The following is a 125719-nucleotide window of genomic DNA, read 5'->3' as shown; positions in this document are numbered from 1 at the left end:
CTCCTGCTGCAGCTCCAAAGTGGCAACTAAGCACTATTGGCCATTTGCTGGACCAACTTTCAATGTGCAACTGCCAAGTAAATGCATGATAAATGTTCTTCAAGTGTGCCAGTGTGCGTGTGTGTGTGTGTGTGAGTGTGTGTGTGTTTGCATGTGTGTCTTAAGCTGCTCTTTTAGAAAGCTAGGCAACATATGGACATATGCTAAGTGTTGCAACTCTGTGTGTGCTTTGTCTCTTTCCCAAACACTATGGGAATTATCGTAAAATAACAATTTCTTGCTGCCAGCTGCAAATTTATTTGCATATATAATAAATATAAAATATGTACGCAGAGATCAATATGTGTATGTGCTTTAAAGTCTTTTTCCACTTCGATTATTCAAGAGAAACATCTTAAGTTCTTAGAGTTCTAGTTAACAGATCAACAGCTGTTAAGTTTGTAATATTGATTTTTCATATTAAAAGTTCTACTTATGTTAGCTCCCATAAGCAGCTTTTATATTGAGTTCAGAAACGATTGGTTATAGAAGAGGAATACTTAACAGCTGTTAACTTAACACTATATTCTGAGAACATAATATTAAGGATATTCACTTTCCCGTAAGTAAGCCCCATAGGGCAGTTGTTAACATAACTAACTTATATAACAGTGGAGCTGAATCTACTTGTGGTTTCAGTGTGCTTAACAGATTCTGTTAGGGTTGCTTAACAGAATTCTACTAACAATCTGTTAAGCTAAATACCGTGGCATAAAATGAGTCTAAGAGCTTATGCACGTATATGAAATCTAGTTAACAGATAATACTTGATTCCTAGCGGAAATTCGATTTAGATAGATCACAAAATAAAACCTGTTAACCGTATTCTGTAAAGTTTTCTGCCAATTACAGATGTTATTAGTTTGATATGTAGATGACAAAATAAAACCTGTTAAACGTAATCTGTAATGGTTCCATTTACAAATTATATTTCAGTTTTCTACAAGTTTTCTTCCAATTATTCCATTTCATCCCATTGTACATCTGTTTGTCTACATATTCGAGCATAAGTCACACCTTGAGGCATTCACTTAAACAAGTGCTCTTTAATATTATACACGTATCTAATAGATATGCTCTGGCATCTGCAAGTGGCTGTTCGAGTGTTTGCCAGCTGCTTTAATTGACATGCAGTGGGAATTTCTAGCTCTATCGCAGCCTATGCTGACCCCCTTTCTGGAGGCTGCTCGAGAGCAAACTTTGTGCTTGAGCTTTAACAAGTGCCTTCTGTGTAAATTTTGGACAGTTTTTTGCCTTTGCCTTTGCCTTTACTTTTGTGGGGGTGGCTAAGGGGGCGAAGGCATTTCGAACAAACTTTTGCAGCAAGTTAAACACGCTAAGGACACGAAATTGTCAAGGTGCGTTCTCCAGGCAGACGCACGAGCGGCTTGAGTATACAATAATGTACACTGCCCGAAAATGCTGCACACACATTGCGGGATCTCTGACATTTATGAGAGTGTAGTGGTTGCTCGATGTCGTTGCTATGGGAAACTTCTCAAGTTACGCATTCGCCGCGTGTTCGCCGAGCTGACAGCCAGTTCACTAAATGCTCTCTCTCTCCCCTCGCTCAACGAACCACACCAAAATTCATGGTTTGCTAAACTTTGACAATCTAAACAGATTATATTCGTTTTGCTCAAACGGCATTTTAGTGTTAAATTTCGTGGAAGATTCGGTATTTCTATGAAATGGCCAAGAAATCTGAAGAGCGACTTGGTCGCTTGCTTGGTTGGCAGTTGGATTCAAGAAGAGGCATATCTAAAGTAAGCTACTCGCTTGTGCAGTGCATATGTATGTAGTATGTATGCTTATACTATATCTGATAAATACAGAAAAATGCAAAAGCTGAATATTCATGTTGAACTTTGATTGTATAGATATGGGTTAAATAGTAGTAAAAATTTGTTCATGAAAATAATAGTGATTTACTGCAGAAATTCATAAAAGTCGCAGCGCAACAGAATTTTGTTCATAAAAGTAGTAGTGAAAAAATATTAGTAAAAATAGTAGTGAAAAAAGTAGTGAAAACGTAAGAGTTCATGAAAAGAGTAAACTTTTTCTCTTTATTAGTATTTTTATTATTTTGTACATCGATTTTATGTGATTTATTCTAGAAATTTATAAAAGTCGCAGCGAAACAGGATTTTGTTCATAAAAGTAGTATTGGAAAAATAGTAGTAAAAATAGTAGTGAAAAAAGTAGTAAAAACGTAAGAGTTCATGAAAAGAGTAAACTTTTTCTCTTTATTAGTAGTTTTATTATTTTGTACATCAATTTTATATTTTTAAAACACGTATTCTTTAATTAATTTAATGCCTAACAATCACATCATCATTAATACTAATATATATAGATATATATGCATATAATTTTATTTATTAATATTATTGTCATTCAGAACTTTAAAACTTTGGTTGAAATGAAACTCAAAATTCAAATAAAACTCGTATAAAAAATTTAAAAAATAAATAAAATAATAAAATAGACTAAAATGTCAAAATCATTTATTTACAAAAGATTTTATGACAGTTTCAAAAAGTACTAAAAAAAGTAGTAAAAACGTAAGCAGTAATGAAAGGTAGTATTATTTCATGATAATTGTAGTGCAAATAGTAGTAGCTCATGAAATAGTACTGAAATAGTAATGTAATTGAGACCAATCATTCTACTTCGAAGAGGAGTATATATATGTGTGCATATCTACATACATATTGCATATATACGTATATTCATTGCATTCCGTATAAATTTGCAGCCCGCACAGCTCGGTTCATTTGCTGCTTTGACGTCAACATATCAATTTAAGTGTTGCCAATTTCCAGCTCACTTCTTCTTGGCAGCTCGATCGCCACATGCCACATGCTGCATGCCAGCACATGACGAGGCGACAAGCATGTGTATCTCTGGGTTGAGGAAATTGCAAAGCGAGAGTGAATCCAAAAATATTTGCGTACATAAAAATGCAAAGCAAATGAAATACGCCAGTGTGTGTGTGTGTGTGTGTGTGTGTCTGTGTGTGTGTGTGACCTGCTGTCAGCAAGCAGGTGACAGGCGCTTGACTGATGTCCTGATGAGCAGCTGCCTCATGGCATTGGCATAATTGAGGACAAACTGTCACAGCTTGCGGTTAATTAGTTGCACTCGCTGCTTGCCACAGATTGCAGTTGCAGTTGCAGTTGCAGTTGCAACGATTGCAATGCGAATACCCTGGCTAAGATGCTCGCATTGTTTGCTGCACGCAACGGGCAGCAGGCAGCAGTCAGCAGGCAGCGTGCAACATTTGCGTGCCGCACAATGCCAAGCCAAAAATTCAATTAATTTGTGAATAAACGCAAATTGAATTGCGTTCGGCGTCGACGCGCGCCTGGCAATGCCGTTGACGGTTAGCTTTTGTGTGCGACCACAGCCCTGCCACACTCACCCTGTCCCTGTCCCTGCCCCTGCCCCGTCAGCGCCTTTACTGTTCACTGCCTCCTGGCGCTGCATAATTGCCAGTGACATGGCCGCACTTGCACTTGGTTTGGCGCTGGCGTGGAGCATGTCGACGCCATCTTTGACGGCTTCTTAATTAAAAGACTGTCAATCTGTGTATATGTGTGTGTCTCTCTCTCTCTATCTGTGTGCGTGTGTGTGTGTGTGTGTGCTGGCCGGGCACAACAACCCGACAGCCTGGATATATAGGCAGCCCTATACAGTCAAACCATTCAGCTGGCAGAAGCCAACGAGCCTGTCACTAGCTGCCTGCCGCCTCCTGCTGGCTCCTGCTGCCTTGTTGCAGCATCCGTGAGTGCTATTGTTACCATCAAGTCAGGCGCGTGGCAAGCAGGCAACAAAAAAAATGAAGCAAAATGGAAAGAAATCACAGAGCATCAGGGAAGGAAGCAGCGGCGTGCGCTGTGCAACGCAATGCAACTGCACTTCACTTATAAACAGGAAAGGAAACGAGCCAACGAAAAAAAAAGAAACTCGGGAATACTGATTGTGCAAGTGCGTGCGAAGTAAGTGATACACTGGCATATACCCTAGAAAACTAGAGTAAGCTTAAGTGAAAGTTGATTGGAGTTGCGTAAATATAAAAGTGTTCAAATGGTTGATGTTAGAGTGAGAATAGCTTTAGGTATAGTCAGGGCCGTGAATCTGTTTGAATTGGGTTCAACGCAAAAATAATATTTTATTTTATTCAACAAAATAATGGTTCCAAAAAGGACAGTAGCCCGAGATCTCATATAAATACATATGTATATACTTGATCAAAATCTCAGGCCGTGGAACCTATCTTGCACTTTTCAGTCTAACTGTCGCTCTGTAAGGGTCGGTAGTGCTTTGGTTTGTCCGTCCAACTTCCTTTCAGTTATTCGCGCCTGTCTTTGTCCATAAGTCATTTCGTAGGCTTAAACCTTGTCCTTGTCCATTCTTTAGTCCTTATATTTTCCCACTCGTATGTGCTTCCGTTCATCTGACAACAGATTTTTAATTTAATTGTTTGTCGTTTTGGTTTTCCGTCCGTCTTTTAGTCCATTTGGGTTTCAGTCTCGCTGGCATCTAGTTGGTTTTTGCTTTATATCTATGTAGAGTCTTGCAGGTTTACTTAAAGAATTTCTAATTCAGCATAGAATTCATATTACTTTTAAATAATTTATAAATTCATTTCAAATGTGAATATATATATATATATATATATATATATATATATATTGCCAGATATCCAGCTTCCCTTTAAGATCGATAGCTTTTTTTTAGGTACGCTCCTTACATGAATTGTTGAGTATACAATATATTTATACATACATATACATATATACCTATATATCTCTCTATAAATATATCATATACATATGTATGTATATACTTTACCCCTAGTCGAGCTTACCCTCTTTGTTATTGTTATCTCTTTCTTGGCCTGGCATAGGGCAACGAAATGGAGAAAAAATGACTTATAAAATACATTTGAAGTGAAGGGAGAAGCGACACACAAAAACACAAACACACACGCACACACACACAGACGTAGACACACTCACATATGCAATACAAGTGCTGCTCATTGACAGCGCGCTGACGTGATGTATTTGTGCCCCTCTCTCTCTCTCTCTCTCTCTCTTCCTCTCTCTCTTTCTCTGCCACTGCCTGTGTTTGTTTGTGTGGGAATGTTTGATGTTGCATGCTTTTAGGCGCTGATGCTGCCACGATATGGGCATAGGCGAAAGGGCGTGCAGCCCAGCCAGGCTGCAGGCAGCTATCCAGCAGGCGTGACTGCAGCGTCAACGTTCAACGTGCCACAAATATCAATACACATGCACACACTCACACACACACACACACACACACACACACATGACAGGAATGACAGGACGCGCGTCTCCAGCCTGGCCAAGCGTCTTGAACACGTTTCGCACGTTGCTCAAGTGCTATAGTTGCGCCTCTCGCCCCGCCTCCTGCCACGGGCACGCCTCTGTCTGGCAACTCGCTGCCGTCAGCAACTTTGTGCTGCTCTCTCTCTCTCTCACTCTCTCCCTCTCTCTCTCCCTCTCTCTCTTGCCTGATTTACCGCACGGATTCTCGTATATTTGTCGCTTTCAGCGTAATTTGCATATTATTTACAATCGCAGCGGGCAAACTTTTAAAGCATCTTTCACACCTGCTGGCCAGGTGCACGCACACACACACAAACACACGCACACACACACACACACAGAGAGAGAAATGGCGATGATGACTCGTGCCTGCACTTTGCCAAGTCGCTAAAAATATTTTTAAAGTTTTTGACATAGTTTTTCCTGTGGCTGCGGGTTTTATTTTGTTTGTTTTTCATTTTGCTGTGCAGCTGCGCCACGCCCACTTAGGCACGCCCCAAACACACGGCGAGTTCGAAGGGCCCAGCGCTGGGCTAATGAGCTGAATTGTAGTTGCAAATGCACTGCATGTTGCATCTGCCGCTGCCGCTGCTGGCGCGGAAGTTGCACGCGTAATGCACTCTGGCATGCATTTTTTATCAAGCTGCCGCAACTACTTGCCACACTTTGGCGCACTTTAAGTGGACACAAAAGGCATTCGCAGAAGGTGTCGCCGCCGAGTGCTTCCTAATGCAAACACACACACACACACACACACACACTCACACAGAGACACCCTCTCGAGTGGTAATAACTTCAGCGATGCAGCATTGCATAATGAGCTAGAAAATAATTAATTTTAATTAATTGCCTCACAGCTAAGGTAGGGAAGGAATTTCTGCTTTCTGCTCGGTAGGAAAATTAGCAGCCAACGGTAAAAATTATATAATTGCATTTGATTTGTTATCTGAAATTAGTTTTTATTGCATATCTGATTCAGTTGGAGGTGGCAAGATGGAAATTGATAAAAAAGCAATTAAACTGGAATCGACAATGAAAGAAAATAGATAGCTACAGTCGGCATTGATCGACTAGCACATGCCCTTGTAATCGACTGCGAGGGCGGCTTATACTTAGATATGTGTTTATATTGAAAGCTAATGCGTTTAGCTCTTTATTTATATAAGTGAGCTTATCTTATTTATTTCTTATTTTCGAGTTGATTTCTATTCATTTTTAAACTTCATTTTATAGTAACTAAGCAAGTTCCCATGCAAGCCTTCGTGTAATAATTTCTGAAAGATTGAGTTTGCAATGTTGTCTTTATTTTTATTATTTTATAATTACATTTAATAAATTTTTATTTATTTATTTTTATTAAATTTTCGTATTCTAGTTTCAAATTATTTTTATAGAAAATAGGCAAACGGATGCTTTTAAATGAGAAATGATGAGATTTAAAAAAATGATTTCATATTTTTTATAGTTAAAAACAATTTTATTTTTCCAACAATTATTTAAAAAAAAAATTATTTTCTTTATTTTATTATTTAAAAACATTATTTTCTATATTTTTATAATTAAAAAATTGTTTTCTTAAATTTTTTTTTTATAATTTAAAAAATAAATTCGTATTTATTTTAATCTAATTTTATTCTAACAATTTGGTAAATATTAGATTAAAATAAAATATATTTTTATAATTTATGTAATTTTAAAAAGTATTTTGTTTTATTTTATTTATTTATTATTTTTTTTATCTGATTTTGTTCTTCAAGATCTTTATAGTGACTAATCAAGTTCCCATTGCGTACTCTCCCCAAATAAATTCCAATTGGACTGTAGCACACTTGACAATAGACTCAAAGAGGAGCCATTAAAGAGCTCATTCAAATTGTTACCCCATCGAATTCGTAGCATACTTTCGAGCGTGCCCCAGCGCGAGTCATGCGAATGCTGTTCGCTTGGCATAAATTAGTTGACTTGAGGCTGAATTTAGGTTCTGTGTGCTATTTTTGTGGCGGCTTTTATTGTTTGGCAGCTTTTGGTCTTTTTGTTTGCGACAGTTTTGCGTCCGGTCATTTCCATATCAATAACAGCGGGCAGTCCGAATCCCAATCCGAGTCCGGGTCCTGGCCGAAGGCTTAAGCGCTGCAGGTCAACCAAATCGTTAGCTGTATGGACAGTGGGCGTGGCAGCCATTGACAGCATCACTAAAATCGCATTTGGCTCGGGGATTATTTGCTATAATTCATGCTGTCAATGCAAATTGAAATTGTGTCACGCAGCCAGCCAGTTGGCAGGAGCAGGAGCAGGAGCAGGAGCAGGGGCCAGTTGGGGCCAGGCAGTCAGTGGGGGCCAGTTTCAGTTCCAGTTTCCGGTCGGGCTCCTTCAATAGCACGAGCCGGAGCAGGAGAAGGGGGAGAAGGAGGACGAGCAGCAGCGGGCAACAAATTTCCATTGCTCGTTAGTTTGACTTTTTATTTCATTCGTTTTTTTTTGTTTTTCTCAAATTTTCTTTAATTTTATTTTTTATGTCGCCGCAATTGTTGCCCAGCGCAATAAAAATGCAGACAAAAAAAATCTCAAAACACAAATGGATTTTTAAATTACCCTCGTGGCAGACAAAAATAGAGAAGAAACTGAAAGGAAAAGTGTAAAAGGAGTCGAAAATAATTTCATTTGCCGCGATTGCTGCCTGCTCAGGTGGGGGAAAGGGGAATATTGGTTTAAGGACATGCGATTTCCCGTCTCTGCGAAGGAGGTAATGTAGTTTACAGAACCGCCCATTTGAGGCGTGGCAAATCAATGAAATTAATGACTTTTATTTATGGCGGAAGTTGAGAGTTTGAACTTTATTAATATGAGCTCGAAATACAGTAATTCTATCATCTATTTATATCTTCTTGTCTTTCTCTTTCTCTTTCTCTTATTTTTGCTTCATTCTTTCTTCTCCTTACTCAACCCCTTATATGGCTCTCTTGTATCATATCTTACTTCTTAAGATCCTCTTCACTCCTTGCTTGCTTCTCTTTTATGTCTTCTCTCATTTCTGTTCTGTGTTCTCTATTCTCTAGCCTATCCGGTTTCAACTCTTCGCTAAGATCAACAAGTTTGACAAGTCCAAAAAATGTAATTAAATCGCTTGTTGAAAGAGTATTAAATAGTCGTATACTCTCCATGTCAACATTGTTGCTTCTTCCTTTTTCTATGCTCCACATTGGACTTAACTGACTTCATTCTGTTGAAATCTGTGGATGTACGACTGTTTCTATCGCTCCTTCTCTCTCTCTCTCTATATATATATATATATATATTTATATGTATGTATATATAGCTATTCCTATTCGAAATCGTTTTTGCATTTATGTGCCAAGTGAATGCGTGTATTTTGCCATAAACTATGCATGGGGTCACGTCCTGGCAGGAGCTTGGAGGACGTTTAACAATTTCGCCTTTGGCTTTTCTGCATAGCGAGCAGAGAGGAAAAGGGAGAGAGAGAGAGAGGGAGCGGGAGATAGTGAGGGAGCAGCGGGTCCTTTGCCTGCGCTTTTTGCTGCCAGTGTTTGAGTTATGTTTCTTGGGCTATTCAGATGCACTCAAGCGGCTCGCAAGTTTAGCCAGAGCAGACGCCCATCCGCTCCGCTTGCACTTGACTCGACTCGACTCGACTCTGCTCGAGTCGACTTGACTCCCGGTTTAAAGCTCTGCCCCATTGAATTTATTTGGCCTGCAGGCGCCAGCAGCTGCATAAGCCAAACGCAATGTCAACCAATTTTAGTTGCTTCCCTGCTCTGAATCTGGCGCTGGCTCTGGCTCTGGTTCTGGCTCTGGCTCTGGTTCTGGCTCTGCTTCTGGTTCTGTCAGTATTGATGTTTAAGCCAAGATGACACTGGCTGCTGGCAGAGCCATTTCACAATTGGCTTTGTCAGTTAGCCAGCGATAGCTGCTGATTCCATTGTGGCTGGCTAATGGAGCTTTTTGCTTTAAGTGAGCTTTGCTCTAAGCACTTACAGCTAAAACCTTTTTAAAGCTCAACTAATTTTGGACAGCTTGAAGCTTAACGTGTGCTGTGATGTGTGTGATTGAGCGCTAATTGCTTGGAGTTAGCCTGAAAGCTGTTTAGTAGAGGCCAGTGTTCAGATCTCAGTCTTATGCTTATTCAAATGCAGAAATATTAGATTAAAACTGTGCTAGTAGTTGCTGATCAAAACTTTAATATGTACAAGCTTTTAATATGCCAATGGAATTGACATTCTTAAAGATTAAGATCAATAAAATAAATGAGCAGATCTAAACATTTAACCGGCTTCAAGTTAAGGCTTAAGGTGAGCCTTATCGTCAATAACTTTGAAGCTTTTAAACCGTGTAGGGAGATCTTAAAGATCTTCAAAATCATAAAGCTTCGATGAACTTGTTTCTCAAGCTCCTCAAAGTTAACAAAAGCTCTCATTTTATTTAGTTTCTGAAGCTCTTAGACAGTGCTCTATATAGTCCATTGCACTCAATGAAATGAAGGCTTATCTTAAATCAAACAGGTGCTCTTTTACTCAGAAGCCTCGCCTGTCCACACATGTCCTCAAAGGAGGTTTCGATAACAGAGACAAGGAGAGCGAGAGAGAGAGAGCAAGCAGAGTTGTGGGAATTCGCCGCTTGTTTGTTAAATGTCAGCGCTAAGTAATTGGCGAGCTCTGTGCCACGTGATAAACAGACAACTTGACAGCGGGCGAAGAGTTCAAAATTTATTGCCACAGACAACAGAGAAAAATGGGCGTGTGTGTGTGTGTGTGTGTGGGTGGGTGTGGCCGTAGAGGGAATTGGAATAGAAATACAAAATACACACAACTAGCTGTTAAATTATTCCAAATCAATGAATTGAAAGCTAAATTGAATGCAATTAATCAAACGTGAGAGGGCCCAATGTCAATTGCATGCAACACACAGACACACACACATACGCACACACACCTACACAAAGGAGCAAGAACAAACCGCAAGGACAACAAGAGGCAGGCAGGATTCTACCTATGTCCGGTCCGCCCCTCGGTCAACACTTTCTTGACCTCGCTCAATGGCAACAACAACAACAACAACAAAGAAGAAGCAGCAGCAGCCTCTTGGCCATCTATAAATTTTACACACGTGTGAGGACAATACGTGTGAGTGTGAGTGAGTTTTGTGTGTCTGTTTGCCTGCGTGTGTGTGTGTGTGTGATCCTTTAGGCCGTGGCTACGTGTTTACAGTAACACATGCAATTTGTTGGCCCTGTTTGCTGCCAAAATGTTGTAGTTTTGGTTAACAGATGTCTGCCAAAGACTATTTGTGTGTGTGTGTGTGTGTGTGTATGTGATTGCGGTAACTGCCACGTGCTGCACACAGCCATTTGCCAGTTAAGTTCACTTGCTGAGCTCAAATCACATTTAAGTTAATTTAAGTGGCTTAAAAAGCTAAAATGTACAATTCAATAATGCGATTAGTTGATGAATGCATTAAAATTTATAATAATTTATAGCCTTATAAAAAATCATATTTAATATATTTTTTTATATTCATAAAATAAAAATAATTAAGAATTTATGTTATTTTATTAATTTTAATTAAATTTTTGGAATGTTTTAAAAATATATTTAAAATTTAAAATTACATTTTGATGTAATTGAAACCAAATAATGCATTTAATTAAATAAACTAATTTTTTTTTGCTATAAAAAGAATTTAGAATTTATTTGAATTTGTTTTTAAATTTTATATATATATATATATATATATATATATATATATATATATATATTTTTTGTATAATTTTTCTATAATATTTGCTATGCAAATATTAATAATTATATATTTATTTTCATATATCCAAAAGTGTTTCAAACTTTAACGGCCAACAAAGTTGACAACATAGACATGTTTGTCAGCATTTGTGCTGTGAGCAACAAAGTTGCGCAACATTTGTGTCTATACAAGCCGCTGCTTAAGCTGCACTTAACTCAGGCAGCGTGTGAATAAGCTCGATTATGCGGGTTACATTATACTCCAATACGCCTTTGCATGACAGACATGTTGCTGCAGAGTGCTTACTTTAGGAGCCTTCGGTTGTCTTCAACATTTTTGCGTTGCATGTTGTATGCTTAAGTTAAGCTGCAAACAAAAGTTTGTTAACAACTTTTTAAAGCGGCTAATAAACAATTTTGTTGTTTTTCAAAGCTTCAGTTTAAGAAGTTCTATATGCAATTATCAATATAGATGAAATTATCAATTTATCAGCTATACTTCTAAATTCTATTTGCCAAATGTTGCTAACAATGCTACGCTTCTAAATTTGTGCCTAACGCCTCCGGCAGACTTGTTGCGCAACATGCTTGACTGCAACGGCAGAAAGGGCTAACAGCAGTCATATATTGTTAAATGCAATTTAGTTATTAAGTCATAATAATAAAAATAATAAGCTTTCAATGTTAACTTTTAGTTGTAATCATAATCTTATTGCTAAAACCCTCTTCAACAACCTTAAAAGTTGCTGAAACACTCTTAAGAACATGTTTGCTACGTTACAGCAACCATTGTATGCTCACTTATATTCACCAGCTCTGCTCAACTCACCACTTTGTTGGTGGTGGTTATGTTGCTGAATGTTTGGCCAGCGTGCGTTACGTTACGTTAGTTTACGTTGTGACTTCGAGCCGTGAGGACGTGTGAGCGCTTTGACTGAGCGCCTTAATAACTAGCTGCGCTACGCGTGCGCGCGCCCTTAGCAAAAACAAAAGCAAAAGCAAATACAGTAATAACACAAGCGGCATAGGCAGCAGCAGCACCAGCCGCAGCACTTCTTGTACAGTGGCCATAAAAAAGGCAGCGACGCCGTCAAATTACCGGTTTTGTTGTCTACGCTGTGAATTTTAGCGCGGCGGCTGCGTCGCGTCGCAGTCGCAGTTTGCAAATAATTGCACGTTTTTGTCGACTTTTGTCTACTTGGCGTTGCTGTTGTTGTTATTGTCGGCGTCGAGTGTTAAAAATCAAGTGGGAAAAGTGCGTTGGCTTTTCAGCTTTTCACAGTCGCTATATAATATATTATTATTATTATATATAAATATGCAGACAGCGCGCCGCGCATAAATATTCCGGTAAATCAAGTGCAAAGTGTAGAAAAAAAAAAATCAAAATAAAATCGCAATTTAAATAAATTTGTTAAGCAAATAGCCATACTATCAATGTATTATATATATGTGTGTTTGTGTGTGTGCCATAAATATATGAGAAATATATAAATATTATTAAATATAATAACAGTGCACAGTGGCTGCATTGTTATTGTGATTATTGTTGTTGTTGGCCTCTAAAAGCGGATTATTTGCAGCAAAAGCAAAAAGCAAAACAAAAGCAAACAAAAGCCTGTAAGTTTTACCATTAACCTGTCTACACGTCTATGTATGCATGTGTGTGAGTGTGAGTGTGTGTGTGTGCGTGCTTGTGTGGACGCCATGTTGTTGCACCCAATTGGAATTGAAGCCTGCAGCTCGCATTCACATTGAACTAAATCCAATATGAATTTTACAATTTGGAGCTTTCTATATTCCTTTTTTTTTCTTTCTTTTTTGTCTATTTATTTTTCTTTGTTTTTGCCTTTGACATTTAACTGAAATCGTTGAAATGCAATTTTTGGAATTTTTTTTGCACATGTTGCAGCTGAAAGTGAAATATTTCGAATTTTATTCAATTTTAGCAGCTTTTATACAATATATGACTTTTTTTTTGTATGAAGTTTATTGGTGTTTAGTAAACTTGGCAAATTTTAATTGAAAATCGAATTACCGAAACATGTTTCATTAGTGGTTTTGTAAAATGTAGCTGAAACTAAAATTAGAATTTTATAAATTGTTTAATTTGATTGATAGGAAAAGAATTAAATTAATTAATTACTTTGACTGTTGATAATGAAATGTTATTTATTATTTAATATATATTTTTTGTTTTAATAATAATTAATTATTAACACCTATTAATAGCTCTAATTACATTAAAAGCTGCAAACATTTTTTGTTTGGCTTTTATTAGTTGGATGGATTATTAATTCAGGGATATTAATTCTGCTTAAACAATACACAATTAACAATCATCAATAATTAACAATTATATTTATCAGTAAAAAAAATAAATGTATTACTTATACATTATTAGCAGAAGCTTAAAATCTGTCTGTTGTTTTAAGTATTAATTTCAATTATTTGTATTAAAAGGGTGTGAAAGAAAATATTATTAAACAGTCAAACAAAGTTTTTTTTATTGGTTTATCTTTGTTAGTTTATTTTTTTTAGTTTTTCACTGACTTACTTTCCTTTAATGCAGCTATAACATCAGAATATGATTGAAACAGCATTTAAATAATAATAAAAAAACTTAATATAGTTAAAAAACTTCAACTCTTGCAGCCTCGACAATAAAATTTCAACTCAATACTAAGACATTTGTTGCTCAGCTGCTCGCAGGGCGATTTGCCAGCCAATTCCAAGAATGTCTCTTGCCTCATTCCCAAATTGCTTTTCTGACACTTCCGCGCTCCATTCGGGCCTCATTCAGCTAACTGTTGCTTCCATTATATATACATTCGAAAGGCTCTAATTGAATTCGGACCAAAATAGTTCTCGGCGCCCATAAAAGACAAAGAGCTGCGGCCAATTAGCGACTGCCCTAAGCCAGCGAGAGAGAGAGAGAGAGAGAGAGAGAGATAGAGAAAGAGATAGATAGAGAAGATTTTTCTTGTAAATAAGAAACTAAACCAGAATAAGTATTTCTCTCCAGCTTCTCGCGGCGGATTCACGCTTTTGGCCAACGGCTCAAATGCTCCGTTCGCCAGGTTCAAAGCGAAGGTGAGCACAAAACTTGAATACGAAATGAGACAACAAAGCAGGCAGCACAATAAAAGTCACATTAAAACAACAACAACAGAGCCAAGAAAACACGTGAGAGAACAGCGAACAGCAAACCTAAAAATCCCAGCCTGAGATACAAATGTATCTGTATCTGTATCTGTATCTGTCTCGGCAGCGGTTTAGCTGCATTTTGGCAAGCGCCGAGTGCTGAGCTCTGTCCGTATAAATATTTCAGCGCGAAGAACTAACAGCTACGTATCTACGTCAGCTGCATTCATTATTCACAGAACGCTTTCAGTCAGACAACAGGCAATTCATTTGCTCTGTCTCTCTCTCTGCCTCTCTCTCTGCCTCTCTTCTATTCCATATATTTTGGGGGCCACATGCAATCATAAAACATAATTGCGAGATACATTATCCAGTGTGCTGCTGCTGCTGCTTCTAGCTGGAATGTCGCGCCAATCAGAAGGCAAGTCCAGTTTAGCGTCTTCGTCTGGCTTCACCGGCCCGCCCCTCCGTCTGAGGTTTGGTGGCAAGCAGCAGTTGCGGCAACTGCTGCAAGTAGCAGCAAATTGTTGTAAAACGGGTTTTTCTTTTCTTACTCTGTATTTTGTTGTTGTTGTACTTTTTTTTGTATCTTTTGTTGCTTCCCTAATGCTGCTTGCTACTAGTTGCCGCTTCTCTTCTATCTCTCCTTCTCTCACTCTCTGTCTCTCTCTCTTTGTCTCTCTATCTTTGCGTAGCTGTTCCTCTTTTGACCACAACAATTGCCGCTGTGCGTGCCTTCAGCTACCAAAATGATTTTGTTGCAGCTGTCGCTTGGCCATCCTGTTGGGAGCGAGAAGGAGAGAGAGAGAGAGAGAGAGAGAGAGAGAGACACAGAGAACTTGTGCCTGACTTCTCAGTGTGATGTAGCAAATAAATAGCAGCAGCAACCTGTCGCCCAAGCCGGTTTTCACCTGGGGCAGACGAACCTGTAGTTGGCTTTTATTTTTTATTTTTTATGCAGCTCGTGTATCCTTTGACCAAAAAATAAGAAAAGAAACAAAAACTGACAGCAAATAGAACTTTATTTTTTTGTACGCACTCACTTTGCTTCAAGTGGCTCACTGCAACTGCTACCAACGGCTGCTCTATGTCAATTGGCCAACTTTTATGCAACATTTGCTGCTGTCCAATAAGCCGTTGAGTGGATATGAAAAATGGCAAGAGATGAGTCTTCAAAACTAATTTGCAATCTTATTTTAGATTTATCTTAGACTTTCTGCTAGCTAAACTGAAGAGACAGAATATTAAATTTGCTGATAAATATAAAATATGGCATATTCAGTATTAATAATAAATATTATTATATTATAAAAATATTAATTATTATTATTTAAAAAATCGTATGATTTACCAAGTCAAGCAGGGAATGCTTTAACAATAACAAATAAAGGAATAACAATAAATATAATAAATACAAAAATATATGTATATAAATAACTTAAATTAATATATATTTTTTATAATTTCATTTATGTTTAATATTTAAAAAAATATATATTCAAATAAATATTAATATCTTATCTTGTGTTTTTAATAATTAAATTTATGTTTAATATTTATATTGAATGATTTTTGTTTATCCTTAAATAAATTTAATGATTTTTTTTGTATGGCTTGACTTTTGATTTAAAAATTATTATAATATTTTTTTATTTTTTGTTATTATTTGCAACATTTCCTGCATTTCCTGCTTTAATATTAGATTTTCACTTGTTTTATAGATTGATAATTAAATTATTTTACAAAGTAAGACATATTTTTAACCTCTTTCTCATAAATTCTATCCTTCTCTCTCTCTCACACTCTCTCTGCCTGTCAAAATCTGTTTTAATCTGCATAGTAAATCTGACTTTGTAAGCTGCTGCTAACTTTAATTGATCATCAAATTATGATTTATGAGGCTTTTCGTTTATTGCACTCGGTGCTGGCTGACGTATTAATCTGCATTGTAGATTCTGCCAGTTGCTTGTGAATTCTTCTTAACTGACAGCTGGCCGCTCTGCCATATCACATAAGCCAAGGCGGAAAATTGCAATTCATTTCGCCGTCTGCTAACTAACCTCAGTCAAGAAAACGCACGCCGGCCGGTTTTAAGTTGATTTCTAGATGCTCACATATTAATAACTTGTTTGCTGAGCAGCACACACACACACACACCTGGAGAGTTCTCATCAGCTCATTAATTAACATTAAAATGCGACAAAGTTGTTTTTTTTTTTTTTATTCCTTTTCATATTTTGCTTTTTACTTTGTCTCTTGATTAGTTTCGTTGCGTGCCAAACACGCGCTGCAAATTTATGCAAAGCAACGAGCTCGTAACATCATCTCAGCCCTTTGTTAGTTCGAATTTATTAAATTATAGATACGCATGCTTAAGTTAACATTTGCTCAAGCCCCCATATTCCATATTCCATATTCCATATTCCATTCTATTCGCATTGTTTATTGTTCGCTCACTCTCTCACTACCCCTCTCTCTCTCTCTCTTCTATTTACACAGCTGCACAAATTTTTGGCAATTCACAAGCGGCCGCTATGCAAATGGTAAGTCTTTGGCTTGATATTTGCTCTTAGCCCAATGTGTGGGCGTGGCTGTGGGCCCACATTGATGACGTTCACTGTGTGTAAACCGAATTGACCCAAGCAAACACTTGAAACGAGGCCTTCCATACAAGTATCTTTGAGATACACGTTCGCTCGCCTCGCGTAGGCCGTAAAACATTCGAGAACCGGTTTCTATTTTGGGCCACAAATCGAAAATTGTTATGTTACGTTATGTTAGAATGAAAGCTTAATTGATGCATATCTATGGGATGTTTGTTATTTATGGCTCCCTCTCTCTCTCTCTCTCTCTCACTCTCACACTCTCTTTGTCTCGCTCGCTCCATCTCATTACGCGCTGAGCAACAAGTTTGGATACATTCGATTTGGATTTGGACAGCAGCTCGACTCACAGCTGGATCGGTTATGTCATGGAGCGACTTGTCCATGATTGATGAATCGATTTGAATAAGGAAATTTGAGCATCGCTTGGCTTTGTTTACTTTTCTCGTATTTGTTCTGTTTGCTGTGGCAGCAACAAATTCTTATATTTGTACTCGATGTGCGTGCCTGCCGCTGCTGCTGCTGCTGCTGCTGTCGTGCAACAGGTGAAAAGGTTCATGAACTGCCAGGGAAAATATATATACATATACATATATATTTGCCTTTGTTTTATTTCATTTTCTGGTTTGCATGAATCACAGAGGCCAAAGTTGGAAAAACAGTGGCAAGAGCTAGAAAATTTATGTAAGCTTTTGCAGATTTACGAGTTGAAATGTCACTGAGGGAAATAGAGTGGAAATATATTAATAAAAATAATATATATTATTTAAAGAAATTTAACCAGATAATGGGCGAAAAAGGCAGAAGATAGATAGAAGAAAGAAGAGAAAACAAAACGTGGGAAAGACACAAGTTAGAATAGAAATAGATAGATGTAAATAAATAGTAGATAGAGCATAAAATTTAAAAGATAGCGGATAAAATTTTGGTGGTAATGGTACATAGAAGATGAAAGATGGAAGATCAAAGAAGATCGAAAATAGAATATTGAAGAAGAGAAGATAAAATGTATAATCTATAAGATGGAGGATGAGGATGTGAGATTGGAAATACTCTCTTGAAAGTAAAATAAAGATATATTATACATAAAATATATTCTTTGCTTAATTTGCTATCAATAAAAATTAAATTAAATCATTAAATACTTAAACAATAACTTTAATTTAATTTCTTTCTCTTTTTCTGGTAGTTAAAGTATTTTTAAACAGATTTTTATAAATAATTCCAAGAAAACAAATCCACATTCAGGTTCAGCTATGCTTTATCTCTTGTTGGCGATTCCAGCGATTGTGCTAATTGCGTCCATTAGCCATAAAAACATATATGAATATACATGGCGATATAAATATAAAGATAGAAAACTAAAGATAAAGCAGCCAAATTGAATAAATGTTGAGCGTAATCAATTGGAGATTGTTGTTGTTGTTGTTGGTGTTTTTTTCTTATTTCTTATTTTGTTTTGGCTACACGCACATAAAATCGAGCGTCTTGATTAGTATGCGAGTCTCATGGCCGAAATGCGCTGTTAAAGCTGTATCTTGATGTGTATCTGCAGATATAGATGTAGCTCATGGATACGTGTCAGAGGATTTTTTTGTGAATATATTTAGCCATTGCAACGAACCGATGCGAGCTGCATTGACCGAATGGCCGAACGCTACTCGAAGCTGCTCGAGTGCGCAAATTGGTTAATTGGCAAGCACTTTGGCAGGTGAACAGCGCTTTGCTAATTTAACACCTGTATCTGTATCTGCATCTCGTTGTCTCTCTCTGTCTGTCACTAGAGATGTCCTCAACTGGGTCATACCATTTTTTTCTTTTTTAGATTTTTTTGCTTTCGAATTATAGAAATTTATTGAGCTGCCATTGCGGCGCAGAATGTGTGTGTGTGTGCGTGTGTGTGTGTGTGGCAGCAGCAGGAAGTGCCTGGGGCGTGTCCATGGAACTGTGTCAGCCGGCGATAGTTCACAGTTTTGTTTTAGCATACGATTAGATAGGCGATAAATGTACATACATATATACAATATATTTATATAAATGGCTGCACAAATAAATATATGTACGTATGCGCTGCATGCTCATTAGTGTTAATTCAATTAAGATGGACTGCTCTTGGCACTTTGGCTAATGAGCCAGACACGGACTGGCCCAGTGACTCGATGGCTGCCATTCAACTCGTTTCAGCACAATTTGTTACAATTGCATTAATTAGGCGCAACTCGCTCGCTCGCCGACTGGCTGCCTGAGACAGCTGCCAGGGGGCGTGGCAGCTAGTGGAAGTGTGTGGTATTGGGAATTGAAGTTTTGCATTTATCGCAATTCGAAATCAATTTGACATTTTTTTTTCCATTTATGGAATGCCACTTTTAGTGTGTAATATGATTATTTAAATGTGATAGCAATTGTGTGTCACATTAAATACCCTGTAAATTTGTTGGTTACTGGAAATGGTTGGTAAAATTGTATGTAATATGAGGAAGGGAAATAAATATAGTTAAATGTTTGCTTTGCTATCTATCCGCTATATTTCCTTCTCTTTTACGGTCTATATAGTTATACATCGTTCTCTTTCTTTCTTTTTTCATTCTATCAATTTTTCCCGCTCCTTCTTTCACTATATTTCTTTACCACCCTCTGTCTTATTATGTACATATATATCTCTTGTCTCCTCTTCTGTCTCTCAGTCTGACTCTCTCTCTTCCCCTCACTCTCTCTCTCTCTCTCTCTCTCTCTCCTCTCTGATCCAAGTCTGTCTTCAATATTCCACCTTACTTCAACAACTCCAATCACGCCAGCAATTAAACCATCTGCACAGGGTATCTGTTCGCTTGGCTCACTCATTGGCCAGAGTGCCTCACTCGTTTTATTTACAGCATCAAGCGACACTTGCGACTGATTGCATAATTAAACGCACAACGCACGCTCGCGCTCATTTGATTAACGTAATGCAATACAATGGCAAATGCTTGTGCATGCAGAGAAGGCCAAAGAAGCGAGAGAGAAAGAGAGAGAGAAAGTGGATCAGTGGGAAAGTTAAACAGAGAGAGAGAAACAAAGAGAGAGTGAGAGAGTGCACTGCTATGCTTAATTAGAGTATAAATTTAATAATTAAAGTGCGCAGCTTGCTGTCATTTATTGGCTTAATGAAGTTGACCGATGCAAATGCAATTTGCCTGTCTGCCTCGCTGTCCCTCTGTCTCTCTGTCTGGCTGCCTACTTGACTGTCTGTATGCCATTAAGCTTCGTTTTCTGTTTGTTCCTACACTCATAATGTCTCAATTGCAAGTTGAGGGCATTGCCACGCCTACATCAAGTCAATCAGAGCTATGCGGATGAGGCTGCTGTGAGCAGTGCGAGCGCCGTTTCACTTGTCACTTGTCTAGCAGCTATGACAGATCATCAGAGCAGCCCGATGCTGCTCGGTTTGCTTATCAAAACGTCAAAGTCAACGTCAGTTATCAACCCTTCAAACTTTCCACCCTCCCCACCCCCTTTGACAAGTTGCGCCTGTCTTTGCACCCCCTGCCCCTGGCCCCCTGCCCCTGCCCGGCCGTTCTGGCTTCCTCATTTATCACTATTTCCATGTCAGTCACGCTCACGCTTTGCTACTTATATGAATTGCATGCAATTTATCAGCATTTGCATTATCTACATACATACGTATCGCATGACCCAAATTTTTTAGACTCCCAACAACAACAACAAATTGCGAGTATACAACAATTAAACAAAAGCGCAAAGTGGTGCGAAATGAAACAGAAATTAGTTGGACACAAGGGGAATTTGTGTGATATAGGGTTAGATGTTGAGAGGAGAGAGAAGAGGAGAGGAGAGGAGAGTAGAGTTAAGGGTCAGTTGGAGAGGAAAGAAGAGGAGAATAGAGTAGAGTAGAGGAGATTAGAGGAGAGTAGACTGAACTAAAGTAGGGAAGAGTAGACGAGAGCATAGTAAAGTAGGGTATAAAAGTGTAGAGTATAGTAGAGTAGAGTAGAAGAGGGTACAGAGATTAGAAGAGGAGAGCAGAGTAGAGTAGACTAAATTAAAATAGGGAAGAGAAAAGGAGAGTATAGTAAAGTAGGGTAGAAAAGTGTAGAGTAGAATAGAGTAGAGTAGAAAAGGGTATAGAGATTAGAAGAGGAGAGCAGAGGAGACCAGAGTAGAGTAGAGTAGACTAGTATAGAAGAGTCAAGAAGAGCAGAGATAAGTTATTAAATAAGTTCAAGTAGAGAAGGAGAAGAATAGTCAAAAGTAAAGAAGAATCGAGATCAGTTGGTATGAATATATGGAATGTTGAGTTGAGCAGAGAAATAGAAGAGTAAAGTATGTAGGAAAAGTAAAGCTGAATAGAGAAAAATAAAGGCGCCCACAGCTAGGTAAACACATTTATTATTTCATTTGTAGCTAATCTTAATTATTTTCTCTAATAATTGAAACCCTTTTCAATAGCAGTGCACCACTGTGCAGTAACTAAATGCTGCAGGCACATTGCGCACAAATGTAGGCTATGATTTTTGGCCTAACCTGTTCATCAGCTTTTGTGCTGAGCTGCGCGTGTTCATATGTTCGTGTCACTATCGCTAGGCCTGCCACAGAGACAAAGACACACACACACACACACACACACACACACCCACACAAGCATCAGCACACACCATTATCATAATGATTTGGCGCTAGCTTTTGGCAGCTCACATTTTCGTCTGTCACTCGCAATGTTATCAAATGAAATGCACATCAAAGCTGGCAAAGGTGTGACTCACACAAACACACACACACACATACACAGAGTTAAAGCACATGCCGTTTACATAGATTTGCCATTAATAGGGAGCAGAGGCAGCGCAAGGGTTTCAGTTGCCATCAACATGAATATCTCAGCCATAAAGGACTCGTTTACATTCTTTTTTTGGCTCTTGCTCTTGCTTTCGCTGCTTATTGCCCAACTATTTGTATGCTGCAGATAACGTGTTAAAGTGGGCGGGCCGAGGGCGGTGGGGGTAGCACTAAGTTGGCTGCTCATGTTGCTTGGCCATTTATTGTGCGTGCTTGGCTCCGTCTCTCTCTCTCCCTCTCTCTCTTCCACTCTCACTCTCTCTTTCCCTTTCTCTCTGTGAGTCGTGTCTCTGTTTTCTTGCATTGTTTTGTGTTGCGCGCTTTTTTGACTGCCTCGCAGCTAGTTGTGCTTCCTCTTGCATGCAGTGTGTGTTTGTGTCTGTGCGTGTGTGTTTGTTTTTGTTGTGCAAAATAGTTTCATATTGCAATTTATTTTTATTAGATAGCAACGCGTTCCATTCCGTCCTCTTTATATGCATTCCTTGGCCGTCCTTGTGCAGGAGCTTAACTTCTGCTACGGCTCCATGCCAATATACATAATAAACAAATACATACAGACATTGCCTGGCATCTTAAATTTCGTGAAAGCAATTCAATATCTGCTGCTATGCATAAATACGATCCAGCGAGCATTCACAATTTGAATAAACTGAACTGAACTTTAGCATTAAATTTAAATGATATTCGCCAAGCCGAACAATGTGAAAAATCAACAGCACAGAAAAACAACAAAACGAGTGAATCAACACTCGACTCTCGACCTAGCCAGCACCACCCCGCAGCAGCGTCATCAATGATGGGCCAGCAGCACCACCCAACCCACTCAATGGCAAATGCCGTGCTGACTCCACGTACAGCCGCTGCCGCCTCACAGGCAAATGGAAGGACCTGGTGTGCAAATAAGTTTGCCGGCAAATCGATTAGGTATTGTGCAGGAGTCAGAGATACCCTATAGGAGGGGTACAGCTATGTGGGCAGTTGACGAGCTAGAGTTGGGGAGGTAGAAAGGAGAGTATAGAGAGTATAAGAGAGAATAAGAAATTGGAATTCTGTAAATAATTCAGGGTCTAAATATAATAAATATTATTTAATACTACATTTCTTAATTTATTTTTATTATTATTATTTATTTTAAATTTCTTTAATTTATGACAAGAACTTTATTAACTAAATATATATTTTTTTCTAATCATTGTCGTAAAAATGTAGTGTAAGATGTGAAATTATCATCTGGGAATTTTTTATAAATATATTTTTTATTGAGAACTCATAGAAAAAATCCCTAACATACTATAAATATCCCAAATATTTCCATTTACTTTCATTTCCCTACCAATTACTTTTATATATGTATATTCATAGTCAATTTTTCACGCACAGCTCAAAGAAAACATCTCCAAGTTCAGTATACCCACAATTGTCATTAATTTACCTAGGGTATTAGCGACATCGACATCAGCAATTGCGTTTGGTAGAGCATAGCTAAGCATAAATAAGTTGTTAAGCCGTCAGTGTACGTGCTTTTCACGCAGTTGGCAACACTGACAAGAAGCGCGACTCCCTCTATATATGTGTGTGTATTGGTGTGCGTGTGTAAGTGTGTGTGTGAGTTTTGTTGCGCTGCTATCAATACGGAAGTTCGGCCAATGCAGCCACCACCGCATTTTCAATTTCAGTAAATTGAATTTTCGCTGCCGCAACAACAATGCGCTGTAAAACTCGACAGAGAAAAGTGTGTTGCCAACCGCACACACACACGCACACACACACACATAGACAGACACGCGCTGTTTATAGCTTTGATGCGATTAACTAAAGTTTAACTCGTTTATAAACAGAGTTGCGTTCATAGTTCGCCGTCGTCGTTCTCGCATTTTATTGTCTGTTTTATTTCTGATAAGCAGAGTCAAAATTAAAGGGGGCGTGGCAGGTGAACGCTACCAAATTTATTGCCGTTAACAATTATGAGCGATTTGCAGGGCCATTTTGTGGCTGGGTTCCGAAATAGATACGATTTGTCAGGCTTAAACGTGATGATGCTCTCTGATGGGCAGATTAGGAAAAAAAAAGGTTTGCCACGAGGATTACTTTGACTAAATCCTTACGCTACATTTCAGAAGCAATAGCAGCAACAGCAGCAGCAGGAGAAGCTGGAGTAGCAGCAGCCCCCACCACCAGCCAAAAACTTTTGATGAGATTTGTGCTGGCAAAAATAAGCAAAAGTATATTTCGTTTCGTGTCTGTTTTTCATATGACATCACTGCAAAGGGAAAACTTTTCTCTGTTTTGATGCTGAAAACTTGTAATTTAACAGATCAACTGCAAATTGTAGAGTCACGTATTTCGCCTTTTCATTTTAGCTGCATACCCTGTAGTCGTCAAACGAGTTGCCAAAGGAAATAAGTTCGTTTTGAGCAAATGGGAACGAAATGAAATTGAACTTAATAATAAGTAGATCAACAGTGGAGGAGGAACTGTTGAAACTTGCTGTTGTTGTTGTTATTGTTTAAAGAGTGTGGATAAACAGAAATCTAGAAATGTACTTTATGTAATGATATTAGAGCTGGTAAAGCTCATTTCTCTGCAGTCCAATTATATATAGAGATTGTGCATTTCTTAAAGGGTTCGTTAGTTTAGGAAACTTATTAACCTACTATTGTTAAGCTACAGAGGAACAAAGCTGCTATAGAAATGCATATAGTTTTTATTATTTTGGGTACCCGATTGCTTTGATCTATTTCAGAATGTACAACCACAGCTGAGTTAAGCTCAATAATGAAGCCGACTTTGAATCAATTTAAAAAGCATTAAAACTCATTTAAATTTATTTAAAAAAATTCAAAAAAATTTACAGGGCATCTGCACGTTGATCAGTTTTTATCCTAATTTAATTTTTTTATATTCCCTTTTTTTTTGCTGAGTTGGCAGCATTTTAATGACAATCTCCTGACAATTGTCAGCTGTCCTCTGCTCTGGTTTTGTATTCCTTCTGCATTCGTTTTTTTTTTTTAATTTTTTCTCTCCATTTTCTGTGACGCATATCTTGTGTCAATTGTATTTTCTTTTTAAATGTCCTCTCTGGCAATTATGCTTTCCTTTTTAGCAAACAATTTCCTCTGCTCAAAAGCTGAAAAGTTCATTGCAGTCAAATGCATGCGATAGCTGACCAAGCGAGCAACACAAAAACTCGTAGCCAGGACATGCCACGGAGGGAGCTAGGGCCCGGCAGGACTCGCAGGCAGAGGCGGTTCTTCGGATAGACGGCGCCACATGGGCGAGACATAAACAGACGACGTAGACGACATAATCATAGCCCAGTTATACCCAGTTATGCCCAGTTATATATGTATATGTGCGGTTGTCATGGTTTCCTTTCAAAGGATTCCGTTTTTTTTCTTTGCCGTCTCTTGCAGTCATGAATAACGGTCAGCGTCTGCTTATAATGAGTGAATGTTCATAAAATCATCTTGATAAAATATTTTGCTGACTTTTTTCTGTGGGTTTTATTATAATTTTAATTTTCGTTTGGGGTTAAGCAGCGCTTAACGCGTTTTTTTTTTTTTTTGTGGCCCTTTGCTAAGCAACGACTTGGCAGAGTTTTTGCTTTTGCTTACTTATGTTAATTTCATAAAGAATAAGTTTTTTTGACACGTTTCTAGATAAGCAAAGTGCTCTCCAAACAGGCTCCAGTCAGCTTCATCTGGTTGACTTGGATACTTTCATCCTTTTTGAAGTCAAGATTAAGTCTGAACTATGAAAGGTTGCATAATTGTTTATATAGTAATCCGACTTTTTTTTAGACTTGAGTTACTATTGTTGTTGACTCAATCTATTTCATTATCAGCTACTGTAAGCCTTGACTAGATAAATCCCGCTGAAGTCAAGACAGAGTCTGAAAAGTCTTACATAGTTTCTTATAGATTCCTGCTTACCATTCAGCATATTTATCAGCTAGTTGGCTTGGCTACTTTAATCCTGTTAAGTCTGATATTTTTCATACAGTAATCCAAACATTTTATAGCTATCCATTAACTCTCATCTTCGCAATGTAAACTCATTTGCCATTGCTTTAATCCAATAGCTTGCCAGCATATGTCAAACCAGTTCGAAATTCATGCATTCGTATGCATGTTTATCAGCTAGCTGACAAAGACTCCAGACTCCAGAGTCTATATGAAATTACAGCCTTGGCTATCGCCAGGCTTTGGCTCAACTCGAGCTGTTATTAAAAAGCAATTACACATCTGCTCAATTATTGTGATTGTTGTTGTGAGTGCAGGAGGTGCAGGAGAAGTGCCTGTGGCATGCATAGCGTTCCGACTGGGTGCAGCCGCAATTGAGATTGTCAGACAAGCATGAACATGACCAGAACTGGTTGTTCTGGTCAAGTTTTAATCAATACGTTTTGCAATCGGTCTGCTGGCTAATGAGTTGAAGCACTGAGTAATTGATGCATTGAGATATTGATTAAATGTCGGGCAACTGAAGAGTTTTGTGCATTTTCTTTTCCTTTTCCTTTTATATTTTTGGCTAGACGAAGTGAGCGGCTGCTGCTGCTGCTGCTGCTTCGGCTTCGGCTGTTGGTGGTTGTTTTTCCAGTGCAGTTGCTGGCCCACAAACGGGGTGGTTTTTCATCTCCGTTAGGCTGACTCACGTGCTGCCTGCTGCCACAGAGCCTGCCAGCCTGCCACACTTGGCTGCAAGGCTTTGCTGCCGCACTGTTCATTATATTAAACAAGTTTGCGCCATAAACGACGCTGCCAGAGGCGCACAGACAGACGACGCTGGCGACAGAAGCCGGCATTTGCGTGCAGCAGGCGCACCAATACACACACACACACACACACACACACATATACACATGCTAACAGGGTTGGTTATCCCTGCGTTTTTGGCCATAATACAGTCGAGCGCATAAGGCAGGCGACGACGAGGACGAGGACGAGGACACGGCTGCCGCATGACTCATGCAAGGTGTGTTTAATGTGCATTTTTGAGGGGCGTGGCTGACGGCTTTGACTTGTACCTGAAGCGGAGCATGAGAGTGGAACCATAAAGGTGGCAATGGGGAATGGAAGCGATAGCGGGAGCTGCAGCAGGAGCGGCTGGGAGGAGGAGGATGAGGGGGTGGCAGAATTGTGAGACTCTGCCGAGTTATGGCAGTCAGGCTGGCTGCCAGCGGCAAAGTCACATTAAGCAGCTCAACTGCAGCTTTTTAGAGGCTTTTCGCAGGCACTTGTGCAGCACTCTTGAATACCCTGCATGGGCCAGGAGCGGCAGGTTGAGTTGTGATATTGATAATGGGCAGATGTTGAACTCATTCAATATGAATATGAAGATTTAGGGTTTACTTTTCACATTTTATGCATATGTACCTTGTTTATAAATGAATCTCTAGATATCGAATAAAATCCTAAAATATTCCTATAAATCTATTAACCCAAGAAAGTTTCCATTTACCAGACATTTTGGGTTTAGTTTTTATTATATATATAAATATATTTTTTTTAACTCTCTCTCTATTTATAAATGGATTTTAAGGTAAATCAAATCTTGGCATCAATTTATATATCGAGAGGTGTATCATAAATATTTACTGAGTTCTCAATAATCTCTATTTAAGTCATTTATGGAAAGGGTTTTTTCTACTCTTGATTTTGCTGTTCTATGTGCAGTTGTTCTCTTAAAGCTGAAGTTGATCTAGACATCGCTATGAATAAGTCTACCTTATCAATATATTTTACAGGGCATCTGCCCGTCAGGCTAACTGTTTTTCACTTCCTTTTTGCCAGGCTTCGTTGTTCATTCATGCGTTTGTAATGCAGTCAGCCTGGTTGGCTTTTTATTCGTTCCCGTGTTGTTTGTAGTAATTTGCGGAGTTTCCTTTTTGACACAACACACACACACATACATACATAACACACGCATACACACGCGCATAAAGAGCGTGCGCCACATGCAGACAGTCGCCTGTCTGCTACAAAACACTTGTAGCCCCATTTGCCGGTCGCTGTTGTTGTTGTTGTTGCTGTACACTCATTTGGCTATGCGTACACTGAGCAAAATACTGTGTGTCTGTGCGTAATTTGACTGTCCAAATATTTGCATCTCATAAGCAACACACGAGCTGCGGCCTTTGGCCCCAAACACAAAACTCTCACCAATTCTTGCCGAGCTCAAGTCGAAGTGGAGCTGGAAGTGGAACTCGAAGTCCGAACTCCAAAAACAGCTGGCGGCTTTGTCCTTGTACCACACGCTGATTGCATTTGCTTTGTTGTTATTTTGTGTGTGTGTGTGCGTGTGTTTTTCGACGGGGGAAAAACTAACGGAAAACAACCCCCGCGCGGCTGTGATGCGACGCGCTGCGCTACGATGCGGTGGTGGATGCGACCGTGACAAAAATCAATATGCGGCCTCTGAGTTGCTGCTCCTGCTGCTGCTGCTTCTGCTCCTGCTGCTGTTTCCTGCTTACAATTTTTTTTTTGGCTATTCGACAAATGCCGGCAAATACTCGTTGTTGTTGTTATTTTTGGGTCTTCTGCTGCGCTGAGCAGGCACACAACGCAGAGCAAACACACACACATACATATACAAACACTCTCTCACACACACACAGAGAATTGCACAACCCGAGGGGTTAGTTTGTGCTAGGCTTTGCCGCAAGAGTTGCATTTAAATTTTATTAGAACATAGCAAAGGGTGCCAGCTCTGAGCTTTGCGAGGGTGTTTCTATATATGTGTGTGTGTGTGTGTGTGTGTGTGCGTGTTTGTGTGAGTATCCTTTGAATGGCTCAACGTGCTGCATCAAAGGGCCGAGTGGGCCACACAAACAAATGTTAAACATTTTGTGCATTGCATTTGAATTTTATTTATATTTATATTTATATTTATGCTTTTTGATACACTTCGAAGCGAGCGAGTAGCATAAATTTGTCATGAAATGTGCAAAGGAGTGACTTTATAAATTATGTTAATATATCTGAGCTTTATTTATGGCTTTTAATTAAAATTAATGGGAATTTATATGCAGTCAAATACCATAAAGGGCTTTAATTTATCTAGAATATAGAGTATATAAATGGTTCTTAGATTAGATCTTAGATCCATAATCTCTATAATAGCCTATTCCATATATATTTGGTTGATCTTAAGAGTCTCGTCAAGTTTCCTTCTGGATTTTTAATATATGATGAAGATATGATGCTATAAAATATTATTATTATAAAATATATTTTAAATCATGTTTTAATTTACTCTATGTTTTTATATATTTTTTTTATAGTTATACTGTTTATAATTAGAACTGTATCTAAAACATATATTAATGCTAATTTATATGCTGTTAAATATATATCATTTCGTCTTGTAATTATAATGGTATTTCACAATATGCACCGTTATATCTCAAACTTCAAGCAAATCCAAGTAAAATTTGCTATGCCAACCAGACTAGGGTATTCAGTTTTCTATTCTTGCCTAATAATTATTCCTGAATTTTTGGCAGTTGCTTTCTTAGGCTGCGCCCACATCGCGTGTCTTGTGCCTTTATTTACAGCGTTTCCTTATTTAACTAAGGCCCTGGCCCCAGCTCGGAATGAATCATGCGGCGGGCAGAGACAGCCCAAACAGGATATTGTGCCAATAAATAAAAATGAACTGTGACATTTCTGGCGGGGCTCGTGCAACCCCCCATAGACAAAGCACTCAGACCCATACACAGCTCCCAGACACCAGCTCCCAACCCCAAGCTTCAGCCCCAACCCCGATTTTAATAAGAAATTCTTTGCGTGCTAATGAAAAAATAATCAGCAGCTCATTTCGTATGTATTTTGATTGTGTGCTAAAATGCGCTTAGCACAGAGACAGTGTGGCCAAAGGGGGTGAGGTGGGTTGGGGTATGGCTATGTGCCCTAATGATTCTATCGGGGATGATTCATTGTCAGGGCAAGCGTGGCCTGTCTGTCATTTGTCAATGCTTGGCGGCGCCTTGCAAGAGTTAACGGCACTTTCAATGATTGTTTCCTTCGGATAAGGCTTAACTGTTTTACAAGTTTAAGGCTATCACTTACCAACCCCCTTCACCTCCGCCTGCCTTCCGCACTCACTCTTGCTCTTTCGCTTTTTTACTAAAGCAAACACTAAAAATTAAATATAACTTTCGTTGGGTAAAAAGTTGAACAATAATGCATTTGGAAATGTTTTATGCTTTGCTAAGCCGCAAAGTTTAACTGAAACAAAAACAAAACACACACACACACACACACACACATACACACACACATACGTGATTTCTTTTGCTTAGAGAGGCATGCAGAATTTATGGTATTGAAACACGCAAAAGTTCAGTTGAAGTCAAATCGAGAACTTGGGCGCATTGAAAGTGCTAAACCAACACACACACACACACACACATTCACACACTTACACACATGTGTGCTTGCGCCATTTTGCAAAAAGCTTTGAAGCTCAAACCCTCCAGAGGCTTAACCCTACATGTTCCTTACACTCCTGCCTTCAGCTTCACTTCAAGCTGCTGTCTGACGCTTCACACACACACACACATATACTGTGTGTGTGCGTGTGTGTGCCCTGTGCCTTGAGGGGTGATTAACCTTTGGTTTGCAACCACTTGCTGCCAGCCGATTGGTATATTGCTAACTGATGCCAGCATATGGCCAGCAGCTAGCACTTGAGGCCTTCGACTGCGAAGCTTTAGCGCGTTCAACCTTTCGTGCACTTTGCCTACAATTTTCCCTATAAATTTTCACTGATTGGCAATTTTCCTTGCTGTTGTTGTGGTTGTTGTTGTTGTTACCAGCTAGATAATGGGCCTGATTGATTTCCATTTAAGTGGATTTGCCTAACGGTAATGCGATTATTGCCATTTTGTTTGATTGCATACATATTCACATACATACATATGTGCATATATGTCCATACACATGTCTAGTTATGCCCTCAGACACCTCCCCTTGCTCATTGTTTATCTGGCAATCTGACAAATTCTTTTATTTAGCACGTACTCCTGCGGTCACAGATACTCGATATCTGGTTATGCATATATGTATGTATGCATGTATGTGTATGTGTAATGTGTATATGTCTGCGTATCGTGTGGGAAGCCAAGTTTTGCCAAGGGTCGGTTAGTCCCCCTCCCCTCCCTATAAAGGAGCATGAACGGAGGAACAAGATTAGCAGCGGGGGTTGGCTTTCGTAATGAATGTAGACAATAAGATAGTTAACAGAATGGAAGTAATGTAGCCATGCAGGACATAATGCAGAAAGACGAGATAAATCAAAGCCAAAGATAAGGCAAACAAAACATGCAAATGTGGCGAATGTGACCATGGGAGAGACCAACAAAGAAACACACACACACACACACACACATTGGTAGAAACGTAACTAGTAAAGTGAGCATGAAGGACGGAAGTAAGTCAAGAATAATTATGGTTAACGAAATGAAAATCTGAAAGCTGTGGGGGATAAACCATTGAAAGTGAAAGAGAGGGCAATGGAGATAGAGAAAGAGAAAGAAAATGGGAAAGAATAATACAATAGAGTAAGGGAAAATGAGATCAGGAGAAAGCGTATTATGAAATATGTGAGGACGACAGAGAGAGAGAGAGAGAAAAAGAGAGAGGGGTATAGGAGATAAGTAAACGGGAGATATAGAAATCAAAATAAATAAACAGACAAATAATAAAGGTAATTGAGAAACAGAGAGAAAAGAAATATATTGGGTTGAAGATGAAGAGTTAGAGAGAGAAATAAAGAGAAAGAGAGAGAGAGAGAGAGAGAGAGAGCACTGACAGACACTCAGTGGGAAATGCAGAGAGAGAAATAGGTAGGGACATAGGGAAGGTGAATAAGAAGAGAAGAGAAAGAATAAAAGAGAGCAAAAAGACAAAGAGAAGAAAGCAGACATACAGTAAGAGGAGTTCTAACTTCTTCTTCTCAAGAAGATAGAGAAGAGAGATTTATTGAGGAAAAGAAGGGGGACAGAGAGAAGGGGGACAGGTCAAATATTGTAAAATATTCAAAGGTGAAATAAGTCTTTGAAAGTCCTTGAAAGTATTTCAGCCACTTACGCAGGCTTGCTTGATGATGTGGAAAATCCTTACAAATGCTGACAAACGGAGGCAAACGCAAAGGAATCGAATGTATTCATGAGTTCAATGTGCATGCGTACGCATGTATGTATGTATGTATAGCATATTTAATACCCTGCAATCTTTAGCGAGAATTCCATTGACTTGAAAAAGTAAGAGCGTAATTGATAGGAGAAATAAAAACTCAATTCAATATATATTTGATTTCAGCTTATTGTTTATCTTCTCTTTTATTATGATTATTTGGAAAAATTGATTTCATTTGCATATTGATGCGATGGCATTTCAAGCGAAAGCGCTGAAATATGACTATCGAAAAAAGAAGCAGAGAAGCGATTCGGCTTGGCTTTTAATTGCACATTAATTTGCATTTTAATTAATTTCTGCTCCAAATTGCACATTGATGTTGCCTCTGCTGCTGCTCGCGTTTGCCTTATTAAAATTTGTTGAATAGATTGAGAGCAATTATCAAACAATGTATTACTTATCATCGCTACAAGCGAGCTCAGACAGCTGTTGCGAAAATAAACAAAAGGCAGCGCAAGGAAATGGGGATAAAAAACGCATCAAAGTTCTTAAAAAGGAGAAAATTTACAAACAAATTGATGTGAGGCGGCAAAGGAAGTGGCAGACAAATGAATATGTTTTGAAATAGAGGCAGAAGCTGGGGCAGATGGAAGGCGGAAGGTGGAAGGGGCAGCACAGGGGAGAGACGGGGCCTTTTGGGGTTGGTTTTTGGAGTGTGCTTGTTAGCAATTAATGTAATTTGTCTCGTTCGTACCCAACCCGGCCCCATCCTGCTCTGCCCCTGCCCCTGTCCCTGTCCCTGCCCCTGTCCCAGTCCCTGTGACTGCGTAGCAAATAATGGCATACAAATTGCGTATACGACGCGTGTGCACATCAGTGGACACCCCGACAGATTTATAGGGACGTTGCGAGCCGGGCGGTTTGTTAGGTGCTTTACGCACCATTTAATTTACGGTAAATATGCCAATAAAATTTGAAACATGATGCGGCCCTAAACAAATTCGAAATGCATATTTGCTGTGCGACTAAAGCGAGAGCACAAGCGAAAAAATATATTCAAGTAGAAATAAGAGGCAGCAGACGAGAGCATTGCACAGGCGAGCATGAGTTGGGAGTGATAGACTGAGAGATATCTTGCAGGTAGCTTAATGGGTAGGTGTATACAAATATATATTAGAGCTCGAGTTATCCTTAAATGGAATCTGCCTATAGACTGGAAGATAGAACAGTTGAAGTGAATGATAAATCCTGGAAATTCTGAAATTTTTTATGACAACTCTTTGCATTCAGTGGAGAAGACTCTACTTAAAAATACTCTGCAATTGATTCTCTGTTCTTTTTATATAAAACTTATATAATCTTTAATCTTTTTTAAGCATTGTTGTAAAGTAAATATACTCTACTATATCACTTATATATTTTACGTACCTTACACATTTTTTATACATACATAAAATATCTCCTGGCAGATAGATTTGTGTTATGTGTTTAAATCATTTTATATCCATTTCTAAGAGAAACCACAAATATTTCTTGCCTTGTTATTCTCTTAGCAGTAGATGTTAGTGTTCTATTGAAAACAGTTCAACTAAAAGCTACCCTAAGTTGTTTTTATATATAAATTTTTATTACATTTTAGCTTTAACATTGCCTTTGCACTTAAATCATTTTCTAATTATGTTTATTTTATTGTATTATTTTTTTTTTAAATACCTGTTAGCAGTTTTACACATTATTTATTTTATTCTATTTATTTTCTCTTGTTTGAATTTTATTTTTATTTTCTTTTAATTTAAATTTAAATTAATTTTATTTTATTTATTTTTTATTCTTGCCAAGGCACCTACAATCTCTCAGTTATCTTTTACTCACCTTGTATAAAGCTCTACCCACATAAATTATCGCCTTGAAGATACATTTGCAATATTTATGCTTAAAAAAGAAAAGAAAAAAAGACAACTATAAATTTTCTTGTATTCTTTTCATTTCTTATCATTTTATATAATTTTCTGGCTGCCTTGCCCTATCTCTAGGCCTACTGGGTATGCGCAAGAGCCATATAGATGACCAGCAAAAGGTCCTTTGGCATTTGCAAATTGGCAGTGGCTAGGCTCTGATAACTGCCCGGGCTCAAATGGCCAAAATGGCCAAATGGCCGGACTGCACATTAGGTTTAATTAAACGAAGTTAAGGGTCCATCAGGTGTTGAAATATTTTCAACAACAATTGCCAGTTGGCCTCTGGCTGTGTGTGTGTGTGTGAGTGTGTCCTGTCCTCACAGGATGTTCGCCACAAAAATGTCAATTTTAATGTGAATTTCATGTAAACGAAGCCAAGCAAATAACTTTCTCTCAGATTTACCAAAAAAATGTTGTTTGAACTTGACAAAAAGCCAAAAAAGCAAAAAAAGTACAGAGAGTACCAAATATTGTTAATTAGTTTGTAGTTTGCTAGAGGCTTCACTGTATTTATATACCACGTGCTCCATATGGCATTCATTAGACTGCGACACGAATTTGGTTTTCGTTATAATTTTTGCCTGCACCCGAGACTTTTGCGGGAGATGTAGTTCTCTCAACTAAATTATTAATGCCTGGCAGACGGCAGGTAAGGCAGCCCACGCTTGCCACAACAACCACACACACACACGCACACAGCTTAGACATCATAATTAACTGCGACATTTTTGGTGCGGCTTTCGCAGCAGTTTTTCAGACATTTGGCTAAACCAATTTGCCAGGTCTTATATTTTAAGCATTATTAATGGCCTTGTTGTTGTAAATATTGTTGTTGCTGTTGCTGTTGTTGTTGGCCAGCTTTGGCTGTGCCAGGCTTTTACTTTTTATTACATTTCATTACCTAGCGCATATTTAAATTCCATTCGGGCCGCACAGCTGCTAAAACTGAAAGAAGGTAAAGCCCAGCTGGCAGCTGTCACAACATAAATGTCTGCCAGGACATTCAGTGAAGCGTGCAAAGCCAATGAGCTAAACGCATGCATTAACATTATACGGGCATGCCATGGCCCAGCAGGACGAGGGTCCTTGCAGCCATCATCTATCGTTTGCCCCATAAACATCTAATTGTTTGGATTTGTAAACACAGTTTGGTCGAGAAAACTTTGAAATGCTCGGAAGTTTACATGGGAAAATATCCCAGAATGGGCATAAGTGGTAAATTGAAATGGGAAATTTGTTTTTATGGGTGCTTTTTAGCCTCAAGCCTTGACGTTTTATTGTTTGATTATTTTAATATTGTATATTGCATACCATATAACGGTTTATTTCATGAGCAAATGTTTAGATGCAAATTTAATATATATTAAATTTTTATATATGTATATATTTATAATATTTGTAATATTAATATATTATTTATATATGTATATAGCCTATATAAAATAATATTAAATTTGTATTCATAATATATAATAATATTAGTATTTATTTTTTACAACCTGCGCTTAAAATGTGATTTTTAATTAAAATTAGAATCTATAAAAAATAAGAAAGGGATATTTTTTTTGAGAATTCCATTTTTTTTTTAAAGATTTTTTAAAATAAAAATTTTTAGTGCTTAGTTATATTATCTAATATATATATACATCAGACAGGCTCTCAGATCTGATTAAGCCTTGTCAATTGCTTATGATTAAGCAATCAATTTAAGTGAATATCCACATTTGTTTAACTAAATTCAACTCTAAGCTTCAGTTCATTGCCTCTTGGTGTTGCTAGTAATATAAATATTTTAATTATGTATAAAATATTTGGCATGCCTTGAATGTTTTCTCTGCTCCCCTCTGGGTCTTAATTTCACTTTACGTTTTATTATTCATAAAAGCAACGCCGCTGGCCAGTTAAGTCAAATTTATTGCTCACAAGCTCGCGCAACTCTTGGAGCTGCCCTCTCTGGAGTGCTCTTTGATGCTGATTTGCAGCAGATTTGTCAATCGTAACTATGTGTGCGAATTTATGAGCTCGCTGTGGCACTTGAAGTTCTTCGACTCACAGCATTTCAATTTGTTGTTGCCCCACGTTGCGTTTGTGCTTTTCGTTTGCTTTTTTATAGACTACAGCAGGCCAACCTCGCCCTCGCCCTCTCTCTTTCCCTCTTGCTCTTTATATTTATAGTAAATAGAAGTAATTGCCCTCGTAACCCACTCTGGTACGCATAATGAACGCAACCCTAACTAAAGGCGCCTACAAACTTTGTTATTACGTATATACATATATATATATATATTTTGTTTTTTTTCGAGCTTTTACGAGTGCCGCTCGCAGCAGCTGCCTTTGCAGTTTGCCATTATCCTTTTTTTCGCCGCGCCCCCACGTCCCTCTCTCCCTCCCCCTCTCTTTCTCCTTTGCGGGTGCAACATTTTATGAACGCCGTCACGTTTATAAATGCAAACATTTAGCAGGGCGGCGGCTTATGGGCGGGCAGCGCACTGGGGATTTTAGTTGAGTTTTTTTTTTTTTTTTTCGGAGGCTCTTAACTATTTAACAGTCGTTGGGCGTTTTTAGTTTCATTTTCATTCTCGTTTTCATTTTCATTTTCATTTTGCGAATGCAGCAAGTAAAAGCAATTTACACGCATTTCGGCGAGTGCGAAACGTGTCTTGGCCCTTAAGTCTTTATGAGCGCGAATTGGGTCCAGCCAAAGGCTATAAACAGGCATCCCAAAGACCCAGGACACGCAGCTCCACTAACAGTTACATGGAATGAATTCGCTTTGCCTCTGGTCACTGCAAGTCGGTCAAGTGCGATTGCCAGAGCCACAGCAATTGCCACACAGCACGCTCAGCTCTAAAGTTGTTTCGTTTTAGCTGCCACAATTCGAGGCACTTTCACGCCCTTACACACACACACATACACAGAGAGAGAGAGTTAGACTGAAGCTTAGTTTGTATTCTGTTTAGATAATTTCAGTTGTTGCAGTTGCTGCTGCTGCTGCTGCTGTTGCAACATTGCTCGAGTGTTATATTTTGTTTGTGGCAGGGCACTTAGTTGTAATGCTCATTGGGCTTTGCACTTAAATTGTTGCCTACTTATGGGGGTCACTAGCGTCGACGGCCTCGGCCATGCTGCATTGTGCAGCTGAGCTTGGCTGCATTTGCTGCTTGATGTTCGGATTAGGCTTGGCAATTGCTGGACTTGTGTAAGAATCTGGCTGAATATATCAAGATTTCAAGTATTAAAGTAAAGCTTGATCAAGTTATCTAATGAGTATTGTAGAAGTTTGTATATAATATGTGCAATAATTCTCTCTGTAAGCTTGAAGTTTATTATATTTGCATTAAACAATGAGTGTGGGGTTTGATTAATCCATTGACGAGCTTTGAAAGTTCTTGTAAGCTAACTGTTGTACTAGACTTTAGTACGCTCAATGCTTAAAGCTTTTATTAATGTACTTTTTTATGTAGTTGAGGGATAGCAACGACAGAGGAAGAGAGAGAGAGCGCGAGAGAGAAAGAGAGGGAGGTAGAGAGAGAAAGAGCGAAAAAGAGAAAGAGAGAGAGAGTGGAGCATTGAGATTGATTTTTGTGGGTGCTAGCTTTTTGAGAATCCATTTACTCCCATACATTCAAGCTACCTTGTCTGCAAATTTATGTTTAAATAATTATAGATAGTCCTAGAAGATCATTAAAACTTTTCTTAAGTATCTATCAATCAATCTACTTTGTCCACAAATTTATTTATTAAGAATTATAGCCAGTCTTAAAAGCTCATTAAAGCTTTTCATATATCTTAAAGTAAATCCCACAGTTATTAAAAAATAATAATATTATTGAATCCTTGTCGCTTAAATTTAAATAATTGATAAGGACTACTATCCAATATTTTGATATTTTTTCCGCTTTTCAAAGTTCACAATTCATTCTATTTTCAACATTCACTGAATCACTGTGCAACTGAGTGATATTTTCATTCAGTGTCATTGCATTCCATTGGCTGTCAGTGAAATTGCGATGGCTCCATAATGTTGTTAGCTCTGGCCAATTGTTGAACGGCAATCGTTCATGCAGAAGATGTAAATACATATGTGCGAGAAGTCAATGCGGGAGCTGAGCGTTTGTCATTGTTCATGTGTCAAAACAACGAAACACATGACTGCACAGCAGAGCGCGCAATTTGAATAAAAAATCATCGAGGGCATTGCACAAATATTGAATAGTTTTTTTTTATTTGGTTTTCTTCCTCACTTTTTTTTTTTTGTGGCTCTGCTGCAAATCGACTCAAAATGATGCATTTAAATTTATTGAGTTTTTAAAGAGCTTGCTAAGTGTAGTGGCTCTTGACGAGTTGTAGATTGCAATTCAGCGCTGCCATGGATGCCACCAAATTGAATTGCTTACGAGAGAGACTCTCCACTGTTCAACTTGCAGAGAGAGAGAGAGAGCGAGAGAAACTTCAACTATCGCTTGGACTCGCGCATTGAATGAAGTTGGCGAGCAAATCTTATTTACAATGTTTTTCATCTTGGCTTACAAATTGAAATACTTTTTCAATTGTAGTTGCGCGTTTTGTGTTCGGCTTGTAGCTCTCATAGATATTGCAAGTTTTCTCGACTTTCTTGTTTGCCTTCAGCTGATGTCACTGAATGGATAAAGTTTTTCTTTTTGATATATCCGATACGCAATGATGTCATGGGGGTGAGGCTTAAGCTGTACTGTATGCACTGCATTTTTATACCAGTTGCAATTAAAGGCCTAGCATGAAATTTATGTCACGTCTCAGACATGGCCAAAGCAGATATTTTCCAGGCGCCTCACATACACACACACACATACGCTCGTTGGCTGGCCAGCCATTAAAATGTTTGTCATTCCCATTTCGGACACTGCGTACAGTTTTTCGCAAGTGCTTGATGTTCCGAACGTGATGTTTCGCCTAAACTGCCGCCTCTAGAGAACGTCACGTGGCCTCAGAGGCCTAAAAATAGGAAGAGCAGCTGCCCGACGAGAAGACCGTAGACTAAATGGCCGCAGTTAATCAAAGTTGGGTTTTTAAGTCCCCAAATGGAATATATATTTTTTAATTTAAGAGAATATTTTTGTGGGCCGTGAAGTGAATCGATGTGGGCAGTCTATGGTATTATATTGTATGTATAGAGAGTTGTGGATCCTTTAATCCCATTGCCATCTGAGAAATTGAATATAAAATATAATTTATTAAAGTATAAAATTAATGTATATGTAAATATAATATGTTGAGTAATATTATTGTTATTGATATGTATCGCATACAAAATATGAAAAGAAATAAACAAATAAATATTGTTTATTTGTATAAAAAATTCCAAAGTTGTTAAGAAATATGATATTAGTTTTTTTTAATGCTAAAAAAAAAGAAATTTTGTAATTTTTATAAATTTATATTCATGTGCATATCAATTTCTGATTTAAAATTTCTGTTTGACATATTTTTATATTAATATAACTATTTTTTTTAATTCACGAAAGTATGTAAATACTTATTTTGGGCATTTTAAAATTTTTAAAATTTATTTTTATATTAAATTAAAACATATTTGAGCTACATAATATATATGGAAAGCTTTTATATTAAATATAAAATAAGTATGCAGAGAATATTTTTTCTCGTAGATTTTCAAAGTCAAATTGAATAAAGTTGATCAGCTTTATTTTTAAAATGTACAATTATTTTTTAAAAATATATTTCCCATCTCTTTATTTAATATTTTTAATGGTATTTGAAATATTGTTATTTTCCGCATTTATGCGCATGATTTTAAACTTTATTGAAATTGTATGCATTTATTTTTAAAGAGTCCCTTGCATTGGTAAAACTCTTAAGCAGATTGTTATTAATTGAAGCTTTAATGCCGTAAGAGTATTACAGCTGCTTGCTGTTGCCTGGCCGCAGATTTGCAACTGTAAATGTTTCGCTTTGGCCAAGGTTTATGTGTGCTTTTCATTTTACGCATCTTTTTTTTACGACTTCGGCTTTGCATCTGTGTGGACATTCAATTTAATTAAAATGATTTTTGCCAATTTTAAATAAAGTATAAATATTTAAAGATTAAAAACGCCTATCGCTGCAGTCAGTTGGCCAATGCAAACAGACATAAATTACTGGCTCAATAATGTCTGTGTGTGTGTGTGAGTGTGCGTGTGTGAGTGTGCGTGTGCGTGAGTAAATATAATACGTTAAATCGGAATTGTAAATTGTGAATTTCCATTTATGGGCAGCCTTAACCCAAGGCGCAGTTTTCGGGCCCAATCTATTAATACAAATACACACATGCACGCACACACACACATACACACACAGTGAGAGATTGTGCCTGAGGCAAAAAGGATTGCTGTGAAGAAAAACCGAAATTGTATTTCATGGAAAATTAAATTTTCGGTACACAAATTCAATGGTCAAGTCATCAACATTTCGCCTACCTCTCGCTCTAATACTCACACGTGCCATCTCTCTCTCTCTCTCTTTCGCTCTCTATCCGCCTCTGTCTGTCTTGCTTTTGCTTTGTGCATGTGTAATAAATGCGCCAGAGAGTTTTTTTTCTGATATTTCTCTGTTCGTTTTGATGGGTTTTTCCTAGTGTGTGTGCGTGTGTGTGTGTGTGCGTGTGTGTAAGCTGACAGCTTGGCGAAATGCGAATTGTTGCTGTTGGAGTTGTAGTTACATGTCCATTGATGGAAAATCAATTGAATTTTGTACTTGGCTGGGGGCATTGGCAAAGACAGACGGAAGGACGGACGGACGGACGGACGGACAGACGGACCGCTGTCCAATCAATTCCGGCTGCACCAGGTTCATTTCAATCTTGTTGCAGTTATAACTTTTTTGCAACAATTACTTGACTACACTTGAAAGAGAGTGAGGAAGATAGAGAGAGTGAGGGAGAGGGAGATAGCGATAGAGTTGGTTACATTTTGTTATTGTTGCTGGTAATTGAGGTAGCCGAACATGGTAAAAGGCAAAATCTCGTCCTTAATGTGATTTGGCTGCAGCGGCTGTCCGGCCCTTGCGCCTCTGTGAATTAGGCCAATAAAAATTCCAATATGCCAGCCACTCGCCAGAGTCTTTGGTTGCCACTTCATCAGCTGCCAGCCGCAGTGCAGCCACGTTGCAGCAAGTGCAGCAAAGTTGTGTGGACAGTTTTTTGTTTTTTGTTTTTGAACTCTGTTTCAATCACTTTCTCATAGTTTGCTGTGCACAACCTTGACACAGGCCACGCCTATTGCGCGGGGGCTGAGAAATGTGTCTTTAAACTTGAACGCTTCGTTGGTTTCTAGAGCTCTCAAGCGCCCCTCCTCTCTCACTCTCTCTCTCTCTCTATCTCTATCTCTGCTCGCTCTGTGTCTGTGTGTGTGTGTGTGTGTTGAGGGCTTTTCTAGTCCACAAAATTTTCTTATTACTTTACGCTTCAAGTAATTTTCCCACACTTGCGCTTAATTTAATTTTTGCTACCCACTTCTCGTTCTCAGTTATTTTCCCTTTTAGTTGCAAGTGGCAGGCAGCAGGCGGCACGTTGCACGTTGCACGCTGCACGCTGCGCGCTTCGAGCTGCCGTTGCACATAGTTTGATGTGGCGGCGTTGCTTGCCTTGCGTCGACTCCAGTAAAAGTTTAACAAATTCAGTCAAGTTTGCAACTCTCTCTCTCTCTCTCACTCTCTCGCTCGGTGTGTCTGTCTCACTTGCAGTCTCTGCGGTCCTCTTCCCGTGCTTAATTAGCGCTTGATATATGAAGGTGTAGCAGCAAATTGCCAGCTCGATCGGCATGTAAAATCGGCACAAACTTTGAATTAGCATTTGCTGCAAGAAATTGCACCGCCCACCGCCCACCGCCCCCATTTGGAATTCAAATTTGTTACCTGCTCAGGTAAATACTACCAGCAGCAATGTTATAGAGTTCACTGGAAATGCAGATAAGATTTGTGAGCTGTATGCGGAATTGAGGTTAGCATGAGCTCAGATGTTAGTCAAAGATAACATTAATGAAGATTCTAAAGAAAGTTGAGCTGTATTTGTAGACATCTCTATATATGATCTCAACTTGTGCTATGCTATATTTATATTCTTGTCCAGTTCCAAATTTGCCACATTCCATAACTTTAAATATTAAACATCATTTTTTGAGCTCTCACAAATCCATTTGATAAATTATCTTGTTAGCCGCTGTAATCAACGGGCGAGATAGCGCCACAGGTAGCGTCCACAGGTGGTGCGCTGCAGCTGTCTCTGCTTGGGTGAGTGAGCAGCGCTCGTCAGTTGCCCATAAGTCTCTATTAAAGTTCACTTTGGTTATTTATTGTTGTGATTGTTATTTATTGGCATGGCGCATAGTTAGGAGCGCTGCTTAAAGGCAATAATTGTTATTAATGGTAAGCGAAGTTGGCCGAAACTCGGAGTAATAGAGACTAGGCTAGCTAGATTGAACTGCGTTCTTTAATTTTATATTATACCATTCTTATATTATAGTGTATATATTGTTTAATTACAGTAGAATCCCGATAGTTCGAAATGGCAAGGATATCGTTTTTTTCGATTTACACAGATACTCAAATTATCGAGAATTATTGAGAGCGAATTTATTTCATGGGGAATTGAATTTTGGCCGTTTCTATTTTCTTTCTTTTTTTGGATTTACACAGAAATTCAAACTATCGAGAATTATATTGAATTATTTATTTCAAGGATATCGATTTTTTTTTAGCGGTGCACTAGTTATTGAGATTCGACTGTATCTCTTTCGGTTTAATAGCTATCGACGACCTCTGTTAGGAATCCATTAATACAGCGGGAAGGGACTCATGTTAGTTATTTGTTGTTCGATTCAGCCCGCTGCATTAAAGTAATAAAATTACCAAATATTACTCAATCGATTCTATGATATAATAATTTATAATATAATAATACATTTTAATTTATAATTTAATAAATATTTTACATTTACTTCTATCTATTTCAATACATTACATCTACTCTATCGTAGCTTATATACATATAAGCAATTGCCAATTTACAGGGTATTTTCCTTCCTTTATTTGGCTAGCTTAAGCCTGCAAATCGAATAAGTTTTAGTTGGGCTTGTTTCAAAGCTATACACATATATCTTGTCAATTTGCTTTTAATAAAAGTCAGTCAGTTTGGCTGATAGACAGATGCACACACACACACACACACACACATACGCATACATGCACATACACACACACACACACACATATACACACTTCACCCTACCTCTAATCGCCTTAGCTGCTGCAGCTTGAAAGTTTGCTCACTCAACAAACTGCTTTTTGACTGATTACGTTGCCAGCGCATTTCTTATACAAAATATTTGCTGAAAAATTCCATCATGTGCACTTGGGAGAGCTTAGAGAGAGATTGTATGTGTAGAGAACTGCAGGGAACTGCAGAGAACTGCAGCGATGCTGCACTGAGCAAGCAGAGCTATTAAGTTATTCCGCTTTATGAGCTCCATTAAAATGTACTTTCAAATACATTTTTTTTATATGTGTATATATATGTATGTTCGTTCCGTTCGCTCATTTAATAACTATATTCGTTTTTCTCTTGCAGGTCTTTTCGGGTCGCCGGCAACATTAAGATAAATATCAACGGGCGGAAATGTGAGTAGATAATAAAATCATTTAACTAAATGTGATTCGCATACGAAATTCACACGCATGCAAATCACTCAACGAAACCAGAACCGAACCGAAGCAGAAGCAGAAGCAGAAGCAGAAGCAGAATGGGAAGCAGTTGAAGTTGAGAGAATCATTCCCAGTTTGTTGGCTGTGAATCAAGTGTTGTTTTCGTTTTCTTCGTCTTGCGACTGCTACAATAAAATTGAATTAATTTTGTTGCGCTGCGAACGCACCTTCATTATAGGCCATTTAGTTTGTATAATGAGCGACGCAGATTTTCCAAAACGAAAGACTCAAGCAACGAACCTGTCGATCCAGCGGGTGCTTAATTGCGCCCAATGATGAAAATTATATGTCGCTCTGCCTCGCCCTCCCTCTCCCTCTCTCTCTCTCTCTCCCTCTCTCCCTCTCTCTTTCTGTTACATGCTTTCTCTATGTCGTACATAGCCGCATTATTTAGTTAGTTGTGCGTTCTACAACAATTCATGTTCTTGTTGTTGTTCATGTGCTGCTGCTGCTGCTTCTTCTTCTCCTAGTTGTAGTTCTTGTTCTGGTTATTCATCTTTTTTTATGGCATTTAACACGCAAGCACCGCCTCCTGCCTCTGCTTCTGCCTCTGCTGCTGTTAACGAGCATTCATATTCATATACGGTTAATGTCTTTTTGCCCCCTACACGCCCCTCTGGCCCTGGCCGTGCCCAGCCTGGGGGGCATTAAATTGTAGCAGTGCGCGTTCTTTAATGTTTTTTTTTTGTTTTTCTTCCATCTACATGTGGCGGCGCTCTAAAACATGTTTGTTTTGTTGTTGTTGTTGCTGTTGGTTTTTCATGTTGGCCATTTGCCTAGGTCACTGACCACAGACAAATTCACAACAGTTAAACAGCTGCCAGCTTGGCCAGCAGTAGCCGCATTAGCCAGCAGCTCATCTGAGCCATGGCAACAGCCAATATCCAATATCTAATGGCTGTATGTATCTGGCATTGATGCGTCGCTTGCCAGCGCCACAGCTGAAAATCGCCAATGCAGCCAATAGAGCTGCCACATTTGTGTTAGAGCTAAAAACTCAGAGCAGGGGAGAGAATACGGCAGGGGAGCTTCAATATTTTTAGTGTTATATGAGAGTGTTTTGCTGTAGAGCTTACAGAGCTAATCCAGATGAGGCTGAGGTGACTGAACTGCAGTTGATCTTGGCTAAAGCCAAGCAGCTGCAATGAAGCTGTCGTTAATAAACAAACGAGTTGGAGTAACACATAAAAAAGAGAAAGAATTTTTGCTAGAAAATGTGTAGAGCTTAGACATGATACAAGTATTTTGTTTTTAAATGTATATAGAGCTCGTTATAGTGATTTTTTATGATATATGATATCGTATGATTTTTTTAACTTTTTCCAAAATATTTAAATTAAATACATTTTAAAATAAAATATAAATTAATTATGACATTAAGAATATAGCAAGTCACTTTAATATGTATATAATTTTGACTTATTTTACTTTTATCAAAAGCTTACAATTTTATAGCTCTGAAAAGTATTATTTAAATGAAATATATTTTTTAAAATAAGAAATTAATGAATTATTTAATACGTATATAATTTCTATTTATATTTTATAAATATATTTATTATAAAAAAAATATATATGTGGGTATATATTATATATAAAAAATATACTTTTGACCCTTCAAAATAAAGCTAAATTTGTATATATATATGTATGTATGTTTATATATGCTGTATTTATTTACTCAGTGAATATCTGTTACGTGTCCAATAAATCGAAGTGAATCTCGTGCCTTCAATCAGTTTATAGTTTGCTAGTCCATTTCATAAATTATCCACAAATAATTAAACTATTGTAGGCTCTCTTCAATTAGCTATTCACACAACTACGCATAATCCCAGATACATTTCAAATGCTCTATGAATTTCTAAGGCCCATGCAATTACACTAAAAGCCAAATTCGGTCAACGATTTATTGCATTGATTATAATTCACAAATCGAATTTATGCTTCGTTATGTCTAACGATAATTTATAATTGATAATTGATAAATTGTTAAATTTAGTCACATAATCATATATCAAAGCCCAATTAACTGTTTTCACTCCGAATTAATTCATCAATCAAATTTTAGTCAATTAAAAAGTCTTTCATGCCAACTATAAGCCTATTTAAATTGATTATTTTAACTGCGCTCAATTTAGTTGTATTTCCAGCTAATTAATATATACGCATATATGCATCGTTTTATTTTACTTATTTAATTAATTAATTCATAATTAAAGGCTTACAGCGAAATTGCTCGAATTGCATGGGAAAAATGCATTTGAAAAATTCCTTGATTAAGCGAGAGCTCGAGGCTATTTAAATGTTTAATTGAAAAAGGCTTGTGCTAAATAAAAAAAAAAGAAAAATAAAATTTGTAGAAGCATTTGCAATTGAATTCGCATTTGTTGCTCATTTATTATTATTAATTAGCATATAGAATTTCAGGCCGAAATCAGCTTTAATGCTGCATAAGCTCTTTTCATAATTTTCGCTGATTGTTTGCCCAAAGGGGCTGGCGGGGTGGAGGTGTGGGCAAGGGCAATGCGACAGCAATTGATAAATTAAATGTGATTAATTACAGCTGCCAGTTGACAACAGCAACAACAATAACAAACAATATAAACAGCTTTCAAATTAAGCCAATCGCTGAGTGGGCGCCCCTAATGAGCTGCTTGTTTTTTGTGGCATCCACAGTTATTGCTGTTGCTGCTGTTGTTGTTGTTGCTGTTGTTGCTGTGGCTGATGTTTTTGCAACTGGCATTAACTGCATTTAGATAGCCACAACAAAAACAGTTTTGCATTGCATTTGTGAGTAAATGTTTTAATTTGTTTTGCGGCTACATTGAATAGCAACAGCAAAAAAACAAAAAAAAAAAAAAAACCAAACCCCACCACTTAAAACAGCTCAAAAGTTGGAGTTAGAGAAGGTTTTTATTTTTAGTATTTTGTGGTTTGGTGAAACTGCAAAAAGCATTTGAAATGCCATTGGCAAAAAGTGAAAACTCAGCTCGGTTTGTAGACTGTTAAATTGCTGTAAATATATATATATACATGTACACATAAATATATGTATGTACATATGTATTGTGTATATATATATATGTTGGTATTTATGCATTAGAATTTTGCAACAGAAACTTGAGCTATGAGTGGCCTGCTTAAATGTAGCTAAATATATATATATATATGTAAATATATATATGTATGTATATATACCCTGCATGGATTACTATCCTGTACTTGAGTATGATTCTTTTCTCATTGCGAATATTTCAACCTTTGCAAGAGACAACATTGAAACTCTATAGGCACAAGTCGGCTTTAAGCTTGGAATAATGAGTACTTGAAGCAAAATAGTTGAGAGCTGTGAAGATACTTATGCAGTTCGTTATTATTTCAGAATATGTTTGAAACTTTGCTAGAAGTTTTGCACAACAATTTGTATTGGTAAGAGTGTGAGGAGCGAGTAGGTAATAGAACAGAGACTCGCAGTTGTTTTGGGTAGAGAAATGATAATATATATTATATTTAAATAAATAATTCTACAGTTCAGAAAGATTCTGCAACGCAGAAAAACTCTTCGCCAAGATAATAATAATAAATAATAATTAATAAAGCGAATGTCTCGAGTTGAAGCTTGTGCTTGCTCTAATTGTGCGTATAAGCTTCAACTCGAGGCAATCTCTTTATTATAGACTCCAAGCATTTAAATCATATAAAACTGCCAAAGTTGACTAATTGATATCAATTTGATTTATAGAGCTTACACAGATTATTAAGAAAAATAAATCACTAGAACAAAGCCTTTCACTTTAAGGGGTTATAAAATCGTAAATAAAAAGTCTGCAGAAATTGATTAAATAAATTAAGCAAGAGTCTGACGAAACTTTTCTCAGGCTTTTTTGAGTTGCTGAAATATGAATATGAAGTTCAATTATATCAGAAAAAGAGCAAGAAAACAGTTTTGCCGAAAGGGATGCAGAAGTTAGAGGCAGAGAGGTGGTTGGGGTCTATAGGCGTGGCAAGTTATGATTTGTTGAGCTATGTAAAAGAGAGTTTTATAGATGAGCAAAATTAGTTTTAGATGCTGTAGGTATATTTTATTATATATTAAAATTATATTTATTAAAATTATAATTATATTTATTCACAAATTATATTTTATAATGCTACCAAAAATACCAAAGTGCATCTAAAACTAAATCCATAAAAAATATTCAAATATTTCCAAGGCACAGATTTACTTTTATATTCATATAAATATCATAAACATCTCATTTATCATTAGACTCAATCATATTGGCTTATCAGACATCAAATACAATCTCAATTTTTCCAATTCACAATTCCTTAACTCCAACAAATCTGTATTGTCTGCCCCATCCACACTCCACTACTCACTCAACTACAGGGTATGCCTGAAATGTTTATAAATTCCTCGTTGTACGCAGCAGCTTGGTATTTGCCCAATGGCTGCGATGCAGTGCCGTGGCCTATCTTTAAGGACCATCGGCAGGGCTGTTGCAATTTTCCTGGCATTTGCCACTCATAACTGTGCTCTCCAGTTCTTCCAGGCCGGCCGGCTGCTGCCATAAAAATATACATATATGTATATGTATGTGTGTGTGTGTGTGCGTGTTGAAACATTTAAATAAAGTTTACATGCTTCACTAGCTGTGGTTTCTTCTCCTGTTGTTGTTGCCCTGTTTGTTAACGTGTGTGTGTGTGTGTGAGTGTGTGTGATTATGTGTGTGCCTATTTGCCACTCAATTTGCGTTCATGTGTTGGGGCACATTGATGCTGCAGCTGCGCAGAGCCATTTGTTTGATGTGCTATATAGAATATATATACTATATGTATGTATATAAATATGAATATGAAATAAACTATGCACACATATATATTCATAGTTTACTCCATTGAAAAGTTTTTACATTAAAATGTTGAACAACTGCAAATTTCCAATGCCAACACAAAATCAAAGCAACATATTTTGTTATTCAGTTTTTTGTTTCCCAACTTTTTGTGAGTGCAACAAATTAATTAACAGCTGCCACAAACACACACACACATACATACACACACACACAGTTGTTGCTTGATTTATGTTAAATTAGGTCTAGCATTTTTTTGATTTTTCACGAAAATGTTATTGGAATACTTTTGGTCAGTTGTTGGGGCTCTGGTCAGCTCTGGTCGCTTTTAATAGCTCGTGTTATTATGTAAGCGTTTGCTTTTGGGGTGTGAACGTCACGAGCGTATTGCATTTGGATTGCATTTGTGGTCCGAAAACTTGTATCTCTCGTATCATGCAACATTCACGCCATGCAAAACAAACAAAACAAACAATTGCAATAGCAACAACAGCAGCAACAACAACAATTGCAGCGAACGCATAAAAGTTGTTGTGGCAGAAAATGGACACAAAACATTTTTGGTGTTGGCTTTTAGCTGGTTTTTGTTTGGTAACAAACATTGGGCGATAAAAAGTCGAGTGCAAAAGCGGCGCGACTAGCAAATACCTGCACCGAACTGGCATAGAGAGAGAAAGAGAGAGAGGGAGATAGATAGAGAGAGAGAGAGAGAGACTGAAGGAGAATTTATAGTAAATAAAAATTAAACTAAAATATATATGAAAATGCCAAAAGGTTTTAAGAAAATAGAGACATAAGAACTTTATTTTTAATAAATATACAAAAAATAAATAAATGCTGATATATATATATATATAAAAAAAAATAATAATAAAATAAGAATTGAACATAAATAGCCTTTCTAAAAATAATGGAGATCATAATAATATATATATAAAATAAATATACCAATATAAATCAGTTCATATATGAATTTAAAAAAATAAAAAAATTATATAGATGCCAATTATATAAGAAATATATAACAAAAAATAAATAAATAAAATAAATCAATTTATAAATATAAAATAAATATACCAATATAAATCAGTTCAAATAAAAATTTTAAAAAATACAAAATTTAACATTTAAAAAAATCAATATAGATCATTATGATCATTATGATAGATCAATTATATAAAAAATATATATATAAAAAAAATAAAATAAAATAAATAAATAAAATAAATCAATTTATACAGAAAATTAAAAAAAAATCTATATCCTTTATAAAAATGCCTATAAATAATTACATGTAAAATAAATAGGTTTTGTGTATAAAAGCAAATATTTTCGTTTTACACTTTTCTAAATTAAATCCCAATTATTTTACCTAAACTTAAGCGTATCAGGATCAGCTAGACCTGCCCTATATACCCTACTCGAGTTCTTTATTCGACCGGGTATATATGGTAAATTGCATTGGCGATTCTACACATTCTACATTCCCATTCGCATTCGCATTCGCATTCACCGTTCTCGTTCTCGTTCTCGTTCTCTTTGGTTCCCTGGGCGCAGCACAACTGTTGTTGTGCGCTGTCCAATCGGCAGAGGCCTTCAAAGCGCACATTATAAATTGGGCGCAGTTCGCAAAGGGGCGCATTCTTCTTGCCTCAGCAGCAGCAGCAGCAGCAGCAGCCGCAGTCGCAGCAGTTGCAAATCGAAAACCAAAAGTCGAGAAAATGTTATAAATAGCAATGAGAATGGAGGCTGCAGTTGGCCAGGAAAACGCTCGAACTGGGCTTGGTTCGTGGCATGAATTGCAAAATTTGTAACTGAAACGCGAAAACGGTAAAGTCCACATCAAGCTAGAGAGACGGGAAGAGTGAGTGAGAGAGAGAGGGCGTGAGAGAGAGGGAGGTAGAGAGGGAGAGCAACTATTCCAATCAATTGACGTCCAAGTCGAAACTGAAGTCGAGGAGCAATCAACGTTTGCCACAAAGGAGCGCGCAGCGTTAACCAAGCCAACTGGTCAAACTGGTTGACACAGTTGGCCAATAGGCAAGCGGCCAAAAGGGAAAAGTGGCAGCACTGGCCGGCCAGCAGCTCAGCTGCAAGACTCTAGCAAAAAGTAGTTTATAAAGCACAGAAAAAAAAAAATCATTCTATTTTTTGTGTGCTTTTTGTTCATAATGCAAAACTGATGAGCGAGGGCAACTGATAGAGAGAGAGAGAGAGGAGGAGAGAGTGGGGAGAGTGGGAGGCGATGAGGCTAACGTGATGAAAAACAGTGAAAATAAAACAAAAGTCACTGCCAGGGCAGAGTCTCAGGTAGCTGCAACGCTGAGAAAGTGAAGAAATGAGAAAAAAATGAGACAGAGAGGAATAGAGGGAGTGGGAGAGAGACAGGTAGAGTAAGAGAATGACCTGCGACATTTGAACTGCTAATTTTCACTCTCTTTGACTCGTCGACGTCGTCTTTGTTGTTGTTGTAATTGTTGTTGCTGTTCTCCATTCATTTGAAACGAACCATCAAAGCGAATCTGTTTGCCAAAGTTGGCAGCCAAGTTCTTTGGCGCTCGCTGCTTGGAAAGTTAGCGGCACTTGCTGCACTTGCTGCACTTACTGCACACACCTTTTGCATCATTTGTATGCGTTGCATTTTAAGTGCTCGGTCATGGACACGCTCCAAGGCGAACGCCCCTTCTGGCCGGCTTTGCCTTCATTTATTGTGGACATTTGCTGGCGAGCGCTAATTGAGAATTTGACAAAAGTAAAGATGGCAATAGATTTTCCTACAGCTTTGCATATTCTTGAAAGTGCTGATGGTTTAGTAGAAAGGTATATAGAATGAAGAGCAGTCTCATTTCATTTCGAATTCTTAAGAGATCATTTCTTGGAGAATTCTTGAATATGTATATAAATTTGGAAGTTTTTGTTTTAAAATGTATTAAGTGAAACTGATTCTTCTAGAATTTTTATATTGAAACAGCAGCAATAATTACTCTTTCTAGCTTAAGCTGAACTATTTAAAAATAACCATACAAAATATTGAAGAAATAGGAATATATATATGTAAAAATTATATTATAAACAAGGCAAATACGCTAAATTAAAATACAACTAAAAAGTAGCGAAATGAAATGGAATAAAAAATATATAAAATATTTTACAGCATAGCAAACAAAAATATATATAAACTTATTAAAATTGAAAAATGCTAAAAAATGTATATGCACATATACAAAATTATATGTACATATAATAATACAAAATATTTAGCTAGAGCCTCATAATTCAAACGTCTCCAAGGACTGCATCATCGACCCAGAGATCTGTTTTTTATGTCAACAAAAATGAAGTGCGCTCGCCACTCGAGATTAGTGGCATATTTTCGCCAGCTTGACATAATTTTAATTTGATTTTCCTTCGCCTGCCGTCTTCAGCTGCCTCCAGTATTTACTGTACCACTTTGGTATGGTCTGCTGCATTTTAAGTATTCAGTTATCATTTTTTTGCAGCTTTGCTTTTTGGCTGTTTGGCCACGGCAAATTGTCCAGCTGTGACGCGTCTAATTGGCCAGCAAAATGCTGGCCACTAATAAATATCATCATAAATTTGGCTTAGAGTAAAGTAGATTATGCTAGGTAGAATATTGTTATTGTTATTATTATTACTGTTATTACTGTTATTATGAGCTCAAATTGTGCTACATTTTGGCCATCGAGCTGCGCCAAGGCGCTTGGTCAGCTGCAAGGCTGCAGGCCATAAATTGGCTGGCAGCCAACTTTTAGCGGGTTTAACCTCGACAAAGTAGCTGGAAAATGCTGCAGAACGAGGGCGAAGATAAATAGGAGAATGAATTTGAAAATTCTATAAAAAAAAGTTGGCATATTACATTTTAGAATATTTTGTGATTGTTGAAATTTATCTAGCGCTTGTCTTAAATCGTTGACAAGCTGGCTGCGAGCTAGATTCTAACCTTTATTTTGCATCCCTCACTCTGTCTTTCTTATCACTGTTAGTTTACCTTTACTCTATTTGCTGTCATCCCGTCTCTCTCTCCCTCTCTCTGCTCTCTCTCTCTCTCTTCCTCTTACTATCGTGTCCTCTCTTCCAATATCTTAAAATATCTGTCACTCATCCTCTCTTGCTCTTTCTCTCTCTCCGTCTCTCTCTCTCTCTCTCTCTCTCGATTCTTTCATCAATTCCTTAGTGTTTCATATCATGATTGTAAATGCTCTTAAAACTTTTTCTTATTGACTCATTTGCAGTTTCATGATCCTCTTCACTCCATTCGCTCCATTCAATCTCAGCATTCGCTTCATTAGCGGCTTTTTCTTCAACTGTATTAAAATAAAAAAAGAAAATTCACCTGCTGCACAGCCTTTAGCTTCCCCTCTGGTTTTATGCTCGAAAACGTTTTTCTCAGTTTGATGTTAACCTCGCTCGCGATGCTCGGCAGTTATCTCTCTTTTTGTAGGCTCTGCCATGAAAACCTGTTTGCAATTTATCGATTAACCCACGTATGCACATGCCATGCGGATAACTGAATGTGTTCATACACGAGTTGAGTAATTGCTAAATAAATGCGAAAGCCCGATGCACTCAATGAACAGATTCAGTTATTCAGTTGCACATATGCCAGAGACTTGTATAGAGCCGGGCACAGAGCCCCAGGGAGTGGGGAGGGTGATGCGCCTCTTGGCGGCTCTCTGAATGAGCCGATTCAAAAGCATTCGCATGCACATTGCCATGCACTTCAAATGCCAAAAGGCAACCAAATACCTGAGCAGGAGCAGCAGCTAGAGCTGGAGCCTGTGCCCCTTTGACTTTTGGAGGCAGCGACGGCAACGGCTCTGCCATTAATACAACTGCGGCACATTCGCTCAGAGCGCTTTGACATGCAGGTTGGCTGGCTGGCTGGCTGGCAGGAGCTCCACTCTGGGCATAGTATACAAATGTATATATACACCTTATATGCCAGCCTGTTGGGTGATTATGTCTGAAGTGGATTGTGGAAAAGCGCACAAAGAGTTCAGCTGGAGCGGGCCAGAGGACGGACAAATGCTCAGTGCATTAATTAAATGCAAAATTGTGCCCTCTCAGGCTCACTCGAATGTATATTTATTGTGGGTAATGTATTCGGCATTAATAATGTGCTCCTCGCCCACCCCTAACGAAGAACGGATGTGCTTAAACCCATTGCTCTGCCGCATTTATATGGCTTCATGCTGTGGCAGGAGAGCCCGCACGTAATGCAATAAACATATCAACGTTGCCTAAGAAAATTTCAATGAATTGCGCGGAAGTTGTAAAGGACTCCGTCAAGCGTTACTTAATGCTAAAAAGCAACAGTTATGTTTGCTGCAAGTTGAGCATTTGATAGGGAAATTATTCACAGAAAGGACTTGAGTAATTGCTATGCTGGCAATAGAGCTGGAAAAAAAATCGTATGAGACTCCACTCGATTTTAATTGAAAAAGAGAATAAAATTCCATAAAAAAATTAATATAAATAAATAATTTTAATTTAAAAAATATTTAAAAAAAAAATTTAAAAAAATTTTTTTTTTAATTAAAAAAAAATTTTTTTTTTTTAAATTAAAAATATAAAATAAAATAAAATAATAATCAATTTAGTTGGGATTATTTAAATGTAAAAAAAAGTTTTTTTAGTAATAGCTAATCTGACTTTGCTGAGCTGTATAAGCAAGAACTTTTGCATTGCTATTATAAATATTAATATATTAAAAGTTATTTAATGAGAATAAAGTCAATTTTATAATTCAGCATTGCTTCTGCTTTCTGCTAGGCGCAACAATATATCGACATTGCACAAAGTCCATTGATCTAGAGCAAAACTTGATTTGCATCGATGGTCCTAACAACTCCAGCAATTACTCAACTCCCTTTCCTCTCTCCCATTACAAGCAATTCTCTGTCCGCTCTTATTCTGCTCAACAAGTGCAATTCAATTTTCTGCAACTGACAGAAAAGATTTTCCCTTCTGTTGTAACTTCATGCGTATAAGCCTATCTACAAAGTATTTTATACACAACTAAGAGCTGCATAGAGGCTATAGCTCTCTATGCTCCATAGTCTGCTTCGATATGCAACTCTAATAATTTCAACTTTTCGCTTTGGCCAATGCACTATGGGTAAAAAGTCGATTTTTTTGGCATTAATTGTAAATGAAGAGCTAGGAACTTGAAATTTTAGGAATATATTATTAATATTAAAAAGGAAATTCGGATTTTTTTTTTTTACAATTGGGCGTGGCATTCAAATTTTCCGCCCCTTTTACATATTATATTTAATTAAAAATCATTACCTGTGGGCTCAAATTATTTTTAATAACTTTTTTGTACACTTTTAGCAATTTTAAATTATATTTTTATTATATTTCATTCAACTGCAAGCAAATATTAATATTTGAAGACTCTTAGAAATATATAAAATATATGCGATATAATTTTAAACTTAATGGTCTTCATTTTCTTCATCTAATTCAAAATTTAACTCTAAATTTTTATCATCTTTGTTTTGAGCTTCATTTTCCTCATCCTCATCCTCATTTTCGTCTTCATTTTCTTCTTCAACTAAGGTTGGCTCCATTAAGCCTTCAAATGTTGCTGGTAATTCAAAATTGGGATCTTCCTAAAGTTCAATAACTTCTTTTGGGAATTTTTTTTCTTGTTTTTCTTTTCGCGTTCTTTTAAACTGAGTGAAGAGAGAAGTGGATCAGATGAGTCTAAAGCCCTATTAAATATATCAGTTAAATTCTCTAATCGGCTACATTTCCTGGCGTGAGATTTCCTATCATTTCTATACAGCTTGTTCCGGGATTCAGACGCGTTTTCTCCTAATATGCCAACAGGAATTATGCAAGTACCCATAATTTGGTATCCATACACCAAAATTTTGTAAACATCATTGATATTTCCACTTCCATTAGGCCTGGGTTTATCCACGTGAAGACCCATTTCATCCCACAGCCTCCGCTTAATTTCTTGTTTACGCAATGATACCTTTTGTTTGTCGACATCCTTAACACGCCATTTTTTAATTTCGATTCTGTACGATATTTTCAATACAAACTCAAGGAATCGAATCCAAGCATGCAGAGGGCTAATTCCATATTGCAAATTCGTAGAAGAAGTTCTAAAAATTTCCGAAGTACTTTCCAAAGTACCTTCACAATCAATTATCACCCTGCCACCTAGCATGATGCATTTTAAACCTTTCCAAATTCCGGTTGCACTTTGGCAGATGCTTTTTTATATACTATACAAATTGCTTTACTCTTTTATCAATTAGATTATTAATATTTTCGCTAATATAATTGTTAATTTTTTCAATAATAAAGTTTTTACCGCGCCTTCTTGGCGGTTGTTGTTGGTCCATACAAGCTCTGCACGAAAAAGCTCGTTTTTAACTGCAAAAACTAATTTTTTTCCAAAAGGAACAAAAAGGAGCAAACGAGGTTAATAGATTCCGAACCTGGACATAATACACAACAACTGTTATATCAAACCTCTGTGAAGTGGTGTGCTGCACAAAAGTAATACTCCACGGAACACAAGTACATTTGTTAATTTTTAGCTAAAAATACACATAGACAACACACTGGACAACTGGACAATAACACAATTACAATCAAAAAGTAATAGCAATAACTTATTGTACATACCATTAGGTACGTTTTCCATTATACACTTTTTTTTGTTTATGTTTACACAAAAGCTCCACTTTAATTGCAAGTTGAACAAAATTTCCCGCGCTTTTTATATATCAAACGCAACTATGCAACAGCTGACTTTGAGTATGTGTAAAATATTAATGGTAGTCGCTAAATTTTTAAAAAAATACTATTCAATCTAGTTGAAGTATATATTTTCAATAAATAAAAGAAAATTTTAAATTGTAAACAAAATTTTTTTTGAATAAATGCCAAAAAAATCGACTTTTTACCCATAGTGCAATGTCTCAAATGTTGTTTTGCGCAATGCATTATGCAGTTTGCTTGTTGTTGTTGTTGTTTGTTGTTGTTGCCATTGCCATTGCCTCATTGTCTCATTGGAAAATGAGCTTTTCATTTGCCGATGCAGTTGCGTAAAGTATGCTTTTAGCTTTTCATTTACAAGCAAACAAATGCCTCAAATGGAAACAAACGCATGTTATCCTTATGAAAATATATATCCTTGCTGCCTGAATGTTGTCTCTGCAGTTGCTGTTGTTGTTGGCGTAGCGCAAATCAGCTTATTGCAGATTTACAGTCAACGGTTTGGGTTTGGGTTTCAGTCTGCCATTTATGGCCATGATAAAGAGTTGAGGGAGTAGAGCAGTAGAGAGAGGGGGGAGGGGCAGAGGGAGGGAGAGTGATAGCACTGCAAATTTGCTTGAGCATTTAATTTCAACTGGTTTCGTTGCTTGCTCCCATTTTGGTTAGCCAAATATTTATATTTGCCCCCAAATTGCACTAGCTCTACGGTGTTTTTCTAGGGGGCGTGGCCGGCTTTTGAGGTTGTTGTTATGTATGCAGCTGCTTGATAGAATATCTCTATAAATCGAACATCGTCATATTTTCCATTCAATTTTCAAGTCTAGAGAAACAAAGACTTTGTGCTTGGCCAGAAAATGACTCGACTCCGATCGAAGGATTCCCCACTCGTCCCTGCTGAGGACTCTGACGGGGAGGACGAGGAAATTGCAGCAACTGGAAAATTTTCATATTCATGGGCTGCTGTTGCATGGCAAAGGCAAAATTCGCATACAAATTGTTTATTTCCACATTGAAGCTCAAGCAAAAGGCGTGGGAGCGAGGGCGTGAGCGGGAGCGGGGGCTGGGGCGAGAGCAAGAAAACGAGATTGTTGTGGGTGTGGAGTAAGCGGTGGCTGGTGGCTGGTGGCTGCCTGCATCTGCATAAGCTGTGACGACTCAATTTCAGAGTACGTGAGTGTGAGTGTGTGTGTGTATGTGGAGAGAGTGAAGCCAGCGCCAAATTGAGACAATATTTGCGCACACGTTACACATACGCCACGTTGCACGCGCGCTGTCTCTGTCTCTGTCTGTGTGTGTGTGTGTGTGTGCAGCAGCTATAAACGAACTTTTTGCATGTTATTGGCTTAGGGGTAGTCAGCACGTATGTGTGTGCGTGTGTGTGTGTAAAATGAAACCACGTAACAAAATGATTGCATTTGCCAAAAACACAAAACGCGAATAAATTTGGCTCACACACACACCAATGCGCAAATTGCTGGGCGTTGACATTGCCCCGACAGCCAAGTGTGTGTGTGTGTGTGTGCTATTTGCTGTGTGTGTGTGTGTGTGTGTGATTGGTTGCTGTGCATATTTGCTCAAAGATGACTCATTTGCTGGGACAACGCGTAACACTCTAATGAGTTTTTGGGCCCAGAGACAAACCCTTGCGGCGCAGCTGTCCGCCCCCGCTGGCACTTGCACTTTGACCTAGGGCAATGCGATTGGGAAATTGCATGTTGCCTGTATGCGCTTTAAATATTTCTCTGATCGAAAGTTTTTAATTGAACTGCCAAAAAAAAAGTCAAAGTGATTTTTGTGGGGCGAAATATCTGGAAGGTAAAACTCACAAAAGTGATTTTGCTTTTATTTTTATATTTTTCAGGGATAGACCCCTGACCCCTAGGCTATTTGTAATTAGCTTTAAATTTCACTTTTCTGTCGAAATAACCATCACATAAATTCCTACAAATGAATTCTCATTTCTCATTGCTCCCGTAAACACTTTTGCTTTCACATGAAATCAGTTCAGTTCTCTATAGAATATGTACATTCATATATATATATATATATATATATATAGCATATACTCTTTCATGTTTCTTCTTTCCTTTCACAGCAGAAAATACTCATTTTATTCCCAAATATTTGTACAGTTATTATATTTGATATATGTATATAAATGCATCTTTCATTGCTTAATGTTTTCCTCTTCTCAGAACTGGCTCCCTCCTCCTTCACTTGGCCTTCACATAATTGCTATGGCATTTTCTGTTCAAGATCACAATAATTGCTTGGCTTTCAGCTGCTTGTATCTATACTATGGATTATGTGCTGCAGCTGGATCATATCATCGCATTCATTTCGCATATTGATTGAAGTTTCGTGCGTTTTTTTCTGCTGTTTGCACAGCTGCGACGCATCGAGAGTCATATTGACACTTTAATGAGTCGCATTTACATTAATGGCAACACGCACACAGGCACACACACATGTACACGCAGAGAGAGAGATAGAGAGAGAGAGAGAGCGAGAGAGAGACAGACAGAGTTGAGGTTGAGTCTGTATCTGCTTTATATTCAGCATTCACGTATCTATGGCACTGTGTGGCTTGCCTTTTGTCTTGAATTCTGGTGTCCTTGTAGCTGATGCTGCCTCTGCTGCTGTTGCTGCTGCTGCCACTGCTGCTGCTGCTGCTGCTTGCTAGCATCATTATTCGCACCATTATTCCTGGGAAAGTTATCTCGCAGCGTGACTTAAAAGTTAAGCGTATTCATTATGTCCTTTGTGGACGCTTTGCCACGTCGTACAAGCGCAAACACCTTGCCCCACATGCCGCAATCGCCCAGCATGCCGCATGCCGCATGCCGCATGCCACAGATCCAGCATTTCTTTTGTCCTGCCGTTGTCAGCCTGTTGCCGCGCCTTTGTTTTATTTACTTTTGCAATTTGTTTTCGACTCAAGAGTTGTGGCAAACAATAAAAATCCAGCCTACGGGCCTGCCTCGCCTCCGCGCTCCACCCGCTCTCTTTCACTGAGTGTTGCATATATCCCAAGCATCGCCACAAGCGCCCCAATAGCTGCCACACTTGTATCCTTTATCCCTTTTTGACTTGCTCCCTCTCTCCAGCTCCCTCTCTCCCTTTCTCTGTCGCTCTCTTAGTCGCTCTGCACTTAATGCTGATTAAGCTGCTGTCAGCGCCCTGCTTAATGTTGATTGCTTGCGCGCTGAGTTGAGCCGCATAAAGTAAATTTAAGCTGCTCTTGCCACACCTTAATGCTGCACGGCTCTCTCACGGCCCTTCTGCACCGACTGCAAGCGCAGCTCAAGCCCAAGCAGCTGAGTTGAGCTCTCATAAATAGCTCGACATTAGCTTGACGAACTTTCAACAACTGTCAATGCTGATTACAAGCAGAGCAGCAGCAGCAGCAGCAGCAGCAGCAGCAGCAGCAGCAGCCCAAGCCGCATCAGTTCCACTGTCAACTGGTCTACACTTTACACACTTCACACACACATAGACATCTACACACATTTCACGCACACACACACTTAAGTAGCAGCCACTCGCATTAATAACGAGTGAAAGAGTTTTGCCTTGCTCCGCTCACAAAAGTATGCAAGCTGTAACTTATGACTCTGACAGTTACACACACACACACACACACACACACACACACACACACACACACACACACACACACACACACACAGTCTCCCACACACATGGCCAACCAATGTGGTTGCTATCTTTACTGTTTTTGCAATTCATATGCCAGCTGTGCGCTTATTTATGCCAGCAAGTTTTTCGTGTAATCAAGTCCTACCTCCTGCCCAATGGCTGCCAAAGGGTATATTGCATTACATTTTCTAGGAATTTCAAGTGGCACTCGGCAGAGTACGTACTAAACTAGCAATCATTTGCCGTAACTTGACTCAACTAAACTGTCTCAAGTTTATTTCAACTTTTAAGTTGACTTCCAGCGTAATTTCATTTCCATTCTCAATGAATTTTTATGCAATTTAAATTAAATATATGTGAATCATTTAGGTAGAAGTAATTTTAAGTTGAACTTCACATGTTTTTAATAATTTTATTGGAGAAATTTTTATATTAAATATTTATTTTTAATAAAAAAAAAATAAATAAATAATTTAACTGACAAGTGCCTTGCTAAAAATAATCCAAAACATATAAAAAATTGCTACATAATTAAAAAAAAAATATAATAATAAAAAAAAAAATAAAAAAAAAAAACAAAAATTGTAATAAAGACATATATCAAATTTTCTTTACATATTTAAGCTAAAAATAAATATTTTCAATTTATTTTTCATATATGTTTTATATTTTTCAATCCAGTTTATTTACTTAATTTATATTCTAATTTAGGGCATATATTTTAAATTTTTAGTATTTTTCTAGGTATATATGTACTCACAAAAATTGATTTATTTTTTTTTAATTCATTATAATTATTATTATTATTATTATTATTATTATTATTATTATAATATTTTTTTTTTTTTTTAAAGCCAAAAGCAACTTTCCATTTATCCAAAAAGTCTATATGATGCTCTAACACTACAGGACATCTCTTAGTCGAGCATACCGAAACTCATTTGCTACGGCAAAAGTTAATTTTCTAGTTGAGCCACTTGACAGACGACATGAAAGCAGTAAATTTTGGTAGGCTTTAGTGGAGTTGATGATAAAACTTTGGGCAATTTTGGCATTTTAAAACAAACTTTGTATTTCCTGATTCGCTTTGTTTATCTCTCTGCACTAATCGTGGCCTTAGTATTTGTTGAACAACAAGCACCTCGACTCCCACTAATTAGTGGCTGGGAATTTGATCGACTTGCCATTGTCAGTCCCGTCCATCAATGCTGCTAATTAGTTGTTGCTTGGACTTCAGCTTGGAGCTCGACTTCGACTGGCCCGCCTCCTCCTATCAGTGTCTCTAATTTGATATTTTTGCTCTGTTCTCTTTGCAGCTTCACTATGTGCGCTCTAGGGATTGATTGTGGACCCGATAATTGCTGTAATTCCGTTAAAAGGTAAGTGAGATACGTAATTCGTCAGTTTTTTGCTGCCAACTGTTGCCACTTGCAGCATTAACTAAGTGGATTACATTGCGCATACGCCACGTAGTCTGGGGGAGCTCTGCGTCTGTCCATGCCTGTTGTTAGACCAAAGACACTCTGCCATACCCATGCCATTATTGATAATGGCTGCCATTGTTTCAGCTGTCATGGAAGCTGCTGTTGTTCCACTTTTACTTGACAGAGACTCGTATATCTCGTTGCTGCAGCAACAGCAACAGCAGCAGCAGGAGCAGCAGCAGGAGCAGCAGCAGGAGCAGGAGCAACAGCAACAGCTTAAATCGCATTTGTCGCTCCATCTCAGGACTGTTTGTTGTTCTCTGATACCCTGTAGGAAGGAATCTAAGCATGAAGAGGCAGTTGAGACATGCCAGTAAAAGATATCCTTAAATCTGTTCTGATGTAACTTGGGTAGTTCTAAGAAAAAATTCTAGGCATTTAATTGCTTTTTATAGCGTTGGCTTTTTATAGCAGGAGATGCCTTCGAGTCTCTTTGGATATCTCTCAGTCAATCTATCTCTCAATCTCTTTTACTGTTAGAGGTAGTGGAGATATTTCGCTGAATAGACGTTTCATGGAAGACCTCTAACACACGAAATTCAAACCTGCTATTATCAAATTCCAATGGACTTTAATTGGCTTTTATAGCAAGTTTGTTTTGGTGTACTTTTTCGGGTATCTTTTAGCATCACTGATGTTTCAATATGAAAACATAGTTCTATGAATAAAGTATAGTCCAGGCCATGCTTCGATCTGTTCTGCTACAACTATAAAAGATATTTTTACAAATAGACGTTTCTAGGATCTTCATAGTGTTGATTTTTATAGCAATTTTGCCTTTCTTCGATTATATCTTAATCCAAGTAATCTTTCAATCCGATTCTTTCGATAGTGGCTTTTCACAGGTAATATAATTTATTCCAGGGCATCTCTTAGTCTACACCACTGCAGCGTCTATTTGTTGCCTCGCTGTGAATCATTAGCAAAGCTGATAGCACTTATTGTCGGCATGTGCATTGAAATGCTTTCAATTAATTGATATCTGCACGAAACACTTTCACATTGCTCTACTTTGCAGGCAACTAGCATACATAGCTGATATCCATGTGTGTACGTGTGTGTGTGTATTTGTATATGTGCATGTCAAAACGACTTTCCTTTTGGCTTGACAATTTAGTTAGCGACGTCTTGAGTGACTGCAGAGTCAATTTATTTAAATCGCTTTCGAGTTTATAGAGATTAATGCGGCACTTTAAGTGCCTCTCGCTCAGGGCAAGGTCTTTCTCTTATAGAGCTGTATAAATTCGCCATAAAGCTGTTGAACGCCATTAAGCTGGCATTAACATAAGCATAGCCAGCGCTAGGCCAACTATAAATTAAATAAATTCAATGGCATTTGCGCTTCAATGCGTGACCCACATACACGAAAGGAGTGTGTAATGCAGTTCCATGTGTGTGAGTGTGTGTGTGTGTGTGTGTGTGTGTGTGTGTGTGTGTGTGTGTGTGTGTGTGAGTGTGAGTGTGTTAGGAGTATCTTTGTATATCAGTTGATAGCTTTTGCTGGCGTCTTTTCACACACATACTCCCTCTCTCTTTCTCTCTGTCTTACAGTGGCAGCACATTTCCGGCAGCCATTGTTCTGTTGATTAAGCGTTGCCATATGTTGCGAGTGCCTTTGCTGTCACAAAACTTAATTGCAAACAACGCAACGCAGCGTGTCAGCCACAAAGCGAGACAAGTCGTCTCTGAGCTGAGTTTGAGTAGAGCATGCAACCCGCTGCTTCTCCTGCTCCTCCTGCTCCTCCTGCTCCTGCTGCTGTTGCTGCTACTCCTGCTGTTGCTGCTACTCCTTTGTACTTTGATCTATGGCCGCTGGCAATGTTTATCATTTGAGATTTAACAAAGCGCACGGCTGCATTTCAATTAACTCGAGGGCTCAGCACAAGTTAAACAGATGCCAGCCACTCGCCTGCCCCACTCCACTCCTACTCCTCTATGTAACTCAGCTGCAGCTCACTCACGCAGATGCGATACAACTCTCGACTGCCGTTTGCTCTAGTTATGCACGCTCTTTGCTGGTCATTCTCTGTGCGACTTCTTTAAAAAAAAAAAAAAATCATAGCATACTTTTCAGCGCCGCAGAATGACTCAACTTTTGCCAGGACATTTAGCTGGCTTGCGGGTTTAAATGTAAAAATGTAGTTTCGTTTCCCAGCTCGATCCGGGCAAATTTATTGCGCTCAAACTTTCTGCACCGAACTTAAGAGAATCTCTAGTTTTTCTCGACTTTTTTGCTCAGTTAGATTGTAGACAATCTCTCTGCAATTGTCGCACATTAATTGCCAGCGCCGTCGCTTATTGATTTTTGTGTCACACGGCTGAAGCCAGCGGAAACTTTTTGGGCAACAGTTTTTCTTGCTCCACGTTGGCCACGTAGACGCGGCACAATTAAATGGAAAATGCCAGCCAGCTGACAGCGGCAAATAAATTCCACGATACGCGCCAATTGCCACAAGCCACTAATGAAGTGCTCAACTAGTACGGAAATTCTTAAAGCTTTCGCCAGCTGGCATTTCATTCCATTTTAGCTCTGTCTTGATTTGCATTTAAATTTAAATATATATACATATATATGCATGTATATATATACTTAATGTAGCCATAATATATGGCTGCTTGGGGCCAGCCTCTGCTGCGCCGAGTCTTGTCTATTGCTACCCACTCGAAACTCCAAGCAGAGCCATAAATTTTGCATTGCGTATAAGTAGCCTGAGTAGCGTCGTAGCTGGAAAGTATTTATGAAGTATGTACAAAGTGTATGTGTGTGAGTGTGTGTGTGTGGAGTAAATGTGCCTGCCTGGCGAACATTAAATATAATAAATAGAGAATTTTATTTTCTATTTGTCTACACATTTCCTGCTTTTTTCGTGCTGATAATGGCAACAGTTAAGCTGACTCTGACTCTGCCTGTCGTAGCCATTAAATATACATGACAACTTTTTAATCTCTTGATGCATTTTACAGGAATTGTGATTCAGATAAAGAAAATATGTGCTGTTAAGGTAATAAATCGTTTGCTATATATATAGAGCGTAGGGAATGAGAAGGAGGGAATGCTTGCAGCTGAAGTTTTCTTAACTGTGCCAACTGTATCATAAGAACCATGCTCAACAACTTTTAATTGAGAGCTGAAAATCATCAGTAGAATCCAGAGAGAACAATAAGCAATCGTAAATAATAAAAAGTCAGAGCTTACGGCTTTGAGCTGTACAAATATTAATTAAATAGATGCCTTTATAAGGCGAGCAACGAGAGAGAGAGAGAGCAGCAAATAAGTAAGAGTCGTAGAGCTGCTGGAATAGTAGATACGCTACGACTTGGGTTTCTTTTATGCCAACTCGGTAATGTCAATAATTTTCAATGGGTTCAGGGTATAAAAAGAACTTTGAGCTTGAGTGGAAACAGTAAGAGTGTGCCTGACAAAGAGATACCCCGAACCCCATGCAAAGATGATCTTGCAGTAAATCCACACTGGTTTTACGACTTAGTTGAGTCTAGACTAAAGAAAATTAATCATTAAATAACTTTTAGTATAGGGAGAATTTCAGTGCATAAAATAGTCATTTAGCTGAATCTTTATTATAGAAAATCGTTAATCATATAACATTTACTAAGGAAAGACTTTCACAGCATAACATCTGCATTCAGCTTATCTTTTACTATACAAAATTTATTATTAAATAATTTTAATGTAGCAAAAAATTTACATTTGGCTTATCATTAATCTTAATTTGGTTGAAATATGTTTTAAGAATATATTTTAGATTAAATTATCGATTGTTATCGATAACAGAAAAATGAAACTGCAGTTAAAGTCTAAAAAAAATATATAATTTTTATTATTCTGTCTATTGTAGACGCTCATATCATTCCCCATTCGCCAGAATTTTATCCCCAGCAAGAGCAGAATTATGTATTTGAGTGCTTAACACTTTGAACATGTACTAAATTGTAGTTTAAATTTATTATACATAACTTTCACACAGTTAGTTAAATATACATATATATAAACTGTAATTTAAAATTTCAAGCAAGCTACAATTAAGTATGAACTGCTTTGCTTAATTTGATAAACTTGCATTCTAAAGTAACTGAAGCTAAATGCAAACTTTCAGCTCTGAAAACGATGTTTGCTATAGATTGCAGCATTTAAAAAGAAAATAATAATAATAATAATAAATAGAGAGAGAGTGAGAGACGCAAAGCAATTGCAGAATTTGTACTCATGACAGATGCTGTGTCAGATTTATTAACATGGAAATGGGAGAAGTCTGGGGCACAGGTTTAATTTTACAAATTCTCAGCTCTGTTCGGGTCTGCTTGGCTCTGCTTGTTTGTAGTTCCTGTTATATTTAGAGTTTTGTCACGCCGCTGGCACATTTTTAATTTGTACACCATGTTGCACGTCTAGTTGAGAGAGAGGGAGAGAAGGGGGCATACTTCCCCCCCGTCCACATACATATATGTGTTTTCGACTGGTTTCTATGCACAGTTCTATGCAAACAAGCAGCCAGCAGAGAGAACACAATTGTTGCCGTTTAAACTCAATTGCATTTCTGTGTCTGCGTGGAGCGAGGCTGATGGGGGGGGGGCCTGGGACTGGGACTGGGAGAAGGCTGTGCCACAAGCATCTCGAGTCGACTACTTTGGCTCTCGCTCCATCTTGTTGATATTGTTTGGTTGTTGGTATTTCTTTTGTTGCCGCTTCCAGCAGTTTTTCCTTGTTGCATGTCCAACAAAAGTGGAATAAAGTTGTTGTTGTTGTTGTTGTTGCATCATGTACTTGTGCTTGTTCGTTCATCTTGCATTGCTGTGGCTGCTGTTTCCGCTGCCTTGGCCCCGTTTCCTGCTCGGCCTGAAATCAATAAAAATTTATATATTTATGTGCAATGCGCTGCGTATACGTAATATTTCAGCTTTAATGCCACATTAATTGTCACTAAGCATTCGCTGTTCGAGCTAAAAGCTCAAATTAATTTGCTGCAAAGTGTTTCGCATCTCCCAAAACACAAACTCACGCACGCACACACACACGCACACAAATACCTTGGGCATTTCATGGACTCTGGCAGTGAGCACTCAAGTTGTGGCAACTAAAAAAGTGTATATGTGTGCATGTGTGTGTGTGTGTGTTCACAATCGGCTGCACCTGCTCCTTTGGGGGAACTCGCACAGCACAGGACTCATGCCACGTATTACGTATACGCAGCATGGCTCCACCTTTTTCTCTCACTCGCAACTAATGCGCTTTTAATGCAGTAAAATGCTGTCTGCAGGTGTTATTATTATACTCATTGTTATTGCCAATGCTATTGCTGTTGTTGTTGTTGTTGCTGTTGTAGTTTCAGTCCTGTTGTCGGCACTAATAACATTTGGAATATTCCCTTATTGTGTCTAGACCGGAATCGCATTTCCGGCACGCAAACCTGCCAGACGAATTTTATTGCATCTCATGTTTGTTTGCTCGCTTGTTGTTTTCACAAACATGCCAATCCCCCGCCCTTGCACGCTTATGAGCTGGCAAATTAGCCAGCAATTTATGGAAATTATGTTGAACTTGTGTCACACACCCCTCAGAAAAAAAGAAAAGAAAAACAACTAAATTAATTGTCTGCTGACAGCTGTTGACTGAGTAAGAAGCAGGCAAGAGAAAAATGATACAGTTAGTCTTAGCGACTGACTGAATGGAGCTCCAATAACACTGCGAGTTATAGACAGTCAGAGATGAACTAGAGTTAACTTTTCTGACTCGATCCAATTCAAAATATCAAAGCTTAAATGTCCATTGTGTTGTGCTGAAAGCAAGTCATTCATCAGCGACTGTTAAGCTAATGTTTGTATGTTAACCCAAGGTTAAAAAAAGAGCAATGTTAACTCAATGTAAACTAATATTCAGCTGCCTATTACTATTTTCTGTGTGCTATTTCATAAGAGCAAAAATGAGTAGAAGGCAGCTGAATATGCTTATTGAAATATGTAGATACCATCCTAACATTTGATATAAAAATCCTAAAAGGAGTAGAGAGTCAGAGATTGATTATCATCAAGATAATCAACTCGTTACGATTCTTACAAAATTTTAAATATTTCAAGACTTTATAAATCAAATATCAGACGCATCAAAAATATCATGGCATTCAGCCAGAGCAGCAGAGTTAATAATACCCCATAAAGAGCTATGCAAATTTCCCCTGCTTTATATCTGCAATGCTCTCTATCTATTTATACTCATATATCTATCCTTACTACTTGATGCTGCAGTGCTCAGACATCAAAGTGAAAGTCTTGGATGCCGAAAATGGCATCAGATATACATACATATATGCATCCTCCTTCAGCCCGAGCTAAATGCTCTTGATTTAATTATTGTTATTATTAGCAAACGTGGTATTTATTGTGTGTTTGTTTCATGCCAGCCACGCCCATTATGTGTGTCCGCACGTAATTGATTTGCTTATGTGTGTGAGTGTGTGCATGTATTTGTATTGCCTGCTGCAATGGCCCAATTATATTTAAGCTATGCCAATTTCGTTTGCTTCAGGCTAATTAAAGCAACAGCAACAACAACAACAGCAACAAGCGCAACAAAGCCATCAAAGCAAATTGCCCAAGTGACAATAATGAGACGCCTAATGTTGATCAATTTTCATTAGCCAGAGCAAGCAGTTGCCCATCCTGCTGCGCCAGCTCCTGCTTCTGCTCCTGCTCCTGCTTCTGCTTCTGCTCCTGCTCCAGCTCCTGCTTCTGCTCCTCCTCTACGCATCTTTCTTAACTGCTTAAACAAAGCAAATTTCAAAAATTTCTGACTCCTGCTCTGCCACGCATCTCTACCTTCGCCCGTCGACACTCTAAAAATTACAAAAAAAAAAAACTTTCTCAAAAAATGAAGCAAAACTTGGGCGCTCATTAGCTGTGAGCTCAAAGACAAAACAAGCTGACAGGGCCACGCCACGCCCATCGCGCCCACAGCGCAGCTATATAGATACATATAGATGTATATATTAAAATTGTATCAAGCTTAACGTTGACTTTGCTTTGTTTTATTTTTGGTTTCTTTTAGTGTTCGCTGTTTGCTTTGCATTTTAGCTTGAAGTGCGCTGAAATTTTATCAGAGCTCAGAGAGGGAGACAGAGATAGAGAGAGAGAGGGAGAGGGGGAGTGAGCGCAAAAAAAGTTTTCAAGACACGGCTCCAAGCAGGACGCTTGGGGGCTGATGTTGAGCTGGCTTGGGTTGGATTGTGCTGAGTCTGGGGCGGGTGCTAAGCTCAGTAGTTGGGGTGGGGGTGTGGCATATATAATTTCAGGTAACGCAAAGATGTCGCTACTTAAAAAAGTTTCCCGCTGTCTCGTAAAATTCGCATGTTTATGGCGAGGGTGACGGCATTTGGCAACCCTTTGCCTTTTGTGAATGCTACAAGTAAACACCTGAGAGTAAATATAGCTGAGAAGCACCCAGTCTTACTCACACACACACACATATATACGCGCACACACGCACAGCTGGTGTATATTACATGTGACAAATTTTGGCTGGCTTCTTGAATTTGACAGCTCATTTTCAGCTGTGTGTGTGGGTGTGTGTATGTGGGTGTGTGTGTGTGTGTTGTCTGTTGATAGGTTTTCACCAGTGACGCCATCTTAAGGCAAAGTCGAAGCCATATATATACATAAATATATGTATGTATCTATCTATATATCATATCAGCATATCAGCTGCGCCACATTACCTCGATAGCTACAACCTATGCCCTAGGCCGCTGCTCCACTGCTGCTGCTGCTGCTGCTGCTCCATCTCCTCGAGACACGCTGTAATTCGGCTCTGCCATCGCCTTGGCGCATTGTTAATTAGGGCTGCGTCAGTTGCGTTCATTAATTATGCATCCAAAGTGCCAAAATGGGAGCCGCGCTTCAAATTGTAATTTATGTCGAAAGCTAGGCAACACACTTTGCAACACTGCGACACACACACACTGTTACACTTTACAACACTGGCACACACACGCCACACTCCACACTCCACACTACACTCTGCTTCACAGTTTTTATATAAAACATTAATTAGTTCCGCAACAGTCGCGATAAAATGTTTTCGGCAAATAGTTTGCGCCAAACTGTGCATAACACAAGAGCAGCACAAGCCGCAACAAGAAGGAGAAGAAGAAGAAGCAGAAGCAGAGGAAGAAGAAGAAGAAGAAGAAGAACAACAACAACTACTACTACTAGTAAACGTTATGCATTAAGAATTTTCAAAGCGGAGCCCTAACATTTTCACACCTGAGCGCATCTGACACATGTCGTTGGGTTTTCTCTATAAACAATATAGGGTATTTAATGGGTTAGGGTATAAATGTTAGTGCAGTGGGCTTGGCTCTAAGCTTGTGCTAGATATATGAAATAAGCTTAGTTAGACTCTTGTGTTTACATATATCAAAAATCAAGTGATATCAAATGTGTACTAAATCCTAGTCTTCTTAAGGTATGCAATGAAATAAAAATATATACATTAGTAAAAATATTAAAATAAATTAAATTGTTATTAGTTCTCCGAAATTGTTCTTGGATAAAAATGAAATAAATTGTATTTAGCTCAAATTAAGTTCATAAAGTCAAATATACATATATGTAGATTGTAGATTTCTTTTATATATCGATTTTTTTATTATTAATAATATACTGAAAGCTATATATTTCCGTTGATACGATTTTATTTCATTTATTCTATCATAATTTTTTTTGTAAATGCTTTATTGCTATCTATACATAAATTATAAGTAAATAAAGTCTTTTTCTTAGTATATGTAAATCTACTTAGCTCCCTCACTCACTCAAGATGTCAAGTCTAAGTCAATTGAACTCTGATAACTACGGAACTATTGCTCAAGCCGTTTAATTTATGCTATATACATATGTATATAACAAATCTTATTCTCAGCTTATATGCAGCCAGTTAGCTTCATGTAAATATACCTACATCCAATCCAAGTTTCAGATCTTCTCGTTCATCTCCATTGACTTTCCTCCATAAGCAGAGCAGAGCATCTAATCTTCGTCTAGCTGAGAAGCACTTAATCAAATTTTTCTTACGTATTACTGTTGTTGTTGTTCTTGTTGTTGCTGTTGTCGTAGTCAGCGTGTGAAAATTTCATAATTTCATGTTGTTGACTTTTGATGCCGCGCTGCAGTTTTCATATATTATTTCGCTTGTTTTTTTTTCCTTTTTTTGTTTTTGTTTCAAGCTTGACGTAGCATGAAAAGAGCTCACATTTAGTTGGGCGTACGCTGGTTGACTACCAATCGTAGCTGGCAGCGGCACACCCGAGGCACACACACTCATACACATGCACACACTTGGCTGCCACAACAATAACAACAAAGCACGCCTCATGTCTGGCAGCCGTCTCGACTTTGCATTTTTCATAAAGCGCGAGCGCGCGCTCGCTGCGCGTTCAAGCTGAAATTTTAATTAAACATGTTAACACTGCAATTAAAAGTGAGCTTAACGAAAGCCCACTGAGTGTGCCACAGAGTGAAGAGGCGAGCCGGGGAGGAGCCGAAGGCGAATGCCTCTCCTTTGGGGGCAAGCATAAATTTCTGGTAGCTGAACTGCAGCCGTTCGTATGCAGTGAGGCGCAACGGGGCGAATGCGCAACGTGGGAAAACTTGTATGAGTCAGTGTGTGTGTGTGTGTGTGTGTGTGCCGAAATAAAGGGCCAGTTGCTCGTTAGGGGCATAAAATTGAAATTGAACACTCGAGCTCTTATATGGAATTATTCATTATCCCAGTCTGACCCAGGCCACTCTTGCCCCTTGGCCATGTTGTACCCCTTGCACTTTTGACACTCGGCCAGTGTTGGTAAGTGCGTATGCATGTGTACTGTTTGGTGCCCTCTTAATTAGCCCGTAAATGAGCTCGGCAAGGCGCATTAGCGAGCCGCTGCTCTCGGCCCAAATCGAATTGCATTAAATTTGCAAAAACTTTGTTGATAATGGAGCTCTGTGTGACAGTCGGTCATTCGAGCTGCCACACACACACACACACACACAGTCAAAGCTGCGGCGCTTTGTTGGCTGTTTTGTGCAATGTATGGGGAGTGTGTGCTATCTGATTAAGCTGTATTTCAGCTTCGGGGATCCAGAAATAATACTTCAAACGTGAGACGAAAGAGACGGGAATAGAGATAGTCATAGAGCTCACAACAAAGGGGAGCTGGTTGATAAAAATTGCTAAAATCAAATTTTTCAAGCTTCATTTTTAGCAGAAAATGAAAAGTTTTGGGTTTCAACTTACTCGCTTTCATATGAACGACAAAATGAAATTAAAAACTCTCTCCCTCTCTCGTCCCCTCTCCTTGTCGCTGTCCTTTGTTTTCATGTCCTCCGCTTGCGAAGCTGTCAACATAAATTTCTGAGTGCAAACAGTAAACAGAAGGATTTTAATACCCTGTAAATATGAGATGTGCACACATTGCACTAATCTGGACTCACAGTTGGTTAGCTAAAAGATTTCTTAAATTTTACATGGATATATTTATTCAGTTGATATATTTCTTTATATTAGTTTTATTGTTAAGAGACAAAATTTAAATGATAATTCCAATAAAAAAAATCCTATGATTCATGTCAGAAGAGTTTTCTATTGCTGCTGTCAAAATTATTGTTTTATATTTTTTTTACATATTTATTTCACATATAAAATATATACGACAAATATTTATATCGTATACAATATTTTTTTTCTATAGTAAAATATTTAAAAATAATTGTTTCATATATAAAATAAATATTGTTGCTACAAATATTTTTTCAGCCAATAAATTTATTTGAAAATAAAATTTTTGGCAGCTGCAAAAGAAAATACTAAAATTTAGGCTCTAATATTTTTTTTATAATTAATATATTTTTGGTATATCTTTTATGAAATAAATATGTTTAGTAAATATTTATTTATTTTTTTTTTTGTAAATATTTTTTTTTGGCAGATATGATTCGAAATTATTATTCATAATCTTTGTGAACATATATATATATATACATTTGTATTATGTTTAAGCTTTGATTTTAATTCATTATCCACGCCATTCAAATTTGGATTTATTATAATAACATTGAGATATTACAGTAGACCACATCAGCATCTCTCTACATAGAGGGCATCGCTCAGTCACTCTCGTAGAGTTCATGAACTTGTGTTCGTGTTTAATTAAGCCAAAAGGCAGCATTGAAGCTGTCAGCAGCTGTGACAGATTCGACTCCCTGGCCCCGTTTGACAGCGTGGCGTATGCGTCATATTTGCCTGGTGTATGTCGAAAATTGTTGCCTACTTTTGAGCGCTGATTTAATTTATGGCTTACACAGACAGACAGCCATGTACATGACACTATATGAGTGACTATGCCATGGCTGTGTGTGTGTGTAGGGGTGTATGCTTGTATATTCATTTATATAAATCAATTGCTAACTTGGCTTCACTTTGCTCCTTTTACTCCTTTTTCCTCCACAGGCAATGCAGCGCACCAATGATAATTGAATAGAGGCATTAATTGCGCTGTGGTTTGTTTGCCATTCAAGCCGCACACACACACACACACTCGAACACGCCCACATAACCACACACACACACAGAGGCACACAGACACACTCGTATTGAGGTGCAGAGACCTCGCCCAACGGATATCAACAAGGAGGATAATCAAGAGCCGTTGCCATGCAAACAAAGTCGATTCCTTGGCGGCATTGGTCGTGGCTCCTGCTCTGGCTACAACTGGCCACCCACCTGGTCCACATAACGGGCTACCTAATCATCGTGCATGAGGAGACGCCGCCGGGCGCCGTCATCTTTAATGCGTCCGTCTATAAGCTCGGCTCGGAGCGGCATTATAAAATCAATGCCCACAAGTCGGCGAACTTTGTGCATCATCTAGTCTCGGTCAGCCACAAGGATGGCCAAATCCAGTTGAAGAAGTCGCTCAAGTGCGACGGCATCTACTACCCGAATCTGTTTACCTTCTACGTGGACTCCACATCGAATCGGCTCAGGTCGATCGACTACTACAGCCTGCCGGTGCGCATATTCATCTCGGGCCACAGCTGCAACGAGGATCGACGCATCGAGCAGGAGCTGCATCATCTGCATCGCTTCGAGGAGGAGGACAACACGGGCTACTCGAAGCGACGCAGGCGCCGCAGCGCCCAGCTAATCCAGCTCGATGGCAATCAGCTGGAGCTGGCGTACAGCCAGAATAGCACCGACTTCCGTGCCGGAGATCTGATCTTTGGCAATAGCTTCGACAACGAGATGCGTCATCGCATACTCAGCCGGAAGCGTCGCGCCACCGCCACCGATCCGCTCCAGCTGCAGCCCGCGCTGCATCGCCGCATCACCGATGCCAAGCAATGGATATCCGAAACATACGCCTCCTATGCCATCCACACGACAGACAAGTGGAACCAGATCTGTTTGAGGAAGTCGCAGTTCATCAACAACCTGAACGCCTTCCTGCCCAAGTCCGTGTGCCAGCACTGCAAGGTGAACTTCCTGGACGTGAACGACGAGCGCTTTGCGATCGAGCACCAGAATCGCGATCTGGTGGCCAGTCGGGATGTCTGCATACACGAGTCGATGTGGAAGGTCAGCATCACGTTCAACATACGCTGCAATCGCAACGATATTGTCGACTCGGATCATCGCCTGAAGATCGTCTATCACCATCAGGAGTTCAATGACACGGACATTGCGAAGCGCGTGCGGCGCGAGCTGCGCAATCAGTCGCCCTATTTCGAGCAGGCGCTCTACGTGGCCTCCGTGCTGGAGGAGCAGCCCTCGGGCGCTGCTGTGACCACGGTGCGGGCACGTGATCCCGAGGACTCGCCTGTGGTCTACTCGATGGTCTCGCTGCTGGACTCGCGCTCACAGTCGCTCTTCAAGGTGGACTCACGCACGGGTGTTGTCACGACATCGGCTAGCCTGGACCGCGAGCTCATGGATGTGCACTACTTTCGGGTGGTGGCCACAGACGATAGCTTTCCGCCACGCAGCGGCACCACCACGCTCCAGGTGAACGTGCTCGACTGCAACGATCACAGTCCCACCTTCGAGGCGGAGCAGTTCGAGGCGAGCATACGGGAAGGCGCCACGGTGGGCTCCACGGTGATAACGCTGCGCGCCACAGACCAGGACATCGGCAAGAATGCGGAGATCGAGTACGGCATTGAGGCCGTCACCGGTGAGTACCCAAATAGAGCCCGATATATCCCCTTAGCCACTCCCATCCTTACACTCTCTTCCCACTAGATGGCCTGGGTGCCGCACAGGACCAGGAGATGCCCATCTTTCGCATCGACTCGCGCTCAGGCGTCATCTCCACGCGCAGCAGCCTGGACCGCGAGGCCTCCGACAGCTATCATCTGCTCGTCACCGCCTCGGACATGGCCGCCGCACAGAGCGAGCGCAAGACCGCAACGGCCAGTGTGATGGTAAAAATCCTGGATGACAATGACAACTATCCGCAGTTCAGCGAGCGCACCTACACCGTCCAGGTGCCCGAGGATCAGTGGGGCGACGACAACACCGTCGCCCACATACGGGCCACCGACGCGGATCAGGGCAACAATGCGGCGATTCGCTATGCCATCATTGGCGGCAATACGCAGTCTCAGTTCTCCATAGACTCGATGAGCGGAGATGTGAGTCTGGTCAAGCCGCTGGACTACGAGAGCGTGCGCAGCTATCGCCTGGTCATACGTGCCCAGGATGGGGGTAGCCCGTCGCGCAGCAACACCACCCAGCTGCTGGTCAACGTGATCGATGCCAACGACAATGCGCCACGCTTCTACACGTCGCAGTTCCAGGAGAGCGTGCTCGAGAATGTGCCCGTGGGCTACAACATCATCCGGGTGCAGGCCTACGATTCGGACGAGGGCGCCAATGCAGAGATCAGCTACAGCATATCCGAGCGCGATGACAACTTCCCGCTGGCCGTGGACGCACGCACTGGCTGGGTGCAGACGATCAAGCCGCTGGACCGTGAGGAGCAGAGTCGCTTTGCCTTTCAGGTGGTGGCCAAGGATGGGGGCGTGCCGCCCAAGTCGGCCAGCTCCTCGGTGGTGATCACCGTGCAGGACGTGAATGACAATGATCCCAGCTTTAATCCCAAATACTATGAGGCCAATGTGGGTGAGGATCAGCCGCCGGGCACGCCAGTGACGACAGTCACTGCCACCGATCCGGATGAGGATTCGCGTTTGCATTACGAGATCAGCACGGGAAATACACGTGGACGCTTCGCCATTACCTCGCAGAATGGGCGTGGCTTGATAACCATAGCGCAGCCATTGGACTACAAGCAGGAGAAGCGTTTCCTGCTGACTGTCACGGCCACCGACTCGGGCGGACGCTCCGATACGGCCACAGTGCACATAAACATCACGGATGCGAACAACTTTGCGCCCATCTTCGAGAATGCGCCGTACAGTGCTCCGGTGTTCGAGGACGCGCCCGTGGGCACCACAGTGCTCGTGGTCTCAGCCACCGACAGCGACGTGGGCATCAATGCACAGATTACCTACTCCCTGAACGAGGAGAGCATCAACGGGCTGAGCAGCCCGGATCCGTTCACGATTAATCCCCAGACGGGCGCCATTATAACTAGTGCCCCACTGGACAGGGAAACGACGAGCGGATATCTGCTCACGGTCACCGCTAAGGATGGCGGCAATCCCTCGCTCAGCGACACCACGGACGTGGAGATCAGCGTCACGGATGTGAATGACAATGCGCCAGCCTTCAAGAATCCATTGTATCAAGCATCCATATTGGAGGATGCGCTGGTGGGCACCTCGGTGATACAGGTGTCGGCCAGTGATCCGGACATCGGACTGAATGGACGCATCAAGTACCTGCTCAGCGATCGTGATGTGGAGGATGGCTCGTTTGTGATTGATCCCACGTCGGGCACAATACGCACGAACAAGGGCCTGGATAGGGAGAGTGTGGCCACCTACCATCTGACGGCCATAGCCGTGGACAAGGGCTCCCCGCCATTGTCTTCCACTGTGGAGGTGCAAATCCGCCTGGAAGATGTCAACGATTCGCCTCCAACGTTTGCCTCCGACAAGATAACGCTCTATGTGCCCGAGAATTCGCCAGTGGGTTCGGTGGTCGGTGAGATTCACGCGCACGATCCAGATGAGGGTGTCAATGCGGTGGTGCACTATTCGATTATTGGCGGCGATGACTCCAATTCCTTTTCGCTGGTCACGCGACCCGGATCGGAGCGTGCTCAGCTGCTGACCATGACGGAGCTGGACTATGAGTCATCCCGTAAGCGCTTCGAGCTGGTGGTGCGAGCAGCCAGTCCACCCTTGCGCAATGATGCACACATTGAGATTCTGGTCACGGACGTGAATGACAATGCGCCGGAGTTGCGCGACTTCCAGGTGATCTTCAATAATTTCAGAGATCACTTTCCCAGTGGCGAAATCGGACGTATTCCCGCCTTCGATGCGGATGTCAGCGATAAGTTGAACTATCGCATTCTGTCCGGCAACAATGCGAATCTCTTGCGTCTGAATAGCAGCTCGGGTGGTCTGATACTCAGCCCGCAGCTCAACACAAATGTGCCCAAGTTTGCCACAATGGAGGTCTCCGTGTCGGATGGCATCAACGAGGCGAAGGCCATCATGCAGCTATCGGTGCGCCTGATCACGGAGGATATGCTGTTCAACTCGGTCACTGTGCGCCTGAATGAGATGACGGAGGAGGCATTCCTATCGCCACTGCTGAACTTCTTCCTGGATGGCCTGGCCGCCATCATACCCTGTCCTAAGGAGAGCATCTTCATCTTTAGCATACAGGACGACACGGACGTCACCTCGCGCATACTCAACGTCAGCTTTTCGGCCAAGCGGCCCGATGTTTCGCACGAGGAGTACTATACGCCGCAGTACCTGCAGGAGCGCGTCTATCTGAATCGCGCGATTCTCGCCCGCCTGGCCACCGTGGAGGTGCTGCCCTTCGATGACAATCTGTGCGTGCGCGAGCCCTGCCTCAACTTTGAGGAGTGCCTCACGGTGCTGAAGTTCGGCAATGCCTCAGAGTTCATACACAGCGATACGGTGCTGTTTCGGCCCATTTATCCGGTGAATACATTTGCCTGTTCCTGTCCAGAGGGCTTCACGGGCAGCAAGGAGCACTACCTGTGCGACACGGAGGTGGATCTATGCTATTCCGATCCCTGCCAGAATGGCGGCAGCTGTGTGCGCCGCGAAGGCGGCTACACCTGCGTCTGCCCCGACACCCACACGGGCGCGAACTGCGAGACGAGCATCAATAAGCTGCGCCCCTGCAGCTCCGATGCCTGCGAGGGCGGACTGTCCTGCATGAACAACTATCTCAGCTCCCAGCCTCCGCCGTATACGGCGACGTGTGAGCTGCGAGCGCGCTCCTTCTCGCGCAACTCCTTCCTGACCTTCGAGAGCCTCAAGCAGCGACATCGCTTCAATCTGAAGCTGCGCTTTGCCACGGTGCAGGACAATGGATTATTGCTCTACAATGGCCGGTATAATGAGCTGCACGACTTCATTGCACTGGAACTGTTGGACGGACACATCAGCTTCTCCTTCTCGCTGGGCGATCGGAGTGAGCGCGTGGGTCTCGTCCAGCCCTCGAAGGTGTCGGACGGCCAGTGGCACGAGGTGGAAATCATCTACTTCAATCGCACTGTGACCGTCGTGCTCGATAAATGCGACACAGCGATCGCCCTGTCCGGGCAACTGGGCGCGCCCTGGAACTGCGCCAATCAGACGACGCTGCGGCTGGACAAGCGCTGTGCGCTGCTCACCGAGACCTGCCATCGCTTCCTGGATCTGACCGGCCCGCTGCAGGTGGGCGGCCTGCCACGCATACCCGCCCACTTCCCGGTGGCGAATCGTGACTTTGTGGGCTGCATCTCGGACCTCCGCATCGATGATCGTTTCGTGGATCTGAACTCGTATGTGGCGGACAATGGCACCATCTCGGGCTGTCCCCAGAAGTCGCCGCTGTGCGCCTCGGTGCCGTGCTTCAATGGCGGCAGCTGCCGCGAGGGCTGGGGCATCTACACCTGCGACTGCCCCGAGGGCTATGCGGGCAACAATTGCCAGGACAATATTCCTGCCCCGTGGCGCTTCTCCGGCGACGGCAGCCTGAGCTTCAATCCGCTGCTGCGGCCCATCCAGCTGCCGTGGCTGACGGCGTTTTCGCTGCGCACGCGGCAGGAGGACGCCTTCCTCATGCAGATACAGATTGGGCAGAACAGCTCGGCTGTTATTTGCCTGAAGCACGGCGTGCTCTACTACGTCTACGACAACGAGCCCATGTACCTGGCGGGCGCCTATCTCTCGGACGGCGAGTGGCATCGCGTGGAAATCAAGTGGGTGCAGGGCTCCGAGATCCAGTTCTCCGTGGACTATGGCCAGCGCACGGGCGCGGTGCCCATGTCGCAGAAGGTGCAGGGCCTCTACGTGGGCAAGATAGTGATGGGCAGCGTGGATGGCACCATCGGGGTCGTCCAGGACGCCGTGCCCTTCGAGGGCTGCTTGCAGAACGTGCGCATCGGGGCGAGCCAGGCGGTGCTCTCGCGACCCACCATACGGGAAAATGTCGAGGATGGCTGTGAGTCGCGCGCGCAATGCCCCAGCAGCTGCCCGGCCCACTCGAGCTGCTCCACCAGCTGGGATCGCGCCAGCTGCGAGTGCAGCGACGGCTACGTGGGCACCGACTGCGCGCCCATCTGCACGGTGCAGCCGTGCGCAGCCGGTGTCTGCCGCGCCAACGCCAGCCTCTCGCGCGGCTACAGCTGCGAGTGCAACAGCACGTACCAGCATGGGGAGTACTGCGAGAAGACGCTGCAGCAGCCCTGCCCGGGCGGCTGGTGGGGCGAGCGCGTGTGCGGGCCATGCAAGTGCAACATCAAGCAGGGCTACCATCCGGACTGCAACAAGACGACGGGCCAGTGCTACTGCAAGACGAACCACTACCAGCCGCCGAACGAGACGGCCTGCTTGGCCTGCGACTGCTACTCGATCGGCAGCTTCAACAGCGCCTGCAACCGGCTGACGGGTCAGTGCGAGTGCCGCGAGGGCGTCATCGGGCGCCGCTGCGACTCCTGCTCCAATCCGTATGCGGAGGTAACGCTCAACGGCTGCGAAGTGGTCTACGATGCGTGTCCGCGCTCCTTTGCCGCCGGCATCTGGTGGCCACGCACGCCGCTGGGCAGCATCACCGTCGAGAACTGTCCGCTGCCGGCGCGCGGCAAGGGTCAGCGCAGCTGCGACAGCCAAACGGGCAGCTGGAGCGTGCCGGACATGTACAACTGCACCTCGGAGCCGTTTGTCGAGCTGCGCAGGCAGCTGTCGCAGCTGGAGAAACTGGAGCTGGAGCTGAACTCGTTCGTGGCCATCAAGATGGCGGAGCAGCTGCAGCACGCCTGCGAGGCAGTGGATCGCAGCGGGGTGAGCAAACCACCGGCGCCCAAGCACAACCGCAGATACAAAATGGAATCGTCGTTCCTGCTAAACGCGGGCGGTGCTGTCTGGTCGCACGAGCTGGACATGGACTATCTGTCCGATGAGCTGAAGTTCTCGCACGATCGCCTCTACGGCGCCGATCTCTTGGTCACGGAGGGCATCCTGCAGGAGCTGATCAACTATGAGCTAATGCAGAGCGGACTCAACTTGACGCACAGCCAGGACAAGTACTTCATCAAAAATCTCGTGGACTCGGCCAGCGTTATACTGGATCGCAAGTACGACGCGGAATGGAAGCGCGCCACGGAGCTGATACAGCGGGGACCCGACGATCTGGTCGATGCCTTCAACAAGTACATGGTCGTACTGGCGCGCTCACAGCACGACACCTACACGAATCCCTTTGAGATTGTGCAGCGGAACATGGTGCTGGGCCTGGACATAGTCACAACGGAATCCCTCTTTGGCTATGAGCCGGAGCAGTTGAGCGAGTACCACAAGACAAAGTATCTGAAGCCGAACGCCTTTACCACGGAAAGTGTGGTGCTGCCGGACACGAGCGGTTTCCTGCAGCACTCGGCCAAGCAGAAGCCAGTGATTAGCTTCCCGAAGTATAACAACTACATACTGGACAAGCACAAGTTCGACAAGCACTCGAAGGTGCTGGTGCCGCTCGAGATGCTGGGCATAACTCCGCCGGAGACCGATGAGGTGACCCAGGGCAGTCGTGGCAACGATTATCGCGCCATTGTCGCCTACGCCCAGTACAAGGATGTGGGTCAGCTGCTGCCGGATCTGTATGACGAGACCATTACGCGTCGCTGGGGCGTCGATGTGGAGCTGGCCACGCCTATACTGTCTCTGCAGATCCTAGTGCCGTCAGCGGAGCGAGAGCAGCAACGCCTGGAGATACCCTCGCGCAAGATATCCTCAGCAACGGGATCATCGTCCTCTGTGTCTTCCGGCTCCTCCTCCATGCCATCTGGGGGCTCTACGATCATACGCAGCTCGAGCAGCACGGAACAACAGTTTGTCGAGGTCTTCGATGTGCCCAAAGCGCCGAGCAGCAGCAGCGAACAGCAAATCGAGGATATACGCATCACGGCCCACGAGATTCCGCCGCCAGCCTCGGCGGAGCAAGAGGAGGCCAATAGCAATGAGGCCGTCGAGGTGGACAGTCCGCACATACGGCTCAATCTGGACGACATTGAGTTCCATGGCAACTCCGGCGAGGAGATCAGCGTCGACTCACCCGAGCAGCTGAATCCCAACTACGAGGGCAATGCGGACAGCAGCGAGCAGTCCAAGGGCGAGAACGAGGCCATCTATCGAGATCGTCGCCTGGTCAAGCGCCAGGTGGAGGTGATCTATCCCTCGGAGCAGCTGCAGAGGCCACAGCACATGGTCTATCGTTCGCTCGGCTCGCCGCATCTCTCGCAGCCCATCAAGCTGCAAATGTGGCTGGACATGGACGCCGCCCGCTTCGGGCCACGCTCCAATCCGCAGTGTGTGCGCTGGAACTCCTTCACCAACCAGTGGACGCGACTCGGCTGCCAAACGGAGATACCCGACTTTGATGGGGACTTTGCGCAGGTCTCCCACCTGCCCATCCTGATCAACTGCAGCTGCACGCACATCTCCAACTATGCGGTCATCGTGGACATCATTGATCCCGAGGACATACCCGAGCCCTCGCTGCTCGTCCAGATCACCTCGTACTCGGCCTTCATGGTATCGCTGCCCCTCCTGCTGGGCGTCCTGCTCGCCCTCGCCCTGCTGCGCGGCCAGCAGACCAACTCGAACACCATTCACCAGAACATTGTCCTCTGCGTCTTCTGTGCCGAGCTGCTCTTCTTTGTGGGCATGCAGTCGCGCCGCAACCTGCTGGAGAACGAGTTCCCCTGCAAGCTGATTGCCATCTGCCTGCACTACTTCTGGCTGGCCGCCTTTGGCTGGACCACGGTCGACTGCGTCCACCTCTATCGCATGCTGACTGAAATGCGGGATATCAATCATGGTCCGATGGGCTTCTACTTTGCCATGGGCTACGGTGCGCCAGCTGTTGTCGTCGGTCTGTCCGTCGGGGTGCGAGCACACGAATACGGAAATAGTTTATTGTAAGTACAGTTGATCTCACTTAGTTTTAGTCTCTGTTCTAAGTGCCTTTCTATACGATTCTCAAATAATGATTCTCTGAATGAATAGCATAAGCTAACATATATATGATAGAGTATGAAATGATATGCTTAAGGATCTATCAAAGAAAACATTCCAAGCAGAGCGTGAATCATTTATTTCATTTGTATATTTATATATTTACCATCATATTTATATCATATCTAATACATAACTTGCTTCCCCCAGCTGCTGGCTGTCCGTCTACGAGCCCGTCGTTTGGTGGCTAGTGGGTCCCATCGCTGGCATGTCGGTGGTGAATCTGCTCATACTGTTCGTGTCGGTAAAGGCGGCCTTTACGCTCAAGGATCACGTGCTCGGCTTTGGCAATCTGCGCACACTGCTCTGGCTGTCGGTCGTCTCGCTGCCTTTGATGGGCGTGATGTGGGTGCTGGCGGTGCTGGCCGCCTCGGAGCACTCGCAGCTGCTGAGTCTGCTGCTCTCCGGGGTAGTGCTGCTCCATGCGCTGTTCTGCTTGATTGGCTACTGCATCATCAATAAGCGAGTGCGCGAGAATCTGCAGCGCACCTGCCTGCGCTGCATGGGCCGCAAGGTGCCGCTGCTGGACTCCTCCATGGTGGTCAGCAACAGTTCGCACAATGTGAATGGAGCGGCGAGGCCGAGCACTTTCCTGGCGGGCAACTACGATACGGCTCGACGGAATATAGGCATCAGTGCCTCTAGCACCACATCGCGCAGCACCGCCAAGACCAGCTCCAGTCCGTACAGCGATGGGCAGCTGCGGCAGACGTCGACCTCCACCTCGAATTACAACTCGGCCAGCGATGCGCCCAGTTTCCTGCGTGGCTTCGAGTCCTCCACCACGGGACGCACGCGCAGCGAGGAGAAGACGCGCCGGCAGCGCAAGGACTCCGACTCCGGCTCCGAGACGGACGGACGCTCACTGGAGCTGGCCTCCAGTCACTCCAGCGACGATGACGAGTCCCGCACGGCCCGCTCCTCCGGCACGCATCGCAGCACCGCTGTTAGCTCCACGCCCGCCTACTTGCCGAACATAACGGAGCACGTGCAGGCCACCACGCCGCCCGAACTGAATGTGGTGCAGAGTCCCCAGCTGTTCCCCAGCGTCAACAAGCCCGTCTATGCGCCACGCTGGTCCAGCCAGCTGCCGGACGCGTATCTGCAGTCGCCGCCAAACATCGGACGCTGGTCGCAGGACACCGGCTCGGACAATGAGCACGTGCACGGCCAGAAGATGACCATATCGCCGAATCCGCTGCCCAATCCCGATCTCACCGACACCAGCTACATGCAGCAGCACCACAACAAGATCAACATGACGCCCTCGATTCTGGAGAACATCCGGGATGCACGCGACGGCTACGAGGACAGCCTGTACGGGCGGCGTAACGACTACGCGGATAAATACGGATCGTATAAGCCGCCGAGCCACTACGGCAGCGAGAAGGACTATCCGGGCGGCGGTGCTGGTGGCGGTGCGAGTGGCTCCCAGACCATTGGCCACCTGCGCAGCTTCCATCCGGACGCGGCCTATTTGAGTGACAATATCTACGACAAGCAGCGCACGCTGGGCAGCGGCTATCTGGGCGCCAAGTCCGAGTCGCCTTACCTATCCAAAGACCGCATCACGCCGGACATCTACGGCTCACGCGACGGACACTACAGCCTGAAGCGGCAGCCCGCCTTTGCCACCGACTCGCTGCACTCGGTCCACTCGCTGCTCAAGAACGACTACCACCAGCAGCAGCAGCAGCAACAGCAACAGCTGCAACAGCAGGCGGATCGCCTGTCGGAGGGCTCGGATAAGAACGGCTATCACTTTCCCTACACCGCCGAGGAGGATCATCTGCAGCAGCAGGCGCGCAAGCTGAGCGCCAGCCACGGGCAGCCGCCGTCGCTGCACGGCTCCCAGCAGCTGCATCTCCAGATGCATCCGCACGCGGCGCTGGTCAACGACATGAACAATCCGGGTCTGCTGGCGCGGCACACGCTCGCCGGCAGCGTCGTCGGCGGCGGCAGCTCGCGGCACAGCTCGCGCGCCTCCTCGCCGCCCTCGAACATGGTGGCGCCCATGCAGCCGCTGGGTCCGCTAGCCAGCATCACGGACACTGAGTGAGTAATCCTTATCTTACGTTTGGCTTTTACTTGGTTTTCCTTTGGATTTCCTTTGGTTTTCTGTTTATTTTTTATTCATTTTACGTTGATTTGGTTTCATTTCGCTTACGGTTTTTGGTTAAAGTTAAAGTTGCCTTCGGTGTGTCCTCCTATATCTAAATACATAGACAAATATAATCACCTATATATGTACGTATGTCGAGAAGAGTTTCTCTTTGTTGCGGCTAGTCCACACACACACACAACACGTAATTAGTCCGCTTTGTACTCCAATCGCCGTGCAAATCCAGTTTGAGTTACATATCCAAACGAGTTTTTCCATACAATTTCATTTGCTCCAGGTACTCGTCATAATCGTACTCATTCGCCCTCAAGTTCATACTCGTACTCGTATTCATACTCATACCCGTATTCGTATTCGTATTCGTATTCCCATTCATATTGGTATTCGTATTCATCGCATTTGTCTAGCAATTTGTGCGGTTCGTTTCATTTCGTTTAGTTAGCGGTTCAAGCTTTCTTTTCGATTGTCTTCTTCTTCTTCTTCTTTAATTCATTATTCGTTTCAACGTTTTTATTCCATTTTAATCTGTGCTCTTTTGTTTCTAATTCTCTTTGCTTTATGGCATACAAAAACCACATGAAAACACACACACACACACACACACACACACATAAACAACAAAACTAAAAAAATCGTATTCCTTGTATTTTTTTCCCGCCCTCCGCCTTGCCCTCATGTGTTTATCAAAACTACAATGAAAACTACAAACAATGCAAATGAATATGATCCGAATCTGAACACACCCATACACACACACACATGAATACATTCTCCCACACACACACACACACACACTTATAATTGAAACTTTCAGCTGGTCCTGGGAACGTTTGAAGCAAATCTAATTTGACTATCTTTCACTTCTCTATTCTCTTCAACTTGCTCTCTCTCTCTCACACACACACATGCTCTCTCGCTCTAACTCTCTACTGCTTTGTGCTTTGTTGAATATAACAACAATTGACATACACTCACATACACTCACACACACACACACAATCACACATACGCATTGCATAACAATGGCGGCCAATTGCGTCTTACTTGAACAACAACAACAACTACTACCACTACAAAAACATTTCAAAACAACAACAACAAACACATTGACAACTCGCTACAACAACTACAACAACAACAACAACAACAGCTCCGAGGTAAACCACAAACGAATTGCATTTTCCATATATTTCAAATATCATTCGTATCACAGCGTCTCACAATTTCATTTTCATTTAAGTTTTCTATTCGCATTTTCCTATCATTTTTCTTTTCCTTGTGGTTGTATATAAAATTGAGATTTATTTTCATTCAACTTTTACTTGGCTTTTTCTTTGTTTTTGTTTATTTTTGGTAATCAATTGAAATTTTATTGCACTTAACACCTTACACAAAAACAAAAATAAATAAATGAATAAAAATTGGTGTCTTTGGATTTAATGCGTGTAAATAAAATGCAAATTGATTTGCGCTCAATTTAATTCGAAATTAATTGTAAATAAGAAAATCGAATTAAAATACAAATTGCAAATCAATTGTTTATTTTGCTTTTACAATTAATTTGTTGTTATTGATTTTGATTTTAGTAATTTTGCAATTTGAATGCATTTCACATTATTTTTAACAAAAAACAAAATGCAAACAAAACAAATGTATTTAACAAGTTTCTGTGTGGCATCAATCATTGAAATTCATTTACTTTGCAACAATCACAACAATAACAAACAACAACAACAACAACAACACTGCAACAACAACAACAACAACAATATTTTCACAGTACGACATTGTTTGGCTGCAACGCAGACAGCAGAGGCAGCATTATCCCTGGTCGCTAACAATATGGTATCAGGATATGTACATAATTAATACCCATTCAATTTATAGAACAGAAAAACAATAACAAAAACAAAAACAAACTAGAGTTTGCACCAGTTTTGAATTGTTAATTAAAACTGTTTAAAAATATAAATATTTAATCGCAAAGCCTAAAGCTATGTACAGAAGGCGTATACTTAATATGGCTAAAATTGTTTACCCTCACTAGGCGTATACTTAACATGACTTGTGGAAATATTTATAAACAAAAATATATGTATATATGTATAGTTATATTGGAAAGTAACTTTGGTTTGCCAAAGTTAAAATATTCTTGCAGCTGGAATAGATAATACTTGCTTCGCAAGTAAAGAGAGTATATTGGTTGCTGTGCAAAGTTTGTCTGAAAAATGTTGAAGTATGAAACTATAAATTATGCAACAAGTCTAAAGACTAAAAAAAAATTAATAAATAAATAAAAATTATTATTAAAAGAATAGACAAAATTTCTTAAATTTTGTCTGATTTTAGCAGTAAATAAAAACATAAAAAATATATATAATATAATATATACATATATAAAAATTTTCAAAAATATGTATATGTTGGAAAAAATTATTTAAAAAAAAAATTGGTTGCAGCTAAATTTATAATTCCCAACACTTTTATGATGTGCTGCATTAGAGCATTAACTAAAGCTGAAAAGAAATTAATTATATATATATATATATTATATATATATATTACATATATACCACTTAAAAGTTGAGCTCATATGAATTACTAATATACATGCATAATAGCTCTCATATAATTGCTAGCCTCTCTTCTTCAACCGAAGAAATCATACCCAAAATGTCTTGCTCTGCCTTAATGCTCTGAGCAACAGCCTTCGGTTCGCTTCGTTTTCTATTGAGCACTTTGCTTTCAGCTATTCGGCTGATGCTCTTTTAACGAAGATCGTTTAGAGAGCGATACGATGCTCATTCGCCCAGCGAGAGTCCGCAAATAAGTCAGAAATTCATGTCAGTATGCATAAATACCCATGCATAACCAATAGAAGTTTTGCTTCATTCGATTGCTTCCCCAGAGCGGGGAACGTATATAAAGGCTTCCGTCTGATCGCCAACGAGCTCGTTGAAGAAGCAAAGTGAACGTTTTGATCTCTGAGTTTTTTGTCAAAGTGTGAGTGAAAGACACTTATGTAAGAAAATTAGAGCTATACGCTATTTCGTTTAGAATAAAAATAATAAACATTCTTATATAAATATCAACGTTAATTCAATCAACTCCAACTGCAAGAATATTTTGTGATTAATTAAAGTGCCCATAATAATTGCCATAAATAACTAACTAGCTAAATAATCTAACAATAACTAAACAAATCCCAACATTTTCTATACGATTTATTCACACTAATTATTCATAAATATGAAAAGTGTTTTTTCACTTATACGAAATTTAGCTGACAAAATATTTAGCATATTTTAATTTTGATAAAATTAGCTATTTTAGCCAGCGGCAGCTGTTGGCCATAAATTAAACATAAATACGGCTAACTAGTTGAGACACGCACACACACACACACACACACACAACAGATTATATAAACTTACACACATGCAAACTCATTCACACACACACACACACGCTTATATATGTATAAATAAAACATTTCACGTAATTTTGCATAAAAACTCAATTTATTTTTCATAAATGTTTATTTTAATTTTGTTTTGGCCATTGAAATTAAATCGAATTCAGCTCTTTGGCATGAAATTCGCTAATGTAGTTAATGTATGCAAGCGTTTATCTATTTAGAGTGCATGCAACTAGCATAATTTGGCCAAATAAATACAACAACTATAAATGTATGTAAATTCATTGAAAAAAAAAAATAAATTAATAGATTTGCGTGAAATTTCTTTCGACACAGGCGGAATATTGATGATGATGAGACTACAGTGTGACGACTGCCACCAGCAGCAAAGCGGCAGCAACTGAAGTTGCAACAGCAACAGCTACAACAGCAACAACTACAACAGCAACGTGCAACAAATCAGTTTGCAACCATCAGACGCAAGCCCCAATTCAAGAGGCAAACTAATTACATTTAAATGAAGCTGGAAACACTTGAATAATTTATTGTATTCGCTGGCCACACAGAGACAGAGACAAAGACAGAGACAGACCCACAAATACCCTGTACATACCATAGCAGCAATGCATACACATACATATAAACATATATATATAGATATATACCGAATATATATTTTTTAGCATTTAACTTAATTTATACAAGAACAAAACAACAACTGCAACATTTATATATATTACAATTATATTAATTTATATATACATATATAAATTCGTATAGTTCATAATTTCAGCATTTACTTAGCTCCTATGTGCATACGCAGTGAATATATATGCATATGTATATGTGGAATATACATATATACATGTAAATATATTCATATATGTATGTATATGTTTATAAGTTTATATATACTTACGTATACTTAATATGTGTATTAAATAAAACTCAGACTGATTTTATGCATTTGTTTTGTGAATTTTCTTATATTTAAGAAATGCTTCAACATGGCTCAACATACACACACACACACACACATACACACAGACTTAAAAATGGTCAAATAATTATTAAGAAAGGGTATTCAGCAGTTCAGCTATATAGAAAATAAATAACTATATATATAAAACTGGCCCAGATGGCAAATGCAGCTAGGGTATAATATACCCTGTAAAGACATATAAATTTATATATACAAACACAGATTTAATGATATATACATACATATTTGTTCATTCAGCAATAGTAGAGCAAAAATGAGTTCTATTCATGAATATCCTGAATATAGATATCAAAATATATGCTACAATAAAAAAAAAAAAAAAAAAAAACAAAATCTAAACTAAGCTTGTTTATACTTCATGCCCTTGCAATAGCCCTTTACAGGGTATCCACAAGTCGCATACAGCTGAACTTTACTCCATCACATACGCATTTCATGTATTTCCGTTCGTTTTTTATGTTCTCGCCGAGTTTTAGCGAAAATGAAAATGAAACAAAAAAATTCGTGTGCCTCATAATTCTGTAGAGCTTATTATGCCAAATTAGTTCAAGTTGAGCGCATTTTCATGCAATGAAATATAAATGCAAAATAAATACATAAATACAAGAAAAATATGCTAAATGAAATTATTAATTAATTTGCACGCGTTGCCATTTAGTTGGAAATTGAAAGAGTTCTGGTAAAATAAACAAACAAAGCTTTTTATTCATTTATTAGATAAACCTAAAATGGAAATAAAATAAAATAAATGTACAAAAAGAGAAGTGGAATATGAAGCGCATAAATACTACGCACCATGATCAAAGTCTATATAAAAAGATATAAGCTCTAATACACACACACACACATACACATATCCAGCAATAAATGTCTATATAAATATGAATTACATAATGCTTTGAAACACAAATATATAATAAAATAAAAAAAAATTAATTGTAGCTAGCAACAGTTTTTGTGTCTGTGCAAAAATTAAAAGAAAAATAATAATAGAGAAAATAATTTGTGTGGCTAAAATACCAAAAGAAATCTATTTAAGCTGCCTGCAATAAATTCTTAATTAACCAAGCGAGAAGCGAAGCGAGAAGTGAAGCGAGAAGCGAAGCGAGAAACGAAGCGAGGATCAGCGCAACTGAATGAAAATCACTTTCAGTTGAGCTCTAAGAAGAAGAGCAGCAGATGTGAGCGAATATCTGATAAGCGAGAAGCATAGATAAGCTGCTTAGGCCATGGGAAATAGCTTAACCTGTGTCTAACTTATCTCTGCCTTGCTTCTCGTATCGCCTCTCGCTGCTGTTCTTCAATGTGAGTTATGCCATTGTTTCAAATTGCTTAACTAAAATTATAAATATAATAATGATAACAATAATTATGTGAATTGATATATTTAAATGTACATTTGCAAATACTTGAGTGTATTTAAATAAAATGTGTAAATTATAAAATATATATAAATGATTGTTTATTACACCAGAGAGTGAAGTCTTTCCTCAACTCTCTCTATTTTTTACTCCTGATATGATCTACTATTTATTACTGATACAGCTATAATAATTATGAATTTATATAAAGTATATATTTTATATATAGCATAACTTATCTGATCATGGACCACAAGCAGATCATGAGATCATACTTGAAGCAGTACTCCAGGAATCGCGCTTCCTGAACAAGAATTCTTTCTTTAATCATTCATCTTGGAGCAGCTCGTCCTTGCGATCCTTTCCTTCCTGATAAATAATGTCATCGTGCATCTCAAATAAAACAAAGTTCACTTAGTTTTTTTTCATATTTTGAATTTTTTTTTACGTTTATTCATTTTAATACTTTCAATATTATCCATTATTGTTATTTGTTTGTTTATCATTTATGCACGCATAAATAGTTTATTATTTGTTGTCTAAATTGTTGTTGAATAAACCCAAATACATATGCACATGGTTCACGTATACACAATATATATATACATATATATGCATGTGTGAGTGTGAGTATGTGAGTGTGTGTGTGTGTGTGTGTGTGTGTGTGTGTGTGTGTGTGTGTGTGTGTGTGTGTGTGTGTGTGTGTGTGTGTGTGTGTGTGTGTGTGTGAAGTACTATAAGCTTGTTTCTAATACTCGCAGTCGCATATACGTGAGTATGTGTGTGCATGTAGTATGTATGTATGTGCTTGTGTATGCACACAATATTCTCATAAGTATGCATCAGTACATATACATATATATATAATATATATATGTTATATATATTTAAAAACCATTCTTGTATTCAGCTATTCTTCTTCTTCTTGTATACATTTTCTAATGGGGCATTTCATGTTTATATCTCATTTAAATACTATTATTATTATTATTATTATTTTTAATTTTTTATTAGTTGAACAAATAATTGTTGATTATGACGAAATAATTATGCAATTCTTCTTCATGTTTTTTGAGTATAATTTTAATATTTTGTTCTTTATTGGATTAGAAATGACAACAATGTAGCGCAAGTTTTTCCTTTTCTTTTCTTATCTTATCTTTTCTTTAATTTTATGCAATTTGGTAACAATATTTAGTATTGACGTTTTGGTTTTTGTCAGTTTGTTTGGGCTATAAGCATACATTCACAATATTCGCATAGGGTATACATACAATATATAGAGAGAGATAATGCCGTTTATCTGTTATCTGAATATAGTACACAAAAAACAAACAGCTAAAATCTGATAACGAAGCTGCTGCAAAGGCATTCACAATTCTAGTTACACCGAAACAAATAGTTTAACATGTATCTGATAGATACTTTGGTTCAACATGTATCTGATAGACACTCTGGCTCTGCATCTCGTTGTGCAACTGTTTTGTAAATATTCCTTGAGGTGTTGGTGTTGGAGGAGGAGGAGGAGCAGGAGGGGGGTATTTATAATACAGCGATATGCCTTTTAATTAATTTCTCAATTGAAACTCTGCAAATTACGAGCAATTTCACATAATTGTTTTTAGTTTTTCGTTTTTGTTTTTTTAATTTTCAGCATTACGTTTTAGCTATACAAAATTGTTTATCATTTTTTACATGCATGTATATATTCTATATGTATATATATATATATATTTAATAATATTTATATCTCAAAGTCAGCTGGCATTCACAAAAAAGAATTGATCGATTCTCGTTTAGTAGAAATTCAAATTATTTAAGCTGAAGAAATTGTTTATTTCGTGTGCATATCAAAAATTCAAGTTCAGTTAAGTTTAGTTTAATTTGTAATTCATTTAAATTAAATGCACCAATATCTGTGTCTGTGTCTGTGTGTGTGTGTTTGTGTGTGTGGTTTTGTTGCACTGTGCAGTCAACGCACGGTGGGTTACAATTCGTCAATTTGCAATTGAAAAATGCTGAAAATATTGATAGCAAAAAAACAAATCAGAAAAAGTTTTTTTTGTGCGTTGAGAAAGTAAAGGCAGTCTCTCGGTTTACGCTAGATCTGACAGAATATATATACACTATATATACAAATACATATCTATATATATGTATGCATATAGTGCATATCTAGATCCAGTTAAAATCACGCTCGAACTGTTCTACACAAATAAATTCGCTTCGAAATGAACATTTTGAGCAAGTAAAACAAAAGTGAAAAGTTTTGGATGCCGTTTCATTTAGAGTTCTTCTTCTTTTTTTTGCTTTAGTTTTCTCATATGGTATATGTATATTTATATATGTATAATATTTAATTTCATTTATAATACGCAACACATTAAAATTGTTTAATTTCACTACATAAATACATACATACATAATAATAATTATAATAATGAACTTCATCATCGACTATAGCCTTGCCCATTAATGCATATACAACGCGTACAGTTGTGTTTGTGTGTGTGTGTGTGTGTGAAAACTAGTTAGTTCATAATGAATATATAGTATATATATGTATATGTATATGTATATGTATGTAAGTGTTTGCATTTTATGTTTAATTTCACCAATCCGCTAGCTTTGTGCGTTAATGCTGCAATTTTCTTTCAATTCTCATTTACTGACTGATTTTTCCAAGCTGCCAGCGTATGTACATAGAAAATTCATAAATGAAACACACTAGATAAAGGAAAGATCGTCTAAATACTGCTGAGTTCGAGTTTTATGTTTTTAGAGTACAGCGAAAAGGAAATGGGAAAAATCTTGGAAAATATATATTTATTTATATATTCATATATATATATATATATGTATATAGCACAAAATTGTGCATATTTAATTAGTGCCCAATTCTATGCCGCTTAGACATGAGTTATTGTTATCGTTAACATTATCATTATCGTTTATCGGTATCGTTTATCGACTCGTTTTCTTTACACACAACACATTGACAAATTAGCAACATTTCTCAGTAAGCACATTGAAAGTATGTAAACATGTTAATTCTTGTTTATTTGGTTTTCTCCGTTGAAAACGAACTCCCCTCAACTTCCTCATTTCAAATACACAATCTCAACAAATATGCTGCAAACACTGTTATAGTTCAAATACATGCAAATCAATGGTAAATATATATGTTGGTATATACATATATAGATATATATATATGGGTGTTACTCTTCTATTCATTTCCTCTATAAGTTTTTGCATCTCATTTGCTGCGCTACCCAAACTTTTTTTGTTCAAATTGTAACTGTACTGCGTGTATAGGTGTGTGTGTGTGGGTGTCTATGTGTGTGTAGGCTAGTTAGTTACTTCATTTTGTTTTTTGTCTATAACATTCGACTAATTGTCTCCGTTTAACAATTACAATTGGCATTGGGCGTGCCCTGCGGCTGATCCGTCAAGCGCTGTCCCTTCTGGTTGCCGCCGACTAACGTTGGATCTGCATCTAAGCTCTCGGACATCTTGTCGCATATAATATCCACCAGACGCTCGAAGACAGCCTGTGGTACAGTGGATCGGGATCAGTATATCCATATATCTGATATAATATGCGCACTTACCTTAACATTCACATTCTCCTTGGCCGACGTCTCAAAGAACTCAACGCCCAGCTGATCGGCCAATTGACGACCGCGCTCGAAGCTTATCACGCGCTGGTCCTCCATGTCGCATTTGTTGCCCACCAATATGACCTGAGCGTTGTCCCACGAGTACGTCTTGATTTGTGTCACCCTGAAAAAAAGAAAATTACCCCTATCAGCATATCAATTCATTAAACGCACACACACACACAGACGCACCAGTCCTGCACAGAGTTGAAGCTGTCCTCGTTGGTGACATCATACATCAGAATGAAACCCATGGCGCCGCGGTAGTAGGCTGTGGTTATGGTGCGGTAACGCTCCTGCCCAGCCGTATCCTGTTGCCCAGAAGGACACACGCACACACACACACAGAACATAGACATAGACACAGAGAGGAAAGCAAACGTTATGGTCAGTGAGGTAAGGTCTATGTGTTACATTTACATGTCATGTGCATAAAACGCAAACGCAAACGCAATTAGTGCTGCCCACACACATCACACACACACACACACACACACATTAATGTATGCACATAGCTGTGGTCGTGTGGGAACACTTCGCCGTGCGCTCACCTGTAAAACTTGTTGCCCCTGCAACGAGGCAGTCGCTCAATGACATTGATGCCAAAATAGACACAGCTCTCGGCAATCAATAGAGCTGCCCCTCTCTCTCTCTCTGTCTACCTCCCTCTCTCTTTCTCCCTCTCTCTGCCTTGTTCTTCCTATCTTTATCTGTGTTAATTGTGAGCCAACTTGTCGCATTAGCAACTGTGCCACATTTACTTTTGTGTTTGGCCCGCATAAGTATGCAACACTTTTTCATACATTGACTTTCAATTGGAAGCCCATTTTGATTTTCAAATAATTCAGGGTATGGCTTAAAAAGAGAATGTCTCTGTAAGGATTTTCAATTAGCAATTAGCTAAATAATTGCTGAATAGCTGCATAACTGAATAACTGAATAGCTTGAATAGCTGAATAGCTACGAATACATACATATATATGTATGTATGGCTGTGTGTGTGGGCGCTTTTCGCTTTTCATATTTAATTGTATGCGATTCAGCTGAGAGATCTTTGCGCCTTTTTAGTGCCTTTCATCTAGCTCAGAGCTAAACTAACTAATTGGACTGCACGCTTAAATATTTATAGAAATTGCCTTTTGATAAGTGCGGAACAGTTGATAAGAAGTTTTCTACTGATTTTCGTCTGTAACGAAACTGAGGTCAATTAATAATTATAACTAAGCTCCATTGAGCGTGAGAAATAGCGAGGGAAATTAAGTTTTAAGAGTAAGATTTAAGCTAAGAATAATTCTTATGATAAATCTAAGATTCCTTGCCAAGATTGGTACGGTTAAGGTAGGTGGGTTTGTCTTAGTAAATAATCCAAGCTCAAATAGGCAATATACTAAGTAAATGCGCCATGTCTCAAAAGCTTACTTCCTTGTTAACCCTCATAACAATTCAGTCAAATCTAATACTTCCGTTCCAGCCATTTGATCCATGAATAAATAAATAATAAAGAGAATAAAGCCTATAGCTTAGTAGGACTTTGTCTAACATAGATAAATATGAGAGATCTGAATGTAGTACGCTTATAATATCAGTTAGATTCCTTTTACGTCTATTTATCTAATATATTAAGGAACCAGAATATACGATAGTCAAAACAGAGCTGGCTGAAGACAAAGATTAGCTTAAAGAGCTGGTCCACTCCTGAATAGCCTCAATGCCATCAGAACCAAAATGAGCTACACTAATTGCGTTTGCTTTTAATAAAAAAAAGACTTAGGTTAATCAGTTTTCGCTTCCTGCTGGACTTACCCAAATCTGCAGCTTGACGCGCTTGTCGTGGCGGAAGACGGTCTTCACCTTGAAGTCAATGCCCACGGTGGAGACAAACGCCGATGTGAAGCTATCGTCCGCGTAGCGAAAGAGAAAACTTGTCTTGCCCACACTGGAGTTGCCGATGATGAGGAGCTTGAACATGTAGTCGAAATTCTGATCGGCCGCATCCTTCTGCCACTTGGGATCCCCGCCGCCTGCCATAATTGCGTGCTGTAAGGGATTCAGATGTGTTCAGTTGGATCAGCTTAGCCTGGAATTTGTTACAGCAAAACTCGAATGTCGAGAGAAACATTATTCGCAGCGACAGTTTAACACTAGCAACAATTGCTGCTCGACTTCAGTTCAAATATATATATATATATACATATATACATATATGTCTATATATGTATGTACATATACATATATATTCATATATATATATGTAGAAAAAACTCCATTCTCTATTCAAAATCAGTCTGAATTTAAATTAAATTTCTGAGCACCGCCCATTGGTGTTTCGCTTCTTGTTTTTGCTCGTTTTTTATCGTTTTGAATTTCGCTTTCTGTACACCATTCGGAGATTTGGACCCGGAGACGACCATGTTCGATACCACGCTGGGCATGCTGGTCAGTTGGCTGGCCCAGGGCATTGGCCTGCTGCTCGGCCAGGCCTGGCAGCATCCGCTGATAGCCACCGGCGTCTGTCTGCTGCTCAGCTTCTTCAATCAGGCGGACGAGCAGCTGCGCAAGGAACTGGGCGAGGAGCTGCGCGAACGTTTCCAGAGCTTCAGCAGACTCTATCCCTTCTCACATTGGTGGCGCAATGGCGTCAAGGGCGTGGCCGGCAGCTTTGACTATACCATGATGCACGGGCCGCACACCTGGACCCAGTCGGTGATCAATCAGAGTCCGGTCAACATTGACGAGCAGGTGGTGCAGCGTCTGGCCATACGCGAGCTGCTCAACTGGAATCACTACGACGAGCTGCCCGCCAGCATTGTGCTGGAGAACACCGGACAGACGCTCCTGCTGCGCGCCCAGTTTCGCAGCAATGTGCCGACCATCAGCGGTGCCGATCTGCTGGCCAGCTACACCTTTGTGGAGCTCTGCTTCCACTGGGGCTGGTCGAACAGCGAGGGCTCCGAGCACACGCTCAATCATCGCAAGTTTCCGCTCGAGATGCAGGTGCTGCATCGCACCGGGGCCTCGGTGCGTCGCAACAGCACGAGCAGCTACGATCTGCTGATGATCGCCTACGTCTTTGAGCTGTCCGCCCACAATCCGTTTCTGGATCCACTCATGCAGAACCTGAAGCTGGTGCAGCAGCCCGGCAAGCGTGTGCACGTCCCGCCCTTTCCGCTCTCCTATCTGATCTATCCGTTTCGCACGGGCTTCTACAGCTACGGTGGTTCGCTGACACAGCCGCCGTGCTACCAGGGCACCGAGTGGTTCATCTTTCCGGAGTCGCTGGCCATCAGCGACTTTCAGCTGCGTCACTTTCGCCAGCTGCTCAGCGCCGACGGCGTCACGCCCATTTCGCGCAACTCACGCCCCGTGCAGCAGCTGGGCAACCGGATCATCAATCTGAACTACTTCTGTCCATACGATGCCAGCCAGCTGGCGCGCATGCGCATCGAGGTGCTGCAACAGCAGCAGCAGGAGCTGGACGAGGAGCAGGCGCAGTCGCAGTCGCAGCAGGACCAACAGCAGCAGCTGCTACTGCAGCAGCAACAGCAGCAGCAACAACAGCTGCTGCAGCAAGCGGTCAAGGTGCACGAAATTAAGGCCACTGTAATTCCCAACTCGGACGATGAGGGGCAGCTGATCGAGACGCTGGACACCACCACCACCATAACCACCAGCTCCAGTGCCAGCATCTGCACCACTGTGCTCAAGCGCGACAAAGCGGCCAATGCGCAACAGCAGGAGCAGCAGGAGCAGCACTCATCGTTGCAATCGGGCTGCCCCAATTCCATCACCTTCTTCAGCTCCAACAACAAGAGCAACAACGGCGTGACCTTCCGGAACCTGGAGAAAACTGGCAGCGAAGGCGACACCAGCCTGATCAGCAAGTGCAACGGACACTATCAGCTGGAGCAGGCCGAGGATCTGATGCTGGCTGTGTCCAGCGCAGTGCCCTTGTGCGGCATGGGCGATGGCCTGGGCGTGGGCGTGGCAGCTGGTGCCGCCACGGCACCGAGGGTGCAACTGATCGAGTAGCTCGCCGACACGTGGCCAAGTGTTGGTTTCTTTAATTTACATTATTTTTATATGCATATGTATGTACATAATTTGTATGCGAATATTTATACAGCCAGAGGAACAGCAGGTGGACGACTCTGCCCAGCGGCAGTCCCCTCCCACACAGAACATTGTAAAGTAATTGAATTGTCTGTGCGTGCATTAAATAAAATGCGTTTGCATATTCGAAAAGCATAAACAAAAGCCGCATTAACCTATTGGCCTTGGCGTGCTCCAAAGGCCACCTGGAGCGCCGTTTAGATTGGGGATTAGCTGCTGCCTAGGTTCTGGGGGCCAAGCTGACATGCGCCAAAGTATAATTTGTAGCTGAAAGGCAGTAAAACAGGGTATGAAAGAGTTTGGTTCGCTTTACATGCCATATTATTTGATAATACTCGGGCCATTTCACGTTCTTGACAATTGCTAGAGGTGGACTGCCTGCGATAGGCCTGCGAATTGATCCACATTTTGACAGTTTATGGCGATTACACGCACGAAATGTGCTGTTATATTTATGTACATACTGACAAACATCCTCTACACATTTTATTATATGTCATTCATTGCTTTTTTTGCTTTGATACAGTCACAATTTGATCTACTTTTATAAACAATCAATACTCAACAGCGCTATACAGCAAGTTTACAAATCGGGCAGTTTTTACACACATACGTACATATCTGCAAGTGCTCGTGCAAAATGGCCAAATCTAGAAATGGTATATCAATGGACGGCTTTAAAGACGTAAGTTGAAACCAATTTTAATAATATCTAAAGCTCAACACAAACAGACGGGCTTAAGGGATTTGCGCAGTTGATTCTGCGAATGGCAAGCCCCACAGCAACTTGTAGAATATTTCCTTAAATAGAAAGAGAACAGAGAGAGAGAGAGAGAGAGAGAGAGAGAGAGAGAGAAAGAGAGAGAGAGAGAGAAAGTTGGTCTTTGTAGCTGCCGCCTGTCAATTCCTTGTGAATTTCGCCCTCTGGATATATGAATATTAGCTGTTCTTTAATATGAGTGTCACGTCATGATGAAATTTCAAAGAGCGCCTCGACTGACAACAAGGCAATCAGCTCGAGCCTGGCCTTGAAAAACTTTTAGCCTTGTGTTTAGGGAAAGAGATACGGGAGAGGAGAGGAGAGCTAAGAGCCGAGCTGCTTTGGCTATTTCAACATTGAGTTAAGAGTGACTTTTCTTTGGTATTCACACAACATTGTGTCGATAATTTGTTTGTGCAAGCAACTACTACATTTTACTTCCAACACACACACACACACACGCATTCGTGGCTTAAATCAAAAGTTCTTTCCGTCATCGTCAAGGCCCCTGGCAAAAGACACAGCTCCATCTAGCGGTGAGTGGCGGCGCTGGCAGCGGGGTCGGCGGCTGTTGAGAGGCTCTTGAGGCGCATCACGAAGACAGGCATCAGCGTGTACAGACATGCACAAGCAGGCAACGACAAGCAGCGCGACAGTCATGTTCAAGTAAATAAGTGCAGGCTGTTATCAGAGCGTGCTGCGTGCTTTTTATCTGCCTCGCCGACCTCGTTCGCTTGGTAATTATCGATTTTTTTATACACAACACAGGGTTGACTGTTACTGTTCGTTGTTGTTGTTGTTGCTGTTGTCGTTTTTGTTGTTGCTGATGTTCTTTCATGTTTCAAATTTGTAAGCAGCTCCCCGTGAAACAACAATTAAGCAGCTGTTGCCCATTGCCAGCATAACCTGTGGGCCTGTTCTTCAATTATTGATAACAAATTGCGGCATCGAATATCACAAAGCAAATGCCAAACGCCAGATACATTTATTATCTACAATGTAGCCTCTGTGAGAGTGTGTGTGTGTGTGTGTGTGTGCGTGGGCTTCGAGTGGGTAGGTGTGTCTGTATTGGTGCGTGTATTTGTTCAATTATGCACAGAAGTTGTAAATTTCTCAATCAAAATGTTGGCTATTTCAAAGTTTTCGGCTATTTGGGCAAGAATAGGCTTGTAGCGAAATTTGTAGGTGTGAGTGTGTAGAGCCTGAAGCTTTCATTCAGCCAATAACTGCCCATAAAGCGCGCTAATTGGGCATAGATAAATTCTTATTGATGCCTGTTGGAGGCTTGTTTTAAATTGGAAAATATATCGACAGTGCTTCGATAACATTTAATGTTAACCACTTTGCTGTTTAATATTTAAAGGGTTTCTGCAGCAGCAGCAGCAGTTAAAATTTTTAATAATTTAAAAAGGCTATAAAATAATATGTATAACCACTCATACACATATACATACATACATTAATATGTAAACATTGTATGCATGAACATACATATAGTATTTATATACAATCCTGCGCTTCAAAACGTACTTAAAAATACCAAAAACTAGCTATTTCTTTAAAGCCTTGCTGACTGCACAGCAAACTTAACATTCTTCGCCATTTGAGACTGCTCCTCAATCAATCAATTTAAAAAGTTGAGATGGTCTTGTAATCCATCATTATGTGAAATGATATCACTGCGAGAGTTGTCTATGGGCAAAAGAGTTTCAATTTGACGTCATCTGAAGGACACGAAATACATACATACATAGAGGAAGTGTGGAAGTTTAAACAGATTTAGTTTTTAGTTAGCCTTCACCTATTGCTATTGCTGCTGCTATTGTTATTGTGTGTGTGCGTGTGTGTGTGCAACCAGGTGGCAGTGGCAGCCATCAAGCCACAACAATGCAATAAAATCATTTACTGCGTGCATTTGGCATTGACAACTTTCGCCGTCCAACTGCAACTGGCCAAACAAACAAACGAAGAAGAACTAAATAAAAGCTGATAACAAAACACGGCGAGTTCTCGGTCTGCCTCTGCCCCTTATCGTTGTTGACATGTCCAGCATGGGAGTGCGTATGTGTGTGTGTTTAGCATGTAATATACACATACACATGCATACACATATTTATATGTACATAAGTAATGAGTGCCATGCGGCGTATACTTATTGTTACGGGCAATGCAAATGCACTTACTGTGACTTAGTCTTGAGGTTCTTGCGGTTATTCTTTCCTCACTCTGTCTCCTTCTATCTTTGTTGTTGCAGCTGCTGCTGGCTGTATGTGTAAGGATGTGTGTGTGTGTGTGTGTGTGTGTGTGGGAGAGGGCTCGTATTGCGCCGGATGCCTGCGGATCCTGGGGTAATTCCTTAAGTGCTGCGACTGTTCCTTCTGACCAACTGCTGTCGCTGCTGCTGCGGTTGTTGTTGTTGATATTTGTTGACGTATGCGTGTGCTTGTGTGTGCGTGGGTGTAAGCGCTTTTCTGTTATTTTTCACACATATACACAAATCGATATTGCGACTGCGAGTTTGCTTTTTCGCTCTAATTTCTGCTTTTTCTTTTGTAATTTTCGTTTTTTTTTTTTTTTTTTGTGGTATTGGCTTTGGGGTCTGTGGCGTGCAGCACGGGTAAAATTTAGCCTTGGCACTGGGCTCGAGTTACCACTGCCTGCTGCCTGCTGTTAGAAATTTTTGCGCTTTTTTGTTTACGACTGCGATTATTCAATCAATTATTCAGCGTTTTACGCGCGTTCGTCTCGCCCGATACAAGTGAATTATTCATTTAGTTGCAGGCGTCAGGTAAAGTGTTTCTTCTATTTTTTTTTTTTTTTCTTTTTTCTCAACTGATTTTCACCTTTTTTCCTGTGTGCCTCGTTAGAATTTGCTGTCGCTCTGTTGTACACGTCGTTACAGGACCACGAATGAGGCAGAAATTTTCCTGCTGCTACGCATGTGTCTCTGTTTGAGTGTGTGTATGTATGTGTGTGTGTGTGTGCGGCGAATTGACTAGCGCGGCGAATATAAGCGTTTTGTATACGTTCTCATCATTTGAACTGTTTCAATCGTCCAGCTGCTGTTTCTTTCTGCTCCAGTGGTGAAAATCGATGCCTGACGGGTTATATGTGTGGGCGAGCGAAAGCTTTCGAGCTTTCCATTCATGCGGCGCAATTGCGCACTGCGCGGTGAATAGCAAACATTAGCCAGCACTGTACGTAGATATCGATAGCCCCAGCAATGCGCGCAAAGTTTGAATATTTGTTTATTTTAACTTAATCTTATCACAAAATGTGTAATTGATTTATGTCTTCATGACCAGCTCGTATTCTGATTAATTTATAACCCCAAATGCAATCAAAATTCACGTTTATGCAGGTTAAAGTTTGGAGAAAAATCGTATTGCACATATAAACATTTTAATTATTAACAAATCAACAATACAATAAAAATCCCGCTACAGTTTACTATTGCCAGCAAGCACATCACGCACTACCTGCACCGCATATTTGGCGGTGCCCGGTGCGGTAGTGACGCCATAGCCGCCGTGTCCATAATTGTGCACCACCCTCAGGCGACGGCCCTGAGCATTCGTCAGCAGCTCCGGCTCCACGCGCACCACCGATCGGTGCGGACGTAGGCCCACACATTCGCGTACAATTTCCGCCTTCTTCAAGCTGGGCAACAGATCATAACAACGCTCCTTAATAGCCATGCTATCGTACTTGCACCACTCCGTGTTGTAGCTGTCGTACTGCCGGCAACCACCCAATGTCACAGTCTCAAAGCCGGGCAGCACATAGGTATCGAAATCTCCATAGAAAGCCGTCTTAATCCAGGGCGCGCGCACCTTCAGCACCTGTCCGCGAATCGGCACCAAATGCGGATCATTGCACAGCTCCTTGGCGCCCATCCCAGTGCAGTTGAGCAGCACATCTATGTCCTGGGGCACATCGAACAAGCTGCTCACATGCTGACGCAGTACTCGGCCGCCCTTTGACAGGAATCTAAACAAAAATTTTATGTAATTAAGGCTAACTATAGATTTTAGATTTAAATCAAATTTACTTCTGGGTGGCATAGGGCAAGAAGAGACGACTCTCCGTTAGGCAGGTGGTAAAGAAGGAGCCATACTTCCAGCCGCCCTGGCACAGCTTCAGCTCCTCCTCTGTTGCACGTCGATAAATGGGCAACAGTTGCTCTATAAAGTGATTCTAGATAATCAAACAGTAAACATCATTTGTAGCAATCAAATTATGTGATAAGAATACTTGATTAGGGCCCGGGACAGTCAGCCCAGCCGTAGGCTTACCCGCACAATGGAAGGTGTGGTGCGAGAGTATATGTAGCCGGACAGTTGACAGACGCCAGCTATAGCTGATTCTGAGGAGCGACGCAGGTCATCCCAGTAGTTGAATGCATCCCGCATCCATTGTCTGCAATGAAAGAGTATTCACTTGTATATTGAAGTCAATTAACTTGACCTTGCTCTGTCCCTTACTGTGTAATCTCCTGGGTGGGGCCCATGAAGCTGGTGCCCGGCCGAAAGATGCCCGCAGCCACATAGCTGACTGTGTCCTCATTGAAGCGATCCGCTATGATCGACACCTGTGCCGTAGGGAACTGCTGCTGCAGCTCCAAGGCGCTGGTTAGACCGATAATTCCACTTCCCAATACGCCGAAATGCATTGTAGTCAAGTTGTCGTTGATATGGCCGAAAGTAATGCAAGCCACCTACTGAGCAGCTCAGCAACTGCTGCGCGTGTATTTAAATGTAACTCATAGAAGCTTTATCAGTAAGTCCAATAAATAGCAAACCCCTGATAGCAGTCAGATTACAGGTATGCACATTCTTGTAGCCACCACTGTACATTGGAAGAGTTTACATTTACCGGCAATAACATAATATGCTATCATGTTATATATAAGAGCTGCTGCAGAACTCATTTATGTTATTTGAAGACCAGCTTCCCTGCATGTGCAGCTAATTCAACAACTGATTTATTTATTTTAGTTGCATTGGGCGTTTATGTTTGATTTTATTATAATCAGCTGTTTGCAAGTACTCAATCTACATGAGTACTTTTTTTTTGTACTAAAATGCACTAAAATACCGATAAATACCAAAAACTATAACTTGGAGTTTTCCAAATGTTCACTTGCAATACATTCGAATAACGAATAAGTGGTGGGAGAATTAAATTCACTTTTTATTTAATTTAAATATATTTGACTATTTTAATATAAACTAATAAAAAAAAAAATAAACATCTTCCTACGCAATTAACAGCAATAAGGAAAGCATATTATGAGTAGCTCGACAACAGCTGTGCAAAATCACCTATCGATATAATAACCGATACAATTTAATACCAACAAATATCCAAATATCAATAACAACATGCCAGGTATATTTTGATGTGCGTCTCACGTCACAGTTCGTAAGGTAGAAGACACTTTGGCTAGAATATTTAAATTTTGATCGAGAAGTTGGCAATGTAATATATATACTACATACATTTGTAAATCAAAATTGTGCACCACAGGAAATAAATTAAACAGCATAGCAGGTCAAGGAATTAGCGGTTTGACGTTCCCAGCGAACACTGTGAACAATTGGAAGCACATCGAGCAAAGTGCAACTGCCATCAAACAACAAGGAATATGTCATCGATGTCGCCCAGTGAGGTGAGTGGCTTCCTTGCATTCGATTTGATCCCATCCCAGCTGTTGTCCAGCAATTGGCAGCTGCTCAGCGTCCAACAGCAACAATGAAAATGTAGAAAAAAGCGTGCGCAAAAACAGTTGTGCAAATGTTTGTTGTCAGCTGCTACTGCCGCTCGCAACCGCAGCCCAAGCCACTGCCGGCAGCAATTTTCAATATTGGACAGGTTCAACGTCATCTTATCGCTGCGACGACCCTTGCAGAGGCTGTGTCGACATTATCAGCAGGGTTTCACCTGCCCAAGGAGGAAGTCGCTAGCCGCTCGCATATTATATAACAAATTGAATGACGCTTCTTTGTCTGTGCATCCATCAATACTTTCTCCTCTCAATAGCCTTGCGGTTTGCCAAGGTCTCGCTCTGCTGTTTCTCTCATTAGCTGACCTGACCCCCAGCCGGCCAGGCGAAGAGTGAGCATATATGAATCGACAGCATCGGTTGTTTATGCAACCAAATTGCAATGTACATAGTTGTAACTGTAAATGCACTCCGTTTGTTTATAGCGGCGTCCGTGTGTGGCGCTTTTTGTTTACGCCGCGTAAACAAGCCTTGAAACGCCAGCGCCATCTATCGATCCTGTGCTGCGGTCTGTTCTCAGTTCATTGCTGTCTCCCTTCCACCTCCTCCGCCTCCTTTTTTCTTAATACTCAGCACTCTGCTCTGTCTGCCCTTATATCTAGCGTCTCTGCCGACAAAGTCGCTCACTCAATACGAAAAGCTCGTCGCGTACGCGCACTTCGCCCGCTTTTCGTTTTTCGGATTCGCCGTCCAATTCATTCAGTTCTCGTTGACACGCGAGTTCGCACGCGCTGATTTGCATTACACTCGATTCTGTGGCGTTCGGTTTGGTTCTGCTCCGGCAAATCGCGTATTCAAGCAAAGGTTTACACGATTTGCATGCACTGTGCGAAAATCAGCTTTTAATTATCGATTTAATTATCGGTTTTAAACGAGACGCGATGCTCAGCTAATTAATCGGCTAGTCCGTTAATTGCCTTGGCACGCGCCAAGACTTTGTTCTTTTCTTTTGTGTAACATATTTAAAGAGATTCCTTTTTTTTTCATCTTGGCCACACGCATATCGGTTCACACATATTTTTGTTTGCTAAAATCTGCTTAGTTTCTTGGCACGCTTTCAAAATACAAAGTTAACAAAATGCACAAGAATTTTTCGGTTGATTTCCACACTTCCACTTTCAAGCGTATATGTATGTATATGTACATATAAATTAATATAAATTTTATAGCTGACCAAAAGCAGTTTTATATAGATACATATGTATCTACTTGATTATGTGCATATATGTATATATTTAGTAGATGTGTATAGGTCCATGAGAACCAGTTTGTTCATATTTGATATGCAAGCTCTGTCACTGCTATATAGGCTGTGCTCAGCATTGATTCCATGTCGCGAGAACTTTTAGCGAACAGGTTCCAAAGTACTCCAAAGGCTGCGTATTCAAATTTGGTTTGCTATTTGTTATTTTTGGTCGATCTGCGGCTGATCCAATATGCAATACGCAGATAGAACACAAAGACTTTCCATATTATACAAAAACAAAAAAAAATTAAATAAAGCACTGTACTTCCTTATAGGCAAGCTGAAACAAAGCCGCGATTAATCATTGTGCCCAATGAAAAAGTCATTCAATGATTATTTCTTGAACTTACATATGCCTTTATAAATATATATGTATATATTTATAATTATAAGCGACACACACCTGATTCGATTAAAGAGATAAGCCTATTTATTTGTATTTAATTTATTTCGCCTGCGCAATTTAATTAACGTTAAGCAAACACTTTAATCCGCTTATCTTTTGTCACATGCAAATAGTGAATATCCAGAGCTGTGGCTTATATCGCCGCTCCACTGTACCACTTGCAGTACTGTACTCCTCAGGCGCCATTTATCAAGTGACCGCAAATGAATTGTCATCAATTAAAGCGCATTGTTCGCCAATTGCAGTGATTTTCGCAACGGGCCGTGATATCAATTATCATTTATAGCATTAAAACTCAATTGAATTGCCTGTCGCCAGTCACACTTTGCGCTGATTACGATGCCTCCTCGTGGCTGTTATTATTGCCACGATCCCAGAAGTAGACTTACATGATTTGCAATTGAGAGCTCAGCTGATTTCCTCATGCACTTTAGAGGCTGTCAACTCAGCTCCTAAAGATTTACATACTGAAATAATTAGTGTCATTGTAATGCCGAATGCTAGTTTACAATGAGGCTTAGCGCAGCCAGACTTTGGGATTTTTCAGTTGGGTTTCAGTTTACATTATTAACATTAAACCAGATTTACTTAAGATTAGAAACACGTAAAAGTCGTTACTTTGCCAAAATATCCCCATTTACAGAAAACCTAAATTAAAGCAAAACAATAAATATTACATATTTTATATTCAAACTTCACTATATAAGAAATTCATATTCATAATCAATTAAACAAATCCTGGAATCCTGATAAACTTAATGACAATTTGAAACTTTAGGAAAAAACCATTCCAAGTGGAACTTCTTGTTTACATCTAGAGATCAATTTACAATGAAGTCTATCATGTCTCATTTAACAAGTTTTGAATCAACTTTTGACGTTGCCAGTTCGCTAAAAGACCAAGTCAAATTAAAGCAGAGCTCACTATGAAACTTTCCGAATATGCAATATGAAGTCCATTCATCATCAACTTACAGCAAAGTCTATCGCAGCTAGCTGAACAGCTGTTGTTTTAGACTCTCATGTATATATACTGTAGATCCATAGCTGTAATATCATCTGTTTAGCCATTATGGTTATTGCCTTTTCACATGCACACTTCACGTGTTGTCGCTGAGGACACGTTTCCACGCGACTCATGATTAGTTTTCGATTACATTTAAAAGGTTTGAGCACATGAACATGTGGAATCAATGGGGGCAAGCAAGATGAGCTGTCTCAGCTGTTAATCATACGGCACGTACGTGATGTACGCCTTTCCCTCATTACAAAACTGGCTCGCTCTCCCTCTCTCATTGGCTCTGGCATCAGGTTTTCTTTTTTTGGTTGCTTAGGTTATTTATACCCTGCAACAGTCAACGAACAAGAACAATGCAAAATATTAACTAGCAAAACTCTGACGTCACAAACAAGTGACGTAGCAGAAGCTGTATATATATAGCAATCTCTCTCTCTCTCTCTCTCTCTCTTTACAGCTATATTAAGTACGTACTTTATTCTTATCGATTGGGAGAAGAGCAAAGCTTTTGGCGAAGGTCGAAATTGTTGATTTAGCAATTGCAAGTTTAAGGTTATGTTGCACGCTCTTCCGCCTGTCGCATTCGGTCCGCACACGCCCCACCGCCCTGCCTTCCTCCTACCGTAGCTGCCACGCCCAGCTAGCTGCTATTTTTGCACATTCTGTTGTCGCTTGTAATGCGCTTAAGAGCGTCGTCTCTTGCAGTCAGGAAATCGTTTTATATGGCTTTTGGCGCATGCGAACGTTGCATAATGTGGGGCGTGATTCAGTGGCGAAGGTCGCCCTGGGGGCCCCAAAAATATCGCCAGACTGCTGGGCCAACGGTGCTTAATTGGCCAAGCAAACAGAAAACAGAAAACAGCTAAGAGCAAAGAGCATTCGAAACGTCTGTTAGGCCAACATGACTCACAAAACTGTCACGCTCTCGCTCTCACTGTCTCTTCCTCTTTCTCTTTCCCTCTTTATCTATTATGATCCGCTTGGCCTTCACAGCAGCAGCAGCAGCAGCCGTCGCAAATGCTGCCAGCTCATATCATGGGCCACCGTCCATTGGCCATTCAACGCCCACTTGGTATTTATGTCGCATCTTTATCAGCTGCTTTTATCAAGTTTATCAGCCTTTCGCTGCTGCTGCTTCTTTACAATCTTTATAGACATTTCTGTTATTGTTTACCCGAAAATTCGGACGAAAATCGCTGACAAAGAAACTGCGTGTTGTTTACCTCTGACTCTGTTTACTCATCTATGCTTAATGCGTTTAACCAAAATCTCGCAATGTTTTCCCCAGTTTTTTCCGTTCTCAGAGCTCTTTTATCAAAAATTGTTTTTTAATGAGTGCGCAAAAAGAGATCCGAAAAGAATTACGAAAAGAAAGTGTAGTCTAGTCAAATGCCAGAAAGCAGTGAGCGAAATCTGAAAGTTAGAAGAGGCAAGCATTAGGTAAAAACTGAAATAAAGCTAAGAATTACTGAAACTTTCATCTAGATTTCATAGAGATTTCGTTATTTGCTTACTGAAATAAATACTTCCTACTTGCCTATTATTTATATTACTTTTTTAGGTCAAGTCGGTAGTCGCTACTTTCCTAAACAGATTTCCTATGAATTCGATAATCGATAGTTCCCCTAATATCAGTTTAGACTCTATTTATAGATCATCGTTACAAAGTCTACTGTCTTTCTGCTTCATCTTCTAACTAGAAAGAGATATGAATCCATTTACAGATCAACTCCATGGTCGGGTATATGCCTAGGTTCTTCATTCTATTTACAGCCCGATTCGATAGTCAATAAACATAAAAGAAAACAATTTGATTTTTGAATATTTTTCCTAGCAGGAGGCCATTGCCTTTAGGCGCTTGACAACCAGACAGCCAGCTGAGCAGCTAGATGAAAATTAGAATAGAGATGTACATATAGAATATAGATGTATATACATACATATATATGTATATTTAGTGCGGCAATAAACAATTCTTGACACACATCGTCAATTGAGGAGCGTATATACTACAAAGTACAGTGAAGCTAGCAATGGGAATGAAACCGAAAAATTAGTTAGACTTTGTCTAGTACAGGCCTGCATAGCCTGTAGTTTGAGTAGGGCTGAGTTATTGTTAAATAATATATATATATTATATAGGTAATTAGTTAAACCTTCATGTTTAGCTATCGCTTAATAGATTGCAGTTGCATTGAATTTTCGTATTACGTATACTTTAATGAGTTGCGCTAAATAGTTTATTAACGAGCTGGACGCATATACCCGCACTTTCCTATTACATAAGCCATTATAGAGAGAGAGAGAGTGCGGGAGAGAGAGAGAGAGAGAGAGAGAGGACGGGTGTGCGAGTGAGTGAGCTCATGCATTTGATTGATTTGATGATTCTCGCACGTTTGCAATTCGTATTGCAGTTTCAAAACATTTTGCAATTTCATCGAACTGCAATAAATTGGCAATTGACGTCGCTGACTGAAGTTCATTTTGTTGGCCAACAAACTTTGGCTGTGGCTGTGGCTGTGGCTGCGTTTTGGCCTTCATTTTTGTGGTATTGCCAAATATTATTATTATTTTTTCTTCTTCTGTTATTTGCTGCTTTATGGCTAGGCTATAAATCGCACATATTCACACATATATTGTCTATATTTATATGGTATATAGTTTGTATATATTCGTGTACTCAGCAATCTTATCAGCTGTTTATCAGGCAGCCTGAGCGTGCCAATTGGCGCTCTGCGCGAATCGAAACGCGGAGCGTGAAGGGCAACCCAGAAAGCCGAGCTCTGCTTGCATTTACAGCGTCTCAGCTCGCTCGCTCCCAGATGCTGCACAAGTAAATCTTGAGAATTGTACACCTATTCAGAGGTGTATATACGAAGAGACATATCTCTAAACGAGTTTTCAGTCCGTCCGTCTGTGGTCGCCCATAAAGTGCCCGCGCTGATAGTGCATAAAAAAATAAATAAATAAAAAAAGATAAAGCTATAAATTGGTAAAACTTGAATAGTCTGTTGCAGCGACTAGGGAATGCCCTTAGATGCTAGACTTTGCTGCGGGAATGCCCCTTATAAAAGCCAGAGCAGCTCCAATTAATTTTTACTTTGGTTTGCATAAAATTTTAATATATTTTAGAAGCATTTTTTATTTAATTTTATAATTTTAATTATATATAAAATATATAAATATATGTATATTTTTTTGGGAATTGTAGTAAATATAATAAATAATTTTTAGCCCGAAAATATTTTTTTATAAATTTTTATTAAATTTTGCTGAGCCTTAAAAATATATACATAAACAATAAAAAAAAACAATTTCTATCAAACTAAATTTTTTATAAAAAAAAAACAAAAATTAAATTATATTTTAAATAAATTAACTTAAATATAAACAAAAATATTTAGTGAAAAATAATATAAATATATATAATAATAAAAATAATAATATAAATAATAATAATAATATAAATATTAAAAATAATATAAATATTGATAATAATTTAAATAATAATATAAATATTAATAATAATATAAATAATAATATAAATATTAAAAATAATATAAATATTAAAAATAATATAAAAATTAATAATAATATAAATAATACAAATACTAATAATAATAAAAACTGTAAATCATATATTTATTTGTATGATATTTAATTTTATTTAGTTTTATGATATCCTTAAGCCTGGCTTGATTAAATTAGGAAAAATATTTGCCATGTTGTGCGGGATATAAATATAGCTCAACAGCCATAACATATATGGCTGATTATGGTTCTATTTATATCTCAATTCTTGCAACATTGTCCTGCTCTGTTTTTATGGCGTCTGGCACTCCCCTGACTCAGTGTGGTTAGGGTATCAGGAACATGCACTACGTACGCATACTGAGGCGCGTTGACGTTGACGTTGACGATGACGATGACAAGCTCGGCCGGCAGAGTTGGCGCTGTCGACGTCTCGTCTCGGCCAGCTGGTTGGGGCGGGTCGTCGGGTGGGGTTGGCGCTTTGTGGGTTTGTGTTGGGGAGAATCGGGTTGGGCCGAGAGCTATCACTGTCTGAGTGTGTGTGTGTGTGTGTGTTGCTTTGCTTTTGAGTAAATTTCTCGACGCTTTTGCCACAGTCAGAGACGAAACGTTGGCGCATTTAGCTGTGGTTGTGGCCGTGTCTTTGCGAACTTGGTGCGTTTAGTGAAATTGAAATTGAAATCGTTGGCTAAAATGCGGCTCTTGCTGCTGCTCACTGAGTGTGTTTATAAATTGTGCTGGGCCCTGGGCGAACGTAACATAGTTGCCTATTGAAAAAAAAAAAAAACCGAGAAATATAAAGCAAACCGAGGCAAGAAATTCATTTTTGGTTGAGATTTCAGTCTAAAACACAGCAACATTTCGTGCGGTTCAACGAAATAGTTAAATATATTCGTTTTAAATATATCAGAAAATATAAAGCTGCAAAGCTCGGAAAGTGTTTTTTCCTGTAATAATCGAGTGTGATCGATCCGTCGAGTTGCGCGTCCATCGAAATGCTAAAGCTATTCAAAAAATCCAAAGACAAAATTCCCAAATCGGAGATCATCAACGAGCCGAAGGAGCCCCAAAAGCCGGCCGTCTCCAAATGCGGCAAGCCCCTGCTGCTGGACAACTCGCGCTGGGAGGCAAGTAGAACAAATAGAGGCTAGACCAAAGCCAGTCGAACTTTGTGCACTGACTCGGCCTTGAGGCGCTGCGGACTTATCGGGCATATAGCGCCGTATCTAAATGGAATTATGGTCTTACTATGGGATTTACACTTTCATAAGTTTTATTTTTTTTATTTTTGCTTATGACAAGTTTAGATTGAAAAGTTTTTCTCTGTGTGTGTGCCAAAAAGAAAAGAACAGCTGCGTATAATCAAGGGTATTTCTGCATTAGATTTTATACATACGTATATATCTATTTATATGCACAGTTACTTGTTCAGTTTTATAGTGCATTAGCCAGACCAATTGGCCAAATTGCGTCATTAGAGTTTTTCCTGGAACACGGGCAAAGAGTCATCGCCTCTATAGTTAAATTCGCATAGGGTAAGCCCAGCTAACTGAGTCAGTTTGCAGCATTTGTCCAAGCATTTAAAATTTACCTTAGTCTTCCTTTTGTTCCATTACATAGAACAGCTGTACTCAAGTTGCTTATATCTTATCGAGCGAAAGCTTGGAGATATTTATATAAATATTTATGACTGATTATTGTGCAAACAAAATTAGAAAATTAATTTTTGTCGTATCGCAAAACAACAAAACAATCGACAGTTTTAAGTCAGCTAAAAATCATTGCACAAGCCATTTTGTTTTTATCTTATCTAAATAGCTATCTATATATACACACACACTCATATATATGTACACATAAGTCAGGTAGATTGAATATTTGTAAGCCCAAAGGAAATGTTTAAGCGATAAGGTCTGCATTCCTATATATATGTACATAATATATGTCATATATAAAGGTTAACAGAACACGCGATATATGTAGACAGCATTAAAGGGTATAAATGGGTAGAGAGAAAGAGAGAGCGAGCGAGATAGGGAGAGGGCAACTTAAGCTTTAAATTAATTTCCCTTTTGGTCTTTTGCTCTTTACAGCGTCGTTTGCATAAAGAACTGATGTCCCTGATCAAGGAGCCGCCGCCAGGTGTGACTGTTGACACCGAAAGCGTACAGCAAAATTTATCAGAGTAAGTCACACACACACGCACACACGCGCACACTCAGCAAATCTCCGAATTCCGCAACTAGGCCAAGTTCAGTTAGCCAGCAATAAGCAACGAGCATAAACTGGTTAATTAAATTTGGCAATTTAGCGCGTTTTTAACAATGAGCTCAATTGTATTTCATAAATATCACTGCTGACTTTTTACGAGCTATACTCACTAATATAATGCTGTTATTGTTTTAATTATAGATGGAAAATAAATATTAAGGGCTTCGAGGGCACGCTTTACGAGGGCGAGGACTTTCAGCTGCTGTTTAAATTCAATAATAAATATCCCTTTGACTCGCCTGAGGTAAGTTGTATATGTATATATGTAAGTAATATATGTATGCTAATCTATGATCTGTGCGCTCACACAGGTAACATTCATTGGTAGCAATATACCTGTGCATCCGCACGTCTACAGCAATGGTCATATCTGTCTGTCCATCTTGACCGAGGACTGGTCGCCGGCATTGTCGGTGCAATCGGTGTGCCTTAGCATAGCCTCCATGTTGAGCAGCTGCCGCGAGAAGAAGCGGCCGCCGGACAATACGCTCTACGTGAAGACATGCAACAAGAATCCCAAAAAGACTAAATGGTGGTATCACGGTGCGTATGCGTGCTCATTTGGATACATTGTATTTAGCGCAGCTGACTAAATAATCTCTCTCTCTCTCTCTATTTACTTGCAGATGATTCTGTTTAGTTAGCGTTGCGATTTATGACTACTGCCTGCTGCTTGCATTGCGCATACACTACAACAAAAACAAACGCGAAATGCAAAATCCAAACTCAACAACAACAACAACAACAATACGATACAATACACATCACAAATATGAGCAGAGCTAAGTAAGAAACCAATTTGTTGCCAGCCTGCCTGCTCTAGGACATTGCTAACAACTTGTTTTGGAACAAGAAGAACAACAAGAAGCAACAACAACAATAGCAATAGCCATAACAATAACAACAATCAATAATTAGTCAACTAAAATCAATAATAGTTTAGCAACAATCAAGAACCATTTGGAACTGCACTTTCTTTAAGGCCTAGGCACGTTAGGTGTAAATTAGCTGTGACATATTATTATAACACATTGTTAAATGCGAAAAAAAAAACATCGTTTACATACAAACATTCATATACATCCAAAACCAAGCAGTGCACTTTGAGAGCAAAACAAAATGAGCCCAAAGAGATGTCGCTGGGCAGCAATGAATTAGTGAAATATGTATGCAATAGTATATATATATCTATATATTACGACAAAAAGAAAAATACCTTACAGCAAACAATCAAGAGACACCGACGCGAGCAAGAATTATTACTGAATGTATAATATATATATATATACGTATATTTAAATCATCTATATATATATATTATATATATTTATAACATGAAAACAACTGTATAAAATTAAAACAAACAAAAATAATGCTATATATAATTATATGTTAACATTTTAAATTAGAACGTAAGGCGCAAAATTAACGTCTAAATTAAATTAATTGTTATGGAACCCTTATAAACTAAGCCTATTCTGTAAAATTAATCGTACGCCCGCCTCATGCCCATCATCGCATCTTCCGCACAGGCTGTGACAGCTGCTGCCCACATTCCAAGTCAAGCCCAAGCAGCTGCTCGGACTGAGCAGGCCAACCCCATTTAATCTATAACTCTTATTTATGTATATGTATACTATGATTTTGTATTTGTATTTCCAAATGTTGTCGACAAAAAAAAAAAAAAAGAAAAATCATGTGAAATGTAATAATTCATCCAATATTATTTTGTCATTGTCATTGTAATGTTTAACCATGTATCATCGCATCGCATCATAATAATAATTCCTAAACAATCTACATATATATTTTTGGCAAAGATGTTAACCCAAATGTGGCCAAAATCTCTCATGTGGCACGTTCGCAAACATATTTACCTCTTGCTGTGCAACTAGAATATGTAAATGTGGCGAGCAACTCGCTCACACATACATGATAATTTTATGTGTAAAAACTATGTATAAATTCTATTATATAAACTTATATTATGTAAAACGCGTGTCAGTGTATGTCTATGACTATACCTAGCATATGTATGTATCTACGCCTATAAAAGAATTACTGTTAAAACAAGTATTTAATTATAAACCCAAGTCTGTAATCACGTAATGTTGTTTTGATCGGGTTCGATGGCCTTCCCTAGTTGCAAGCATTTGAATGTAATAAGTGTTGGCGGTTTGTTGAACAGCTTAGCCAGTGTTGGGCTCATCTCCAATTCCAATGAATGTTATACTCATTATGGCACTATAAGGTACTGTAAAAATAGGAAAAGATGATGGAGCCTTGACTAGTTTCACATTATGTAGATAATTTATCAAATTAATTTGTAAACTTTGAAAAACACTTATTTGATTATTTCCATTTCTTTAAAGAAATTGGGTTATTTTCGTTTAAATATAATAGTATATGTAAAAAAAAAAAAAGAAGTATAAAACTAAACAAATTATGGAACAAATTGCAAGTTATTTTCGCTTTGTAATCATAATTAATAAATAGCTAATTTATTTATTTTATAAAATTATTTTATACGTTTTATTTTTAGTTCTATAAAAATTAGGCTTTTTGTGTAGCAAGCTTTGGCACTCTGTTGGCGAAAAAACCTAATAAATATCACGTATTTATTAACAATACTTCATATGCCAACAAACAGAAATATGTTAACTACTAATGTTAACTAACATTAATATTAATATCTTAGAAACATTAATTAATGATGTTAATGGTATATGTTAACGTACATTATTATGTTAACAAACTGCTAACATGGCCAACATTATTATGTTAACTTAAAGTTAACTTACATTACTATATCCATCTACTGTTAACTAACAGGGCTGCCCTCTAGAGTATGCAGTGGAAATGCACTTTTCGATATCTCATCACAAAAGTATGCAACAGTTTTATGGCAAATTTCTGTAGCTACTCCCGCTGCCCTCGGGAATATGCAAGAAAAACACATTTTTGACATTACAGCACAAAAGTATGCAACAGTTTTATGGCAATTTTCTGTAGCTACTCCCGCTGCCCTTAGATATATGCAAGAAAAACACATTTTTGACATTCCAGCATAAAATTATGCAACATATTTAATTATCATTCGGTTGGTTGTGAGCTTTGCTAATTTTCATTGCATTTAGCAAAGTTCACAACCAACAAATAAAAATGTTGCATAGATTTGTGCTGTAATGTCAAAAATGTGTTTTTCTTGCATATTTCCGAGGGCAGCGGGAGTAGCTACAGAAATTTGCTATAAAACTGTTGCATACTTTTGTGCTGTAATGTCAAAAATGTGTTTTTCTTGCATATTCCCGAGGGCAGCGGGAGTAACTACAGAAATTTGCTATAAAACTGTTGCATACTTTTGTGCTGTAATGTCAAAAATGTGTTTTTCTTGCATATTCCCGAGGGCAGCGGGAGTAACTACAGAAATTTGCCATAAAACTGTTGCATACTTTTGTGCTGTAATGTCAAAAATGTGTTTTTCTTGCATATTCCCGAGGGCAGCGGGAGTAGCTACAGAAATTTGCCATAAAACTGTTGCATACTTATGTGCTGTAATGTCAAAAATGTGTTTTTCTTGCATATTCCCGAGGGCAGCGGGAGTAACTACAGAAATTTGATATAAAACTGTTGCATACTTCTGTGCTGTAATGTCAAAAATGTGTTTTTCTTGCATATTCCCGAGGGCAGCGGGAGTAACTACAGAAATTTGCTATAAAACTGTTGCATACTTTTGTGCTGTAATGTCAAAAATGTGTTTTTCTTGCATATTCCCAAGGGCAGCGGGAGTAACTACAGAAATTTGCCATAAAACTGTTGCATACTTTTGTGCTGTAATGTCAAAAATGTGTTTTTCTTGCATATTGCCGAGGGCAGCGGGAGTAACTGCAGAAATTTGCCATAAAACTGTTGCATACTTTTGTGATGAGATATCGAAAAGTGCATTTCCACTGCATACTCTAGAGGGCAGCACTGTTAGTTAACAGTGGATGGATATAGTAATGTAAGTTAACTTTAAGTTAACATAATAATGTTGGCCATGTTAGCAGTTTGTTAACATAATAATGTACGTTAACATATACCATTAACATCATTAATTAATGTTTCTAAGATATTAATATTAATGTTAGTTAACATTAGTAGTTAACATATTTCTGTTTGTTGGCATATGAAGTATTGTTAATAAATACGTGATATTTATTAGCAGTTTTTCCGCCAGACACAAAATCAAAAAACTGGATTGGATGTTGAGACCCTCCAGCAAGTTGTCGCTATGGAGCAAAATTAAAATTTATAATGCCATCGTGGTCCCAACGCTTACTTACGCTATCCCTATATGGGGTACCGCAGCGAGGACACACATAAAAAAAGTGCCAGCCCTGCAAAACAAGGCGTTACGGCGACTCACAGGTGCCAGCTGGTACGTTCGCAATTCTGTACTGCACAGCGATCTAAAAATGCCAACAATCGCTGAGCTGATTGGACGTCACTCTTCGAGGTACGCGGACAGGCTCTCGGCGCACCCTAATCCACTGGCTGCTGACCTGGTAGACAACAACAACAGGCGACGACTTATAAGGCTTCACCCATTAGACAACAGATAATGAACATTGTAAATATTTATAAATAGTAAATAATGTAAATAGTGTAAATACTGGCTTCTAGCTCATAATTTAGGTTAAGGTTTAACGATGACTGCGCTATAGAGTCGTAGACAGAATAAATGAATTCAAAAACAAACAAAAAAAACAACAACAAAAATATTTACCGCCAATGGAATGTAAATTCAAATTCGATAAAATTACTGGCGATATCGGCTTCTTTCTCGGAAGTTACTCATTTGGCACTGTTAGTGGAAGTTGCCGCCAAACGGAAGTCAAATCACGTTTAGCTGAGACAAAATCCTTCTTTTTTTGCACTGACTAAATGACTTAAATTTTTTTATTTATCGTAACTTGGTAAAAATTGTGACTAGGTAAAGTAGGCCAGTTGTTTACTTACGTTCGGCGAAAATGTGAGAAAGCACAGTTAAATTTATTTGTTCAGTGTAGTTGGATCTCGACAATATTTATTATTTCTATTTTTCGTTTCGCTTTGTTTTCGTTTGTCTATTTTTGTTCAAATTAAAGTAATGGGAAATTTCGCTTGGGATAAAGAACTGGCCAAAAAGCTAATGGCCGAATTTACTGGAGTGGCAATTGTTGTGACACTTGGCTGCTGCATGTCAACTAGATCATTTGGAAGAGGCTATGGAGAAAGCATAATGAATCCCTTGGTCTGGGGCCTGGCCTATTTGACGGCTACACAGATTTTTGCCATACTGAGCGGCGCACATCTGAATCCCGCTGTCAGCGGTGCTGCAACAATTGTTGGCATTATGGAGTGGCGATTGATGCTTTGCTATATGCTCGCCCAGCTCTTGGGCGCCTTGGCTGGCATTGCACTGACCTACGCCGCCGTCGATGAGACCAGAAACAACATATGTCTACCGCCCACGCTCTCCCATGTAACAGTTATGGCCATCGAACTGCTAGCCACATTCTTTCTGCTATTAGCCTATTGTGCTGCTTGGGATACTCGCAGCGAGGGAAAATACGAAACTTTACCGCTTCGCGTCGGATTCGTATACGCAGCACTATCGTTCGCCATTGTTCGTATTCCCATCTTGCCTTGACATATAATCTACATACATATATAATTTCTTTAAATATTCATAGTACCCGGGTACCGGAGCTCATTTCAATTTCTTCCGTACTTTCGCGGCCGCAGTTGTCAACAACACTTGGGTCATTCTGTGGCCGTATCTCGCTGCCCATGCGGCTGCCACTGCTGCGGCCGCATTTCTCTGGCGCTTCCTATTCCAAGAAGAGGAGCCTGAACCGATGGAAACTTAAGTAGTCGCCAAACAGAGCAAATTTATATGTAATTATTATAATGTATATGTAGTTTTGTTTTCCACAAATAGTTGAATGTGTTTCTAGTTTTTAGTATCATTTCTATTTCTTTTATTTTGACTTATTTTTTGCTACATGCATAATTGATCATATTTGCAAATCTTTGGTAATTGGACAGTGCTTCCAGTGACCAATACAAATTACAGATCAAAAAGTATATCGATTAATATCGATGAAAAAATTCAAATTCAAATTCAACTTAGATCAAGTAAATGTAAAGCTGAAATAAAAAATATAAATACGATGCATATTCAAAACTATGATTATTATCGATGAGCTACTAACCAGCGATAGTCGCATTGAAACGAGTTTCCAAAAGAATCTTTACTAATATTAACTTTATATATAGACGTACATATACATATATACATACATATACACACATATGTATATATATATAGTTCTGGTTATCGATGCCTTTCGCTAATTATGCATTCGCGTCTGCCGCATCTCACATCCACACGATAACCATATCAAAATTTATCGATTTGGCTGGCGTAGCTGGAGCGGCTGGAGCGGCATTGTGTCGACTCCTTTGATGCTGATCAGGTTACAGGCCGCACGTGGGCGTAATTTTCTCGCAATTAGGATGCGATTACGATAATGTGACCGGCGTCCCAGTCGAAAGGGTAATTGAAGAATGGATAGGTGATGGCGATGGTGTTGAAGTTTATGCTCCAGCTACAGCCACAGCCACCGGGACAGGCACAGCCACAGCTCCAGTTCCAGTTTCAGCTGCTGCCGTTTGGTTTCTTTGTGTCCAGACCCTTGCCGTGTCGCCACGTGCCAACAGACGCCTTCGCGCTTGCCACTGAGCTGCAGAGGAGGAGGAGGAGCAGCAGCTCAAGGCGAGATGGCGACAGAGATGGAGGATTGACAGTTTCAATTTGCAAGCTTGTTGCCTTTTGCGGAACGTCTTGGGGTGGCTGATGGATTAAGTTTAAGTCTGGGCATGCCAGCTGTTTGGCTTGTGGTTGGTTTCAAGCGCAACAAAACGGAATGAAACAGAGAGCTAGGTACAGTGGAACATTTTGAAAAAAGTCTGCAAACTGCAAGTTTTAGAGAATTACTCAAAACACTTAAAATATACAAAAGAAATACAAATAAATATTATATATAAATATATAAATATAAAATAATGCCACAAATTCAATTATATATTAATATTTTTATATTTATAACTACAATATATAAATTTAAAATATGCAAAATTAATACAAATAAATATTTTAATAATGCTACCAATTAAACTAAATATTAATATTTTAAATATTTATATATACAATATATCAATTTAAAATATGCAAAATAAATAAAAATAAATACTTAAATAGTGCTACAAATTAAATTAAACATTAATATATTTTATATTTATATCTACAATATATTTAAAAATTTCTCAAGGGGATGAATTCAATAACTACTTTAAAATTATTTCAATAAAAAAGTTATATTTTTAATTTAACATAAATTAGCTCATTTATTAAATTTATATAATTGACAAATTATTTTAGGCTCTTTTCCCACTGTGCATTTCGAACAGAATTTGTATTTGAATTTGAGAAAGTGCAAAATCCTTGGCACTTTGTAGACTGATTGACTTCTTATCCTTGAATGGATTTGAATAGAAATATTTTACATTTAAAGCCCACTCGCAGCGGGGGTTGGCCTGGTTTATGTGTGTGTGTGAGTGGGTGGTTTGGGGTAGTGTTTATATAGCACAAACAAGCGGAAGATAATCAAGATGTAAAACACAATCCGACAAGCAATGCCTCCACTCCTCCACTCTCCCCTGCTCTCTCATTCTCTCTATCTCTATCTCTCTCACTGCTGAAATTCAAAACCAAACAAAACCCGTTGCAGCATCAAAAGGCAAGCGCTCGACCAGAAGAGGGAGAGGGAGAGGGCAGTAGCAGCAGAGGTGGGGATGTTGGTGGTTAGATGTTAAGGAATAGGGCAACGAAGAAGGCGCCACCGGGACAGAGAAAAAAAAATTGTGTGTGTGTGTGTGTGTGAAACGGATTTTCACAATTTCACTTTGTACTCTGTCGAAAAAGAGAAACTGTTATTAACTTAATGAAGGAGTGTTGCGCATCCCGCAATTTTACCTGACACGTGATTCGAAGCCAACGGAAGCAGCGCAATGGAGTGGGCGAGGCGGGGCGAGGCGAGGCGAGGGAGCCGAATGTCACAGGAAAAGCCAAAGCTGTAACGGAAAAGTTAAAGGCCAAAAGGCCAAGGAAACTGCTTATTATAGATTATCGATGCCAAAGGATTTGACTCGAGAGACGAAGTTGAGAAAATATAAAAAAGGCAAAAAACTATGCATGCATACATACATATATACATATATGTATATATATGTATATGTTAATAGGAAGAAAATGGGTCAAAGGATTGATGATGTGGTATGTGATATGAAATTGGTTGGAAGATGCTATGTGGGGCATCAACTATATATCATATCATTCCATATATCATATAATACATACATACATATACTAGATATAATATATAATCAAAATAAAAAGTATAGTACATATAAATATGATTCAATTATTATACAATTTTTCTCATATATTTAGTTATTTTTATTATCATAATCATTTTATTTATTCCGTCTCACACATAGAGTATCCATAGCACGTAATGCACAGGCTAAGCATCAATCAATCTGTCAGTCAGTCTATAAATCAGTCAGTCAGTCAATCAATAAAACAGTCAACATTATTGCAGTCACTTAATTATCGAGTTTATTAATCATTCTGTCACGTCAGTCAGTGAGCTAATCAAGCAGTCAGTCATGCATTAAAACGATCGACTGATTGTCAATCAATAGAACTAACGGATAATTATTTGGAATTCGGATTTGTTGTACAAAATAAGTAAATAAATATTATTTATTGTTTTTATAGAAAATTTTAATTTTTCGTATTTAATTTTTTGTAATATATGCATATAATTAATTTCATTTTTATTATTAGAAACATTTTTTATATTTTTCTATTCTATTGTATTCTTTTGATATAGAAACTAAAATTTATTTATTTATTTATTTTTTTTTTTCATTGTTTTCTTAAACATTTCTATCATATATTTTTTTATTCTATTGTATTTTTTAATATAAAAACTAATATTTTTTTTTAATTTTTGAAGAACTGTCAGAATATTATTTATTAATAATTGTGCAATTTTTTATTTATTTTTTTTTTATTTTGAGAAATTTTTCATTACATTTTTAGTTTAATTGTAAAGCTGCTAAAAATAATAAAAAAAATATAAAATATTTTATAATTTTATTAAAAGATAGCTTAAAATTTAGACTACACTTTTGCTTTGTTATTTTAAATTTTTTAGTGCTATTGTCAGTCTAATTTATTTATTTTATTTAAGTAGAAGTAGAATTTTACAATTACCTCATGTGAATTGATTTATGTAAGTTTATTAAATTATTTATAACATAATACACATTTCATATCAAATACAATTATTAAAATTATTATTATATCCAATCGTGCTCCTCTTCTTACTAACACATCAATAGTTGTAAGAGCAGTTAACTGTTAAAGTCAGGTCAAGCTCAAATTGCTGCACTCAATTTGTACAATTTGTATTCACAGAAAATACATCAAATACAAATGTACGTCCATGCATACAGACATACATTCATACATAATATTTCTACAATTTAATATTATTAATTAGCGCTCAGCACTGAGCGACTCATTAGCCTGATGTGAGCTTAAGGCGCGCTTCATTTGCTGTTGCATATTTAACGAGTGTTAACACAAAATCTCGCGCGTTTGTTGTAATTAAACCAGCAGACAGACATGCACACACATGCACACACGCGTAAACACCTACGCAAACACACACGCACACACAGAGAGAGAGAGAGAGAGAGGCACACACGCATATATGTATATGCTATATGCGCTGGTCTTTTCAGCTGTAAATGCATCAAGTATGTTGCTTTACATGCGAGCGTGTGTGTGTGTGTGTGTGCATGTGTGCATGTGTGAATGAAGCTCATCTTGCAAAGTGGCAGGTTAAGTAAACAGTTTCATTGTGCGAATTCAATTAAAATTTATTCAAAACGTCAACGGCAGCTTCTCAAAAAAAAAAAACAAAAATCTGCGCCAGCAACAGCAACAACAATTGCGCTGTGCAACAATGTAACTGTAACAGACTACGAACATCAACAACAACAAGAGCCAGCGCAAACGTATGTTTGTATATGTGTATATGTAACTGTAACTATGCTACGGTCTGCCATTGGCAAAGGGGTGTGCCCTAGACGAGGCCACGCCCCATGCCAAACGCAAGCCGAACGCGCAATTGCCGCACTTGCGTTAGAGCGAGACAACTCTAGTTACAAGTGTGCTGCGATTGCTTTAGCTGTAGAACTGTGGCTATAGCTGTAGCTGTAGCTGTTGTTGTTTCTGTTGTTGTTGCTGTTGTTGTTTCTGTTGCTGTTGCTGTTGCTGTAGCTGGCACTTGTCGGCGCCGTTGTCGTCGCTGCCGCCGCTGCCGCTGCTGCTGCTGCCGTTGTAAGTGGTGTAAATGGCAATTTGTCTGCCGCCGTCGCCCCCGCACGGTAGCCGATAATCAACGTTGCGTTGACAGCATATGCATGCGCGCATGTATCTGTATCTGTATCTCTGTATCTCTGCCTGTCTGTGTATCTGTAGCCGTTGCCCTAGCTGCCGTAGCTGCCGTAGCTGTCGTAGCTGTATCTTTAGCTGTATATCTATTCATTCGCATTCGCGCACTTTGTGCCATATCATCGTCTGCTGCTTCGGCTGCTCCGTCATCATCATTATGATCGTCCATTTTCAAAAGTGTCTTATTTTTTCGGTTGTTTTATTTCTTTGTACCAAAATAATATGCATACATACATATAAATATACATACATGCATATCCATGTATATATACCTGCTCCATTGGGTTATTTTCAACTTCCGCTCGTCATTCCATTCAGGTATATTCAACCCATCCTCGTTCCACGGCTCCTCCGCAGCCTGTTCTCATTTCCCAGCTCTCTCCCTCCCTCTCTCTCTCTCTCTCTCTCTGTTATGATGTTAGCTGCTGTTCGCTTATAACTAATAAAATTACTCAGCAATAAATTGCCATGCAGCTGAAAGCTAACGCGGCTATTTGCTTCACTTAAGCTTGGTTAACTGGAGCAACGTTATATAGAAATAGATAATATATAATTAATATTGTTCTACAACATATATAGTGCCTATATTTAGTATAGTATTTATTTATATCAATAAATTAGTCCACATTTAGTTTGGTATAAAAATTATCACAGCATACTGTGAATGTAGTGCTGAGTAATTCTTAAAATTGAAGTAACAGGTGAACCACAAATGAGAAGTAGAAAGGTCTACAGAAATTAAGATTGTGTTCCAGGGAGTATATGCTTTAAATTTTAAATTGTGTTCCAAGGAAGTATATGCTTTAAATTTCAAGCCTCTAGCTTGGCGTTGATATGAACAGATGGACAAACAGCTAGAAGTACATTGCACAAAACCAATATACTCTTTTCACCTACATGAACGAGTATATAAACTTCGATTTCATCTAAAGTCTTTAAAATGCAAGATCTATTCAAATTTTTGAAGACATTCTTTACCTCTATAGTATATAAATAAGAAATAAAATAAAAGGAAATTTTTATAGAAACTTGAATATGGATTAAATCTGGCAGAAAAAACTTTCTTAATATTAATGGAAGTAACAATTACTTTTCTTATTTTTTATATACAGAAACAATAGTTTTTTATTATACAGGGCATATTTTAATATTCTTAATAATATATAATTTTGATTAGTATTTTATTTTTGTATATTTTATTAATAATATTATCATCATATCTACTTTGTAACTCTGCGTATTTTTATATTTTTTCTCTGTCTTTTTGTATATTAATTAATTGATTAATTAATAATATTATCATCATATCTATTTTGTATGTTTGCATATTTTTATATTTTTTCTCTGTCCAAAATGTAGTAAATATGCTTTTTCTAATGAAATGATCTTATTTTATCTTATATGTCCCTGACTCTCTCTCTCTGTCTCTCTCTCTCTCTCTCTCCGTGCTATTAATCATGTTTGTATATTTAAATATTATTATTTTATAATTTTGCATATTGTTTCTTTGTTTAAAATGCGGTAAATATACATTTTACAATGATCTTATGGTCTTATCATCTTATTTGATCTTATGTGTCTCTGCGTCTCTCTCTCTCCTTCTCTCTCTCTCTCTGTCTCTCTTTCTCTCTCTCGCTCTCTCTCTCTCTCTCCCTCTCTCTCTCTCTGTCTCTCAGCTCAGCTTAGCTCAATGCTTAGATTTAATGCCTTTTAAAGCAATCCTTGGCCAATGGCTGTCATACAACACGTTCTACAACAATAACAACGAGCACGAACAACAACAATGGTTGACAACCGACAGCCATTGATGATAATCAACACAATGATGAACATTATCATGATGATGATAACGATGATGCAGGGGGAGGGGAGGGGGCTGGGTTTGTGCAGTAACGAGAGAAACGACATTTCGCGCTAACGAATTCAATTGAGCTGAATTTTTCATTTAACGTTTATTTAACTTATTTTTTTCTGCCATTGTTATTGTTGTTGTTGCATTGTTTTCAACGGTAAAGGCTAGAGGGAATACAGATATACACACACACACACATATATAGATATATACTCATATGAGCACTAGAGCTGTTTGGTAAGGAAGCATCAGCAGCAGCATCATCTGTTTCACATGTATATGATATATAGATGTACATATGTATGTGTGTGTGTATATATGTATATGTATAAATGTATGTACATATACATATGTATGATTGTGCCAATGGCCGTTGCCTCGCATCGTATTCGCTCATAAATTTATGCCTAATGGCGATATTGTTGGCTTCGCCCTCTCTGTCGACGCCGCGCCATACCCACCCCCACAGCCAGGCCCTCCCCTCTGCTTCGCTGCCTCTGGCACATTGCACAT

The 125719-nt window shown here is 39.7% G+C and overlaps 6 protein-coding genes and 1 long non-coding RNA gene across 13 annotated transcripts; 4 read left to right on the top strand and 3 right to left on the bottom strand.

The window, feature by feature from the left end:
• The first annotated feature begins 43400 nt into the window (after nt 1–43400).
• Nucleotides 43401–89275, top strand: stan (Protocadherin-like wing polarity protein stan). Of its 6 annotated transcripts, none has more exons than XR_016197199.1 (8): nt 43401–43477; nt 61158–61220; nt 72826–74548; nt 74617–81946; nt 82194–84098; nt 84980–85322; nt 85946–86010; nt 87920–89275. XR_016197199.1 is itself a non-coding variant. In XM_018105741.2 (8 exons), the coding sequence occupies exons 3-8, from the start codon at nt 73030–73032 to the stop codon at nt 87951–87953; spliced, it is 10860 nt and encodes a 3619-aa protein (XP_017961230.1). In that variant the 5' UTR covers nt 43401–43477; nt 61158–61220; nt 72826–73029; the 3' UTR covers nt 87954–89275. The 6 variants fall into 6 exon arrangements, 3 of the variants coding, with proteins under 3 accessions (XP_017961230.1, XP_017961232.1, XP_017961233.1); XM_018105741.2 differs by having other exon boundaries at nt 85316–85322; XR_016197197.1 differs by having other exon boundaries at nt 85316–86010.
• Nucleotides 89276–91565: 2290 nt separating this feature from the next.
• Rab3 (RAS oncogene family member Rab3) lies at nt 91566–100854 on the bottom strand. The gene is made up of 5 exons (XM_018105750.3): nt 100663–100854; nt 95413–95646; nt 93802–93920; nt 93562–93733; nt 91566–93501 (listed from the first exon to the last, which is right to left on the bottom strand). The coding sequence occupies exons 2-5, from the start codon at nt 95635–95637 to the stop codon at nt 93355–93357; spliced, it is 663 nt and encodes a 220-aa protein (XP_017961239.1). The 5' UTR covers nt 95638–95646; nt 100663–100854; the 3' UTR covers nt 91566–93354.
• Nucleotides 95737–97863, top strand: CAH13 (Carbonic anhydrase 13). Its single transcript, XM_018105746.3, has one exon. It carries the CDS (start codon nt 96019–96021, stop codon nt 97636–97638), a length of 1620 nt encoding a protein of 539 aa, XP_017961235.1. The 5' UTR covers nt 95737–96018; the 3' UTR covers nt 97639–97863.
• A 160-nt stretch (nt 100855–101014) lies between the features above and the next one.
• Daao1 (D-amino acid oxidase 1) lies at nt 101015–103434 on the bottom strand. The gene is made up of 4 exons (XM_018105749.3): nt 102964–103434; nt 102775–102898; nt 102531–102676; nt 101015–102469 (listed from the first exon to the last, which is right to left on the bottom strand). The coding sequence occupies exons 1-4, from the start codon at nt 103149–103151 to the stop codon at nt 101920–101922; spliced, it is 1008 nt and encodes a 335-aa protein (XP_017961238.1). The 5' UTR covers nt 103152–103434; the 3' UTR covers nt 101015–101919.
• A 430-nt stretch (nt 103435–103864) lies between these two features.
• Nucleotides 103865–113925, top strand: LOC108654436 (ubiquitin-conjugating enzyme E2 W). Of its 2 annotated transcripts, none has more exons than XM_030383737.2 (5): nt 103865–104150; nt 112559–112650; nt 112878–112980; nt 113048–113279; nt 113363–113925. In XM_030383737.2, exons 1-5 carry the CDS (start codon nt 104127–104129, stop codon nt 113374–113376), a joined length of 465 nt encoding a protein of 154 aa, XP_030239597.1. In that variant the 5' UTR covers nt 103865–104126; the 3' UTR covers nt 113377–113925. The 2 variants fall into 2 exon arrangements, with proteins under 2 accessions (XP_030239597.1, XP_017961241.1); XM_018105752.3 differs by lacking the exon at nt 103865–104150 and adding an exon at nt 111042–111592.
• Nucleotides 113926–117730: 3805 nt separating this feature from the next.
• Nucleotides 117731–118729, top strand: LOC108654437 (lens fiber major intrinsic protein). The gene is made up of 2 exons (XM_018105753.3): nt 117731–118386; nt 118454–118729. The coding sequence occupies exons 1-2, from the start codon at nt 117868–117870 to the stop codon at nt 118628–118630; spliced, it is 696 nt and encodes a 231-aa protein (XP_017961242.1). The 5' UTR covers nt 117731–117867; the 3' UTR covers nt 118631–118729.
• Nucleotides 118730–120220: 1491 nt separating this feature from the next.
• On the bottom strand, nt 120221–123739 carry LOC149090988 (uncharacterized). Its single transcript, XR_016197114.1, has 3 exons — nt 123627–123739; nt 120799–120896; nt 120221–120735 (listed from the first exon to the last, which is right to left on the bottom strand). It is a non-coding gene; the product is annotated as an uncharacterized LOC149090988 (long non-coding RNA).
• Between the last annotated feature and the right edge of the window lie 1980 nt (nt 123740–125719).

This window comes from Drosophila navojoa, chromosome 5 (genome assembly GCF_054131105.1).
Source record: "Drosophila navojoa isolate 15081-1374.11 chromosome 5, UAZ_NAV_1.0, whole genome shotgun sequence".
NCBI lineage: Eukaryota > Metazoa > Arthropoda > Insecta > Diptera > Drosophilidae > Drosophila > Drosophila navojoa.
The sequence above is the reverse complement of the archived record's forward strand: the minus strand, read 5'-3'. Positions and strand labels throughout refer to the sequence as shown.

Excerpts from the sequence above, each read along its gene's own strand:
- LOC108654436 (XM_018105752.3), top strand. The coding sequence starts at position 111,461 with ATGCTAAAGCTATTCAAAAAATCCAAAGACAAAATTCCCAAATCGGAG. Across the intron at positions 112,651-112,877 it reads GTACAGCAAAATTTATCAGA|ATGGAAAATAAATATTAAGG; the intron begins GTAAGTCACACA and ends TTTTAATTATAG. Across the intron at positions 112,981-113,047 it reads ATCCCTTTGACTCGCCTGAG|GTAACATTCATTGGTAGCAA; the intron begins GTAAGTTGTATA and ends GCGCTCACACAG.
- LOC108654437 (XM_018105753.3), top strand. The coding sequence starts at position 117,868 with ATGGGAAATTTCGCTTGGGATAAAGAACTGGCCAAAAAGCTAATGGCC. Across the intron at positions 118,387-118,453 it reads CAGCACTATCGTTCGCCATT|TACCCGGGTACCGGAGCTCA; the intron begins GTTCGTATTCCC and ends AAATATTCATAG.
- CAH13 (XM_018105746.3), top strand. The coding sequence starts at position 96,019 with ATGTTCGATACCACGCTGGGCATGCTGGTCAGTTGGCTGGCCCAGGGC.
- stan (XM_018105741.2), top strand. The coding sequence starts at position 73,030 with ATGCAAACAAAGTCGATTCCTTGGCGGCATTGGTCGTGGCTCCTGCTC. Across the intron at positions 74,549-74,616 it reads CGGCATTGAGGCCGTCACCG|ATGGCCTGGGTGCCGCACAG; the intron begins GTGAGTACCCAA and ends TCTTCCCACTAG. Across the intron at positions 86,011-87,919 it reads CCCTGGTCGCTAACAATATG|GCGGAATATTGATGATGATG; the intron begins GTATCAGGATAT and ends CTTTCGACACAG.
- Daao1 (XM_018105749.3), bottom strand. The coding sequence starts at position 103,151 with ATGCATTTCGGCGTATTGGGAAGTGGAATTATCGGTCTAACCAGCGCC. Across the intron at positions 102,899-102,963 it reads CCCACCCAGGAGATTACACA|ACAATGGATGCGGGATGCAT; the intron begins GTAAGGGACAGA and ends CTTTCATTGCAG. Across the intron at positions 102,677-102,774 it reads CCACACCTTCCATTGTGCGG|AATCACTTTATAGAGCAACT; the intron begins GTAAGCCTACGG and ends TTGATTATCTAG.
- Rab3 (XM_018105750.3), bottom strand. The coding sequence starts at position 95,637 with ATGGCAGGCGGCGGGGATCCCAAGTGGCAGAAGGATGCGGCCGATCAG. Across the intron at positions 93,921-95,412 it reads GCGTCAAGCTGCAGATTTGG|GATACGGCTGGGCAGGAGCG; the intron begins GTAAGTCCAGCA and ends TCTGGGCAACAG. Across the intron at positions 93,734-93,801 it reads TTCAACTCTGTGCAGGACTG|GGTGACACAAATCAAGACGT; the intron begins GTGCGTCTGTGT and ends TCTTTTTTTCAG.